Here is a 122,647-nt window from a genome sequence, read left to right on the forward strand (position 1 = left end):
TCCAAAAATCACTGTGAGGATTAGGGGCCTCTACTTCCAACACCATCTGTACCTTTGGTAGACATGGACTCTGTACATCTCCCACCATGCTGGCTTTGTCTAGCATATCATACCTGCTCTTTCTGCTTGTAGGGCTACACACAAGCTGCAGAAAAAATTTTATCAGGCTGTAACTCTTGCTCTGCACATTTTGCACTACTTGCATGCAACTCAGGTGACCTCAGTCTAAAAACCTTGGTCTTTGCTGGGTGTTACCATGAGACTGTCAGTCAGGAAGACTCAAGCATGTGTAAGGATTAAGAGGAGGGGGAAGGAGCCCAGGCCTCCTGTTTTGCTCAAGGGGGGAAACTGTGAGAAGACTTAGAGATGACTGTGATATCTCTGAGTGTGCTGTGGAGTGGAAAAGGGAGCTCTGAAATAAGCAAGGTGTAAAACAAACAAAAAGCCCTATCAGCTATGCTGGAGTTAACAGAAAGTACACACAATGTTGGGAGCAGTTCAGACTTCCCTGTCTAGACCGTACCCCTTGGCCTTCTTGTTCACCCACGCAGAATACTGGCTGCAGGTGTGAAAGACTGGGGCAAGGCTGCTAGTACTGTAGCGGTGAAAACAAAAAGGCTGTCAAGTTTTATTTTGGTTTCTCCGAGCTAGTTATAGACTCTCCAGGCAGCCCCCCAGGCAAGAAAGATGAAGAGGGTCTGGTGGGGTCTTCACAGCACTCTGGCAGCCCTTGGTGTTGAGAGAGCAGCACGGTGCTGGGTGGTATCTCAGCAAGGTGCTGGAAAGGCTCCAGGGGGAGACTTTAGGAGAGCAGGGGTACAGGTTGCACAGGGCTGTGCATTGTAAGCTCAACAGTTCTTTTCTTCTGTAAGTGCTATTTGCAATTGCTATTAGTGGATATGTCCTGTCTGCAACTGGAAGTGGGCAGCTAGCTGAGTGAGTTCGCCCTCGTGAGATGGTTGTTCTGCAAGCAGGCACGATAAAGCATGTGAATCATACCATCCCAAATGCTTGGCATCCGCGTGAGTCATTGTTTTGCTACCATGTTTTACAATTCCTTCCTGTTTTGCAAAATCTGGGGGTCTGTTATCCTTGTGACCTGCCCACAGCACTTTGAAAACTGACCGAGGTGCAAATGTAAGAGTTGGCTGGGTACAGTATTTTTTTTTCCCTAGGAAATCTCACAATTACAGTCTGTTTCAAAAGAGAATGACATAAAAGAAATGGTTGAAATACCCTGAAGGAATGAACACTTTGAAAACACCTTTGGTCAACTGGTTTTTTTTTTAAATTTTGGCCATTTTTGATACTAAAATATATTCTTCTTATATTAGCTGTTTTAAGGTTTCTAAACATCTCCTAAATAAACATTGAAAATTGCTTGAACTGAAAAGTAATTTGCCTTTATTAAAATGTCAATAGCAAGTTTTGACACTACCAAAACACAACACTTGAGAATTCTTATGACTCCTGTTTTCAAATGTGATTTTGACAAAACCTATTATTTCTGTCAGAAGGATTAATCAAAAGATTTTTGGGCTAACTCTTTGTATACAGATACATACACAGAGAGATACACAAACACAAAAACTTGTCAGAAATGAAAGATAAATATTCAGAAATATAATCATGCAAATTGAAGATTATCACATTTTTTTTTTTTTTTTTTGGTGCAGGTTTTGAAATGCTTTTCCCATTTCCATTCCATTGAGCTTAAGTCTAACACATTTGACACTTCTGTCAATTATTTAGGAAAAAAAAGAAAATTGCTAGTATTTAAAGTTTGCAAAATACAAATATTGGAGAACTGCTGAACTGTGAAGAGACTGCATAATGGGTTTAGCAATCTCATTTAAATATATAGATATGTGCAACAGTGTATGTTAGCTCAGGGTAAGAATGTAGGCGACATCGTCTAAATGGGAACCAGTGACAAGATATTTGTGGGTGGTATGCAAGTTCCTCTGTGACGCCAGTGCCAAAATAGCTTAAGAAATCTATTGGGAAGTATTAAGTGGAAATGAAGCTTTGGCATTTAAAAAAAAAAAAATACTTTTTCTATGTGTGCCACTGATACAACTATTTCTGCAATACTATTAAAGTAGTTGATAAAGTACAGAGTTTATGGAGGAGCCACAAGAGTGAGTAATGGCTTGAAAAACATGTCCCATACTAGGACACCCAAAATAGTTGGTTTACCAAAGAGGAAGTAAGGAGATGATTTGATCACAGCCTGTCAGCACTCACACAGTGAGCAAGCCTTTAACTTTTATCTCTTAAATTTGGCAGATGAAAATATCATAGGAACCAACGAATGACAACTGAAGCAAGACGAATGAAGATTAGAAATGAAGTGCAGATTTTCAGCAGCGAGGCTAACTAATCTTTGGAACAATGTACTAAAAATTGTGGCAGGTTCTTCAGCTGAAAGTTTTAATTTGGAATTTTGGTGCTTAAAAGAAAAAAATCTGCTTTTGTCACATAAAAAGCAATGCAGAGAAATTTGGTGGTCTATGTTATTTAAGAGGCTAGCCCAAATGACAGAAGTGATTCCCTTCGGCCTTACAATCTAGAAATGCTTGGTCTTTGTTTGCTGTCAGCTTAATTCAATATGCTTTTCAACATAAAGGTGTTTGTGTTTCTTGGGTGTTTTCAGTGATATATTGTGTTCCATTAAGAAGTGAAGGGAGTTTCCTAAAGAGTACTGGGAAGAATCTACTGCTACTCAAAAAGTCAATGAGTTGGCTGCAACCAGCCATGGATATGGGGATATGCCTGCAGAGACACAGTGGTCAGGGGAAGAAATGCATATAAACCCTTCTATTTCTAGACTGTCTGACCTAGTTGCTTTAATAAAGTGAAGTGTTCTAATTTTAGTTCCATTAAAACTAAGCTTTTGTCACTTTAATTGATTTTTCATCTTTTTTGAGGGTCTAATTTTGGATGAAGGTCTAGGCACACGGCCTACAAGGCAGTGCAATTTAAAATAGTCTCACAGTTTATCTTTGCTTAATCTCCCCACTCTTAATATTTCTCTACAACGTGGTGCCTGTGTGACATGTTGGAAAGTCTGGAGCAGGTTCAGAAACAAATCTTCATCTCCTTCTTTCTGACAGTTAATTACTGATGATTATTTGTTGGTTTTGTGTACAAGAACTTTTGGTGCAGAGCCTTCACAGACTGTCCAGGTGACCTGAGCCATTCAGACCATGCCATTAGTATCTGATCTCCACCTCCCTTAGTGCAGGTTATAAGCTTATCACTCCTACTCTAATCTTAGCCCCCCTTCAGTCCTCTCTCAAGTGGATGACTTCACTTCTTCCAGTCTTTCCTTATCAGCTGTATTTTCTAGCTGCCTGATCGTTCTCACTCTTCTTTTCTGGATCTCCAGTTTTAATGTATGTAATGGTAGGTCTATTTCACCTTTCTTAAGACAGAATGCCTAAAGTTGAGCACAAAAATAATTTGAAGATATATCAGTGAAGCACAAGCAATTTCTGCCTGGATCTCTCAAGTTAAACACCTGATCACATGTCCCAGTGTGAGCTCTTTGCCTTTCTTGCCACAATATAAGACTTGGGTTTGTTTGGTTTAGAAACCACCTTGCCCCAGATGCCCTCCTGCAGGGCTACACTCTCCTCTCATTTCCCACCCTGCATTTGAACCATTTGATTGCCATTTTTTGTCTAGAATTTTTGCACTTGTCATTACCGAGAATTGAACCCAGTCTTTCCAGACCTTTTCTTTAATGTTTAGAAATTATGCTGAATTCTAACCTTGCTCTCCATTACATCTAACCTTGTAGCTTATGTCACACTGATGGTGCAATAAACACATTCACTCTTCCATCATCTAAGTTGTTAACAATATTGAATACCTGACTGGGATAGACCCTAGAAAAACTTACTTGATACATACATCCTTTTTAACATTTGTGTCATCATTGCTTGAAGTGTGCTAGGAAGGTACAATCTAAACCATGTTCACTTAAGATAATGTCATATAAGACTGTGTTTCAGCCTAGATCTCTAAAAAACTGAAATGCATACCAGTGTACAGCTAGCATGCTTTTTCTTAATTTTCCAGGACCTATTGTCCTGTTATGTCATGCACATACCCCTTTTTGCTTTGATATTAAGTTTATGTTTCCTTCAAATATCCATAATGATGCAGATTTTGAACTACCAAATGGGACATAGAAAGTAGGGAACTAACACCTGGCTCTGCAACCATTGCTTTTTCTTATCTACATGAAAAGCAGGTTATGATTTTGGTTTCTTAGGAAAACTTTCATATAGAGAATAGTTTGGATGGAACCTTAACACAAATAGGACAAAGAAACCCAATGTTCCAGTAGTAATACTATGCATTTATAAAATTATTTTCTGCAAGACTCTTTATAGATCTTATATATTAATTGCACCAAAATATGCCTATATGAGGGATAAGGGAAGAGCAACTGAAGTCATCTGCTGGGACTTGTACGAAGCATTTGATACTGTCCTGCATGATATCCTTGTCTCTAAAATGGAGCCAGGGATTTGATATTTGGAATTGGTTGGATGGTCACGCTCAAAGACTTGCAGTCAACAGTTTGATGTCCAAGTGGAGACCAGTGATGAGTGGTGTTCCTCAGGGGTTGATATTGGGACCAGCACTCTTTAACATCTTTGTCGGTGATGTGGGCAGTGGAAATGAGTACACCCTCAGCAAGTTTGTCCATGACACCAAGCTGTGTGGTGCAGTCAACACACTGGAGGGAAGGGATGCCATCCAGAAGAACCTTGACAGGCTGGAGAGGTGGGCCTGTGCGAACCGCATGAAGTTCAACAAGGCCAAGTGCAAGGTCCTGCATGTGCGTTGGTGCAATCCTAAACACAACTACAGGCTGGGTGGAGAACGGATTCAGAGCAGCCCCGAGGAGAAGGACTTGGGAGTGTTGGTGGACAACAAGCTCAGCATGACCCAGCAAAGTACGCTTGCAGCCCAGAAATACTGAGCTGCATCAAAAGAAGTGTGACCAGTAGGTCAAGGAAGGTGTTTCTCCCACTCTGCTCTTGTGAGCTGCCACCTGCAGTACTATGTCCAGCTCTGGGGTCCCCAGTACAAGAAGGACATGGAACTGTTAGAGCAAGTCCAGAGGAGGACCACAAAGCTGATCAGAGGGCTGGAGCACCTCTCCTATGAAGACAGGCTGAGAGAGTTGGGGTTGTTCAGCTTGGAGAAGAGAAGGCTCTACGGAGACCTTATAGCAGCCTTCCAGTACCTGAAGGGGCCTACAAGAAATCTGGAGAGGGACTGTTTACAAGGGCATGGAGTGATAGGAGTTGCATTAAAACTGAAAGAAGGAAGATTTTAGATTAGAAGTTATGAAGAAATTCTTTACTGTGAGAGTGGTGAGGCACTGGCACAGGTTGCCCAGAGAGGTTGTGGATGCTCCTTCCCTGGAAGTGTTTAAGGCCAGGTTGGATGAGGCTTTGGGCAACCTGGTCTAGTGGAGGGTATCCCTGCCCATGGCGGGAGGGTTGGAACTAGATGATCTTTAAGGTTCCTTCCAACCCAAACCATTCTGTGATTCTATGATTCTACAATTCTATGGCTAGATCTACATCGATAAAGGAGAAAGAATATCTCATAATAATTTCATATGGAGTGGAAAGATTTAAAAAGCAAGAATGGCAACAGGAGAAACCCATTAAATCTTTCATGTATGGTGTTCTATATTCCCTGACTTTACATTGATAGCAGAAGAATAATAAAAAGCTGTATCATTTGCAGTTCCATCAGCTGCAAATGCAACTGATAGAAGGAGGGGACTGAGCACAGTAATTCTCTGTGGGAGTGACAAAAGCATAAACTGCTGGAGGTGCCCATCACCGCAGAGAAATTGTTGTCATCTGCTTTCCACACACTGATAATAATGGAGCTGTGAATTGGGTGGATAAAGATGATTATCATCCTCCTAAAGTGTGAGACGTCCTGTCTCTTGTCCTCACTGTACCCTTGCAATGCTTGTACTCTATCCAAACAGTTTTCCTGTCAGCCACCCAGAGGTTCCCAACAAATATGTATCATACTACCCTATAAATCATCAGTCGCCCTTGCTTGGGATCCCTACTGCTCTGTCCCTGCTAGAAAATTCTGTCTATATGAAGGGTGTAGCCTGGGTGCTATAGCATCTGCCTCTATCCTCAGTAATGGAGCTGCAGCCAGTAAGGGGTTGGCACCTAGGATATGGGGACTGTAGCATACACAAATTAACTTCAAATTACTGAAAGCAGTACACTTGCAGCTGCAGATAATGCAGTTCAGGTTACAAAACTTGAGGTCCTCTATAAGCCCACTGGTGTCTTGCTCTGCATTTCTAGGACTAGGTCAGCAGCTCAGAGCTTTGCATGACTTTCATTCACACCTTTCCTTCAAGGCAGGCACTCATTCTTGTACAGGACATCAACTAAATCTAATTTAAGAATTTGAGAGTGCAAGTCTGTTGCTGGTCCCTGGTGTTTGTTTGAATTCGAAGTTTACTGTTTTGCAAACTATTCACACTTATCTGCTCTATTTTGCTTGAGTTTCCGCTGACTCATTTCCATCAAAGGCCGAGCCATGGCCCGAGAAATTACCTACATTCAGTGAAACAGATACTTCAGGGTTACTCAGCCTTTGCTTTGAGAAAGATGTGGCTGGACAGACTTCATGATTTCCCCTGCAGTGCTATCTAGGTGTTAAAGAGCAGGTGAGTGTAATGGCATATCTCCAGAGTAGCACTGTGGAAAAGCAAAACGGCTTTATGGACAGCAACAGCATCAGACTGTACTTTCACCCCCATGTACATTTGGACTCACCAGACCTTTTTTCTTTAAGGTTTCCTCATAAGGATTTCTATACAGTACAGAGCATTGAGCTCAGTATTTCTACTTTGGAGAGGAGATGCTGCCCAGCAACAGTATCTATCTTTACAGTTCCAAGAAGAGACAACTTCACTTTACTTTTTAATAGACTTTTGATGTTAGACCAAGAACTTGACCAGTTAGGAGCTTATTGTGATAAAGGTCATATAAAGATATAATAAATTACAGGTCCTGTCCAAAGACGACTCAAAATTTCAGCCCAGTCACCTTTTAGTGCTGACCATCAGTCAAGAGAGGTATTACATCCTTGCATCAAAAAGTCAATATTGCACCTTTGTGTGCAAACAACAGTTTCACAAGTATTTTCTTTCAGCTGTGTCAAAAAAAGGAAGTGTATGGCAAACAGGATGCAATCAGGCAGTTCATAAGATGGGCAAGACTGTCTCACCGGAAGGGTTATAGTGAGGTGAATTTCTCATTGTTGCTAAAACTTTGTCCAAACATATTTATGTATGCTTAGTTTTGGGCTTTGGCAGGAAGCTTTAATGCAGAAACAGTATGCCCTTCCGTCCTCCGTGTGTTTGAAAGCTCTTTCGGTGTGAGTCATCGGAATCCTGTGGTTTGTGTATCCTGAGAGGAGAAGGGCTCTCTGTGATTATCAGACACCATGAAAAAGTAGCAGTTTGAAAATAAAATGATAAGGAAGTTCATTCTTTAATAGGAAATGTCTGCTGATGGCTTTTTTTCTTCTCCTGTAAGTTTTCTGTTTTGCGTGGAGATCTTGTGAGTATATAGGGTCCTCCGTGGTTTTGCTTCGCAGGCAAATACCATTTTTCAGAAGTGCCACTGGTTGCTACAACGGGGCTCTCCTGATGAGCTGAAGAAAATAAGATTTAGAAAATAAGACTCCTTGAAACAAGGGAGTCATCCTGAATGGTTGTCCATCTGCTGAACTGATGTGCAGACCTGTGCCACTGTGTGATACTGTTCAGTAGCTGTCAAGGTGCATCTTATCTCACAAGACATGTCCAGATGTCCATTGTTACTGACTTTCTGTTAGTGCCCCAATGACACATAACCAGACTAAACTTAATATTTTTTCCCAAAAGTGATGTGGATTTCTTGTGGTGCTTTCTCAAGATGGTTCTCAGCAATTGCTATTGATTCCTTTGTCTTTATACCCTGCTGAAATCAGGGGTCATTAAGGGTCCTGTCATTGTGTCAGATTGTTTGTGACAGAACACATTAACAAAATGGGCAAACAGGATGCAGAATTAAAACTAAGGTTTTTTTAATCTCCTGTTATGTCCAGAGTGAAGGTATCACTATGTGCGATCTCCAACATTTTACAAAATTATTTCACAAAAGAGCATTAGAACACTCTCACTGATGTGTTTGGGGTGTATTTGCCTGAGGGGACACTCATTGAGTGAACAGAAGTGCCCTTTGGGAAAACTCTCTTCTTCCTGGCAGTGGAAAAAAAAAACCCAAACAAACAAAAAAGAGGAAATAAGAGACATAAAATAACTCCATGGAACTAATTATTGCTGACTAGTTCAGCAAACTTGTAAAGCTGAACAACATGTTGGAGAATTGTGGTATGCGAGTTTATTTTGAAAAATTGAAGTCTCATAACCTTCTCAGTGATCTTTCAACCCACAGAAACAGACCTTCTAAAAATTTAGAGAAAATTCAAATTCTAGGAAGTGCTTGGAACACCAAGACTTATGTAATATTTGAAGGATGAGTTACAGAATCTGTAGGCTGAAGTTAAGTGATGTTCTTGTGATACTTTTCCTGTGTTTAAAAGGATTCTTTATAGATAGCAAATGAGTTGCTATTTCACCGGAAAATGTGTGCATGCACCCTCTTCTCCACTACTCAAGCACACAGGCACACTAGGATTAATAATAACTTTGTGAAGGAGTTGACAACTGGAGCAGTGTTGCAGTGGTATTGACACCACCTCTTTGTTGTGTCTTGTAAGCAATGCCTATATAGGTACTTGGAGCAACATAACCAAGTCCATGGCATTCAAATTTGGAGCAAAGCTACAGTGTGCTATATTATTTAAGTAGGAGTCTCTTAGCATATGAATAAGACCAATAGCCTACCCAGTGTAGTAAAGTGTATTGTAGGTTGAAATAATAACTGTTTTTATTTGTGTACTGTGCCTTAAAAGAAGCTTATTCTCCACATGACTTTTATCTTGACAGTCATTTTATCAAGAACAATAAGAATGCACATCACTTCTAGAAATTATGAGTAGAGATTCTACTGATCTTAGAAAGAAAAGATGGTTATAAAAGACTGCCAAGTCTTTTTATGGCCTTAGGACACATATGAGGTCAGTCTCAAGTAAAGTAAAATATAATTTATGTGAATATCTGGGTGACATCCAAACTCTTTGGTTAAATAGAATTACAATGAAGAAGAGAGTTGCAGCCAATAAAATACTAGTAATAACAAAGTTAAGTACAGTTGGTGAAATTCTTCTCAGCTGAGGTAAAAATGGCAGACTACCCTTTGATTTTCATTTGGGCAGTGTTTCACTTTAATTCTGAACCCAGCAATTTAGGGAAGAAAAACTTAAAAGATGGTTAATCTGGAAAAAGGAAAAAATCTGTATGAAGCATTACCCGGGAGGATGAAGTTGAACTCTATTTAACCCAGTGTCTTGTGTAACTGGGATTCCATTACAGAGGACCATACCGATTTCTACAGGATATTGATTCATTCTTAAATTTGATAGGGACTCTCCATAAACCTCCCAAGGCATACACAGAAAACCGGTCATGTGCTATGTTAGATTCTTCTTCAGTAACCTTAGAAACTGTAACTAAACACTTAATTTCCCACGCAGAGCCTGATGCACTCGAAATGTACGGCAACATTTGCAGTGGCTTATTGTTCATTGTTCTTCTAAAAATATAAGGCTCACTTTTGCAGTCTTATAAAATATTTGGAAATATTGTGCCATTACTAATCACCTGCGTCACATGCATTGGTCAGGAATTTGACATGAAGCAGTTTGCAATCTATTTTACATTTTGGAGAAATTTGAAGTTGTAAACAAAATGACAGCCCTAGAAAATGAAGGCCTTTGACATGGGTGCAAAGGACTGTGGTTGACTGTGTGATACTTTATTGCCATATAATTCGTTGTGAATCACAAAACACAGAGTTCCTTCCTATTTTGCACAATGTACTTTCCAGTATTTCTCTTTCCAGTATTCAGTGAAGTCAGGAGAAAAGCATAACTGATGTTTTCTTCACTACTTGGAACTTGTTTCATTGTAGGAAATTCAATAACAGAATTTCTCAGAAGAATTAGAAAACCTGTTTGTGTGCTGATATGAGTGAGCAGACATGGTTGATTCAGGTTCAGTAAATATTGGATCAAGTCATGGTTTTATCAAAACTGGCCTCCTTGTTGATAGTCTGAAAGATTAGTAAGAACTACTGTGCATCCATTGCCTCCAAAACAGCTGACGTATGTTGGTGGGGTTCTTTTTTGTTCCCACCTCTACCAGACTGATACTTTTATGGCTTCTTATTTCACTCAGAAATAATATCCATGGAGGATATACTTCTGTTCTGTAGATCTTCTCCTAGTGGAAAAACTTACAAGGCAAGTTACAGACATAAAGTGTCTTGCTGAAACTGAGGAAATGAGATTTGACTCCAAGCTCTCTCCTTCTTTACAAGCAAAATGATATAAAGCACAAAAGGTGCCTGAAGTGAATGTCATGATTGTGCAGGCCTTCTGAATATGTTGAATATTTAGGGTCTTATTTTCAGCAGTTGAAAAGTAGTAGCAATTGCCAGCTATGTAGAGCTTCTGGAGAAGTGTTTAGAAGGACAGTACATTTTTTGGTCACTTTTACATACACCATTTTGTGATCCCATAACTTACTAAGTCCCATTTCTTTTGGAGGATTTCCGTCACAATGAGATTCCCCCAGTGCTTTTCACAACATGCCTTGCAGATGGGAAGTGTTGCTTAAAAGCTAAATTTCCTATGTTTTTAAAAATTAACAGCACGTTTCCTATGTTTTTAAAAATTAACAGCACGTAGGAATAAGAAAATCCCACTAATTTTGAAAGAATCTCGACCAAAGTAGAAATTCTTCAGAGCATATGTGTGTGTGTGTGTGTGTGTGTGTGTGTGTGTGTGTGTGTGATGGTTTTGGGTTTGGTTTTGGTTGGGGTTTTTTTGTTTGTTTGTGGGTTTTGTTTTGTTTTTTTACCTGGATCTTCACTTCATTATCTGTGCTGGTAGCTTAGACTTCTGATGGAATGTGATTAGTGCTATTTTAGCACAATGTTCTTTTATTAAGACCTCTATTTTCTTTAATCTATCAGATTTTTGTGTGTATTAGCAGTGACACTACACTTTGAACTCAATAGAATATTAAATAAAAATAATCCATATAGCTTTTATGAGCAGTAAAAGTGATAGGCATCAAGAGAGAGCTATCTAGGCGGTCCCTCCATATTTCCTAAACTAGGCAGGTATTGCAGCTAAATTTCTGCTTTAAGTCTACTTTTATTTCATAAATTCAAGGAAGAAAACAATGGTAAAGCTCCTTTTCTTTCTTTCAGAGCAACTTGCTCTGGCCTTCACGACCACTAGCTCTGGATGTAGAAGATGCATTTAATTTCTGCATTCCTTACTGTTACCTGCTACCTGGAGAGTGTCTGGTGTTCCTGTCAATAACCAAAACAAAACTTCAATGCAAGATTTTTTCAGACTTTGCTGATCTCTTTCTTATAGCCATTCAGCTTCATCCATGGAGTAATCTTTAATCTGTCTTTGGTCATGGTCCTTTGAAAATCCCTCTTAAGCTCCCCTTGGATCTCTGTTAAATATAGAAAGTCCTACTACAGCCAGGGCAATGAATATCTCTGACTTGGATTTGGATCATCTGTCCTCCGCATGACCTTCAAATCTTCTTTCTCAGCACTAGACATACCAAATTCGTGAGTCCATGGATTTCATTTCCTGAATTTTCCCACACTTCCTCCTAGATGTCTGACCAGTTCCTACAGCAGGAGATATCCCCTCCTTCCACTATATGAATTGTTTCTCCAAGCTCCTCTTCAGCCTTCCCAAAGCACCAGTTTTCCTCAGTAAAAAGCCATTGCCAACCTGTTCGCTTGTGCATTGGACAGAGCAAGACCAGGGCTTACATTTAAGTGCTGCATGAGACATAGAGTGTCCAGAGAGATGAGCAGAGACAGCACCATGTACACTCTATAAGATCATGGAAGGGAAGAGGGAAATTCAGCAAAGTGCAAACTGAGTGTGAGATGAGAAAGCAGGCCAACACGGTTATTGTAAAGGAAAGTAAACAGTTAAGTTCCCACTTTTAAGTGGGGTGTCTGAGTGAAAATAAGTTTGCTTCATGATTAAGAATGTTCTTTTCAGGTGTTTGGGAGAGGAATGTGAAATTCAGCAGTAGAAAGATGAATCAGAGTCTGTTGCGGTTAGTTTGTAAATTCCCACTGCATAGCATAAGATAACAATACCCCAAGACCTGAATTCCTCCAGATTGAGGAGGCCCAACAACAACATCAAGGCAAGCTTATTTCTGCACATGAAATTATGGATCAATATCCTTGTAAAGAGGGAGGTAAAAGGTTATGTGAGAGAGCACATGGGTGACAGAGAAATGAATGTACAGTCTGGTGACTATGAAAGTGAATTATTGTAGGCTGCCTGGTAAATTGTAGTAGATTTTTGTGGAAGATAATCCTTGCGAATCACAAACCTGAAAAGTATTCTTGAGAAGGATTTGAGGTGTATAAAGATGATACCAATTAGATCAGTCACTTGGCTTAAAAATACAGGGCATATGTCCTTTAAATGTATGAACTTCTAACATTCACAATAACATAGTACTTGTATTAATACTGTGTTAAATGTGGACTGTTTACAAGGGCAGGTAGTGATAGGACAAGGGGAAATGGCCGTAAGCTGAAGGAGGGTCGATTTAGATTAGATGTTAGAAAGAAATTCTTTACTGTGAGGGTGGTGAGGCACTGGAACAGGTTGCCCAGAGAAGTTGTGGCAGCCCCCTCCCTGGAAGTGTTCAAGGCCAGGTTGGATGGGGCTTTGTGCAACCTGGGGGGTTGGAACTAGATGATCTTGAAGGTCCCTTTCAACCCAGGCCATTGTATGATTCTATGACAATTGGTGCAACAATGACTGAATAAATTTTAGCAGGTTTAAAATCTTATCACTAACTTAGGTGCTAGTGACCACAACCCCTAGAAGCTCGGAAAATATAGATGACTTCGATGAAGATAACTTCAGACACAGAGACACTCAAGTGAAAAGAACATAAAAGAAATAATTCATTAAAGAAATTTTCAGGAGGGTAGTACAACGAATAAGATTACCAAATACTGGAAAACTACCTGCAGTGTGTTAGATTAATAATCATTAATTGTCTTCTCAGGTCAATCTAAAACTGTATAACTTTATCCTTTTTGTTGTGTCCTGCAGCACTATGTTTTTCAGTATAACAAGATACCCTGAGTTAAATGTTCAATAAATATTAAATCTTAAATATTCTTGAATCTCTTTGTCCTCAATTTTTTCTGTTGATTCTGCCTTTACCGTCTCCTCATTTTCAGTGACTGACACCCTCCCCCCAAGAAAAGAAGGAAGACTTTGCAGTTGAAAGTTGGTTCTATGTCCAAAAGAATTATTTTGGAAGTTAAAACAAGAACTAGATGCCACTTACATACTGTGTCCTGTCCTCTAGCACCAAGTCTGCAAGTTTCTTCTATATATTTAGTTGAAAGTTATTAGGAACCAGGGATTGCATCTCTAAGCAGTCCAAGACCAACCCTAATGTAAAGGTGGATGTGTTTCATGTATTTCACATCTCACTCAGGTCCAGAAATGGGCATGTCTGCTTTCCTAGGGGATCCTGATTCAGAAGGTGCTCTCAAAACTCACTTGAACATGTGCCATTGCACAAAAGGACATGTACAAGGATAGAGATGGAAAGGGACACGATGAATGTGTCCTTCAGACAGAATAAGAAGGCATACCCTTCCAAAAATTACTCTCCATTTTATTCCAAATCTGTTAATGTAGGATAAGAAAATGATAATTACATCAGGGCTGATGAGGGTCAGTTATGTACTCTTTATTTTCCACTAGAACTGTTTTGAGGGAGCATTTTCATTAAAATGATAGAGGACCTAGAAAAACAAGGTATTGCAATATTCCACTGTTCATGACTGAAATGTTGTGTCATCTGTCTTTGACTTGTGTTTGGTGAAGCTGGGCAAAACACACTGAACTCTTTTTCACCCATTACATTGGTTTTGCTATTGGCAGCATTTACTGGCACAAGTCCTCAAATAGGTGTATAACAAATAATCTTTTGTACATTGTCACAATTTGCTTTCTCATCTGTTCTTGTTTTCATGCCAGCTTGTCTGTAACATATAGGTCTTTTTATTGCTCTTATCAGATACTGTCTGCCTAGCAGTAGTATGAGGCAACAACATCCCCACCCTTTTTCTAGCGACAATTAACCTGCTCGGTAAGGAAAAAGACAATGTTTGCTTGAAAAGCAGATGCACAAATTGTGAGGAAGGCTGTGTGACACCTCAGTAGGATTTCAGTGGAAACCTGAAGTGAATCAAGAACTTATGGTGCTTGAGGTCAGGGAGATTCAGCAAAATCAGTCATCACCTCTTCAGGATATGGATCACTACATGTAGGTGTGACGAAAAAAATCAGTTGTAATTAGAAAGGTTATGCCAGGCTACGGCTGGGTGAATAATTCTCTTTTGTCATGCTGACTGAATGGGAGGAACTGATGACTGAACAAGGAATAGAAATTAACTGAAGTCTGACTGAAACAGAACTACTTTCTGCAATGCAAACCAAGAACTCCACCCAGATTTATTTGAGTTCTCCCTCAAACCAAATATTTTGCATATTGCTCAGTAACACCTCTTCTTTATTTTTAGATTATTTAACCCCATTCTTTTTTTTTTTTCTTCTTCTTAAATTAGGGCTGATTTTCAAAAAATGCATTTTCGAAAATAAAAGTGTTCTGCCTTGAAAAAGGGGGAATGAATGTGGACCTTTTCCAAATAGAATACATGATGAAAAGCAAATTGTTGTAAAGTTCTAAAAATCTTCTATGCTTTTTTTTCCCCAAGATTAATTTTGATAAATTTGCTCATGATCTGTATATAGTTTTTCTCCCTGTGCTACTTCTTTTTCCAGTGAAGGGACAATTTATTTGAATGTTTTGTCCAGCTCTTTTCCAGCCTCTTGTTTGCTGCATGCAAAGCTGAAAGCCACTTAAGTATCATCTGTGGTTCCTTGTTCCTTGGATGTGGTACAGAACAAGAAAAGAGAAATCATCTTATTTGAAGAGCTATGTGTTAGTTATTACTAATTTCCTGCAAAAGCTTAGTCTAAGCCTATCCATTGAACCACTCCTACTTGTGTATACTATTCCCAGCTCAACTGTTAGTGTTCCTGCTGCACAGAACTTTAGAAGATGCTCAGTCTGTTGATCTTCAGGGAACCCCCTATATTTCCTTTCCTATTATTCATGGGGATTTCCCAGTCTGCTGGAGAAAAACAAGGATCAAAGTGTTTTACATGCTGTCAGATGTCTCCAGCTTCTTCATTACACTTAAAAGCTTAAGCAAGTCAGTGGCCATAAATAGAATTATTGAAACAATAGAAGTGGGAGGAACTCAAGCATATTTTGCAAACTTTTATTAAAATAGCATTCATAAGAGAGCTTAAGGCTTAAGTTTTTACTATATAACAGGGAGTATTGAAGAAGAAAAGAAAGTGAATCTAGTTTTATAACTGTACTTTTTCTAGCAAGTGAAGTAGGAGAGAGAATAAAGTTAGGGAGATGTCTTAAAGCAAAATGAGTTAGAGATAGGCCTGAGTGTGCTGTTTGAGATCTATCTGTGTAATCAGCCTTTCTAAGGACAAAGTATTCAACAACATAGATCTTTCAAGCCAAACTGAGACCATTCAGCTAGAGTGTGGATTTGTGTCTGCTCTGTTAGTTCAGAGAGCACCCCAGTTCTGCAGTTTGCTCTGGGTTTCAGGAACCACAGGTCTTCCACCTACCCATCTGGCAGTGCCTGGCCCTGCCCCCTATAGTTTACCAAGCCATTAAAAGAAATGGCATGTTCATGCACACATACATTTCCCTAAAATGTAGTAGAAAAAACCCCTGTACCCAGAGGAGATATTTTCACATGTAGTGGGTAATTGCTAGTTTGTTTTCCAACAGCAACACTGTTGGAAATGCTGATTTTCAATCATTGCCAGAAGACAGTGTATCTGTCTTAGAAATACTAGGGTCAAAAAAGAAATAGGCATCAACTGCTAGAACATATCTTGCATACCATTAACCAGTCCATGATATTTCTGTATTTCAAATTATTTGCCTATTCAACATTGTATTTGAGACAGGTATTAGATACAGTGAGAGTAAATGAATATTTAAATATTTAAATAAATAAATGTATCAGTGTTTTTACAATCCAGTAAGGGTGGGAACTCTGCAAATTGTAGGTATACAATTTATTTGCTTGTGCATTTAGAAAAAAGTGAAATCAAGATGAAAGGAGAAGTCCATTTCCCACCAAAATTTTATGTGAGTGGGACTGACCACATATCCAAAAGTAAACATATATTTAGCATTATACTGTTTTTACTCCCTGGTACCTTCAAACTTGGCCTTTTATTCAATGAGTTTCATCATATTTTGGTATCAAGTTAAAAACCAAGAAATCCTGCATGCATACACGATTGATCATAATCATTATCTTGCAGTTTTTCAGCAGTATAAGAATGGTTGCAGTCCACCTGAGAACTGTGCAAAAACTCACTCATTTGTGCTTGAATCACACATACGTGTCTGTAATCACACCTAACTTTTTAAAACATAAGGCATTTGAAAATGAAAGAAAGATAAAAACTTTGACTCTAGATTAAAATCTGTCCTCATAAGGGCTGAAATTCACTGGAGTCTCCTTGAAATATGTCGAGTTAGATGTTAGAAAATAAATACCCATTTACATATTTAGTAATAAAAGTAGAAAACATTAAATAAGTATGTTTTGGGCACATTTTGAGAATAAAGGGACAAGTCAGATTTGAGTGGAGTTAATCAGAGGATGATCTTTTTTCCACTTATGTTTGAGTCCTGAGTTCTATATGTTTAAATAAGAAAAGATTGAAATTCTGTGCTGAAGTATTAGTGGCATTATGCAGGAGCTAATTGTGTATATATTGGGAATGTGAGGGCTTAAAATAACGCTAATTTATCATTTAATTATTTAATTTAGCCATAAGAAATTCTTGTTTGTGCATTTATAATTGACTTTCCTACTTGGCTTGGTGTTGTCTTCTGCTATGTGCACAGTACAGTCTCCTTGGCCCTGTGTAGGGCATGTTTGAATCCCTTGTATAGATTTCTGTAGACACAGAGCAAACCAGGCTGACCTCTGTCTGAGATGCCTGTTGCTGGAGGTTTGTTCCAGGCCTTTATCTCCTTGACTTCATCTCTTTGTCTTTAGACTACAGATAGTGTTAGAGTACCTGGAAAGGATCCCAAAACTCTTGGTGAAAGATGTAATAATGCATAATACTAATTCTTTTTTAATTTTAGCTTTTGGTTTTTTTTAATTTCCCTGGTCATAAGCATCTTGCTTTGCAGGATAGATTGAGGAAGATGGCCTGATGCACATCTATCAACAAAGTAAATAAAACCACAGAGGGCATGAATTATGATGTGACTTTGACCCTTTCTGTGTCCTTGTTCAAGACTGCTTGGGACAGAAATGTCTAAGAAATCAAACTATATAGCATGTTTCCAGGCTGTGGAGAGATGCTGGAACAAGCTACCTCAAGGACCTCTAACCTAGAAGTGCCACAGGCGCAGGAGGCTCTCTGCTTTGGCTCATTTCCCTTCCTAACAGACTCAGACCCTCAGACCTCTGTGCTAATAAAGTAAAGATGCTGCAGGGCTGCCTCTCCCTGGTGGCGCCCTCTGAGGTCACTGTAGTGGACAGCAGTGATATTGCCAGACCTGTTATTTGCTGTGAGGGGATCTGGAGCTGGGAAAAAGACATCTCTCTTGCTGTAATGGTGCTTGCTCTGTGTGCAAATGCCCATATGAAATACACTACTCATGTAAGACATAGCTGTGAAATATGCATTCAGGTGTTGTTCAAATACTTAGTCTTCAAAATTATGAAAATAAACCTCCTTGCTTCTTTTCTTCTAAGTAATATAAATGAAGTGTAGAGAAAACTCTTATCCTTAAACCAAAGGCTTCATCAAAACTGGTCTGGACAGTAAGTGCAAAGCTTAGCAAAGCAAAACTGTCCAAGCCTGGCAGCTGCCTGGTTTGCTAAACTGTGAGCACTAAAATTGTCATGGCATTGTACCTCATGTCCTGGAAAGATGGGCTCCAGGATGTGTCATTTATTGTCATCCAGTTTGTTTGCTTTACACTTCGTCCTGATGAATGATGTAGTAACTGAGTTGGTAACTCTTCCTGCCACCTTTCTACCTGTCCCACCGTGGTGGGACAAGGGTTTATCAGGCTGGGTTACACCGTGCGTTTTCCAAATGCCAACGCTAGATGGTGTCCCTAAATCTCCCGAAAAAACACTCCGCCTGGTCTTGGCTTGGAAATCTCAGAAACAGTTAAAAAAGTGATGTGGTGTGTTGTGGTGTGACGTGATATGATATGTGTGTGTGTCTGTATGTGTGTGTCTGTGTATGTTTTATTCCCCTCACACTATTTATGTGCTTATTTAACAACATGTGACACAGTTTTCTCTGTTAGACCCTGGTAATAATTATTTTAAGCAGGCGCATACTTTTCCTTTCCTGTTTTCCCTGATCACCCGCACAGAACTGAAGGACAGTTGATTTGAATTGGTTAATGATATTTTCAGAAGACATGACAGCTGTTAGCAAGTTCTGGTCCCAATCAAGTGAGCACTCCCCGTGTAAGGGGCAGCTCTCCTAATGCAAGTTGTCTCCTTGAATTTGATGGCAGTGTTCGTGTGCGTGTATCTTTGCCAGACTGGGACCTGCATGTCCAGAAATGTTTCTCTAATATAATGTTTTCTGCACACCATGCTGAGTCTAATGACAATACACATTTAAGGCTTGATTCTGCTCATACGTGAGAAAAACATAGATGAGTTCATTTGAGAGAGAAAAATCCACAGGCATGCTTGTGTCTGAAAAATTGGATATGAATGATTTTTTCAACCTGGTTTTATAGTGCTTAGGGTGTTTGGAGGTTTTTTGGTGTCCAGCAAGTGGCATAGAAGTTGCAGGAAGACATGCAGGTTGCAGTGAGGACAAATGAGGAACAGACACTGAGCTTGCACTCTTGTTGCATCTTTCCTGAAGGTGCAATATCTTTTAAAGAGGGGCCAGTTCAGTCTTAAGTGCTTGCAAAAATCCATCCCCTGTAATTCAAGGGACCCGCCTGGACCAGTAAAATCAACTGGCTGATTGCCTGGTATAGACAATGAGCTGGGGAAGACAGGCATTTCCAGCAAGTGATCTTGAGAAGAAGCTTCAGTCCTCTGAGTACAAGGGGGAAGCCCCAGGGACACAAGTTTCCAATTTAGCTGGCATGAAGTAATTCAGTGGGTGCTTAAACCAAGGTGAAATGACTGCCACTCACCCAATTACTCACCACAAGATGCATTTGTTACTGATGTTAGACTTTAGTGTCTGTTAGTACACTAGAACTGTAACTGGTGTTGCCTTGTGGCCAAATATTTCAGGTTTTTTGCAAGACATGTTGTACTTAAAGGTTTTCTTCAAGCCTCACTTCCTGCAAAAGGGACAGTGTGACATAATCTCTTTTTCTCCTATTTATTTAATTTCTAGAAAGAAAAGGATCATTTCAAGTTTTCATGAATGATTTGAAAGACCTCTTAACATTTGAAAGACAGGAGCTGGCAGCCGATGTGCTGTGAAAGCTATACTGTGCTGTGAGTGCTATACTGTTTCACACCCCCTTGCAGCCTGCTACACTGCCAGCACCTCACCCCACTTCTGCCAAATGGCCCCAAGCATCTCCTGCAGCACCCTGCAAGCTCTCATCCCAAGGCTGGATCAGCCCAGGACCATGTTGTGAATCTGTATGGTTCATCCAGGAACTCTCTCTGCTGCCTGTGCTGAAGGAAGTGACAAGAAGAGATTGACAGAGGTTGAAGCATGGGTGGGTCCTGAGCAGTGGCTCACTATTGCCAGCAGAGTAGGTGGCACATCTGCACTTTCTTTAGCATCTTCACCGTCTTTTTTGTAGTTATCTTGTAAACTGCAGGGCATCATCTGCTGACCACACAGTGGTGAGGCCGGGTGACACCTCTAGATGAGAGGCTAGAGTCGTGCTTCCAGTGCCCACAAAACACCATAGTTGGGAGTCAGGTCAGGTGTGTTTTGGTTCAGTTTGTGCCCCTGTGTGTGGCTTGCACTGGCTGGCGTGCTGAGGGCTCCCATTTCCCTTCTTGCTCACCGCAGACATGCATGCCTTTTTCACGCCTGCACCAGACCTTCAAAGGGTGGTTAATTCCCCAACTGCTTGTGGTCAGGGTGCATTTCAAAAGGTGAGCCGTGCTGAGGCCAGGCCCGGTGACAGCTGATTTCAACCCTCTTGCTGTTCGTACAGCCTTGCTCCTTGGTGCTCCAGGGTTAATCTCCATCCATGCACGCTACTTGAATGAGATAATTGTTCTGGACCTCAAGGGGAGATGAAGTAACTGCTGTAAGGAGAGGACGCTAACGGGCTGTGCAGCTGCTTCCCCTGACAGTGTTCACTGCTGATGTTAGCAACGACAGCCGGTTTATATCTCTAAGGTTAATGATATTGTGAGTTGTAGGGTTAGATTTTTTGCAAGATAGAAAGTGTGAACCTGGGTAATTTATTTTAGTTTTAGAAGGAGAGGTCAGATTAAGTTTGGGAAAGCAATGTGTTTGATCATAGCATACTTGGGATTAGAAGGTGGTGATGTCTTGTTGGAGGAGGTGACTGTGCTGAGATGTTGGAAAGGACTAGTAGCCACCTTAGGGAGAGGGAAGGAGTGAAGGGAAGAGGAGAGCAGGCTCCATTTACCTACCAGTTCCTACCAAAAAGCCGTTTCCTTACTACCCTGTCTAAGAATTCAGTAGGCACGGTTGGTAAACTCTAAGGGTGGGATTACAATCTGGGTTATTATAGTGGTCTGAAAAGTGGAGGTGACCCTAATTCAGGACTGTTTCTGTTAACATCAATGAGTGACGGTCAGGCCTGGAGCCATTTCTCCTTTGAAAGGGAGGACTGTGGGGAGATGCAAGAAAGGGCTGGAAGGCATCCTGGTAAAGGTGGTGTGATATGGGCACGGCAGTCATGTCCCTTTTATGGCTCTTAACAAATCCCTGTGTTCCCTTCTGGAGTTAACAGGTTACTTAGTGGGTTAAGCTTAGGGTAGGTTTAGGGTTTAGGAATGGGAAAAACATGGAGATAGGGTATTATGTGTTTGCAAAGCTGAATCCAGATAATTTTAGGAGTGGCACCAAAGAAGGTCTTTGGGATACTGTCTGGCAGGCCCTTACCAATGCTTTTGTCAAAGCTGAATTTAAGTGAGCATCAGACATCAGTGAGAAAGGTTTGTGCTGTGGCCAAAAGTGGGAAGCAGCCCTTTTTAATGCCTGTTCCCTAAAAGAGTTTACTGGCTGCTGTTTCTTTCTGCAATTGGTGACTATGGTTGTGCCAACATCTTATGCTGAGGATCCCTTAGAGGAAAAAGTACATAATTAGTGCAGGAGTGTGTCTTAGATGTTGCCAGGCTGCTTGAGGCTGGTTTGAGGCTTGGTTTTTGGCCTGTTAGGACCATTCTTTTGGTGGAAAAACTCTTGCCGTTAGAGGGTTTCACTGGGAAAAAATTGGGAGTTTTAGTGCTGCACACGATTTCTCTCTTTTTGCTTATTACTTTTCTGCTTATTTCATGGGGCTAATAGACATTATTATGATAGTGGAAATTTAGCAGTCTAATTGTAAGCAGATGGATTAATCACCTCATTGGGACTACCACATGTGAAAGATGCATGCATTTGTGAGTCAGAGTTACTACACCTTGCACTAAGTTTTTAAGACACCTCCAGAAAAGCATAGTAAGCAAAATAAAACCAAATATGGTAGGCCAAGCAAGGAAAGTTATCATTAAGAGAAATTTGCTGGACTCCTAGTTAGTTATATCATCACACAACTTTGATCACTGAGTTTTTCCATTTTCACTTTTGTAAGTCACCAGAACACCTGCAGGTGTTATGTTTGTCATGCCTTTAAATATAGTGTTAGAACTTGATCATTAGAGATTAATTACCCACAATAGCATTATTTAAGCATCAATATGTTGTGATTAGAATTGCTTGAAAAAAGTAGGAATTGTTTGAGTGTTGTTTAATTTTTTTGTCAGAATTGGAACCATCTTTTTGATTGATAAATTATCTTAACAGACTTTAAAGGCATGTTTTGCTAAATATGTATATGTTGGCTGTGATCTGAGCAATTCCAAAATCAGGTTTTGTTTTATAAAGGATTCAGAATATGGATGACTCTTATGCCTGAAGAATGGGCAACTTCATCCATGCAAGGAATATTGTTTAAACAACTACTTGCAATACCTCATTTTGCCAATGGAGACTGAAAGGGAAAAGCTGGAACTGATTTTGAGGCTGTATAACATAGCAGTATCATCTGGTTTCTTTGCTCAAGATAATGGAGACAGCAGGTCTTCCCTATCTAACACTGAAATTGTAATTTAGGTATATTTGTGAAATGGGCCCCTTCTGCTGTTCTGAAAAATTCCCCATATATTCCCCTGACCCCCCTGGGAAAATGGAGTTCCAAGCCTCAGTTACTGAAACTAACTTCCTCTCTTGTCGTTTGAACTCTTGGGTTGTTCTTGGTGGTTCTGTGCAGGTCCACAAGGACAGGCTTATCTGTCATGGACAAACCGAAATAATGAATGAAATGTTCCTAGTTACACATTCCTCCAGAGAGTCAGAGGTGGTCTCCTTTTTTGTTGAGTGAGACAAATGTAAAAAGGATATACACTGAATTTCTACCTCTTAAGTCCACGTTTTTGCAGATTTGGCTTATCAATGTGTGGCTTAATAACAGGATAGATGCATATTCTAAAAAATCATCAGACTGATCAGAAGTTGTGTGTGTGTCTCTAAATACAACCATGCAAAAGGCAATGATTTGTTTAAAGGTCTGAAAGGCCTTACCATCTGGATTTCCTAAAGTTAAATGAATAAAGAAGGGAATAAAAGAGAAATATGCACTCTGAGATCGTTACAATGGATTCTCAAATGGAAAAAAGCCAACTGGGAAAAGGTAATATTTTGTAAAAAATGTCCCATAATTTGCTTTTTGTTTCTCTGTGTGATTTCAAAAGAAATAAATAAAATATCTGCAGGTATATCTGGTTAGCGATGTAAGTAAAGAGTCAGATTCTGCCCAGTAATGCTCAGTAAAAAGACACGAAGGCAATGGACATGAAGTAAAATACAGGAAATTTTACTTAAACACAATTCTTTTTTTTTTTTTTTTTTTTTTCTTTTTTTCCACTGTAAGGATAATTCAGCACTGGAGCAGATTGCCCAGAGAAATTGTGGAGTCTCTATCCTTGGAAATATTCAAAAGCTGAGTAGAAACAGGTCTGGACAACCTGCCCTGGTTGACCTTGCTTTGAGCAGGAAACTGGACTAGGCAATTTCCAGAGGTGCCCCCAAATTCAGCTATTCTGTCATTCTGTGAAATACATTTTCTTACAGAATATTTTTTATGATTTTAGATTAACCACAGTGATAAAAAAGAAGAATGCCCAATACACTAATAGGAAGTTGTCAAGGGAATTAAGAACCTAAAAAATTTAAAACTGTATGATTGAGGTTGTAAGACCTAAGTGTCAGAAGTCTGTTTTGAGAGCTCATCATGTGCCCCATCTGGTTCTATATTAGTTTGCAAATCTGGGCTTTGGCTCCCTGATCATTTAGCTTATTTTGAAAAACACACTTCAAAACTGCTGTTTTCCTGGGGTTGCATGGGAATTGCGTTTTACAATGTAGTTCTGCTCTGAGCTATGGTGCACATTTTTTAGGCACGCTCTAATGGCTTGGTGTGCTGCCCACAAGCATAAACTGCTACTTGAACCAACCCTAACTCTAACAAAAAACACTTCTCCCCACGCTACTTTATCATCTGATGTTGTGACATTTTAAATGATTAGCTGATTATTTTGGGCTTTGTGATTTGTTCAGAAGAGCATTTACAGCCATAATCTCAGCCAAACCTGGCAGATTTATTGTATTTCAACACTTTCTTCTAGATGTGTTTTCTCAGAAGAGTAACAAACTGACTCCTTAATTTTATTTTCCATTAAAAACTCAATTATGTCTGCTCAGCACATTAATAATTCTTGTAATTACAGAATTACAAAGTGAGGGGGTATTTTCCCATGTACAGTTACGTCTTTGCATGACTGAGCAAAAGCTCTGTGCAATGATGTCATAGATTCAAAGTTCAAAGTATTTATGCTAGCTGGAGAATAACTCTCACATTTTTTAGGGTGTTTAGAAGTATTACATTTGAAGAAGACCCCCGCTTCAGTGCCATGGGATACATACTCATCAGCAGTGTCAGTATGAGCAACATTGTACTTTAAACATTAAACTTTTAGAAATATTTCATTTTTTAATTCATGTCCCCAGTGGATGGAGGTCTGTCACCCATGGACACGCACATCCTCAGAAGCGCCCTGGCCAGACGATGCAGGTGTGCTCCTGGCCCTCACCCCTGTCCCCTGGTGAGACGTGGGCAGGCAGTACCTGCACCGTGGGAGCACAACAACATGGGAACTCCTGCCTTGTCTTCCCTCCCAGATCTTTCAGATCTTCCACACTCACAGCCAATTTCTTGGCCTGTTTTCTGGGCGGAGGACTTTACTTAGTAGCTACCTTAAAATCAGTTGAGTGCAAGCCACTGAGACCAGCAGATAGCATTGTTTTCCTAGTTTCCAATTCCATCATCCATGACATATCACAGATTTCTGTCCAGCAGACCACTGTGAACATGAATTAAATGATGAATTATTTCTGAAATCCACCAGCAAGCAGAACTAGGTTAGCAAGTACAATTTGATTTTGGCAAAACCAAATTCCATGTGTTTTAATAGGCTGGCACCCTGTTTTTCACAGGGAAGTCAGACTTCATGCTGTGGCATTTCCAGAAGCCACCTTTGAATGATCAAGCAGTATGTTCACATGTGGGAATTCACAAAATGTGAGGAGTTGCTGGGTGCGTTCATTTAATGAGAACTGTGCATTCGTGCTTATAGAGAGAAATTTTATTGGAAGATAACAATGTATGCTCTCAGGGTGGTACACCACAGTGCTGGTCATCGCTGAGGGACTATGGCACTGCTTCTCTGCTTGCTGCTTGGGTTGCAGGTCAGGGGTACATCCACTGAGGTCAATGGTGTCACAGCAGCGGAAAGGTAGTGTGAGAGGATAGTCAGAGGTTAAAGGACTTGTCAGACCCATGTGAGTCATCTGGTGCTTAGTCCACTGAGTCACTTGTGCTTTCCAGTGTGACTACCTTTATTGTGTTTTAAGCACAGATGCTGAGACAACAATTCCCACTTTTGCAGAAATTCTTGGCTCTGAATAAGATCGCAAAATTTGACGACAGCTCTGGACATATTGAGTTGTTTCCTTCGCAGTTTGGAAATAAAACCTGTTACCATCCTGTGATAAAAGTTAGGTACTCAGTAAAATGGCTGAAGGAATAAACAGCCATGTTTCAATAGTGTAACATGCAGTTAAGTTCAGTTTCTGATGCAGGTCACTAGCCAACGATCAATCAGTAAGTTATCATCTGCTTAACTGTATTAAATGGCTACTGTTGTTATTTTAAATAGCATTATTAATTTTCATTTCCCACAAATCTGATAATGGTTTCTGGCAAGAACATGACAATATTTTCCTTTTTCAGCACAGGTCCACTCCATACCTGAGTTTGCTGAAGTTGTGAATGTACCATGGGGTGAAATGTATTGCATAGTTTGCTTGAACTGGTTTCAACTAAGGCATAAATCATAGAATGGAAAAGGTAACTGGGAAATGGTGTGTCGATTAAAGGAAAAGGAACTAAGAAGAATTACAAGGAGTGGCTGCGGTCACTTGGTTTGTTCAGCTTGGAGAAGAGAAGTTTGAGGGGTGACCCCATCACAGTCTACACCTTCCTCAAGGGGGGGCAGCAGAGAGGGAGGTGCTGATCTCCTCTCTCTGGGGACCAGCAATAGGACACGAGGAAATGGAATGAAGCTGTGCCAGGGGAAGTTCAGATTGGACGTTAGGAGAAGGTTCTTCACTGAGAGAGTGGTCAGTCACTGGAACAGGCTCCCCAGAGCAGTGGTCATGGCACCAAGCCTGTCAGAGTTCAAGGAGCATCTGGACGATGCTCTTAGTCATACAGTTTAGTTTTAGGTAGTCCTGCGAGGAGCAGGGAGTTGGTCTCGATCCTTATGGGTCCCTTCCAACTTGAGATATTCTATGATTCTAAGCAGAAAAACCTCTTACTGTAATCTGCAGATTGGAATTAAGAGTTTCCTGTAAAAGTTGGCAATATAAACTGATTTATTGTTTTTATTCCACTGTAATAGAAAAACTATATTCTGAGACTAAAATATGTCTGTGCATACATCACTGAGTTGAACATAATGTAGTGAATGTCACACTTTAGGGTCTAGTACTAAAATTGAAGGTCCAACATGTTATTGACATATGACCAGCTTTCTTCCAGTTTTAAATATTTTGCAATAGACTAAGGATGTTTGATCTTGGACAAAAAAAAGTCCTTTGACCTTCACATGGAAGTGAAAAATACTTTTTCCATTTGCATAATAAAAGAAGCTGATTACACTGACAGCTGCAATTTTCTGCTTCCAGCTTCTCATAACAGAAGCTGTACAGTTTGTTCTTGCTGTATGTCAAAGTTGTGTCACTCCCGTAAGCCATTACATTCTGAATATCCAATTACTTCACTACAGAATACAAGTCAGAAAATGGAGAAAAAATAGGGGTTTTCATGAACTCTGCAATCAAATCAAGTCGTTATTCACTTTAAAGTATTTATAAATGAAATATTTAGCTGACAAGAGCTGGGTGTCATGCATTTTTTTAAACAGGGCTATATAATAAAGCAATTATGCAGTTAATAATATAATTGCCACTATTTCTTTCTTTTTTGACTTAGTAGCAATAGGAGACATCTTGACTTTTCTGGAATCATTGGTGTTTGATTAAGCAGGTAGCACGCTTGCCCAATGCAAGCATTTTTCATTCATTCGCTCAAAGATAAACCCAAAGGAGGGTCAGCCAGACACAGTTATGTTTATACACAAACTTACTGACGTGAATAGTCTTACTGTGTGAAGTGTTGCTGCCATTGAGAAGGGTGGCAGAGCTCCCACTGACTTCTATAGCAACAGGTTCTACCCACTGAATCCAACTGGATTGTCATGTGAACAACAGTATGATGCAAACAAAACAGTGGCTATACATGTCTGTAATGATTGTGGCACTGCAGTGTACCTGAAGTCTGTGTTTGTTGGCTGAGCATTTGCCCTACCTATGGTGTCTGTGGGAACCAAGTATTCCCATGGGTGCAGGTATGCTTCAGTATCATGAAAACACTTGACCTGCAAGAAACTTAGCCGAAATGCCCTGATGTGATAAGCAAGATTGTGCAGAAGGGACACCAGACCATGAGTTGAAAACACGACAGCTTGTATATTTAGATTTACTTAACAAATTGAGCATCCATCAAGCCACAGGGCTCAGGCTGCTCCTTTTCACATCTCTCTGTCAGTCTGCACTGTAAGAAGAGATATATCACCTTCTAAATGTGCTTGTGTCCTTAGATTGAAAATGTCTCAGAATTTTTACACTGATTCACATTCTTATTAAAAAAGTAAGAAGGTCGTAACATGGAAATATTACAGGTAGTTCCTGCCATTGTGCTTTTTATAGGTGGAAGCTAATAGAAGTGGTAATAATTTCTTCTTCAGCAGACGCTCCCCACCAAAGACATTGACTGGGATGTAGGGCCCACTGTGTGAACATACATGTCTTTGAGAAATTAGTGAACGGGGCATTCTCTTTCTAAAGTCTATTACAGATAACCATGAGTTTAGCAGCAAATCCTCCCCACTGTGTTGTTTGAAGCTCAGTTTTGTTGTTCATCTGCAAGTCAGGCACTATACGTTTATTTTTACGGTTTTGCTCAGGCCACAGGTAAAGTGCGTGAGGTCTGACTTGACATAATTCTGACTATCTTCCATTCATTACCTCACACAGGAGGGAGCCTTTTTGGCCAATCAAGCCTGTAAACTCTTTAATGCACATTAATCAGCTGAATATAATTGCATCTTGCTTCCTATGGGATATGTGAGCACTGAATAATGCGGGGAATGGACATGATTACCCCAGAGATTTGCTTTCTAGTATGAATCTTCCAATGAAAAAGTGAACGATAAAATAATTGAGATAATGAAGATTTTGGGTCCTTCAGTTGCTGTCAGTCATAAATGCCTGTTATCATTTACTGCAGTACTTTTGCAGTACCAATGGATCCTACAGTATTTTGGAGGAGAGGGCTGTGGAGTACCAAATGCCTGTTGAAACCTACTTATATTTGTGAAAAATAAATTTAGCTCCCAGATGGGCAGAGGTGTTTGGTGAGCAGCACTGAACAGCACTGCTGGCAGCACTCACCGGGTCTGCCCGTTCAGCCACAAACATTAATGGCAGTGGTCAGCCCTTGCGCTCTTCCCTCTGTTTTTTTGTATGTTGAACTCCCAGGTTTAGGTGTAGTTTTTCTCTCACTGTATCAAGACCCAAAAGGCTTGAGATAAAATATATTGGAATGAAAAATTATATTAATTCCACAGGGGAATGCTGGAAGCATTAGAAGAGATTCAAGTCTTCTTCAAATGACAGTACTTTGAAGAGTTTCCTGGAACCAAGACTAAAAGAGGGCAACAAAGATCTTTGTTACAAAGGTACTTACAAACTGTGCTGTGTTCCTGACGTAGTACAGGTAAAGGTAATTTAAATAATCTCTTCTTCCATTTCTCGTCCTTTGCCTTGCCAAGAGTAAAAATGAGCTCTAGCATAATTTTATTGTCTTTTAAGAATTTTGCATGGGCCCATCCCATGCCTTCATGAATCATGGGATGTAGAAGCCTTCAGGAAAGAGAAACACTTTTTTAAGGTGGAGAAAATAATTTTAAACTGAAGAGACCATGTTTTTTCCCATGAAAATGTCATGCCAAAAGTCACTTTTAAAGGCCATTGGCTGCTCTTACGGGTTAACCTGAGGGGCAGCTCAATAAGATCAAATGGAGGAGTCACCAAGGAAGGAGAAGGATGGTATTTGTCCAAATGCTGTTCTGGAGCCTTGGCTTAGAGCTAGAGACCTGTGAGGATCCCGCAAGTAGAGGCTGCCGGAGAGACATTAGATACTGCTGCGATGCACCTAGCCCAGGTGGTGCAGCTTATTTTGAAGTATATCCATGCATTCTGCAGTGATGAAAGGATTAGGGCCTGCAACCCTCCTTGTGTCTCGTCCTCCATCAAAAACTTTATGCTTTTCTCCTGACACGATGGAATCTAGCATCCAGTCTCACGCAACATTAATTACTATCTAATGTTACATTTAATATATTTAATTAATTTTTACTAATTAATTACTATCTGCATAGTGGACAGTTATTGAGAAACTTATAAAAATAGGCAGTTTTAAAGATCACTTTAGCTTCATTCTGTAGAAATAAAACCATGCTCAGAAAGTTGCTATTAACTTGACTTCTAGGTCTGATACAAGTCTTGGTCACTAGAGGGAGTTAGAGTATAACTTATCAAAGCATTCTGGGCGAGCATGCAGCCAGTTCAAGTCTTCCACACAAACACGACGGGCTTAACAGATCTAATTCATATTGTATTGATAATACTAGTTAATGTTTCTTAACTATTCACCATACATATAATAACATGCACTCAGGATCATCAAAGAGCTCTTTTGGGTCTTAGTGCAAAAGAAACACTTCCTTCTGTGCACTTCACTTTTGTCAGCATGAGGCACGGAAAGCCTGAGCAGGAGTCCCTGCACGCTGCAAACAGCCAAGGGCACTGTGAGGAAAGGAGGATCCCTGGGGAGAGAGGTGGGGATGCATGTAAAGAGCCTGGCTTGGAATAGGGCACTCTGGCTTGCGCAGGGACCTTACCTGCTACCAGATCCCTTTGGCCCTCAGCAGCCCCACTCCTGGTTTTGGAGCCAGTCGTACTCAAACAGAAGCATCAGCCCACAAGTAGCCTCTTTGCAAAAGACTGCTACAATGGAAAGAAGACCTCTGAAATTCCTGGGTTTCCTTATTAATATCCAGTTGATTTACAGAAGGGAAATGCAGTTACACATGGAAGACCTGGTGCTCCTTGTCCACCCTGTCACGGCAATCCACATGGTGTTCTGGGTCATGCTGTCAGGCACCAGGTTTGCATGATGTGGTGGGTTGACCCTGGCTGGGGGCCAGGTGCCCACCAGAGACACTCTATCACTGCCCTCCTTAACTAGACAGGGGAGAAAAGGTATAACGAAACGCTTGTGGGTCGAGATAAGGACAGGGAGAGATCACTCACTAAGTATCGTCACGGGCAAAACAGACTGAACGTAGAGAGAAAATTCATCTAATTTATTACCAAGCAAAACAGAGTGGAGGAATGAGAAACAGAATCAAATCTTAAAACACCTCCCCCCACCCCTCCCTGCTTCCCAGGCCCAACTTCACTCCCCATTTCTCTCCCTCCTCCCCCCAGCGGCACAGGGTGACAGGGAATGGGGGTTGTGGTCAGTTCATCACACGGTGTCTCTGCCGCTCCTTCCTCCTCAGGGGGAGGACTCCTCACACTCTGCCCCTGCTCCAGCATGGGGTCCCTCCCACGGGAGACAGTCCTCCACCAACTTCTCCAACATGAGTCCTTCCCATGGGCTGCAGTTCTTCACCAACTGCTCCAGCGTGGGTCCCTCCCACAGGGTGCAGACCTTCAGGAACAGACTGCTCCAGCGTGGGCTTCCCACAGGGTCACAAGTCCTGCCAGCAAACCTGCTCCAGCGTGGGCTCCTCTCTCCATGGGGCCACAGGTCCAGCCAGGAGCCTGCTCCAGCGTGGGCTTCCCACGGGCCGCAGCCTCCTTCAGGTGCCTCCACCTGCTCCGACATGGGGTCCTCCACGGGCTGCAGGTGGAATCTCTACACCCCCTCTTCCTTCCTCCATGGGCTGCAGGGGACAGCCTGCCTCACCATGGTCTTCTCCAGGGGCTGCAGGGGAATCTCTGCTCTGGCACCTGGAGCTCCTCCTCCCCCTCCTTCTGCACTGACCTTGGTGTCTGCAGAGTTTCTTACATCTTCTCACTCCTCTCTCCGGCTGCAAAAGCTCTCTCTAGCTTCTTTTTTCCCTCCTTAAATATGTTATCACAGAGGCGCTGATTGGCTTGGCCTTGGCCAGCGGCGGGTCCGTCTTGGAGCCGGCTGGCACTGGCTCTGTCAGACACAGGGGGAACTTCTAGCAGCTTCTCACAGAAGCCACCCCTGTAGTCCCCCCGCTACCAAAACCTTGCCACGCAAACCCAACACACATGACAAGCCATGCCAAATGCTTTTGCAAAGCTCCCTAGTGAATTTCATAGCCCTTTGGGCTATAAGAGAGAGGAAAACAGCTGCCTATGACTCTTTAGTCTCTTTCCAGAGGCAAAAACTGAAGTTTCTGTGTTTTGTGGCGTAGGTGTCTCCCTGATCATAAGCCGGAACTTAAAATTTCAGCTGCCCTAGCCAAAGACAGATGGTGAAACTATAGAAATTAGGTCAGACATACAAATTTTAAAAATGGTTTTAGTGCTTGTAAAATATTTCAGATAGCAGCTTGTTGTTGTTCCTGGCTTACACCTGCATTCAACAGGACACTTTCTGAGAGCAACTAGTCCCCAAATCTCTCTCTCTCAGGAAGGGAGCTGGGGCAGGAACAGCAGACAGAGGAGGACATACAAGCTACATGCCATCATCTCATTACCTTTTCAGAAGCTGGCAGTGTAGGTATCAAGCCATAGAGCAGGATTCACAAACAGAATATATTCCACCTAGGGAAGCAGTAGTATTTGCCCCTCTGCAACAAAATCACTTTCCATGAGAGATGCAGCAACGAGCTCTGTTCAGAGATTTCTCTTACTTCTGACCATGATCTCATGATGCCTTTTGAATCATTGTGTCCCATGCTGTTAGAAAACATTTTTCTGGGTAGGCAATATACAAATAACAAGAAAACAGAAAGGGAATAATTTATTAAAGGGCATCAGTGAAATAATGGAAATGAAATCTTGAGTCCTGCTAAAAAGAGCAGTATACCATATTAGAGGTGAGTAAGCAGAATACAAGAAGATGATATTACTTCATTTGGAGATAGATGTATGAGAATATGTGGTCCTGTTCCTTGTTTATCATGCTGGGGTGTCACTTCATGGCAAAAGAGTCAGTGTGAGTTACGGGCATTAGTTACTGAAATTAGTATTTGCATCCTGACAAATGCATCCACCTGATAGCATGTGAAAAATGCATTTTTGAGAGCTCTAATTCCTTTTGCTCAACACAAAAGCCACATAACCCAATGCAAATGGCAAAAAGCATCTAGGACACTCAGAAATTGTCATTTTGCTTTGCTACTTGTCCTCTTTATGTCTGCCATTCCCCAAGTTACATTGATCACATATCAACACCAGCATTAGAGTATGTTATGCTGGGGGAAGGGGAACAAGCAGTCCAGTTGTCTGTGAGGCGTGACATTTCTCCCCTTCATGGTCATAGGACCATTGGATAATTTGGGCTGGCAGCGACCATGGGAGGTCTCCAGTCCACTTGCCTGCCCAGAGCAGGCTCTGCCACGGGGTCAGACCAGGTTCCTCGGTGCTTTACCCAGTCAGGGCTCAAAACCCTCCAAGGATGGAGATGATCCTAGCACTTGCTCTTGCTGTTTCCAGTCTGTCCCTGAAACTCTCCTCAATTCAGAATTCATTTCAGTTGCCACTGATAAAAGGGGTGTCTTTTCCTGATTTCTGGGAGGATTTGTATAGGGCTAAGAAAAAAGAACCTGGCTAAAAAGTTTATTGGTTAGGCAATACATCTCAAAAAAACTAATAACAGCTTAAATGGCTACTAAACACATCAGCATTATAGTACTACTCAATGATATCACTGCAAGTAAAACTGAGTTACAATTCTATTGCTTGTTACTACTATTAGTATTGATACAGGGTTGTATTACTGTGAAGATAATTTATAAATCAACCAGAGAACCACTGTTCTACTTGCACCATTTCACTCCTTAAAAAAGCCTTTTTTTAAGGCTGTTTGCAGCTTGCTTTTGGTGGGGAGGAAAAAAAAAGATCCAGGCCACATTGGACTGGTACATAACCCACAAGGCTACTATGCAAAAATATTGATTTTGTCATATGTATCTACTGAAGCAAAATTTAAACTGTGTGTTATGACAATATTGGTTAAACATGGGTATTCATTGTGGCAGACAGTCATCTTGCTGAAGAACCAGGGCTGTGATAGATGATAAATAGATTAATTCCTTAGTGGATGCATCACAGAGGACAGAAGGGTAATTGGGGGAAAAGTTAGAAAAATGTGACTGTGGTAGAGTGGTGAAGAAGCATGTAGTGCAACTGCTGCCGAGATGTGTGTTTATTGCTGCACTTGGCACAGCTGTGTAATTAGCTAATTTATTAAGACATTATTTTAAGGAAATGGTGAATCTATAGAGTACAAGTTACAGGCAGAAAAGACACTGCTATTAAAAGCTTGTTGCTGGTTAGGACTGCCAACCACAGCAAGAGTTTTGGTTGCATTAAGCCCAGTGACAAATCAAGCACCTCAGTGTCAGCAAATGTTTGGCACTCATGATTTCACTCTAAGAAATTCAACATCTTCACATCCAGCATCAGAGCTGCCACAAAAAAGCTATACTTAGACACAGCCTGCAGAAATTACATGCCTGTCAAGATTTTCTTTCCCTTTGGAAAACCAGTAAAATGTACAGTTTAACGCAGCATCTTGGTCCAAAGGCCTTGGAGACTGAAACCCAGTGTTTATTATTAGGATGTGTGCAGAGAAAAGAGGCAGTGCAAATGTCTTCATCTGCACCAGTCTATACCAAGACTTAGGGCTCACCATAGAGGCCCAGGCAAGATGGTGTGATGTGTTGGGAGAGGAGCTGGGGGTAAGTGGGAGCTGTGGGTGGGGGAGAGCCAGGCTGTCAAGGCTGCAGCCAAGATGGGGTGCACATCCTCCTCAGGCACTTCTCTGTGCTGGGGACCTTGGAGCCCCCTCCTCTTCAGGCAGGGTCTGGTTTGCAGCCCCAAAGGTGCACTAGGATTGAGGGATGGGGTTGGAAAGGAGTAGATTGAACAATGAGGTAAGAAAGGGGAAGATTGAGGGAAGGAAGGGGCTGGAAAGGGGGGCTTCAATAGATGCAAGTTTTGCTGTTGTTGGCATTGAATACATTAAACTAGACCCTATGTGAAGAGTTGTAAAGTATTTCAGCTCTGGTTTAAGGGAAAATCTGAGCTGACTTCATAATGATCAAAAAGTGCAGCAGTCAGTGGGTGTAAGTGACGCATGTGATTGAGCCTGATGTTTGATGTGCAGCTATTTACTTCTCTTGCTTTAGCTGTGAATGAAATTCCTTTTTGACAAAGGAAAATGTGTTTATTATCAGAAATTATTATTATTATATCTTACAGTTCTTAATCTATTCTTGTAGTCTCTTATAAAGCTTGGGCGTAGTGGTCTATCAAATGTAATTCCAGGCATTTTCTTATAAAATATTTTTACAAAAACCACAAGAAGGTGCTCATTTTCTGTAGCACTGTAAAAGTAACATTTCCAGATAAAATACGGCCATGTTCTCTTAGCTTTCAGTTGACATATAGGATTGAAATATGGGGGGATAATTGTATTTTATTTTACACTGAAAGTTACATAAAATGCTGTTATGAAAACTGTAGGATTTGGGTTCAGATGAAAGAAAACCCTGCAGAGTAAAGCTGGGAAAAATTCTGCTGAGGTACCTGCAAGTGTCTCGAGTTCTAAACTGTGAGCTGTTCATATATGTGTCTGACAACAAAATTTGATCTGAAATGCAACCACCGCTTTGAGGTTCATGCCAGCAGTGTGCAGACAATCTCATAGAAGCTTTAAGCCTGGAGAGAAAATTCATGGATTCAGTGCAGAACTGGCTATCTGTAGGATAATTAAATTCACAGAGATGGCAATATTTAAGGCTGATGCAAATTTTGGAAGAGATGTAAATACCGTGCTTCAGATCTGTCTAATCTCTCACAGTTAGAGACCTGGATGAGTCACAGAGTTGTCTAACATGAGGATCTTGCACCTTCTGAGGAAATGGTACTGGGTGGTGTTGGAGACAGGATGCTGGGCGCTTGTAAAATGACAGATCTGTAAGTGGAAAGAAATGCTTACAGCTTTGTTTTGTTAGCAACTGACAGAGTACTTCATCCAGTTCTACTGATGAAATTCCATTTTCCATTACATTACACCTAAGAGCACTTTTGAAGCTTTGAGGAACATATTTTGTGGTTTGGGGCTTTGGTTTTTGGTTTTTTGTTTGTTGGTTTGTTTGGTTTTTTAATATTAAATTGATGTGGTGCTGAGCAAACACCGTAAGGAACTTTTCCTTGAAGCAATCTCCCTTCTCTAAGTGGTGTAACGCTGCTAAAAGCTTTTGTTAACCACATTTATGTATAACTTGATTCCATAAGAGAAAACATGCCCTTTCTTTTCCCTCCCTTGTGACCCCAAAGTAGAAGTAATTCACAAACTTAATAGCTTTGGAAGAAAACTGTGTTCCCCTGTTGAATCAAAATGTGTTTGCTTGCCGCTTACCTTGATAGAAAAGGCTGAGAGGATATACTTAACTCAGTGTCTCTCTATCTTTCATGTTAAAATAAGTTGTATTTAAGGAAAGAGCATCTTCTCCATGGAATAGTGCTCCATATCACCAGTGGTGACCAGATCTGATCAAACGGAGGCACTGATGACATGGGACTTAAATGATTAATGTTTAATTGATTGGGTGAGACATAAGACATCAGAATTAGCTCCTAAGGGGATGTGGGTAACACCCAAACAGGAATGATTTAACTTACTGTCCTGGCCAAAACTCAGAGCTTGGCTTATTTTGTTCTTCCTAAGACTTCTAGTGGTCATCAGCTGGAGCACTGCTCCATCTTAGTTTGCAAATTAAAATGTTTCTGTTAAGCACACACCAAATTATAACCAAGAGGCTTGCATTTCACTGATGATTTTAATAAATGTAAGGCTACTATATATGTTTTTGACATAAAGACCAGAACCAACCATTAAGATGATCTGGTCTGACATCCTGTAAAATGTAGGCTCAAGAACACAAACCACTTAGCTTTCCCTTCAAGTTAAATACTTTTTATTTAAACTACAAACATGACTTTTGAGAGGGACACCCAACTTTGTTTAAAGACTTCAAAGTAGTGAGAAAACCATCTCTTCTGTAGGTAAACTCTTCCATTTGAACTCATTGTTAAAAAACAGGTTTCTTACTTCCGGTGAGGCTTTTTATTCTTCATTTCACTGTTACTAAAATTTATACAACATCCATATGCAAGATTGTTCAAACCTAAGCTATTGCACATCTTTCTTAGGTTGACCAGAGGCTCTCAAAAAACATGTCTTAATTGGGCAACCCCTCCCCACTGAAAGCTTGCAGCATGGGTTTCTCAAACCCAAATTTTAACTATGGAGATGCCAAAAAACTCACTCACTTAAAAATATCCTCTAAACCCACAACCAAATCCTATTCCATTTCCTATCCTGAAAAAATGTATAGCATTTTTTAGGCCAACATATAAACCAGAAATCTTCTGGTTTTGTAGGACAGAGTAGACAAAGGGAAAAAATGAACAAGCAGTGTCTTGTTAATTCAGTTGCTGTAACCATCTTTTTGCTTACGTCTTATCATCTGGACTTGTGCAAGGCATTTGACACTGTCCCACAGAACATCCTTGTCTCTAAATTGGAGAGACATGGATTCGATGGATGGACCACGCGGTGGATAAGGAATTGGCTGGATGGTCGCACTCAAAGAGTTGTGGTCAACAGCTCAATGTCCAAGTGGAGAACGGTGACAAGTGGTGTTCCTCAGGGGTCGGTACTGGGACTGGCACCGTTCAACATCTTTTTTGGCAACATGGACAGTGGGATTGAGTGCACCCTCAGCAAGTTTGCTGATGGCACCAAGCTGTGTGGTATGGTTGACACGCTGGAGGGAAGGGATGCCATCCAGAGGGACCTTGACAGGCTTGAGAGGTGGGCCTGTGCGAACCACATGAAGTTCAACAAGGCCAAGTGCAAGGACCTGCACGTGGGTTGGCACAATCCCAAGCATGACTATAGCCTGGGCGAGGAATGGATTGAGAGCAGCCCTGAGGAGAAGGACTTGGGGATATTGATTGATGGAAAGCTCAACATGAGCCGGCAGTGTGCGCTTGCAGCCCAGAAAGCCAACCGTGTCCTGGGCTGCATCAAAAGAGATATGACCAGCAGGTCGAGGGAGGTGATCCTGCCCCTCTACTCCGCTCTGGTGAGACCCCACCTGGAGTACTGCGTCCAGCTCTGGGGGCCCCAGTACAGGAGAGACATGGAGCTGTTGGAGTGAGTCCAGAGGAGGGCCACGAAGCTGATCAGAGGGCTGGAGCACCTCTGCTATGAGGACAGGCTGAGAGAGTTGGGGTTGTTCAGCCTGGAGAAGAGAAGGCTCTAGGGAGATCTAATTGCGGCCTTCCAGTACCTGAAGGGGCCTACAGGAAAGATGGAGAGGGACTGTTCATCAGGGAGTGTAGTGACAGGACAAGGGGTAATGGGTTCAAGCTGAAGGAGGGTCGGTTTAGATTAGCTGTTAGAAAGAAATTCTTTACTGTGAGGGTGGTGAGGCACTGGCACAGGTTGCCCAGAGAGGTTGTGGAGGCCCCATCCCTGGAAGTGTTCAAGGCCAGGTTGGATGGGGCTTTGGGCAACCTGGTCTGGTGGAGGGTGTCCCTGCCCACAGCAGGGGGCTTGGAACTAGATGGTCTTTGAGGTCCCTTCCAACCCAAACCATTCTATGATTCTATGATTCTATCTCACTCTGTATCTTGACCTAGTATATGAATAAGCTGCAGTTACAAGAAACTAAGATCACTTTTGTCTCCCCTTCATCTAGGTTGGCTTTGTTGTTTCTTGTCAGGTCCAATGAAATCAGGCTGAGCCCAAAAATCTTTTTTTTTTTTTAAACAGTCTCAACTGCTCTAAATATAGTGGTTACCCCTCATTACAACTTTGGCACAGAGATAGGAGAAATTATCATTTCAGGTGAACCAGGAGCTGATGAGTCACTCAAGCCTCTAAAGTAAACAAAAGACAAATTAGGAATATAAAAGGTTTTTTCTTAAAGTTTGCAGTATTTTACAAAGTAATCTCAGGGTTGGAAAACTTGGGATAACTTTTGTGTCTGATATTTTCCTTGTGTCTGATTTGCAATCCTGCCAGCACCTCTGAACACAGATGAAGACATAGGTATAGTTTTGCATTTATCACAAAAGATCATAATTTAAAATTTCAATTTATTTTGTTAATGGTCTGCTAAGGTCAAGACTGTGAACGCAATTTGCTATTTTGTTATGCCTACTTTATGTCTGTGTCATTCACTGATTTCACCAGTGCCATTCATTAGAAGAAACAGAAGTGACGATACATACCTGAAGTGGAACTGAAACTGAACTCTTAGCTCTTCCAAGCTGGCTTTCTTCAACAGATGCAGCATGTTTATCCTCATCTGGAGTGTCAAAAATAAGACTCGATGTCTTTGTAAAAGACTTGATGTGACTTTTCCACAGTCAATGGGCAAGAGGCAGGTATCACTGGATTTAATTCAGTAGGACCTTTTACCCAAGTTCATCATGTACTATGTTCATCAAATTTTATCTTCTGTTATTTCAACAAAAAGTAAGGAGTAAGTGACAAGGAATAGTCAGAGGAAGATCAAGCTTTCAGCAAGAGTAACTATAGTTCTCTCAGAAGAGATATATAATTCACAAACCCTTTTAGACATCATAGCTTTATCTTTTGATTATTATTTTTTTAAATGATGTGCACTGCATTTCTTGTTGACTTATATTGGAAGAAGATGGTTAAAATGGTAGATTTAGTTAGTTAGGTTAAATTAGTGAAGCTCTTCCACTACTGCCATAAACTACTTGTGGCAGCATAGGCCACCCAACAGATAGTACCTTACCCCTGTTCACAGGCATGAAAGCTGGAAGCCACTGAAATGGCAGAGAGTGCAAAATATGGACATTGATCTCCAGGCATTAATCATGCCTTAGTTTCCTCTTTATAAAATGGAGGTAATCTGAAAGTGGTGTGAAGATGAGTGGGATCTAAAGAGGACAGGAAACAGTTAAAATTACAGTCGAAATTAAGGTGAGATGTGGGTGCTCAGCCTCTTGGAAACATGGATGGAATAGCATCAAAAGTAATACTGCAGGTGAAGAAAGTACTTCCCCCTCTCAGTGAGGGATTTGTTTCAACCTGCATGCTCAGAAATTTTCCAGACACCACAGACGAAAAAACCCAACCCTATTCATTTTTGTCTGTAATGAACAGGAAGTTTGTCATGTAAGGACCTGAACTGTCTTAGTGCTGCTGAGTATATATGTCCTGCCTTTACCAGGAGGGTTAAGCATAGTTGCCAAATCTGCTCAATTTTTTGATCTGTGTCTCTCTCAATGGCACAATATGAAATCTGTTTCTCAAAGCAAAAGCATATATCATACTTCATTGTTTCTAAGGTGTACTCTTCTTAGGATACACAAAACTTATTTACATTGTCCAGGTAGTGTACACAAAATGGGATACTCTCCCAGCAGCTGACAACCCATGGGAAGAAAAGAAAGTTTAGCATTTTAATGCCACTGAACTTTGCTTTGGGACTCAAGTAGCATTAGATTTTCCCACTGCTGGTTACAAAGACAGTAATTACGTGGATGTCCTTGACAGTTAGCATATTAGAGCGGAGACATTCCCTTGATCATGTTTCTTAACAGCTTTGCAGTGGGGGTTTATGAAATGAAAATATTCTTTTGAAATCATAACAGTTCAGTTATGTTGTAAAACAGCTGACATAACAGTCGGTATCTGGGTAACCTACCTATGCTGGTAGGATGGCAATGCAAATGAGAGTTTTGCTTCATAGCGGTTATGTAAGTGTGGTGTGTTCTTCATGTACCCAAGAAGCCATTGAAGGAGCTTGCTGTCACAAAGCCACTTCAGCTAATGGATGTTTCACTTGGCTTGAGTAATTTTAAGCCTGATTTACTTCAAGTAGATGTGGTGCAGGGGACATTCAATTCATGAGCCAGCATTAATTGTCTAGCACACGTACTGGCACAGCACTACTTCTGCTCGACAGTCTCTCCCTTTTTTCTTTTTTCTTTCTTTCTTTCTTTCTTTCTTTCTTTCTTTCTTTCTTTCTTTCTTTTTTTTTTTTTTTTTGTATGACATCAGTTAGCAAAATAAGCACCTTACTCTTGCTACTAGAAATGGCAATTACAGAGAGGACTTTCAAGGCAATTTGATGGGTGCCATGTACCCACTGGATTTCAGTGGGATTTGGGTGCTTTGTTCCATTTGGGGTAAGTGAGGGCATGGGCCAGAATAAGTTCCTGATGATGGATAGTCACCTTTCTTCCAATTACAGAGCTGTGCCAGTTGCATGCTCTTTTCTTCTTATTTTTAATACAACTACTAAAAATGGCTGGAATCCACTACTGTAGTTAGTGTTGGAAAGAAACAGAGAAAAAAAATATGGCTTGGAGTAATTAAAAAAGCAGCATGTTTAGAAAAAATCCAAATCTGTTTGAGTCTGACTTAGCATCACTTATTTGGAGAGACAAATAAAACATGGTAAAATATTACTTAGTTTTATAGCTTTGAAAAATGTGTTCTGCATTTTCCTCTGTATCTTGCCCAGAGATGAACAGCTTATAATTCAATTTTTACCAAAGGAAGTTATAGTAGTATCCTTGTATTCTGGTAGCCCAAGTAAGATATATAGATGTTAACTCAATAGGCTGGATTAGTCAGAGCTGTCAGGTGTAATAGAGACAGTATTTGTAAGAGGAGGCATGTTTTCAGTCATTTAAAGGCAAATCTTCACTATAATCCTTTCTTCCTTATCCATTCTTTCTTCTCTTGCCTGCTTTTCCAACCTCACTGGCATTATTCTGTGGCACAAATGGGGAGCAATTAATTTCATATTCCTTTCTTTGAGCTTTTGTACATATTGTCCAGTATTTAGAGCTGCCTCATCATCTGACTTTTCACTCCTGTCCTTAGTCATTGTGTGAAAATCAGCCGCACCTTCCCCAGCTGACCCATGCTACAAGTGGGTCATGTAACAGCAAGTGTTATGTTCTGTCTTGCTGTCCCTGGAGTTTCTGGGCTTCAGGTGAAGCTGAGGACAGATGTGAACTCTACTGGCTTATATGGAGTATTTGCTTTAGACCTATGGGAAATTTTGACAACAAAAGATGTAAAAGGAAGAAAATAATAGGGACACAAAAGGAAGATCAACAGCCTTTCAAATAACACATTGGTTGTGGAAAGAAAAAAAAATTAAAAGCTATTTTTCTCTCTGATATTATCATGCTATATGAAGCATAAGTTGTATCTTGGGTTGTTCTTTTTTCTGTTTAATGTTCCCACCTCAGTAAAGCTTGAACACGAGTAACTGGAGGAGGTATTCTGAAGGTAAGTAATCCTGCCCAAAGTCTAAGTTTTTACATCTACTGTTATATCTTGGTTGTTCTTTACTAAATCATCCTTGAACGCACTATCTCTAAATTAGCTCTTTCCTTTATTCGTCATACTTTCCCTTGCCCCATTTCTGTAAATGAACACTTTTCTCCTTCATCTCCTCCTGGTGTCTGCCAGTGTTTCAAACAACAGGTTCTCCACCTTCAGCTGTGACTATGTGTTTGTTTAATTAAGGCTTGCAAGGAATGAGGGAGGCAGAGGTCTTTAGGACTAATTCATACATAATGGTGTCACAGCAAATCTTAGGTGAAGGTTGAGGGTTATATGAAGGATATACCTTCTCAATGTAATAGGTAGACTGTTTTCTAGATCCTTCATTTCTGCTTAGTCTGCAGGGAAACAAGGTTGATCTGTAGAGTGAACAGTGCTAGTTTCAAAGGCAGAAGCAGCTCTTTCCTCCTCATTTTGCAGTATCCTGGCAGTTGACTCCTGTGCAACCTAAGTGATGGCTGCTTCTGCAGAGCATTTGGCCCACCTCCTTTCAGCAGAGCCAGTAACCAAATTAGATGACTGTGTCCACAAAGCAGGAAGGCTAATGGCATGGCAGAGAGCCTAGGCGGCAGATGTTCAGCACAAGGACTCCTACGTTGCATTATCTGCAGAACTGCTCACAGCTATAAAACCAAATCACAGTTTATGACAAAGTCAATATAGAGGTAGGTTGGAGTCAGCTGTAAGTCAGAGACAGTTGTAAATCAGTTAGCTACAAGACCAAAGTCCCATTTAGGTACCTAACTTCCAATAGATTTCACCTGAAGACCTCTAAAACATACAACAGGCGTAAGATCACTGTCACCATCTGTTTAAAGAGACCTGAGCATTAAATACGGAGCACTTGTGCCACTGTAATTGGCTGATGTCATGTTATTTCTTGTTCACCAACACCTGAATGCTTGATAGCTAGCTTTTTATTTTTTTAAGTGTATTCATTTCTAATACAAGGGAATGAATTAATCCAACAAATTATGCTCTGGAACACAGGATCATAGAATGGTTTGGGGTGGAAGGGACTTTAAAGATCATCTAGTTCCAACCCCCCCTGCCATGAGCAGGGACACCCTCCACTAGACTACGTTGCCCAAAGCCTCATCCAACCTGGCCTTGAACACTTCCAGGGAGGGGGCATCCACGACCTCTCTGGGCAACCTGTGCCAGTGCCTCACCACCCTCATCGTTAAAGAAATTTCTTCCAGATATCTAATCTAAATCGACCCTCCTTCAGGTTAAGTGCAACTCCTATCACTACACTCCCTGATAAAGTGTGCCTCTCCAGCTTTCCTGTAGGCCTCCTTTAGATATTATAAAGTCTCCTTGGAGCCTGCTCTTCTCCAGGCTGAACAACCCCAACTCTCTCAGCCTGTCCTCACAGGAGAGGTGCTCCAGCACCCTGATCATCTTCTAAACATCATCTAAATATTCTCTAAAAAGTATGTCATTAAAGCTTAAGGTAGAAGTGTAACATGGTATGTTTGTTAACCATACTGGAGCCATATTAAATCAAGAGTTTCACTTAGAAAACTTCACATTCACTCAGGGGGCAAAAGAACACATAAAGTCCTAGGAGTTCATAGCAAATGGTCAAATATGTCATTACTTTTGGAATTAAGAGTATTTTGTATGTCTTTCAGCACTGCCAGACAAAAAAGTACATGAAGAAACTCATTCAAAAGATGGCTTTTCACAAAATATTCAAAATTATGGTTATTTTCAACTTCTTGTGTTTATTGACCAAAAAAAAAAAATTAAAAATGGAGGTAAAAAGGTAGGTGTAGCTTGAAGAGAAAAGAGTGTAAATAACACTAACCAGGCAATAAAAAATAAAAGACAAAGAAAATCAGCAAGTGATTTGACTTAAGCATATGAAGCTTTATTTACTCTCAGTGTAAATACATGGTCCTGAGTATCTAGGGGCATTGAGAAGAAATTACTTTAAGTGAACTCTTCAAATCTATTGGCTAGACTACACTAAACCTGTGTGTGGACTGCAGTGTTAAATTTGATTTTCTTTAGTTCTGAAGTATGTTAAACTAAATTGAATCAAAACCATTTAATTTTGAGTAAGAGTATTCATAATAGTGTTTTGATATACTTCAATAAGTCTACCTAAAATTCTTATCTTTGGACTCACTTGGTCATCACTCTTCATGCTGACAGTTGTCCCTGTGTTTTATTTGGACAGCAAGATATAGCTGCTATACAAATTTTACAAATCAGGATTTCAATGCTTTGATTGCAGTGCTCATAAGAATATAAAGATGTTCATTTTTTAAGTCAGTTTAAGAAATTCTCCAGGCTTCTTCAACATCCCCAAAGAAAGCACATAAATCCCTGTATGATATCTATCAGTCATATTAAATAGTTCACACTTTACCATCTTAGGACAAGAAAATAAAAACAAATTAATAACACACACACACCCCCCACCCCCCAACCCCCATGTCAGGTGCATTAAATGTGTCTAGAGCCTGAGGCACGGTAGGTGCCTTTGTGTTGTTAGTCATGGCTGCGTACAGCCTGGCGCAGGGGGTAAGTTTAATTTCCCCTGTCTTTGCTTTCTTTCCAATTCACAATACATCAATAGTGAACATCTCTCTGTTGGCATACAGTGATAATTACCTCACAATGTTAAGCAACAGTTGCCTGGGTCTTCCAATAAAAACAAACAGAAAACTTTTCACAGCAGGTTTTCTTTGCAACTTGTATTGGAAAACAGTGAGACATATCAGCAAAATCAAGATGACACACTGCAATGGAATCTCCCTTTTTGTGCACTCTCCTTGCCTGTCTCCTAAGGTCCCAGAGAAATGTTAGATCATGACATGAGAATGAAATGTAAACAAACCAAAGACTGATGCATGCATGGGAATTTCTAATGTCATGTTATTTTAATTAACTCTTACAAAACCACTTGCTCCCATCCCATTGCCTTGCGCTCTCAGCAGTTGCACTTACAAGGGCAGGGACCAGCAGCTCCCAATACAGCTCAGAGACACCTGACAAATGTCACATCACAGGGAGTGCTGCGGCAAGGGGGAACCTCGGGGACACACTACGTTCCCTGCTCCCATGATATGTGTGGGGTAAAAAATGGCCAATTTCCAGGGCTGGCCAGCAAGGACAGCCTTGACAGCCCCTGCCTCTGCATGGGTTGGTATTTGCACAGCCCAGCAGCCTCCACACCAGTTTGCCCATGCTGCCAAGAGGTACCATGCTGTCTTGAGGGAGGCAGCTGTAGCTCAGTCCCTTGTTTGAGCAGGGCTAAAGGCTAGAAAGTTGTGATGGAATACCAAAACTAGATATGAATGTCAAGATCTCTCACCTAATAAATACCAACTTGAAAACAGTAGCTAAGTGTCCACTACATAAAAAACCAAACACACACACTGGATCTTAGAAATTAGCAGGAAAAGAGTAAAGAATAAACCAGAGAATTTTGTTATATCCTTACACAGCTCCATGGTATGCCTGCCCCTTGAATGCTGTAGGCAGGTCTGATCTGCTCCCCGCCCCCCCCCCCCCCCCCCCCCCCGCCCCATCACAGAAAGATAAAGCAGGAATAAAAAAGGCTTGTTCAAGTTGTCAGAGTGGCAACATGAAAGCTCAAATTTGCGGGATTGTTCCCCTGGGAAAAGCAGACTATGGTCGAAAAGCAGACTATGGTCAAAAAGCAGACAATAAGGGATGAATATTGTAAGAATCTATAAAATCATGAGCAGGATGGAAAAAAGAAAAGAAAAAAAATGGTCTTATGTACTGGAACAAGGGAAAGCAGGTGAAACCAAAAGGTGTCAGGTTCAAAAGGGAACGAAACAATTTTTCCCACAACATGTTGTCAATCTGTGGAAGTGATTGCCACATGGTGTTGTGGATGATGAAACTGTATAAGGATTCCAAGAGTTTTAGACAAGTTCATGAAAGAAAAAAACATTAAAGACTGTAAAACATAAAGTTAGCACCTCTGGCAAAGAAGCCCAAGGTGCAGGTGACTGGAAACCAGGGAAGCAATACCTGAAAGGTAGCATTTTTTGGTTGCCTTTTTCTTGCACTTTTGTTTGACATCTGCAATTGGCTGCTAAGTTTGAAAGGCCTTGTAGTCCAAGCAAATTTTTCTGTCAAAGATAGCAACTGACAAAGGACAACCAAAAATCAGACCATCAACATGTGGTCTGGGGACTGGTGTCCCCAAAGTAGTGGCTTAATAAAAGATTGTGAGACCGAGCCGATTTAACAGAGCTGTGTGGACTGCTTGCACCATGATTCTGTTTAGCTTGTCAAATTTGAAGTATCTGAATAACATTTCAAAGTTTCTAATGTAGAAGATGGCATTTTATTTCTGATTTCTGATATGGGCTCCTAGTATGGCCTCTCTATTGAGATTTTCAGCTCTTTCAAATGTATAAAATTATCTAAGTTTTATTTCCAGGTAATGAATTGCTTCATGCCACTTTAAGTAGTTTTTGCACAGAGAATACATCCATTCCTTTGTATATACCATTTCTGAACAAAACCATTTCCTTCATTAGTCAAACCCACTTGATTTAGAAATTAATAAATCAAGATGGATTTTTTTTCCCCATTTTGAGCAGTGTGGGGAAGACTTGCAGAACTCACTTAACCCCTTCTAGTACTGAACTGTGTCTTGGGTTGCAAATTTCCTTGTATACAACTACAAACCTGGCATATTTTATCTGCAAAGGGAAAACGTTACCAATATTTTTTTCTGATTCAACATTTAATTCTTATTCCCATCCTTTATTAAGGTTTGTCATGGCCATAACTGCAATGTATTAGTGAGTTTAATCAGGGTTTTGTTGCAGTCTAAGATCTAGTTGGGAAAAACCCCACCAGCTATTCTGATTTCAGGCCTGATTATGACCTCCATTCCAATGAGAAAAGACAAGATACTAAAGTATTACAGGGCAGGCCCTCACCTCAGATAAGGTAATGGAACTTTACCAAGGGTATCTGCAGGAAAAAAACTGAAATGTCAGGAAAGGGTTACCTATGAAAGTGGCTGCTTCAAACAAGTCCTGGGAAATTGCTGACTGGAGTTTTGAGCAAGAATATTCAGTATGTGACACCTAGGAGATATGCTGCAGATATTCAGCAGAAATCTCAATTTCTGAAGAACAGCACGATATTGTGTTTGGTTAGAAGTCGTACTTTGACGTTGCTTTAGGCTTTTTTCTTGCCTGTTAAATAATGTTAGCCAGTACAATATTTCAAAGCATTATTTCATTTTGTGCACCAGACCGTAGTCAAAGCCTGGAAAAGACCTACAGAAAGTGAGCAGAATCTCCTGCCCACTTCCTGTTCACCCAAACTAGGTATGCTGGTTTGTAAGGACTATTTTACCTGCAGAGCAAGATGTGTTTCTTCCACACTGGTACTCGAAATTTTTGTTCCATGATTAAGTCACAGAGTTCCCAGTTGTGACTGGTTGTATTACATATGAAAACGTCTGTCAAGGAGTGTAATTATCAGCAAACGAGGTTGATGCAAAGGATTTATATCTGCTGCCTTTTCTTTTTTCTCCATAATATACCATTGAAGTGAGGATCTTGGGTGAGACCCCTGTGACTAGTGAAAATACTTCTTAGGTAGGGTGCTCTGACGTGTGTCATGCAAATATTTGTCTTTGGACATGTGAAGTCATCCTCTTTGGTGCAAGCATTTGTGTGAGTTAAGTCCTGTGGTCATAAGCTGTCACAAGACTGGAGACACCAAGCTATGTCCTCCCTAGGACTGTTAAGCATTCAGCAATCACTGCACTTTTAAGCTGCTTTTGTTGTTCCAAGTAGAGGGAAAAGTGTGGGTGCCTATGTGTGAGTATTTAAAAAGCTTTCATAAACACCAGTGCTTTTTTTTTTGTTGTTTTTAACAGGTGGCCATTTAATATCTCCACCAAGTGTCGGGAATTTTGTAAGTGCTCAGAGGACTCAGTCAAGCAAAAGGAAAGTGTTAATTGGTTACGAAAAATATTATATAACAGTACTTGTTAAACTGCATTTTATTTTTGTCTTTTATTTTTACTGAAGTGGAAGGCTTGAGTATGCTTTAGGGATGAGGGGTGATCTTTTGGTGAAAGCTTTCTAAGAACCACCAGGATTCAGAAATGTAGTTAAACATGTGCTCAGCGGGCACCTGTGGCTGGGCTAAAGACCATTGTGTGTGTACACCCCCCACATATCCCCCCCCCGGCCCCCGTAGGTCCATACAGTAACTGGCTGTACACAGTCTACCCAGTAAACATCATTAGCCTGATATTCCCTTTTCCCCTCTGAAATAACCTTCCCCATTCATGTTTTTGTCCCCATCCTGCTGACTCTCCACTCACACTCAGTGACACCAGTATATCAGCATTTCCCCCCTTTCAACATGTGTTATTCCTCACCCTCAGGCTGCCACATAGACTCCTTCCACACCTTTTTTTTCTGATAGTTTCTCCCCTTACTGCCTATAATCCCTTTACAACTGGGTGGAATAGACAGAAGACAAGAGTCAAGAGAAAGAAATGAAAGAATATTACATACTTGAGAAGATGGACTAGAACAGAGTAGAATACGCGATGTCAATGGTAGCACTTCCTTCTGCCTCCCCCCATACATCCTTCCAGTGCAAGCCCATCACTCAGTGGTCTTGTGTTGCCAGGGGTTTAGAAAGCAGATATTGGGGCATGGAGTTGTCATGTTTAGCAGAGCAACGTGGGTGCTTTCAGTTCTGCAACCTGCTGGGCCCCTTTGTGAGCCTTATCCTTTGGTGCTCCCCTCCCCGCTACAGGGCAGTCAGACAGACCTCCTCATTTTGACGTTCCCAAGCTAAACTAATGCTAGCAGCTGAGCAAGCACTCGTAGGGGTCTTGCCTTGCTGTAGAAAACTATTTTTCAGTCTTTGAAAAACCAGAGCACAGTCTGTAAATCCAGGGAGGGCAAAAGGGAAGCGGGGCGGGTAAAGCGACGTATTACCTCGCTGTGCTGCCCCTCACCCTGACAGCCGCAAACGGCCGGTCACAGGCTTTCTAACCGTGTGCATGCGCATTTTCTTCACACACACACACCCCCCCTTGCTAAGGGCAAACGCCAGCGGAAGGCAGCGCAGTGCGTGCGCCCGAGGCCCGGCCCCTTCCTCCGCGGCTGCGTTTAGTTTCAATTCTTCCGCTGGCCTGAAGTTTCTTTTTCTCGTCCGCTCCCTGTCCGTGGGGAGCCTCCTCTCGCTCTCCGCCGGCTCTCCTGGTGCCAGGGCAGGGGTCGGGCTTCGCGGCCCCGCCGCCCCGCACGGAGCTGTAGCCGGGACCGGGACGGGTGCCGCCGCCGCCGGCGGTGCGAAGCCGGCCTTGCCATGACGGCGGAGGAGAAGAAGAGCCTGCAGTGCTACAGGCGGTACATCGAGAAGAGCCTGAACCCCGTCTACATCCTAAGCAACATGACGGACTGGCTGTCCGACGGTGAGGGGCCGGCAGCGGCTTGCTTCCCCCGGCGCTGCCCTGCGCCCGCATCCTTCGTGCTGCCGGCGTGGGTGGGGAGCTTTCCTCTCCCTGCCGCCACTTCTGGTCCCCTCTCACTCTTTGCCTGCTTTGGGTTTTTGCTAGAGGTGAAGGAGAGAGTCCGGAAGGAGGAGGAGAAGGGGGTGACGGCGGCCGCCGCGCTGTTTGTGGATACCATCCTGGAGCTGGAGGCGGAGGGCTGGCTGCGGGGCTTCCTGAACGCCCTGGTTGCAGCAGGTCGGTTCACACACGCAAACGTGGTCTCCTCCGCTTCTGCTTTACCTGCCGGAGCCACAGCCGCCGCCCGCGTTCAGCGCACCCGGGATGTGAAGCATCGTTCCGTTATCCTTGGGCTTCCGCTGTCGGGTCTTGTCACATCAAATGAGATGCGGTAGGAAAACGTAGGCTGACAGAGGATGGAAATAAAACTTTGAAAGCACGAGGAAATGCCCATCTTGAAGCAGTGGAAACAATTTTGATTATGGGGAAAGTCAATGAAAGATGAAGGGATGCAGAATAAAGCCTCCTTGACAGGAGACTTGTCTGAGTGTTTAGAGAATAAGGTAGCCATTGTTCTCACCAAATATAATTAAAGGAAGCTAAATCCTTTGCAAGAGAAAGCTAAATGGGTTTCAGAATGTGTGGGGGCATTAACTGGTAGCATGGGAAAACTTCATTCAGGGACAGAGTCTTAAATTAGAAACTGATTTTTAAAACTTACTCAGAGGTCTTAAAAGTTGTATGTTTCAAGAAGTAAGTAACCCTTAATAGTTTATAAATGAGATAATCGTTCCTCAGTCGCTAAAACTGCTTGATGTGTGAGGTCCTAATGCAATTTCCTTTCCAAAATGTGATAGGAGAGATTGTGAGGGTGTAAAATTACTAGGATTTGCCAGCTTTCCTGTATACATGTAGTTTCTATCATAGATTCTTGTTGGTGATTTGGTAGATATCTCGAATCCCAAAATCTCATGCCATAAGCCAGTTTTGTTTTCATTTCCTCACTATTAATTATGGATAGTTACAGCATCTCAGTGAGCAATTGTTACAAAATTTCTTACCACTTGGATGTAGCCCACTATCCCCTTAAAGCAAATACTTGGTCCAGAGCAACTTTTTACCAACCTGTAATAGTCCTAATTTCTGATTTGCAAAAATAGCTTCTTTGAACATGCTGATAGGTTTCAGTTTGGTGTATCTTAAGCAGAAAACTGAAAAAGTTAACCTGCTGACTCCAAGTGTTATCAAAAGTACTTACTAATTGGGCCTGAGACTAGAATATAGCAACACTCTTGTATTTGGCAGATGCAGAGATAGGTGATAATTAGATTAAAGACATTGTGGTGGTAAGTATCCTTCTCTCCTGCTCCTCCAAGGAAGATAAAAAGTTAGGCAAATTCCTTATGTTTGCTCGCAGTTCCTTTGGGACCCTGACCTGCTTTCTTCCACCTTTGACCCTACACAGCAAATCACACAAGTCCTCTAAATATGATTCCCTGCCACGATCTGTTCCAGAACAGTATTTTCAGCTGTTTGCTACTGTCTAGGCTGCAGCTGTCTGGGTTGCTGTCAGTTGGGGACTGACTTGAATCCAATATGATAAGGATTTTTGAAGGAGGGTAGAGCCAAGGACAGGACTGAAAGGTAAAGGGCTGGTAAAGAAAAGGAAAGGAGACCAAAGGTGTTTGTGATTCTGAGTAGTGTCCTGTGCTCTGTGAATTCCTGTGGGGGAGTAGCATGGCCTGCAGGGATCCGAGGATTGTATGGATCAAAGGAAGAGGGTTGTTATGGTTGCTTGGGTGATGTGAGGTGTGACATTGTGTAGCTCTCCTTAGCACAGGGTTTTTCATGTTATAGATACAAGTGCTGTAAAGGAAAACAGTAATTTAATCTATAAAAATTGTTTGTGATTCACCTAGATTTTTGTCAGTTACAGGCCAAAATATTTTTAATTTCTCCAGTGTGACTAGAGCTGGGTTTTTGGCTTTTTCTTACCTATGCTAGCTAGGGATTGAATTCATGGTAACAATTTGTCTTTTTTTCTGAAAGGTTACACTGGACTGGCAGAAGCAATTGAAAACTGGGACTTCAGCAAACTGGAAAAACTGGAACTGTACAGACAGCTGTTGAAGCGGATTGAAGCAACAATGCTAGAAGTTGATCCGGTAGCACTCATGCCCTACATAAACACGTGCCTGATAGAAAGGGAGTGTGATGAGATCCTGCAGGTATGGTTAATGGTAAAATCCTGGTATTTGCCAAGTTTTGCTGCGGAGAAGTGCCGGCTACCTCACTTGTAGGATGAATCGGTGCTCATCTGTCAGCCTGCTGAGTGAGGAGGATGGGCCAGCCACAGGCCCTTGGGGACGGACTTTACTTTCCTCTGCTAGGGGAGGCTTTGCTGTATGCCTGCAGCTTCCCACAGCAGCGCTGTCTGCGATGCCAGTGCATCTCCTTCTTCACTGCTCTGGCTCAGTGGACGAGGTGGTGTGTGAAAGGGTTGCAGGCAGGGAAGCAGGGTGGGGTGGCTTTGGTCCTGGCAGTGCTCAGCTGTGTGCTTTTGTGGAGTCCAGGCTCCCATGAAGAGACCTCAGGATCTCTGGAAGGTGCTGCATGACAGTGAAATGTGCACCTTGCCATGCCTTTGAAACACACCCCTTTCTGGAGTGTTCATGCTGCATTAGTGCTCCTAAAAATACAGATGGAAATAAAGTGGCATTTAGATGTTGCCTAAATTGTTTCCTGCTTGTCATGGGATTTGACATAGTCTATTACTTTAACTGTGGCAACCTCTAGAAACTTTGTGTGGCTCTTTGAGTTTTGTCAGCACCCAAAGGGATGGTTGTAGGGTGAAATGATACTTCTGGTCTGAAGTCATTAGCCAAATGCTGTGTTCTAGAAGTCAACAGCATTTTCATTGCCTTTGGATGTGAAGCTCCTGTATTGTTACCCAGTTCTAGCTCAGCGTTAACTGATAATAAGTGATATTACCAATTACTCATCATTTACGACTGGTTACTAATCATAGAATCACAGAATGGTTTGGGTTGGAAGGGACTTTAAAGACCATCTAGTTCCAACCCCCCTGCTGTGGGCAGGGACACCCTCCACCAGACCAGGTTGCCCAAAGCCTCATCCAACCTGGCCTTGAACACTTCCAGGGAGGGGGCAGCCACAACCTCTCTGGGCAACCTGTGCCAGTGCCTCACCACCCTCATCCTTAAATAAATTTCTTCCTAACATCTAATCTAAATCGATCCTCCTTCAGCTTAAGGCCATTACCCCCTCCAGCTTTTTTAAGTTACTGATGCTGTCTGAAGGAGTCTTTTAGGTGTTCTCACTCCTTGTGACTCCTGAGAAGCATTGTTTACAGCTATTTTATTTTTAAAGCATTATTTCTTGATGGAGGTACATAACATTTGGAAAGCTATTGCATCTGACGAAACATCAGGCCTGCCATAAATTTTGTATTTTTGTATTTTCCTATTCTGGAATGTTTTTTAATCAGTTTGGCCTCAGACGTTTATGGCAGATATGACTTATTACAAGGACCTTGCCAGATGAAAATTCACAGAATAGCTCTGCGATGTTTCAGACCTTGTGAATATTTAAGCAAGTAGCCTACCTGTTGATGTAGTCCAGCTAAGTTTAGTGTATGCCTAGGCTGGCATAATTGCAGCAGTAGTAGGTAAATGACTGAATATTTTTTGAAATCTTCTATTCTATGAGAAGGAAAGGCAATTTTCAACTGAACATCAAACAAACCAAATCAAATCATCAATAAAATAACAGTGGTTTTGATCACTCAGAAGCTACAGCAACTTCTGTTTGTTCTGCGTGCAGATTAGCGAATACAGAAGCAAAGCAGCCGGGATAACTAAGCTCATTGAATGTCTCTGTCGATCGGATAAGGAAAACTGGCCAAAAAGCCTTCAGCTGGCACTAAATAACACAGGATATTACAATGCAAGTGAACTGTGGGATATGAGAGAAGGTAAACTGTGAATTGCTTTTGTGGTGCTCTTTTCCTATTCTTGTACCAGACAGTATTTTTTTTTTTTTTCAGGAGAATATAGCTAATTTAAAAGGATGCCATCAGAATGCATTGCTCATTGTAGTTTGAGAATAAACCCCTTTTTTAAAATTAAAATGTTTTTTATATAAAATGAAATATAGGTACTACCCTACAAACCATCAGAAATTATTTTTTGAGTATTTTTCCTCCCATGTGGTTATGAATGATATCTTTTTGGCAAACAGAATCGGACAGCATACAAGGCTCTGAAGGTACAAAATTAACAAAATGTTTATCTTCATGCCTCCCTTCTACTGTAATTCACTTTTTGCCATCTTTTTGGTTGCTCGAGTTGTGATAGATACAATGTTTCCTGATAAAATATGATTAGTAATTTGATATTTTAGAAAATGATACACTTCTTTAATGCACAGAGCAGGTCATATACTTTTTTCTTTGAAAAATCAATAAGCAGCATTTACCAAATGACTATGTTAATTTTTTGTAAAAATGCAGAATTTTCCCCCAATCGGATTTTGCTGTTGTCATTGAATTTACTTTTTTTCCACTTGAAAAGTACCTGTGAGTACCCTGCAGCATGGGAGAATTTAGAGTAGAATACAGTATTTCACTACAAAATAATTAAGACCGACTAAGTGATTTTAGATAAGCTGGATTGTATTTCTTTATATCTACATTTGCTTTCTCCCAAACCATAAGAGATTGTTTGAATTGTTTTTAATTAGCAACTGGGACAAGCTACTTTTAAGTGGATTCTTAAACAATATTTCTTATTTTGAAATGGTTTTATTGCTGTAGTCAAATGTGTGTAATTTCTTATTTGGAGATTTAATTGGGTTTGTTATATAAAAAATGTCCTCTAAGCTCAGGAGCGATGCATCCCAACAAAGAGCAAGTCAAGCAAAAACACGAAGAGGCCCCCGTGGATGAGCAAGGAGCTCCTGGGCAAAGTCAAACAAAAAAAGGAAGCCTACAGAGGGTGGAAGCAAGGGCAGGTAGCCTGGGAGGAATACAGATAAACTGTCTGAGCAGCCAGGGAGCAGGTTAGGAAAGCCAAAACCCTGATATAAATTAGACTGGCTGGGGATGCCAACGCCAAGAAGAAAAGCTTCTATAGGTATGTTAGTGAGAAAAGGAGGACAAGGGAGAATGTGGGTCCCCTCCAGAATGAAACGGGTGACCTGGTTACCCAGGATATGGAGAACGCTGAGGTACTCAACGACTTTCTGGCCTCAGTCATCACTGGCAAATGCTTGAGCCACACTGCCCAGGTCGCAGAAGGCAGGGACTGGGAGAATGCAGAACCGCCCACTGTAGGAGAAGATCAGGTTCGAGAATATCTAAGGAACCTGAAGGTGCACAAGTCCATGGGACCTGATGAGTTGCATCCGCGGGTCTTGAGGGAACTGGCGGATGAAGTGGCCAGGCCACTCGCCATCATATTTGAGAAGTGCTGGCAGTCCAGCGAAGTTCCCACTGACTGGAAAATGGGGAAACAAACCCCCCATTTTTAAGAAGGGAAAAAAGGAAGACCCAGGAACTACAGGCCAGTCAGTCTCGCCTCCGTGCCTGGCAAGATCATGGAGCAGATCCTCCTGGAGACTATGCTCAGGCACATGGAAAATAAGGATATGATTGGTGACAGCCAACAGGGCTTCCCTAAGGGCAAATCATGTCTGACAAATGTGGTGGCCTTCTATGATGGGGTTACAGCGTTGGTGGATAAGGGAAGGGCAGCTGACATCATCTACCTGGACTTGTGCAAGGCATTTGACACTGTCCCGCACACCATCCTTGTCTCTAAATTGGAGAGACATGGATTCGATGGATGGACCAGGCGGTGGATAAGGAATTGGCTGGATGGTCACACTCAAAAAGTTGTGGTCAACAGCTCGATGTCCAAGTGGAGACCAGTGATGAGTGCCATTCCTAGGGGTTGTTACTGGGACTGGCACTGTTCAACATCTTTTTCGGCAACATGGACAGTGGGATCGAGTGCACCCTCAGCAAGTTTGCCGACAACACCAAGCTGTGTGGCATGGTTGACACGCTGGAGGGAAGGGATGCCATCCAGAGGGACCTTGACAGGCTTGAGAGGTGGGCCTGTGCGAACCACGTGAAGTTCAACAAGGCCAAGTGCAAGGACCTGCACGTGGGTTGGCACAATCCCAAGCATGACTATAGCCTGGGCGAGGAATGGATTGAGAGCAGCCCTGAGGAGAAGGACTTGGGGATATTGATTGATGGAAAGCTCAACATGAGCCGGCAGTGTGCGCTTGCAGCCCAGAAAGACAACCATGTCCTGGGCTGCATCAAAAGAGGTGTGACCAGCAGATCGAGGGAGGTGATCCTGCCCCTCTACTCCGCTCTGGTGAGACCCCACCTGGAGTACTGCGTCCAGCTCTGGGGGCCCCAGTACAGGAGAGGCATGGAGCTGTTGGAGTGAGTCCAGAGGAGGGCCATGAAGCTGATCAGAGGGCTGGAGCACCTCTGCTATGAGGACAGGCTGAGAGAGTTGGGGTTGTTCAGCCTGGAGAAGAGAAGGCTCTGGGGAGATCTAATTGTGGTTTACCAGTACCTGAAGGGGCCTACAGGAAAGCTGGTGAGGGACTGTTTAGCAGGGAGTGTAGTGACAGGACAAGGGGGAATGGGTTTCAGCTGAAGGAGGGTCGATTTAGATTAGCTGTTAGAAAGAAATTCTTTACTGTGAGGGTGGTGAGGCACTGGAACAGGTTGCCCAGAGAGGTTGTGGAGGCCCCATCCCTGGAAGCGTTCAAGGCCAGGTTGGATGGGGCTTTGGGCAATGTGGTCTAGTGGAGGGTGTCCCTGCCCATGGCAGGGGGGTTGGAACTAGATGGTCTTTGAGGTCCCTTCCAACCCAAACCATTCTATGATTCTATATATATGTAGTTAAGAATTTATAAATAATTATATATAAAATATATAATAATAATACTTAATGTATATTGATATCTGAAGTAGATGATTGCTATACATATTATTTGGTTAACAGTTATATTTTATAAGTTAAAGATATCACTGTCATTTGGGGCAGCTTCTGCTAACATCCAATTTAATAAAGCCAAAGTCAGCCTACTGAAGAAACGTTGTCCATATTGGAAGTATTTTAATGCTAGCAGTTAAGAAGAGTTGTTAGTAGATGTTAATTGCAGACACTGTGTGGTTTCTGGAGCTGGATTAGGGTGCAGATGTGCTCTTGCTCTTTCTCCCTCTCCAAAATCAGCACTTTGTGATCATGTGTTCTGTTTGCAATGAGACTCTTCATGCAAAGCCCAGTGACAGTTCTTTGAAAAGGTAATAATTATGGGACCAAAGAAAATTTTAGTAAGCATCTTTGGAACCTCTCTTGATTATCATGTAAGATAAAAGATGGATATCGTCTTACAATTTCTAGGTCCTTCCAAAAGGTAGAAGGAAAGGGAGAACAAAGTCTTGAATTTATAAAGCTTCTTTGAACTCCTAAGTATTTTTCATGCTTGTGGTTAATGTCCATGTTAAATGTATAATCTTGTCACTAAACACAGAGGATATAATTTTCCTCCCAATCTATTATCTCTCTTGATTTTTAAGGGATAGATAGATGTGCTTTGAGTATGTGGGTCTTCTAAACCCAAGAATCTCAGTGTAACCATCTTACATGTAAGGGAGACTGCATGCAGATCATTTTATGTAGTCTTTCCATGGTAGCAATCAACTCCTTCACCTTGTCATCCCAGCAAATAAATTTTAAAATCAAAAGGATCAATAACATGCCTTTTTTTTGCGATTGTACAGGAAACGGCAAAGATGTTGATGGTGAAGTGACAGATGCCTCTGAGAACAGCTTTGAAACCATGATAACATTTTCTGAAGAAGCAGAACCTGATAATAATCTCAGTGAAAATCTCTGTTCAGCTTCAGGTAAGACTTAGCAACTTAAAACACTTTGTGGCTGGAATTCTACATTTTCTTAGACTCCTGAAGGATGCAGATGCAGTGTGCCACAAAGGAAAGTACTGAGGAATTGGTACAAATATATGACTTGATCTAGCTGTCTTCTGTTTAAATGTTTAAAGGATTTCAGGCTGGGCATTGCATGTATTAGGGGTTGCCCCTCATTTACCGCATTTCTAGTGCAAAATTTTTCTGTCAGCACATTATCAAAAAGGTCTCCAAACACCAGACTGTTGTTGATGCATCTCTTCTCTGATATAACTAGTTATCATATGACCTGACATTAGCCAGTTCAGAGAGCCGAATGTGGCTGCAAAGGATCTATGGAGTGGCTGTCACGTCTTGTATGGCAAATTTTGCTCCACCAGTGGTTTCTAGTTCCTGTTCCATAAGTGCAAACCCTCTGACAAAACCACAATTTAAGTGAATATTAACTTCAAAAGTCTGTAGAGCAGAAGCTAAAAGGAATACTGTATGTGTATTTGGGGAAAAGAAGCCCTTTTGCTTTCATTCTGTGTTGAAAAAGACCTGATGAGGTGAGAGTTGTCAGCCAAGACCTTGAAATTAGTTCATTTTAGGAAGCACAACTGAGCAGTAACAAAAATATGTCATCAAACGTACACAAAAAATGTTGTCTGGTGTGTATGTCCTGTTAAAAGGCTTGTCTGTCAGAGAATGCTCTGTAGACTGTGAGGACTCTACCTCTATCGTTTTAGATAGCAACTGTGTGGGACAAAATATATTTTATGCATTTCTGTTGCAATACTCTTCACAAAAACATGGTTCTCTCCTAGAAGGAATCTATCAGCCTTCACCTGTTTATGAACCAAAGAAGGCTCGGAGCTACCAGATTGAACTTGCGCAGCCTGCTATCGATGGGAAAAACACATTGATATGTGCACCCACAGGTAAGAAAACACTTTCCTAGAAAAATTCTTGTGGTGGAGAGGGCTGTGAAGGATAGGGAAGGGTAAAGATTGCGTCAAACTTTTTCAGCTGCTTATTTAAAAGCAGTCTGCCTTGCAGGAGTAGATCCAGATCTAGCCTGAAATTAATGACCAAGGGCAGCACAGTGACTGAGCAAGACACTCATGTCTCTTGGCACTTCAGTTCTTGTATTCAGATTTCCATATTCTGACCTCTGCTTTCTCACTGCCTGGTGCAGATTTTTGAGTTAAAATCACTCACTGAACTCTGCAACTCTTTAAGAAATTTGGCTTGCAAGTTGAAGGAAAAATAGGATGAGTTGCCCTAAGATTCTCCCCAGTCTTCTGTACTGCAATGCCCACAACATCAAAACAGCACAGGGAACTTTTGCAGTAGCTGAGGGCTGAATTAAGAAGATTGAAGTTCAGCAGCAAAAGAGCTCTTTCTCTCCACCTGTGTTTTCCATGTTCCTAGCCTGATTCTCCCCTGGGTACTGGAGAGGCAGGTAGGGTAGCAGAGGCAGGGACACAGAAGAGCTCTGGGTGGCCTGCACAGGGAGCCTGGGTGCTGAAGGAAAAGAAATGTGAGAGGAGCAAGGCTGCACAGGGAAGGATGGAAGCTGAAAGTGTCTGGTGCCTGTACCATAGTCTGATTTGATCTGGGAGCACACTCTAAGAGCAGAAATAGACTCAGTGATTTCAAAGAACTCAAAACTGCAGACTGATTTTCCTTCCCAGTGACTGCCACATGGTTTTTACAAACTGGGACTGCAAGAGAGAAAGGGATGATTACCCATCTGAGTGTGTGAAGCATGTGTTCAAATGTGACCCCCCAGAGGGTCTGGAAGTGTTACAGCCCCTTTGTCAGCTCCCTGTTGTTACAGGGCATCCAGATGAGACAGGCTCCTGCTTACAAATATGCCCTTTCATACTAGTGCTTTACCTTTCACATTCTTTGTTTAAAGGATCTGGAAAAACTTTTGTGGCAGTTATGATTTGTGAACATCATTTCCAAAACATGCCCACAGGACGAAAGGCAAAAGTTGTTTTTCTTGCAACTAAAGTGCCAGTGTACCAACAACAGAAAAACGTATTCAAGCAGCATTTTGAAAGAAGTGGGTAAGTGTAATTCTACCTGGTGGCTTCCTCCACAGAAAACAAACTGCCCTCTAGGTCAGCTGTGGCTAGGGCAAAATGTAATGGGTTTACTGGTGACAAGCATGTTTGGTGTTAACATAAGGATGATGTCTACTGGTAATAATGGCAAGTTAGCATGGTAGAGTTTGGTGGAGAGTCTGAAGTCTGCTTTTGGAGAGTTTAAGCACTGATTGTGCAGCATGTGTGGAAATGGGCAAAGTATACCTGTACTTGCCTCTGGACAAGTGTGAAGTGTGTCCTCTCTTGAGACTCCTTTCAGCCCTGCTTCCAAAGATGAGGCAGGTCCAGGCAGCAGCAGCGGGATTCCTCTTGCCATTCTCAAATGGCAGAGTCTCTTTGTTTTCCAAATGGAAGGACCCAAACTTTTTTGGGTTTTCAACCTCTAGTCAGAAAATGATGGTCCACCTCTCAGATGGGACTGAAAATTGCTTAGGGGAGCATCAACAACCTATAGCTTCTGATTTTGAAGGAACTGATTACTGAACATCCCCATATGAATCCTTATAGTTAAAGGAGAATTAGGCTGCTGGACAGAACACGGTCCCGTGCTGCCAGATGTATACAGAAAAAGGATGAAGGGCAGGATCTCCAAATATAGCTTACATGTGAACTGACAGATGCAGCTAAGATGTACAAAATCACCACCCCTTAAATGTAATATACTTTAGTTAATGGGAGTTGAAAATCCAGTTGTTTACCCTCAGCAGGTTTGTTCTCAGCTTCTGTGGGTCAAACTGCTGGCCTCAACAATTTGACGTTTTGAACTTAGTCACTACCTTTCAGGCTTGCTGAAAAGTCCATCCTTCTGGCTTTTTTTGCCCTGCAAGACATCCTTTTTCATACCCTGTCTTTTGCCTCTTCTTCCTAGATATTCTGTTCAAGGAATTAGTGGTGAAACAGTTGCAAATGTCTCTGTAGAAAAGGTTATACAGAACAGTGACATTGTTGTGCTGACGCCCCAGATTCTTGTGAATAGCATTGAGGAAGGGATCCTTAGCTCCCTCTCCATCTTCACTCTGATGATATTTGATGAGTGCCACAACACTACAGGCAACCACCCTTACAGTGTGTTAATGACCAGATACCTGCAACAAAAATTTGACTCCTCTGCAAACCAGCTGCCTCAGGTAAGACCCAGCCTGTCAGTGGTGGAAACATTAGAAGTATTTTGTGGTGCAGTCAGCAAAGTCTTGCCTTTTGTGTTAATCTAGTTCAAACTAACAGTGACTGTAAATTGAAACAGTAACATCTGGAGCACTTTTTCCCTCTTCTCAGACACCTCCAGGCTGTTTTCCCATGTTATATCTTCCCTCCAGCTGCCAAGAAGGACTGATCAAGCATGACAAGGGTCCAGAGTACTTGACAGCAAACAGGATTGCTGGGCTGGGAAGAAAGCATGTGCCCCAGAATTTAGTAATCTCATCGTCACCTCTCTGTTGCTGTCTTCTGCAATAATAAAATAGGGCCGCTGCCTCCACTAACAGGAGGTTTTGGTCCAGCTGAGAAGACATCTCCTCTGAATGAACGCGGAAGATCATTCTGGGGGTGGATTTGCTGTTTCTGTGTATGATGAGCACTGATCAATACAGCTGGTTATGGATTTAAGTGGGCGGATAATTTCTTTTCAATTTGAATACTCTAAGCTTGAGTGCCTTGGAGAGGGCACGAGTGGGGACAAGGTTTGGCTCTCAAGATTTAGTCCTTGCATTCAGCTTTACTTCAGCTGCCTGTTTTGTTTCCTTGCTTTTGAAGAGGGTGACAACTATGCAATTGTCTCCTGGGGATTTTTTTGTTTGTGACAAAGGAGCAATCACTGCTATTCATGGGTGTGCTCAGATTGTAGGTTTAACTGCTTCTGTTGGAGTTGGTAATGCCAAGAGCATCAAGGAAACAATAGAGCACATCTGCACCCTCTGCTCCTACCTTGACATACAGGCCATATCCACTGTCAGAGAGAACAAAGAGGATCTGCAGAGATTCGGAAACAAGCCAGAAATGTGTAAGTATGCTTCCTTTTTATCCCCCCCCCCCCCCCCCCCCCCGCCCCTGAGACGGCAAAGGACCATAATTAAGGCAGTTATCCAATTCTTCTTTGGTCAGGTGAAGTTAAAAGCTTAAAGCTAAGCTGGAGCTTTGCTTTCTGCTGGCTTGAAAGAAGCTTAAGCATGTACTTCACTGTTGCCCCACAGTAAGGCAGTGCCCATTTGGGCAAATTTTCTCTTTGCTGGAGTCCACCACAATCTCTTGTTCTTACTTAGCAAGGCAGAAAAGCCAGTGCAGTTCTGCCAGTGAGGACTGGGGGCTGTTTCTTTCTGTGTAATTATAATGCTCATTAACAATAAACATCATTGGGATTGCATAGCGCATTATACATAGCATTCTTCTGAATAAAAATTTCTTCCTGTGCTGCCCAGGGAAATATTTTACTTATTCAGGTCACTGACTTCCATTTCTTGTCTCTAGATGTCAGATGGGTTAAAATGCGAGTTCAGAATCACTTTGCAGACATTATCTCAGGTCTGATGTCTGAGACAGAGGAGTTGATGAGGAAGATTTACTCAGTGGGTAAGATACTGTAATATGCTTGTAATTGGGATACAGTTTTGGATTACATCAGTGTGAATTCTCATGGCTGCTAGAGCAGTCACTCTTTTTTCCACTTCCTTTCTCCTCTTTCCTTTTTACTTGCCTTTAACCAGTACTTCCTAAATAAGAGATTACAGGTAGAAGAGTCAACTATTTTCGTGTTATACTTGATTAGTTTGATAATCATAAATATTTTTGCTTGGATTTCAACATGTATTTCCTGCAGCTAAGGACGGTGTGCTTTTGACACTGTCAAATCATTTTGAATGTTTAAAGAATCTGAAACTAAACTACCAAAGGGCTTGCTTTTAAAATGCAAGGAGCTCGATTTCATTGAAAAGAGATACCTGTGTGTTCTTATTTGAGCATTTCTCTAAATGCTTCATACCTAAATCTGTCTCTGTTAAGGAAAACAAGAACGGTGTCAGTTGTGGTGTTACTCTGAATGTTGTAAATTCTTCCTTTCAGTGAAAGTTTACTTTCACTCTTGCTGCTCTGACACTTCTCGTATTTCCTCTGGGGTCTCTGACTTGTGCTCAGAACTGTTTCTAGGGGTGTCCTGGCCACCTTTTCTGGTTAGCATCTTTATACCTTTGAGTACCCCTATTTCCACAGTTTATCAGGTCTCCATTATTTCCTGTTGAAAAGCATTTAAGGTAATCTTACAGAGGAAGATATATGGAACACAAACATCACCAGAGAGAGGATATGGCTGCCTAAGAAAGGAAACACTTGTCTGTAGGGTTCCAGTCTCAAGAGCTGCAGTGGTGTGAAGGTTTGCAGAGAGGGAGATGCATGGCTGTGAGAAGAGAGAACGGGTCTCATGGTCATGAGACCTAATTCTGCAGCCCTGCAGAAATCAATTGATTTTTTCTGCTTTTGCAGGATTCATAAGTGGTGTCCAGTAAGTGGCTCTTATCAACAAATTTGAGAGCTACAGGGGGTACAGAGCAGAGACCCATGGATGGCTGTGCTCAGGACCAGCCTTGGTCTATCCACACCTGAATTAAAGAATTTTGTCTGTGCTTAGAGTGGGTTTTACAAACTGACTAAGGTGCCTTAGGCCTGTTTACCTCAGTTCTATACTTTCTAGATTTCCCCCTCCCCACTTTCCAGATATTAGAGAGTGAACTATATTTTGGGGCAGGAAGGGAGAATTAAAAAAACCCACAAAAGAAACAAAACCCAAACAAAAAACCCCACCCACCCAACCAAAAAAAACCCCAATCCAAAACTCAGGAACGCCCAACAAAGAACAAACACAATGGGAAGTTCAAACTGCATGCTAAATTAAGCAAACACTTCTGTAGCTTATTTCTACATCACAGGTCCTCTTGCATGAATGCCACTGGCTTCCCTTCTGTGAACGCTCTGATTACTGAAGTTTGTGAAGCACTCGGAGTGTGTATGTGACAAACAGTTACTGACTAGTTCTGCCTCAAGAACAGGCCCTTGGATAATATGCCTTTAGAGTACCACAGACTGTTTAGCAAATGAATTCTTAACTATAGAGTAGCTGGTAATTCAAGGAGCAATGCACATGCAGTGTCTTGAATACTGTAGGCTTCTTATAGGGTAAGTGAGCTCTAATTTTATTGCAAAAGACTCTGCAGATGTGTGTATGTACACAGATCCTCAGCTGAATTGTACTGGGTTAATTTTAGCCTAACATCTGGGTATATGTTGAAACACAGGGAGTGAAGAAGACAGAGCCAGAATCTTCTCAGATGGTTCCCAGAGGCAGAACAAGAGGCAGTGTGCACAACCAGAAATACTTCAAAAACAGGAAGAACTTCTTTGCCGTAAGGGTGGTCAAACACTAGAACAGGTTGCCCAGAGAAGTTGTGGAGTACCTGTCCTTGGAAGTACTCAAAATCCATTTGCACATGATCCTGAGCGACTGGCTCTAGGTGACCCTGCTTTGAGCAGAGGGTTGGACTAAAGACCTCCACAGGTTCCTTCCAGCCTCAGTGGTTCAGTGATTGTATCATACAGTGTACTTCTGCATAGGCTTTTTTAGACCTAACATTCATGGAAAATGTGTTATCTTATAGCTAACCGTTCTAGTTATTTGTTAGTCAAGATGAACAAAGGCTTGTTTCCTCCTTATTAACTAGATAATATCTCTCAAATCAACAAGAATGATTTTGGAACACAGAAATATGAGCACTGGATAGTTGCCACTCAGAAAAAATGCAGACTGTTGCAACTGGCAGATAAAGAGAAGGAGAGCAGCATTTGTAGAGACCTTTTCATTTGCACTGAACACCTGCGGGTAAGTGTATATCCTCTTTCCTTCCCTGCGGAGGTGGAGCCATCCTGCTCCTTCTGATACAGGTGTGTTCACCAAAGAGCACATTTTGAACCTAATAATTTTATTTGACACAGGCTAAAGCATAGTGTGTAAGAGTTGTATCTTAAGATACTAAGAACAGTATAGTGCAGAAGAGACTTTATAATGCTTGCGTTGTCATGCAAATGAAAGAACAACACAAGTTGGCAATACTTTAGCTAAATAAACTTTGCATTCATCCCGTCCCACAGAAAATGAGGCTTACATGTGTGTCTCTCTTTCTGAGTAGAAATTCAACGATGCTCTCATCATCAGTGAGGATGCCCGCATCGAAGATGCTTTATTCTACCTAACTGAATTTTTCATAAATGTCAAAAACGGACCATATACGGAGTTAGAGAAGCAACTGACAGCCAAATTTCAAGGTATTTCACACAGTACTTGTGACAGTGGCAGGGGAGAAGAGTGTTTATGGTAGGATGATCCAAGTGTTTTCTTCAAAGTAAGTGTGGTTGTTTTTCCAGAAACTTTGCACTTTTCAGAATATCTAGTGTCTGTGTGGGCGCAAATGTAGCGTTAGGGTAGGCAGGGGGGAACTTATTTTCTGGGACTTCCAGCTTCTAGTGCAGGAGCTAAGGAAGTAGTAGTAATTGTAGCTAGATGCTTTAGTAAGGTCTTACATGCCTGACTTGGAGATAAGGCAGCAGTGTCCTTAAAGGGGACTCGTGCCCCACAAGTAAGGGGATGGTCTACAATCATGGTTGCTGGCAGCATTAGGTAATGGCAATATCCACTGCTCAGTGCACTGCCTAGCCTCCTCCTGCCCAATGCTCCTGGACAAATCCCAAACTTCTGGGGAGAAGCATGTGGCCATTGTACCCTTCTGATTAAAAGTTAGTGGTTGCACTGTTCTCTAACTTCTGAATTAGTAGCAGTGTGATGTAAACCAGTCTGTGATGGTGTGTTGCAGTGTTAGCTGCAATCTAAAATCACTGGGCTATCTGCCCTCTAGTATTAGTTGTTTCCTAAGAAGAAATAGCACTGCTCCTTGCAAGAACTAGGTTTGTTTTGTTGCTGTCTTTCAATGCACAGTATGTCACGGCAGTTCTCCTGTCAGTTTGCTACAAAATGTGAGAAATTCAGAAACTTTTTTCTGGTGATTTTGTTGCATTTAACCAATAGCTTTCTTTGCTTTCATCTGAAAGAATGGTATAGAAAATAAAAAAAGATGCTAAAGAGAATGTGGGTGTCATTTGAAAGTAGGTTTGGATGAGAATTCTGTTTTGTGCATTAAAGAAGGTAAATTATTCAAGACACTGCTGTTTTCTTCCAGAGAAAGAACCAGAACTGATTGCCCTTTCAAAAGATGAATCAAATGAGAATCCCAAGCTGGAAGAGCTTGCCTGCATCCTGGATGAAGCATATCGCTATAACCCACAGACTCGCACTCTCCTCTTTGCTAAGACAAGAGCCTTAGTAGCTGTAAGCCTTTTTTTTAAAGCTCCTAAAATGGGAAGTGAGAAAATATAATGCCTCATTATTATGCTTCCATTTTGATCTGGAAATACAAAAATATGCATGTATTTGATCTTCCTAAGAAAATAGTTATCTTTGTGTATGTTCCTAAGTGCTGATACTCTGAGACAGGATGAGTTGTTTGGTTTTGTTTTGGTTTTGACTTTGGTTTTTTTTTCTAAAAACTACAGTACAGGGTCAGTGTCCTTCATTACTTCTTGCTACATGTCATAGTTGATCATTAAGCTGTCAGATTTTTACTTTAGGTCTGAACTCAGTTTCAACAAGATGTGTTACGAGGTTTTTGGCTTCAATGTGGCAGTGTTATAAACTAGCAGCTCTGTTCTATTACTGACTGCACATCAGGAGGTATTTATAGGTTTCCTGGAGGATTCATATGGGCCCAAAGGAGGTCTGTGCCCTAGTGTGTGTTCTTGATCAAGAAAAAGGAAAGACTTTGTGGAGCAGATGTTCTCTGGATCCTTCTGATGCGCTGGTATATTTCATACTTGCCTAGGATCAAGGATCTAGGCTGGATATCTTTTTTCTCCCTTCCAATACCTTGTTCCCAGAAAAAGTTCACGCCTGAAGTAAGTGTGCTGCTAATCATTAGCTTCAGTAGCTCTTAAACATTTATTGCAAGGTATCATAGTCTCTGGCTACTGTAAACAGATTTATCAGCTGAGAGTCCCAACCCTCATTTTATCCTTGGATATAGACATGCTGGATGAATTACAAACCAGAAAAAAAGGCAGGCTAAAGTCCAAAGTAACAACACCAAGCATCTGCTGGCAATTTTCCATTACAGATGTAAAAGCCTACTGTAGCCGTCATTTGTTCTTATGTAAGAGCAGTGAGAAAGTGCAGTTTGTAAATAGCAACTCATTCCGTTTGGATCCCAGACATGTAGTATTCATTGATTTGTTGGTTTGTAGGAGAAAAAGGCATGTATTTTGTAGCAGTGAAAGGCTGCGTGTTCTCTAGCCAGCCTTTAAGTTGCAGGGGTGGGAAAAGTGGAAATCAGTTGTGGCATGGTTGGATCTGGCATCATGGCTGTGACCCTTTCTTTCACACCTATTAATAGATGTTCCCTCCTGATGCACAAGTTCCACCTTCTGCTTTTGGTTCTCAGAAGTATTAATTGTCTAAGCAAGCATGGGCAGGATCTACCTATCTATCCCAAACTGGCATTTCATCTGGACAGGGATCTAACTTTCTGATTTGCTTTCCAGGCTCTCAAGAAGTGGATAGAAGCAAACCCTCTACTTAACCACATAAAACCGGGTGTGTTGATGGGTCGTGGAAGAAGAGATCAAAAAACAGGTATGCAGGTTTGCACTGAGGACTACCAGTTGCTAGACCTACGGTGGCTACACTGCTAAAATTGTTCTGCTCTTCTGGTGTTCATCTTCTGTGCTCTTAAATAGAGGAAGGTCATGCAAGTTTGCACTATGTTTTTTTCCGTATCTAAAAGACCTTTAACCAATCCTAAGGAGATGCTTGCTTTTGCTGTCCAGAATCTGTGGTTAAAGCAGCAGCAGTAACACTGTAAGTGACCCTTTGCTGCAGGATTCTTTTGCTAGGTTAAAAGTGTAGAAACTGTTTGCTATCATGGCTTCTTGTGATTACTTTTAGTGGTATTTTCCCTGTTCCTTTTACAGATCCCTTTCTTATTTTGTATTTAGTGGCACAAAGGCATTTTAAGGTAGAATGGAAGCTACAGACGAAATGAATTATGCATGGCTTAAATTAAGAGTTAGCTTGGGCTTAAAATAACTAAGCTGTATGGGTCTCTCTAATAAAGATCAACTAGGTGTTGTGTCTGAAATGGTGTTTCCCAGGATGACAATTCTTGTGGCACATCAACAGGAATTCCTGCTCAGTGGGTATAGCATGAAGCCAGCTGGATATACAAACTTAAGATACTTTTCTAGATCAAAAAGGCATGTTCATTTCTAATCACTTAAGTAAGAGAAAATGCAAGTATCTTAGTCAAGGAACTCTTCAGTGTTTTTTCCTGACATGGTTTCTTGGTACCATAGGTATGACCCTCCCGATGCAGAAGGGTGTACTGGATGCATTCAAAACCAACAAAGACAGCAGACTGCTAATTGCTACATCTGTTGCTGATGAAGGCATTGATATTTCTGAGTGCAACCTTGTTGTGCTCTATGAATACTTCGGTAATGTCACCAAAATGATCCAAGTGAGAGGTATGGAATTTCAGAGCTATTACTTTAGAGACCTCTTTTGGCCTAGAAATGGACATAAAGTGCTACTGAATGGCACTTTGGAAATACTATAGTAATATGTGCGTGTCTTGCTGTTGTTCTTATGTGCCCGAGTGAAGTCAGATGAATGATGGCACCAGACATGACAAATTTGTTCACCGAACTGAGTCCTTGGTGTTGTGTGACTTTTGCCATGCAAATTAGCGATGCTGCACAAGGTTATTGAACTGTTGAGGACTGATCCCTCAAATGGCTAATTATACATATAAGCAGAAGTATGCCTAGAAGAGCTGTAGTCAGAAATAGTGCAAATTGTTCTGACTGTGATAATTTACAAAAGACTGCTGCAATGGAGTTCCGTGTATTGCCTTGGCTTCTGTAGACCTTCCCTGCCCAGTGGCTTATTCCCAACCCAGCTACATGGGTACATGAGGCCTTTGCATGTGCAGACCTCTAACATTCAAGACACAAAAAAAAAAAAAAAAAAAAAAAAAAGGAAATGTTGTTTCTGTCTTGGCTTGTCTAAAGAAGCCTGCCAAGACTTTGGTCTTGCATCTTGGTGATTTTACGATATGGCCGGTAGAGGGGAATGAAGAGCCACACTAAATACTGTTTTCTGTCTAACATTCCCAAATGTCATAAAACTGCCTATGTCTTTCAAGCGTGCATCTGATATATTTTATCATATCAGCCAAGCAGTTAACTTCATAGTTTGACAGGAAATGATCTCCATTGTACTTAGTTTTCTGCTTTCAGGGTTTGTGTCCTGTGATTTTCTTGGTTTTGTCTTACAATGAAATAACTGCTCCAGAATTCATATTTATGGGTGCAAGGATACTGTTTATTCTTAACAAGCCATTAAAGATGCAAAGCAAATAGGTTGTGTCAGTTTTAAACCACATAAAATCATGATTTTGGGGGAATGGGAGCTTAAAAGCAAATGTGAACATTTTTTCCTAACTGAAATACTTCTAAACTGGTAGGAGATCCCTGTAGTCCTTAGTTTGCCCACAGCAAAAAGCAGGCAGACAACAGGAAAAGCTGTATAGGCAGGTGGAAAAGATGGCACTTGCTTTTGTTGTTTTTTTTCTTGTCAACACTGTATTTCCAGTTCCCTAGGTTTTTTGTGATAGATTTTTTTTTTTAATAGACACCAATTAGCAAGGCAGAAAACTAGTAAGACTAAGATGAACTTTTCTCCTGTAGCTTTTGTTTCCACGAGAAGGCAGCAAGATGCTGTACAGTAACTGAAGTGTCAGGCATGCCTGAGCTTGACTGAGGCAGGCCACAGAAGTAGGCAATACAGCACTGGCTGGGGGATATCCATGAGGATACCTGGAAGGGGGCATCTTGTGCTGGTTTGTGATCAAAGAAGAGCAAGCTGAGAGAACACTGATTAGAAGTAGCATTATCTGAATCTGAACATGGGAAACAAAAGCAGCCACACAGAAAGTCCTTAATGCTCTTTTATGGTACAGCTGCCATTTTGCACATCTTGTTAAGAGTGACTAAAGAGGATAAATGTGTCGCTGTATAGGTCGTGGAAGGGCAAGAGACAGCAAGTGCATCCTTGTGACAAACAAAAAAGAAGTGGTTGACAATGAGAAACAGAACCATTATAAGGAAGAAATGATGAATGAAGCTATTGAAGAGCTACAGAATTGGGATGAAACAACATTTGCAAGAAAGGTTTGTAGTCTGTGGAAATTTCATACTCAAATCTACAGGTATAATCTATATCGGCCTTCATCTACTAGGGCTCTATCTAGGACCAAGTGATAACCTGAGGAAAGTGTTCACTGTATATGGTTTCAGACAAAGACTAGATCAGAAGAGAAGGGATAGTGTTTACTGCTAGCTTGCAGAATGTCATCTGTATTGTAACTGTAAAAAACTTAGAAGGTAGAATTTATATAAACTTCTCAGCTTAGAAATAAAATATAAACTATTCTGTCCACTGGAAGAAAACTATTGCTGTGTCTGCTTGGGACAGACTTAGTCTTCACAAAGATTTAGTAACATTACGACAAAAGGGGCCATAGGTGGGTAGAGGAGAGGAAGGAACAGGCAGCATAAATGCTGTCTATCATGTAGTCTTACTCTAGCCTTGCATTCTTAACCTGACAAATGCACCATGTTCTTTCCTTGGTATGAGCTGCTAGAGCAAGGCATATTTTGTTTGCTTTTAAGTAATGGGTTCCGAGATGTTACATATCCTGAGTCATGTTTAGACAGACATTGGGGCTTCTCTTAATTTCATAATGATCTTGATTTTTATGTATTTAATACAAAAGATACATGACCTGCAAATGAAGGAAAAGGTATTAAGAGATTCCAGGAAGAAAGACACAAGATGTAAGGCAGTGGAAGGAAAAAAAAATCTTCTCTGTGGAAAATGCAAAGCATATGCCTGCAGTACAGATGACATCAGAGTTATAAAGGTATGTCTTTGTATGGAAACCTACATCCATGAACAATGTTTATCAGTGTGGAAAATAAGCTATTTTGTGCAAACTGGAGCAGAAAAAAATTCTGAATAAATCAGTCAGCCACAGGACCAGTCATAACTACTTCTGTAGCATGTTATGATGGTAGTTGATGATGTCCAAGGTGTGCAAATATGTGATATGACAGGAATCACTTTGGTTTTCCTGAACCCCCTTCTGTTAGAAATTGATAAATTTTGTGGAAAACCATGTGATCTTCAATGACATAATCTACTAGTGTAACTGTTAGATATTTATTTTCCCAATTAGTGTAAGATCAGAAGTCGAGGGAGGTGATCCTGCCCCTCTACTCCACTCTGGTGAGACCCCACCTGGAGTACTGCATCCAGCTCTGGGGGCCCAGTACAGGAGAGACATGGACCTGTTGGAGCGAGTCCAGAGGAGGGCCATGAAGCTGATCAGAGGGCTGGAGCACCTCTGCTATGAGGACAGGCTGAGAGAGTTGGGGTTGTTCAGCCTGGAGAAAAGGCAGCCCCGGGGAGATCTAATTGTGGCTTACCAGTACCTGAAGGGGCCTACAGGAAAGCTGGTGAGGGACTGTTCATCAGGGAGTATAGTGACAGGACAAGGGGTAATGGGTTTAAGCTGAAGGAGGGTCGATTTAGATTAGCTGTTAGAAAGAAATTCTTTCCTGTGAGGGTGGTGAGGCACTGGCACAGGTTGCCCAGAGAGGTTGTGGATGCCCCCTCCCTGGAAGTGTTCAAGGCCAGGTTGGATGGGGCTTTGGGCAACGTGGTCTAGTGGAGGGTGTCCCTGCCCATGGCAGGGGGGTTGGAACTAGATGGTCTTTGAGGTGCCTTCCAACCCTAACCATTTTATGATTCTATGATTCTAAGTCTTCCTGCAGTTGAGAGATTTCTCCCACCATTTCTGTTGACTGAAAATTACCCATTCAAAGTGCTGAGATTAGCTCACTGTTTAGCTCCTTGGCTTACAGGCCAGTTTTCAGTTTTGAAAGGCGAGGCAAATCATGGTTTTACAAGAGAAGCCTTTTAATTCTTCAATAATAATTTGTTTTCAATTCTTTAGGTAGTTCACATTGCTTGTCTGTATCTCATGGGGGTATTTTTATTGTACTCTTTCTGAATTTGGAGAATTTCTCTGTAGGCCCAAGAAGCCAATACTCTACACATGGCAAGTGGTGATCATGAAAGAGAGCCTTTTCTGAGCACTTTGAGCCTTTCTAGTTCTGAGATTTGTTCTTTTGAAGCGTTTCCTGTTTGCGCTGCCCTGAAAAGTGCAGGTGTGATGTGATAGGGAAGGTCTACAGGTGAGGATTTGGGAATAGCTCAGCCTTGTGAAAACCTTGTTACGTTTCTTTGACAAATAACAATGGATATCTAACACACACCTCTGACTTGCTCCATTTTGTGCTGCTGGCTTATCACCTGTATCTCTGCAAACAGATCTGAGAGTTCAGAAAACTGCTCAAAAAGATTTTATGCTTAGTACCCTGCAAATAATCCCTCACAATATTTTAATCCCTACAACCTGACTTCTGTCATAGTTCAGCCTATGTGTTTAATGAAAGTTGCATTTTCAGGAGGAACTAGTGTTTTCAGTCACCAGCTCAAATTGTACATGTGCTTTCAAATTAAGTTAACATATATAATCAAAGATTAAAAAAAATTATAAACAACTGTACCTCCTTTGTCTTATTAGGGTTACTTTTTCTACCACTCCAAAGGAATTGCATCACCCCTCATAGAAAGCTGGGGTCATATAGTTAAAATGAGTACAAAGCAGGAGTGTCTCAAGTTGTCTGTTGTCTGGATGACTCTGTTTTATGTACATGGCTCAAATACTGAATGTTTATTAGAGCGGTTAAGTAAGTAACGTATAAGCTGGTGACTGGTGATATATAGTAATTTTGGTTTTGATAAGCCCAGGCTTGGGCCTTTCTAGTACCTGGTATTTAATAAATGAGGAAAAAAGAGCAATGAGCCAAGGGGGCTCTGAGGTGAGCCTCTTAAATGACAGGAAGCACCTTACCAGGGAAATAGTATTTCTGAGGGGAAGGGGAATGTCAGGAATAAATGAGAACCGGTGTTTCATACTATTAAGCGCTTCTGGCATGTGTTGTTTCAGGAATCTCATCACACTGTCCTAGGAGATGCGTTCAAGGAGCGTTATATAACAAAGCCTCACCAGAAACCAGTCCGGTTTGACTGTTTTGAGAAAAAAAGCAAGATGCATTGCCAAAATACTAATTGCCAGCATGACTGGGGAATCATAGTAAAGTACAAGACATTTGATGATCTACCGGTGATCAAAATCAAAAGCTTCGTAGTAGAGAATGCTGAAACTGGGGCACAAATGGATTTTCAGAAATGGAAAGATATTAATTTTTCATTGAAGAATTTTGATGAAGAAACATCCAGCTGAACTCAGCATTTTAGTGCATCTATCACCCTACTGCACTAAGTTGAAATAGTGGATGACCTATTTCCATGTATAAAAAGTTCTTTATGCTGTCCAATATGCTTAGGCCCCTCATCAGAATCTGGCTAGATTTAAAAAAGGCTAATATGGTCACTAAAAAAAGAAAGTGCTATTTAATGAAATGTTGTTTCACTACAAGTTTTAATATAAGCATGCACAAACATGTGCCTAACCATCTAGATCTTAATCCTTGCTACTATGAAGAAGTTGGTCTGAAGAAAACAAAATCTAGTGACTGACTAAACATCTAATTTTAGGTGACGGGTCACAACTTCAAGCATTTCTGTGTGAATCAGAATCTTCTTTGTTACTGGTAACTTCTGGTTGGATTGTATCTCCATACAGATGACATGGCTTATGCATACTGACACTGTAAGCCCTACCATAGCTACATTTAAAGCTTTTTAAAAATTACTTTTAATGCTTTAGGCATTTTGGTCTATAGAAAATAAACAGAAAATGTCCAGTAACTTTTCTGTAAGGATGATATTGCATCTTTTAAATCCATCTTTAATAGAGAATGCTTCTGTACCAGTCTGAGAAAAACAGTAGGGCTTCACAGAGCCCTCTTGGAGGAGGCATCTTCTAGATTAAAATGGTAGCACTGTTCTCTTCTATCACTGCATGTTCATCAAGTTGCTGTTGCTGAAGTTGCAGAATGGTCACCTTTCTATGCGTTGCTTAAATGAACAAGACCCAAGGGGGACAAAGCAGTGCCCTGTAAGATGGGTGAAGACTTAATTTAGATGGTGATTAGCATTTACCCTGATGTCCTGTCTTATAAATTGGTATCTGAAGTCTCTTAAGACACTAATTCTACAGCGTTCCTCTCAGAGCTGATCTACACTTGCAACAAAATCTAGACATTAGTGTAAGTCCACCCTCCTCACCCAGATCCCAGACTTCTCTCAGAAAAACAGAAATTGCTACAGACACAGTTATGAAACATTGTTAAAGTTGTACACTTGAAAGCACTTGCTGATTCTACATATCTTCAGTGAGCTCAATCTTCAATACATCTGGAACCAAGATCAAATATATCTTCAAGTTCACTTTATGCATTTGATAGTGTAGTAGGAAGTATATTTAGAAAAATTGTGTCTTGAAACACCTGAACTGTGAAGAGAACAAACCACCTTGAACAGGAACCTGACTCACAGTCCAAAAATTAAATTACCTAAACCCTAGTCAATGAGACTTGTGCTTTTTTAAACAGTGTTAAGTGGCATTAAAAGCAAAGCAACTTTTTAAGCACTGCTTCATGTTCCATTCCAGTCCATGCTTTTTACTGTGAAAGCTGTATGCACTGTACAGGAAGACTGAGTCTCAGTCCTACAGTAACTTTGTGCTTGGATTTTTACCTAGTCAACTTGCTGTTTATAGCTGTTTCCAAAAAGGAATAATGGATAAAGATGATTTAAGGTTGGATAATGCCTTCCCTCCAAAAATAGTAGGAACAAAGATTCTAAAAAAGGCTGGTCTAGCACATTCAAATTAAAAGTACATGGAAAATCACAGTCCTTGAGTATCAGTTTGCTGCATGAAAGGGTCATCTACTTTGTGACTCTTGGCATAAAAAATAATCAGTCTTAAGTTTCAGAGCTTATAATAGTAACTACTGGGAAGTCAGGGGATGTAAGGAGTTTTAGTCTTTTCCTAGTGTTTAAACACAAGGATTGCAGACTATAACAACTCCACAGTTCAGCCTAAATGAGTGTAATAAAGGTTGGTGAGGTAACACATGTTAAAGAATTCAACTTGATGCAACAAGCCGTGCCATCTTCAGTACACAGTGGAGATGAGAGGGTGGGGAAGAACACCAGCATGCTACTTGGCCTTTGAGAACATCTGAAATTCTTTTGCAATTGAGCATTATTTGCTAATAAATAAGCAACTTTGGGTTCAAGATTAGGACTTATTAGTGGCTCTCTATTAAGATGTTTCACAGAATGGCTCAGGTTGGGAGGGACCTTTAGAGGTCATCTTGTCACCTACAGCAGTTTGCCCAGGACCAGCATCTGAACATCTCCAAGGATGGAGACACCACAACCTCTCTGCGTAATCTCTTCAAGGCAGTGCTTGGTCATCCTTACAGTAAAAAAGTGTTTCCTGATGTTCAGAGGGAACCTCCTGTGTTTCAGTTTGTGCCCATTGCTTCTTGCCCTGTCACTGGCCACCACTGGAAAGAGCCTTCCATTCAGATATTTGTATACAAACAGCAGAGATGTCCCTGAGCCTTCTCTTCACCAGGCTAAACAGTCATGGCTCTCTCTGCTTATCCTCATGAGAGGTGCTCCAGATTCTGCAACATCTTAGTGGGCCTCTGCTGGATTCACTAGAGGAGCTCTGTTTGTTGTAATCAAGCAAGAATAGCCTGTTGCAGGTACAGTGCAATCTCTATCCCCTCCTTAAGCCTCTTGACTTCTTTCAGAAGTACTTTCATTGTTTTTTTTCCAGATAAAGCTGGAGCTGACCACTAAAAATATACTAGGAGATTACTTTGAAAGAATTTCACCACTATGTTGATTGTCGTGGCAGTTGCTCTAAATACAGTTAAGAGTGAGAATTAGTACTATAACCTTGTTTATCTCCGAGTAAGAGGATATTTATTATCACTGTAAACAGATTTATGTGGTACTGTGGATTGGGCAGTTAGTGAATGCGTTAGTGTAACTGGTTGCTAAATGCCATAAAAATTGCCAACAAGGATCTTGAAATTGTGGTAGATTCCCTCTGTTCTGTGTCCTCAAGAAGACAAATACATCACAGCAGTATTCTGTTGGGTTGCAGAAGACTGCCAGTATCCAGTAGTACTTGTATTCATCCTGTTTCACGCAGATTATTCAAAGAAACAAGAACGCAAGAAGTCAAGACTTGTATGACTCTGCTCCCATAGGGATAATGAGCAGAGTTTAAAGAAAAGCTTTGTTCCCCATCTCAGTACTGCAGATAACATGACAAAAAACACCAAACTTCTTGAAAATAAATTTAATTTTATCCATTAGAAATATTATCCCCAATAGGTCCACCTTTCCACAAAGGCTTAGATTTTAAACAGCAAAGTTCACATTTTTTAGAATTAATAAACAGCTAAATAATTAATTTCAGTATTAGATTCAGATTCTGCTCAGCTGAATAAGAAAGCAAGTCAATATCAGGTAATCAGGAAGGAATAAAAATTATTTTTTATACTGTCAGTTAATTTTTGGACCACTGATACAAGCATAGAACTTAACTTCAGAGTCAAACTAAATGGACCAAATATATGAAGTCAGCATATGATCTTCAACAACTTCACAGATTACAGCAGTATTTTAATGACTTTTGCACTGTATTCTAAGGTAAGTCAAGCCAACCACCATACAAAACAAATAATAAATGCTGTTTAACTGGGCAAGCGTGTCCAGTTTCCTGATACACAGAATAATTCATCATTGTAAACAAGCCTTCTAATATAATCCACGTAAAAACTTCACTTTATGGTTCAGATTTATGATTACCGTAGTTTTACTGTGCTCACCAGAAGCAGGCTTGTACCTGGACGTTTTTGCTTAATGTTTTTGATTAAGATGCCATTTTACGGATCATGTAGTTCAGAATGCCGCCATTATGGAAGTAAGTGAGCTCCACATCAGTGTCAAATCTCATGACGGCATTAAAGATTTTCCCAGTATCCAGCTGTTGGGGTCAAAGAAAGTCATTCAAGGAGCCGAACATTCCACATGTTACATGACATCATATTAAATAAGGACTATTATTATAGTTTTGCCATCTTAAGAAATTGTGATAGAAAGCTAAAGTGAACAGGCACTGGACATCAGTATTTCTTGCCACACTAGACTATAGCCAGCTGCTTAAGACCAAATTTTTATCATAGATGCTAATATTTTTCAAAAAAGGGCATGGGTTTGGAGGCAAGCTATACAAAAGCAGTCTTTCAAATACAGAGCCAGAAGTTTAACTAGATTTTATGCTGGGTATGATTAGACTTCACTTTGAATAGCACAGTGTACAATATTCTGTCAGTTGAATTGTCAATGAATTATTTTAAATTCATTTAGATAAATTATTTTAATACTTGCAGTTCACTTTCTATTGTGCTTCAAATGTTTAACTAAGACAGAAAAGCTTATAGTGGCCTTGGAAAAATTGGTCCTAAATACAGGACTGCTTTGTGCTAAATAAAACAGTTTGGGCATGCTGCTTTTATATCCCATCATAGCAAATCCCTATTGCAATGACTGTTTTAATCCCATTCGTATCAATTCTTCTCCTTTCCTCAACTGAGAGAAGCTTACTGCCATAGAAAGCACATTGTTTGCGGAGACTGTTAATTTTGAGTGAAATTACAGTGATATGGAAAATTCAGCCCTTAGGTTGTCTCATACCTTAATCTGGACTTTCATCTGTGGTTTTAGTTTTTCAGGAATGATAATCGTGTAACGCTCCCGTCCAGTGAGTCCTAAAGTTCCTGCATCCTCTCCAGGTAAATACTGCAGAGGAATCACTCCCATCCCTACTAGGTTGCTTCGATGAATTCTCTCATAGCTTTCAGCAAGCACAGCCTTGACACCCTGGGAAATACGTAACAGGGATAGTTATCTTCATGGTTCAGGATGGTTTTTATGTGCTCAGGGGAAGGAAATTGGTATGTTTGTGGTCCCCTCCATGTCATTTACCAGCTACTGGTAGTCAGAAGGTCTGTCTGACAGTGGACTGTCCAGGATGACTTGATTATACATTAACTTTCAAACATTTTTAAAAGAAGTCTGATTGTCAAAAAATTACATTAACTTTCTCAGGAATCCTGCATACTACTTTAATGTGTCTTATGTAGAGCACCACTAGTCATTTCTGTAACTTTTGCTAATTCAGTGTTGCCCTCCTACACTGCAAGCTCCAGGATTCATTTTCATTAATTTCTAAGTGTTTACAGGTTAATACAGCTAAAAAAAAAAATCACCACTGGAAAAAAAAAACAACAAAAATCAAAAAACCAACCAACCAACCAAACCCAAACTTAGACAAACATAAATCTTAAACACCAGCTCTCCTGAAACTTTAATACAAATACACACACTATCGCCTTCACAAATTCCACACCAAGAAAGGTTGAATCAGCATTTGGGCTGGTAAATAGTGTAGGAAAGGACAGACAAAGAAGAAAACAGATATTTCACTGTATGTGCATTTCTATTAGGCTCTTATAACAATATTGCTAAGCATCCTTGCAATCTGCATGGTGAAGCCATGCTAAATTTCTTTTTCTCTGATACTATTTTTCTCTTACACTTTTTATCTTCCCTGCTAAGCGAGCTAAAGGAGGCAGCTGGAAGGAGACCCAAAGTTTACTGGGTTATGGGAAGCAGAAGTAAAGAAACTGGCCTTTCTGGTGTAGCCTTGTGGATTTCTAGCTGTAAATCAAGGCTTCCAGTCTGAACAAGATCTATTAATATTTAAATAGCTTCTGCAACTCTCCTGAGTTGTTTGTGGAGACAGCTGAGATTTCAAAATAGCTCTTGCTACCGAAAGTGAGAACAACCAGAATGTTGGTCATAAGCTAGTCTTCCTGACGAATGCATTTTTTAGTAGTGTCACTCACCAAGAGGAATGGTCCTTTAGCTGCCCAGTCTCTGGAACTTCCTGCACCATATTCCTTCCCAGCCAGCACAATCAGAGGATGGCCAGCCTGCTTGTATCTTTCTGCAGCGTCAAACACATCCAGCTGGAATGAAAATGCCAAATGGTTCATGCACTTTTTTGGGTGGAAGCACAGTTCCAGGGAAACAAGGTGGTGTGGTTTAATCCAGCCAGCAGCTAAAACAACCATGTAGCCAATCACTCACACCTCCAAGCTCACCCCCCCCCCCCCGAATAGGATGGAGGAGAGAGAAAAAAAAGTAAAACTCATGGGCTGAGATAAAAACAGTTTAATAGGACAGAAATTGAAAATAATAATAATACAGAACAAGTGATACACAGCACAATTGCTCACCACCCGCTGATGCCCAGCTAGTTCCCAAGCCACAGTAATCCCCGGCCAACTCCCCCCAGCTTATATACTGAGCATGACATCATATGGTATGGAATACCCCTTTGGCCAGTTTGGACCAGCTATCCTAGCTGTGTCCACTCCCAGTTTACTTGCACCTCCTGCAGAAGGCTCATGCCTCCTTGCTGGCAGGGCCTAGGAAGCTGAAAATTCCTTAATTGTCAACACTGCTTAGCGACAACGTCAGTATGTTATCAACAGTATTTTCATACTAAATCCAAAACACAGCACTATACCCGCTACTAGGAAGAAAATTAACTCTATCCCAGCCGAAACCAGGACACAAGGAAAAAGTGTCCCCATGTAGAATCATAAAATGGTTTGGGCTGGAAGGCACCTCAAAGACCATCTAGTTCCAACCCCCCTGCCATGGGCAGGGACACCCTCCACTAGACCACGTTGCCCAAAGCCCCATCCAACCTGGCCTTGAACACTTCCAGGGAGGGGGCATCCACAACCTCTCTGGGCAACCTGTGCCAGTGCCTCACCACCCTCACAGGAAAGAATTTCTTTCTAACAGCTAATCTAAATCGACCCTCCTTCAGCTTAAACCCATTACCCCTTGTCCTGTCACTACACTCCCTGATGAACAGTCCCTCACCAGCTTTCCTGTAGGCCCCTTCAGGTACTGGTAAGCCACAATTAGATCTCCCCGGGGCTGCCTTTTCTCCAGGCTGAACAACCCCAACTCTCTCAGCCTGTCCTCATAGGTGAGGTGCTCCAGCCCTCTGATCAGCTTCATGGCCCTCCTCTGGACTCGCTCCAACAGGTCCATGTCTCTCCTGTACTGGGGCCCCCAGAGCTGGACACAGTACTGCAGGTGGGGTCTCACCAGAGTGGAGCAGAGGGGCAGGATCACCTCCCTCGATCTGCTGGTCACACCTCTTTTGATGCAGCCCAGGACATGGTTGGCTTTTTGGGCTGCAAATGTGCATTGCTGGCTCATGTTGAGCTTTTCATCAATCAACACCCCCAAATTCTTCTCCTCAGGGCTGCTCTCAATCCATTCTCCACCCAGCCTGTAGTTGTGCTTGGGATTGCACCAACCCACGTGCAGGACCTTGTATGTGGCCTTGATGAACTTCATGCGGTTCACACAGGCCCACCTCTCCAGCCTGTCAAGGTCCCTCTGGATGGCATCCTTTCCCTCCAGCATGCCAATAATTAGCTGAAGCCCACCCTTCCCACCAAGCAGCACTTTAAGGATATTAACCATACACCGCTTTGTGGCTGCTAGCCTGATCTCACCCCCAACACAAACCTGCACCTTCCACTACTACTTCTACAGACATTATACTCTCCAGTGATATGCCCGATAGGACCACATTATGTAGGTAGGTGTGACCTGCTTCCCTAGGTCAATACAGCTCCTGTCTCCTCATTACCTTTACTTAAAAGGCACTTATGGTAAATGACCTAAGCTGTAAGAAGGAAAGCCAGTACTAATCCACTTTACTGTCAATGAGCCTCAGTTAGAGCAGTGTGGGTACTTACAATTTCCCCAGAAGGGAAATGGACAGTCTGAGGTCCTTGTTTATCGATAAATTTGTTCATCAAGCGAATGTTTGCAAATGTTCCTCTGGCCATGACAGCATCATTCCCTCTGCGGGAGCCATAAGAATTGAACTCTCGAGGAGTCAAGCTATTAATGGAAAAGCAAACAAAGAAAAAGAGGAAACTGTGTTCTTTTCAGACTGAAGCACTCTGAGCTTTAAAAAAATAAAAAAGAAAGTAATGAACTGGTGTTTCTGAGACAGGTATGTAGATAGTTCCCATCATGGCAGTAGCATCCAGTTAGCTGATACTTCTAAGATTTTTTGAAGAAAAAAAATAATTAAAAAATAGAAGTCTGCCTGCAGCTCGGTCATAGAAAGCAGCTTCATTAGTATTCTCATCCCTTGCCCTAGAAACCAGTATCTGATAGTGATTCAAGGATATAGTTCATGCTAGGTCAGAAGATGCAATACAATTCTTTTAATAGCTGGCTACTGAAGATCCTCCTTGTTATATTAACATAGCATCTAGAACAAAAGGTAGAGACACCACTGTGCTAAAAATCTAAAACGCAGAGAGAGCCTCCCTGCCATTGCTGTGCACCCATCCAGTACTCCTCCTGCAAGTTAGAACTACAGAAGAAAAAGTTCATTTGCAAACAGAGATATTGGAATAAGGGGACACTCCAGCCTAACTGGTAAACAAAAAATATGCTGGAATGCAACAGAAAGTTGGGCTACATCCAAACAGCAACTATGACATACAACATCTGTTCTGTCACATGTGTAGGGCTATTTCGATTTCAAAGTGAATGACAGCATAGGGCCAAAATGTCCAGAGCAGTTAGTTTTCAGTAGATCACACTGTTTTAATCAATTTCCTCTCCAGAATTATTAGGTCTAGTGAAAATATGGCTTTTTATAATGTCAGTACTGTTCCTCAAAACACCACTGAAGTTTTAAGAAGTGCAAAACCAGAGAATAAAGTATTATATTATCTGTGAAGACTGAATAAGGCAACTCAGCAAGTCCTAGTCTTGCCGTAAGTTGAACCCAGAGTACCAAATTGACAGGCTGGCCATAGAAAAAAACCCAACATTTTACAGCAGTTTGGACTCCAACCACAATAGCTTTGCCAGTTTTTGCAGCTATGCTGAAACCTAAACTTCTGGATGTTCTCTAACTCCCAACAGCCTAGATCTATAAAACAGTTGCACGTACTAGAAGAACTGAGTATAAAACCAATTTCTGGCATTAAGGACCATGATCATTTTGCTCCGATAGGGAGACAAATCCTGATTCCCTTATTTATGAATCGATTTACTGCAGAAACTAGCCTGACAGCTATCTTCTTCCCCTCTCTCCATACAAAGGTCTTCAGCTCTCCAGTGTAACAGAGATGTACACTGTACATAAGTTCTTACACTTGGTGAGAGCTGCTGAAACACCAGAGAAAGAAATGCTTTTCTTTCTTCTTTTATATATTGTCCAGACATCCATCAAGGTCTACAAGCATATGTGAACAGACAGCAGATGTGTGTGCCTGTAATACGGTACAATAGTTGTGGCTTGTTTCCTTGTCCCAATTTATTACAAGAACAAGAAGTAGTGCTTACCCTCTGCTGGTCAAATAACGGGCTGCAGGACTATTTCTTGCTATATTCCCAGCTGGAGATATGTGGTCAGTTGTCACAGAATCCCCAAAACTCAAAAGGACATAAGCATCTTCTATTGTTTTTGGGGTCTGAAGAGCCAGAGTCTAAACCATCATAAATACAAACAAAACCATTAAGATATGACACAGAATTCCTTTCCCTTTCTCAAAAGTGCAAGTTGTATAAAAAGGGAGACTTTATTTTGCAAGTTAGAAGAAAGGAAAAAACCAAAACATATAAAAACCCTATTAAAAATGTTTATGTTCTTGAACACAAGATGATGTCCTGGCTGTCTGTCAGCAAATTAATGCATGAAGAAAATAGATGAGGTAAAATTAGGTGAGGCTTCTTGTGGTACATGCATGAATGCACACAAAAATCCAGAATTCGTAGACATCTGCATGCACTGAAATCGGCATTTTCTTTTAAATGGTACTGAAATAGCAATCTGAATACTGAACTATTTGGTGCAAAAATGCAGGCAGGCAGAATTGTGGGTCTTGTTTCCTGTCTATTTCCCTCACTTGTGACTATTTAGAAGTATTTCAGCTTAAAAGGAGAAGGAGACTTTTCAAAAGCCCTGAAGTGTCAGGGAATCCTTACAATCTTCAGATTCAGTTATGCCTTAGTATTAAAATGAATACAATAGCGTAATTCTAACATTTCAGAACCAAGGCCTCAATAGGCTATGATGGATGCTCCCAGGTGCTTTGAAGTGGCTTTGTTTCACCTTTAACATCAGTCAAGGCCACTACGCACTTTGGCTTTATTCAAAGGGAAAGTGTGCACGTACCAGACCATCAAAGAAAGGTGGAGACTTGATGTAAGTTGACTTGGGATTCCAAGTATATAGTTTATCTGAAGGAGCATCTAAGGCATTCCAAGATTTGTTTACTGTCTGGAAAACACAAAAACATCCCATTGATCTCTAAGTTTTCAGAAGCAAAGGAATTACAAATTTGATTTCAGCAGAAGCCTTGTGTATTTCTTAAAGCACTTTAGGAAATTATTATGACAATATACATTATGTTTGAGTTTGGTTTTTTTAATTATTCTATATTAAAAGAGTTAGGAAAACCCTAACTTCATTTCAAAAGAAGAGCTGCTCATCCAGTTTTCTGACTATAACCTGTATTATGTACACAGATAACACTTTACAATTCTCAAGTGTGTTTATCAGTAATCTTAAGAAGCTTTCCTAACACGTAAACCATAACACTATTTTGTTTCAATGCCTGAGAAAGGCTTGCAGGAAGACATTCCCAAGTACAAGGTTTTTTCTGATTGTTGTGATAAGAGGTGCAGAGCCTAGCTGGAGGCCAGTAGCGAGTGGTGTGCCCCAGGGGTCAGTACTGGGTCCAGTCTTATTCAACATATTCATCAATGACCTGGTCGAGGGGACAGAGTGTACCCTCAGCAAGTTTGCTGACAACACAGAACTGAGAGGAGTGGCCAACACACCAGAAGGCTGCGCTGCCATTCAGCGAGATCTGGACAGGCTGGAGAGTTGGGTGGAGAGGAACCATATGAAATTCAATAAGGGCAAGTGTAGGGTCCTGCACCTAGGGAAGAACAGCCCCAGGCACCAGCACAGGTTAGGGGTTGACCTGCTGGGAAGCAGCGCTGCAGAGAAAGACCTGGGAGTGCTGGTGGACAACCAGCTCTCCATGAGCCAGCAATGTGCCCTCGTGGCCAAGAAGGCCAACGGTATCCTAGGGTGCATTAAGAACAGTGTGGCCAGCAGGTCAAGGGAGGTTATGCTCCCCCTCCACTCTGCCCTGGTGAGGCCACCTCTGGAATCTTGTGTCCAGTTCTGGGCTCCCCAGTTCAAGAAAGACAGGGAACTACTGGAGGGAGTCCAGTGGAGGGCTACAAAGATGATGAGGGGACTGGAGCATCTCTCGTATGAGGAAAGGCTGAGGGAGCCGGGTCTGTTTAGCCTGGAGAAGAGAAGACTGAGAGGGGATCTCATCAATGCTTGTAAATATCTAAAGGGTGGATGTCTAGAAGAAGAGGCTAGACTCTTCTCAATGGTGCCCAGTGACAGGACAAAGGGCAATGGGCACAAACTGGAACACAGGAAGTTCCATCTGAACATATGAAACAACTTCTTCACTGGGAGGGTGACTGAGCACTGGAACAGGTTGCCCAGAGAGGTTGTGGAGTCTCCTCTGGAGATATGCAAAACCCACCCGGATACAGTCCTGTGCAACCTGCTCTTGGTGATCCTGCTTTAGCAAGGAGGTTGGACTAGATGATCTCCAGAGGTCCCTTCCAACCCCTGCCATTCTGTGATTCTGATGTGGATGCTATGTAATAATGCAAACGAATTTTATGTCAGCTGAAAAAAACCAAGTATCTGTTAAGCTGGAATATCTCACTTTCTAAGATCAGTCTGGGATAACTGTTTAAAAGACATCATCTATATGTTACATTAAAAAAAATTATTAAGGACATTTCAGGACATGACTGTCTGTAAGAACCAATTAATTAACCAGAAGCCATTAAAAAAACCCAAAACAAATCTCATTTGAATACTTGTCAGAACAGGAGCAACAGCAATAGAAGGAAAAGGTTCATTTCATTATCAAGACCAGCTTATTTAACATCTTTAGAATGGCACAGAACATCAATCAAAACTACTGCCCTGGGGATTAATTCACCTCTATTTTTTGGTAGACCTCCTTGAACATCCCAGGAATAACAAATTGACGCTCAACAGCCTGAATCTCATTTCTTGTTGGCCAGATATCTTTCAGGAAAATCTTCTTCCCTGAAGCATTTATTCCTGTAGAAAATGGTACTGTTACGTTTGTTGCATAAATTTTCCACTAAGAAAGACATAAAAAGTTTATCATGGTGTCCTTTAGCTATTTGTTCCCTCTAACCTTGTTAACACTCATGAGACACACTTTATTTCACCTACTAGGGTCAAGTTTATGAGGCCCTCTTCTGTCAGACAATGCCTGTACATACACCTTCTTTTGTGATTTCCAATGGCCTTCCAGGATAATTTATAGAATAATTTAGGTTGGAAAGGATCTTTGAGAGTTGTCTAGCTGAGCTACCTGCTCAAAGAAAGTCTACTAGGTCAGGTTGCTCATTGTAGACTGCCAGCCAGATATAGTCAAAAAGATACCCCTGTCAAATTCTAATACCGGTCAGTCTTGGCTTCCTGCTTTCTCCATCATACAGACTCCTTGTTGGTCTGTTTCTTTACAATTGCATGCTTTGTATCCCAGAGGTACTCAGTAATTTGCAGCATCTCACTAGGACAAATGTTTCTGAAGAGCTTAATTCCAACCAGTTTAGTTTATAAGCTGTGAAAAGAAGCATCCTGACACCATCTTACCCAAAGGCTCTTTCTCAAAGTCGATTCGGATAGTCCCTGCAATTGCATAGGCTATTACCAGTGGCGGGGATGCTAGGTAGTTAGCACGGGTGTTGGGATGGACACGTCCTTCAAAATTCCTATTGCCAGACAACACACCCACTGCTACGAGGTCTCCCTGTAAGACAGAGTGTGAGACAAAGGTAGCTGGAGGTGCCTGCAGACTCCACACCCCCAGCAGATCTGCAGAGCTGCACCATGCTGCAACATCAATGACTGGACAGTCACAGAACTGTCTCCTTCCAAACAATTCCAAAGCACTTCCCACAGAAAAGAGAATTTACTTCACACACAGCTGAGAAGAGTTAGTGCACAGTATGACACAGCTAAGAACACCACACAACAGAGAACAGCTTCCCTAAATAAGCTGCACAGGAAAAACTGCATACCTGTGTAATGGCCTCAACAACAGGCTCTGGTAGGGGTCCACTGTTGCCAATACATGTCATACAGCCATAACCCACCACATCAAACCTAGACAGAGCACAAAAATCATCAGTAAACAAAAACGTATTTTGGAACAAGACACTTAACCCCTTAGCAGTTGGCTAGGGTTACTTTCAGAAGAGGTACTGTTTTAACAAATGAATTGCTGCAGAAAACAGCATTTTTGAAAACACTCGATTTTTATCATTGCAGTGACTATCCATGCACACAGAATGAAGATCTAGGAAGTGTGTTACCTAGCAAGATGAACAACAATATAGTGTCATTTATGCTATTTTAAAACCACTAATCTTGAAAAATAACCCATTTTACTGCTTAAGAACACGAATCTTCAAGAAGCTACAGCAGGCATCAGGCCTTCTCTCAGCACAACGTCAGCAAGCACAACAGCAATGCATTAACTCATGCAGGATCATGCCATAGGGTACCTGCCATATATTTTAAGCTATACAGAGAAATAGTTATTCTATTGCATTGCTTGCTATCAATGCTTTTAGTTAAGCAGCCATAGGACAACAGTAAGAAAAGCACTCTTACCCTAGTTGGGAAAGGTAACTCATAACTCCACTCTCCCTCAGATAGTAAGTGACAACCCCGCTTCCTGGGGACAGGCTAGTTTTAATGTATGGTTTCACTGTCAAACCAGCTTCAACAGCTTTCTTAGCAAGCAATCCTGAAAAATGCAAAGGATAGTTGTAATTTTTTCTGGAAGTGGCACAGTTTGGTGGATCAACAGCTTAACAGAAGTACCATTAAACAACTGGAAAACAGAAAGGGCTCCATTTCCAGCAACAAAATGGTACAGTGAGCCAACAGCACTAATCCCAGAATAACCGGCTCAAGTGCTCTGTTGAACTGTAGATCCATTCTGCAATTTCTGCTCCACTGGAAAGTTGCTGGAAGTTGCGTTCAACAAGATGCACTCACACTGAGGCAGCATGTAGACGTTCAAAACTCAGAACACTATTTGTAAGGCAAGTGTCTCACAAAAAAACGCAATGAAGGATTGTTAACTTCCCACTTACGGTGGTCTAGTGACTCAGTGCTGAAATACTGCCAACTTATGACTTGCTGCCCTTGCAGGTGGCTATGAGAGCACCAACTCTGGCCCTTGTCACAAACAAGCTATCTCACAATCTACAGCTTGTTGCAGGAGTGCTCTTTTAGGACTCCTGGATTTGTAACACACAGAGATGGTTTAGTGAAGCATATATTTGTCCATACATAGGTGAATGTTCAGAAGACAGGCCCATTCCAGCCCTTTCCCAGGATGGACATAAAAGCAGCAGCAGCTATGCAAACAATGCAAAACTTCACACTGCCATGCCTCATTCTCTCTCACACATCCACTTAGATAAGAAAATATAAATCAGCTCTGCTTTGATCCAACATGAGCTCCAACAGGAAGACATCAAGTTGTTTTGTCTTGGCAAGGTGTTTGGCAGCTGTTGGACACGACCTAGAGACCTCCACTTAGAAGTGTTGTGTGAAAAGGCCTACACCAATAGATTTGGAGACCTAAAGGTAGATATGTGAATTTAAAAAAAGCAGTCCTATTCCTGAAATTGCTGAGGTTCCTTAGCTGCCAGAGGAAGCTGTGGAAACCAGAGCTCTTGGATACTTTTGAAAATGTGACCATGAACAAATGACCATCCTAGAACCCAAGAGCCTGACAGCCTGTTTGAAAATGTTGGCTTCTGTTTTCCTGCCAATATCAGTTCCGGGGGGAAAAAAAAAAAAGGCAAAGTCAAACTCTAAAAACTGGCAAGGAAATGCCAGAACTTAAGTTGCTTTGAGCAACCTTAATCCAACACCTTCCTAAAGTCAAATTAGGTTGTTAAGGCTTCTACAGCGTATGCTATCCCCACAGACACAGAGCCCCTGCATATCATGTGGAGGATATACAGCGGTAGTTTGAAACAACTATTCATATTTTGGATTTCTTTTAGCTTGGTTACTTAGTGTGGGAGCACTGCATGTTTTACTTTCATTTCAAACCTTACTTTGAAAGCCAAATTATCATGTCTCTTATGGGCATCTCAGATATTCTCAACACTAGCATACAAACAGTTACTGTAGACTAACAGAATTACTTTTTCCCTCCTTGTCAAGGTCAAAGCTTAAGCGCTGCTGTATGGAAAGGCAGAAAAGGTAAGAGTACCCACTAAATCTGAGTGCATATGCTGAGATCCTTAGGACTACATTCTTCAGGCTGCTGTGCATTAAGTAGTGAATGCGTTCAGAGTACCAACTCTACTTGAATCTGCAGAGCACTCTACACTTTAAACTCACAGAGCTATTAAGCCAAGCAGGCTGAAAGATCAGCATCCCCACTGCCACAGAGAGGGTTAAAAATACATGCCATTAGCCTGAGAGCCAAACACTTGAGGAAAATATATCCTGAGCAGGTGGCACAACTGCGGGATACACCCACCTACAACTAAGGGAATAGGACAGAGCACAGACAGTCTGCCTGGAGGAAACCTACTTCATGATCCTTGAAGAAATACAGCTCTATTTCCGTGATCATGATGAGGACAGACCTGAGGAAAGAAGTATGCTGATTTGTCTCTCCTGTCAAGGGCAAGTAAACTGGGAGACTTTGTTCAATTCTCTTCCTTTCAAGGGGTAAGAAATAGAGCAGGTCTCTCCTCCACTTCTGTTTCTACCTCACATCCTGGTTTATGACGGACTTTGTCCCTGTAGCTAGGAATTGAAAGACTTTTTGCGCCTGAGAAGAGGGTGAGCTGCCAGTAGGGTAGAGCACCCAAAGAAAGATGCTAGCCCAAGAACAGGTGACAAATATCACACTGACAAACTAAACACAAAGTGATTGTTGTCAGAGGCTGTCCACAAGCCAAGATCTTCCCAGCACCACACAGGAACAAAGGAGACAAATTACATGACTTCAACCAGTAAGCAATCCTCTCTGGTCAAGGGCCCTTGCATTTCCCATTGCACCTCCCTTCTGACCTTTGTAGAAAATAAGCCTGCATCCTACAAACTGTTTGACAGACTAGGAAGCCCTAATGCAGTGATGACCTTACAGTGTCTGATAATGTCTATGTATATGTATGTGGAGGAAAGAAAGAAATATGCGGGCATGTAACCAAGCATCTGGGAAAGAGGGCTGAACTCTTTGAGCTGACTCTCTTCATTTGTATTTTGTTCCCAGAAGCACACATTTGGAATGAGAAAGATTTCTGCCCAGACTAGCCAGGTTAAAAATGAACAGCCTCCTGAAAATTAACACAACCAACTCAGACTAACTGTTTTGTAGGAATGGTGATGAGCAAGGAAATGCGGGATACAAAGCTCACCCCCAACCACTTCTTAGATGCAGTTCAGATGTAAATGACAAGGCTGTAAAATATGGCAATCCCCGAGAACGCAATTTTCCTCCTCTACTCACCCCCTACACGCCCTCAGACTTGCTGTAAACAACTCGATCCACCTCTAGCTAAGTGTGTGTTTTGTACTCAGCTGCCAGATCACAGCACTTTCAGACTCAAACCCATAGACCCTTCTTCACTGTCCCTCTTCTTGTAGCTCTGAGTTTCAATAGCCTCATCTCAGCTCTATATAACAGCTTCCGTGCATTTGAACAAGTGTCAGAGGTGCTGGTTAATTCAGTTCTAGCTTGCCCTGTAGAGAAGACAGCACAGGAAAAATAAAATTTCTTCAACCTACATTTTTAGCTACCATTTCCAGAATTCCTTCTGCTACCCTTAGGGACTAAGCTCAGCTTTAGCACTCCAAATGACAAAACCAGCACTGCGCATACAGAATTACATCAGTGTTGTATTTGTGTTTAGGACACATAGCCAGAGCCATAAACTACTGCACATTAGGCAAATAAACTTACCTGCTCCCAACATAACTGATGGGTTACTGGTGTTTGTACAGCTTGTAATGGCAGCAATCACTACTGAACCATGAGCAAGCTCAAAGTCACAGCCTTCAAAATTAAACTTGACTATGCTGTTGTGTCGGTCTGGGGCAATTTGGAATCCCTTGAATCCTTGCTGTAAGAGGAGAAAATAAGAACCAAAAGGATGTGGTTAATACGAATATTTTGACTCGAAATTAGTATAGGCTGGGAGTTTCACAAATGAGAAGTGTCTGTCAGTCACATCCATGCTTGCACTTTTAGGTCTGGTGGTAAAGGCTTGCATCTCTGGTTACTCAAAGTGGCGGACAAAAGTTATTTTTCTGGGGTCTTTTACTGGTAAAAGAAGCAGCCTTTGCAGCATAATATATTTCTATTTTCTTCCTGCAGGAATATATCCTTCCTCAGATTGCTCAGATGCTTCTTTCTCCCATATGCTCCAGACTCCTGACCACATATAGTCTAGTTACACAATCCAGTCCTGAGATTTTAGCTCTAACACATCAGGTTTTTAAAGCCATGAATATCAAATGGCTCAAACTTGTACTAAGAGCTGACTTGAGAGGCAAAAGCTTGACAGTTGAAAAAACCCAAAGAGCAAGAAGGCACTGTTCACACCATGAAAAATTACATTTAGAGATCAGAAAGCATAAAGTCATTTAATGGGGTTTGGAACATGTAACAAAACAAGAATTATTGGGAATTTCTGTAGTTTAAGTTTCTTGATATACATCACTAGAATTCTGTACTGCCTTTAACAAGGGAATCAGATAAGGATTCAAACTGATTTTAGAAACTTAAGTGTTTGGGCATATTAATTCAAATTAAAATATTGCTCTTCATCCAATGGCCATTTTTGACTGGATGATGGAGACAGAAGTCTTTTTTTCTCCTCTCTTTACCGCCAACATCAAAGAGTCATGGAGAAACATGCAGTTCTGATCTGCTGAACAGATTCAGTACTGAATGCAAAACGATGTTGTGGAGCTCAGGGCACAACTTGCTTGGAAAGCTGAAGAGCTGGGTAGTTAGCACAGAGCTCAGTGCAGCAGCTACTTCATCCACTTTACTAACACCACCCATCGTGGCTACTTCAGAAATCCCTAGTATATGTCGAAACCACTACTTCAACAGGACATGAACACCTTCGCGAGAAGCATCACCCTAATTCTAAACTACCCATTGTTGATATCTTCTAAACTGCATTCAAACATCCTCATTTACTTTTCAACAGGCAAACAACACACAAGTTAACCCTAGAATGTAGCTCCTGAACACTAGACAGCTTTTAGAAGTATGCGTTAGTTTGTATGACCTATGTAGTTCCTAGTTCCTACCTTGGCTCCCAGACAAATCTCAAAGTCCTTCTTCATATCTGACACAGCAACCTTGTCCTGAGGTCTTTTTGGTCCACTGCAGCAAGGCACGACAGTATGGAGATCCAACTCAAAAACCTATTCAGTAAGAGGAACAGAGAACAGTTCAGCACTGCATGACAAGCTGAAGCCAGTTAAGCCACAGGTATGCTTACCTCTGCTGTTGAACCAAGGCTAACTCTGCACATCTTTATATTTGTTTGCAGAAATTATCAAAGACATATGAGAAGGGAAAGATCAGAAGAAAAGGAACAATTCTACTTTTAGACCCTGCCAGCTCCCAGGTATGGCTCTTGGTACCTGGTATGGTACCCCAGTTATTGAAAACCCAATGTGTGACTAAAGCATCTAAATACAGATGATTTTGAGAATTATTTCCTTTCACATGCTAGCAGCAAGGTCCTCTTCAGAAAACAATGATGTGAAGAAATCCTGGTACTGGTATAAACCAAAGCAGATTATTCATCTTGGCCTTGGAGAAAACATTCAGTCTATTATGAAACAGAGATTATCATATTGTCCTGTTCCTCACCCATGTTTCAACTTCGTTTTTATAGTGTGCTGCATCTTTCCATATTTACTAATATGGAAAAAAAAGAAGGGAAAACTGGGAGAAGACTTATACAGACAACAGTCACACTATCTTCATAGCTGTGGTTGAGTCTGGACTGCACTTCTCAAAACTACATGGATCAAATTACAGAATCTGCACCAGCTAGAACTCAATTGAGAGCCAATCTATACCTATGCCCAAGTTGTCACACCTGGAGAGCTAGCTGACTCATTCCACTGAACCCTACATTAAGACAGCTGTGTGGACAAAGCCAAAGGATGAGGAGTCCCTTGACTATTTCTCAGTTTCTGTGAAAAACAGACAATTGTCACATTAAAATAGGGCAGGGCATAAAGCAAGGAAACAGAAGACAGACTAGTTTCTACCTGTGTGAAGTCCGGATCCTGAGAGGAGTTCTTGAAATCTCTTAGCATTCCCACAGCCTCAAGATACCTTTTTGTGCACATAACTTTCTCTTTATCACGGCCTAAAGTGAAAGCCAGATATAGCAAAAACAAAATGCAAATGGAACTGAGGAACTACTATATGTCAGAAAGAAAAAAATGCGTTAACAGGCTATTTCACTGTTCACACTGTACATTGCGCTACAAGACCCTTTCAGCACAAATATTAGAGACTCACTAGAAACAAAGCAATTGAGCAGACTTAGCGGCTTTTGCAGAACAAAAACTTAGGTTCCTGCTTCTGTCATATCGACAAGCTAGGTTCGGGCAGGGCTAAGCAGATAGTTAGCTGGGAAGCAGTCTAGAACTCAGCTCTTCCTAAACATGGACCCTAAGAGCAAGAAACAGCCTGAATAAGCAAGTGTGGATAAAAAAAAAAAAAGAAGCATTCAAGCTCAGAAGGCTCCACCTGATTCAACCCCATTGCTGGCTACACTATATAGGTCTGAAGTCCTTGCTTTCAATTACACCTTTAACTCATGGTCTTTTCTTACACTCACCAGTTTGTATCAGGTACCCAATGCTAATATCATCCACTGGGAAATAGGCAGCTGTTGCTCCGTACTCTGGACACATATTGGCAATGGTGGCTCGATCAGCAATTGATAGCTGGGCTACACCAGGACCAAAAAACTCCACAAATTTACCCACGACTCCAACTTGGCGAAGGTGCTGTTATAAAAACATAGTGCCTGCGTCATTGCTAGGTGTCAAACAACCTGAGCATGTATTTATTTTACGAAATCCAACTTTCGACTTCAGAGAAACCTTTTTTTGAAGGTTTCTACAGCCATTTGATACCAGGAAGATTTGGTAAACTAAATCACAAAGATGAGGACACAGAGATGTAAAGTTTCAATAATAAGGTACAACACAGGGATGTATTCCTTCTAAACTTGCTACACCTCTCATTTAAACTAGAGTCTATCTTAGAACAACTGTTTAAAATGTCATGTTGAGAAAAATAGAGAGGAGAACAGTGTGGGATCTTTAGCCAGCAAACCCAGAAAGATGGGGAAACAAGAACAACCAACTGCACAAGTACATGAATCAACCTGTCAATGACTGAACACACACAATATCTGGATGAACTCATAAAAAATGTTGGCTTTCCCCATTTGGAGGTTCTCTCTAGAGACAGCATGCCCTGATGAACACTGTGTACCAGGCTTCTGACCTCCAACAACACTAATGCTGACCCAGTAATACTCTTAATTCAGTCACAATCCACAGAGTAAATAAACCTATTGTGAACATATGACATGCGAGTCAAACACCTGCACATCAAAGAAACCATACTGCAGCACTTATTGCCTGTTTTCAGGTTTTACATTGCCATATTTTAAGTGGGAACTTCAAAAAAGGAAGTCACTGTGTTTCTTTTGAGACAGCAGAGAAACAACAGCCTTTCACAAGCAGTTGTGTTCCGAAACAGGTCTGCACATGAGGATCTGAACAAGCCATGAAATACCAGCTCTCTGTTCCATTTTGTCTGGCTTCTGGGAAACAGATTTACCTAGCAAATTTGCAGTTGTCCTTGGGCAGCTGATTCCAACCACACAGAGCGATAAAGCTTAAAAGAAGTCCAAAGTGACTACATGGAAGCACACACAGGGCTCCTAAACATGCAGTACAATGGCTTGGTCCTATAGAACATGCATAGCTTCCCTCAGCAATGGCAAAACAGCAGACATGTTCACTACCTTGGTAATGGTGAGCACAATGTCAGTGGATGTTACCAGTGGCTGAGGGTTTCCTAGCAGCTTACAACCAACCACCTCAGGAAGCACCATGCTGATGGGCTGGCCCAACATCACTGCTTCTGCTTCAATGCCACCAACACCTGTACACAACAGAAGTACACAATCCAAAGAGAGATAGTAACATGTCAAAGATAAACCCATGAAGTACAAAGGATGGATCATTACTTGATTTAAGGTGTGAAAGGGGAGAAAAGGCAAACAACCAGAGGGCTTAGCCTTCTGCTAAGAGGCACTCCTCATCTTGCCTCAGTTTCTGCAAGGTTGGCCTTTTTAATTTTTTTCCATTTCATAGTATCATCCTTGTTCCTTGTCTATTGAATAGGATATTTGGTAAATCTAAGTAACTTACCCTGAGGACACTTGCTTTTACAGTGATGGATGTAAAGTTTTTATTTAATGACTTAGACATGCAATGCATAAACAAAGAACGACTGAACATGGTGTGCTGTGAGTGAAATGTATGCAGACCATGACTATTGGTCACCAAACAAAAACTTAAAAGTTATTTTGAAGGAAGGAAAGATTATTAGAGTCAAGAGTATAGACTATTGTAAAGAATACTAACCGAAAAGCTACTTGTTAAGACAGAAGTATTTTCTTTACATCTATTAAGTTTCAACAGGGCTTGGGCATGTGCAGGTGGGAACCTTTGTGTAAGCACACCTTCAGTATTAGAGGAATGCAATTCAAGTGACTACTTCATTTTGCTAATAAGTAAAATAAGTATCAAGATGTCATAGTCATATGCAATCTAAGAAATCCATGACGTTTACTTGCAATTTGGCATTAGACAGCAGTTTTGTAACTTTTTCTCTGTAGAAAGTCCCTTTTATGTTTATTTTCTATTTACAAACCTCCTTCTACCTTTTGTTTAGTTTAATTAATACTGAGCTAGAACAAATAGCCTGTAATAGTTGCTTATGTATGCCAAACCACTACTCCTATCCTTTTTCCCACTCAATCTAATAATGGTTCTGAAAAATAATTTCAAATTTATTTTATGCAAAATGATTACCTATGTTAATTAAAAAGATAATTCTGTGATAGATCAAATCATGTGACTCCTTTCACTAGCTGTTGAATCATTTTTAAACAGTCAAGTTATTTGACATGACTGACAGGCTACCACAGACAGGCATGAAGCAAGTTCAGCGTTACCAGCCACTACCAAGAAACGCCAGATCCAATAGCATGTGCTTTGAGCACATATGGTATGGGCTATGCCCAGCCATATTTTTCACATTCTGGAGGAAAAGGAGGCTAAGTTTACAGACACACTCTTCCAAGCAGCTACTGGTGTCACATCATCTAAATGATAGCTCCATGGGTGAGGTACAACCAAATACAGAATGAGAGAGAGACATCTCTTATCCCAAGATAAGAGATATCATGGTTTTAAATAAAGTGAACTTGTTTATATTTGTATTCCAGTCAGCAGGAATTCTTCCACTCTTGATAGAAAGTCCCAGTCGACCAATATTACTACAGTAGTACAGATGGGGTAGAAAAAACACAATGTCCTACTTCTATTACATGTGGTACTCAGAACTTGACAATCTTTCTGAACAACTAGCAAATGCTGTTTAAATACACAATGACTTCTGTATTTGTATGGTATCTATTTCAATAGGGCTCCTATCACCATATTACAGGAAGATAAAAAGCTCAACTGAAGTTTTTGCTACCATGTGTGGGATGGTTGCAAATACCTTCATTTCATACCTACTTATTTAGTCTATAATTCAAACATTGCAGTTTGCCACTACAAGCAAAAAAGGAATTTTGTATTTATTTCTGTAACATGTATTTTGCAGACTACTGGCATTTGAACATAGTGCCTTTTTTTTTTCCCACAATTGCAATATTTAGCTCACTCAGATTCAACTTTCAGCATCTTCAGTCTAATACAGCATTTGCAGTACTTTTTGATAAGGCAACACTTTGAAAGTAGCTAAGTGACTAAGGAACAAATGGATGTTCAGTGATGCTTCAACTCCCTTGCCTTCACAAACAACTAAAATGCTTCCAGAAGTTTTATTTAATATTTTTCTGCTTCCTTGTGATTTGAATGCAGAATATATAAAAAACACCCCAAAATACAAACCACCACCACCACATGCACCAGAAATCATCTGAGGCTGTTATCAGAACAGGGAGCTTAGTTACAAAGTCTTAAATAACTGTAACAGACCTTATGTGGTTCCTTAAATTTGGGGTTAGTCTGTGTACTGTGTCTGGCTGGCATGGAGGTAACTTTACAGCAGCCCATATAGTGCTGTGTTTTAGATTTGTGACCAATCGGCACTGATAACACACCAATGTTTTAGCTATGCTGAGCAGTGCTTACAGTGTCATGGTCTTTTCTGTTTCTCACTCTGCCTCTCAGCAAGTGGGCAAGGAGGGGACACAGCCAGGACGGCTGACCCGAACTGATCAAAAAGATATTCCATGTCATATAACCTCATGTTCAGCATTAAAACTGGGAGGCAGGAGTAACTTTTCCAAAGTAGCTGTTGCCCAGGGACTGGCTGGGCTTTGGTGTGCTGGTGCGAGGTGGTGACTGATTGTCTTTGCATTTCATTTCCTTCCCCACTCTGCCTTCACTTATTAAACTGTCTTTGTCTTGACCCATGAGGTTTTTCTTGCATTTGCCCTTCTGATTCTCTTCCCCCATCCTGCTGGCAGGAACAGTGAGTGAGCAACTAGGTGGGGATAATCTGACAGCCAGGGTCAACTCATCAGAGTCTGAAACACAGCTAAGTCAGCCAACAGACTGTTCACGATATGCTACTGCACATACCCCAGCCAAGTACTCCCAAGCCATCTATCATAGTGGTGTGCGAGTCAGTGCCCACCACGCTGTCTGGATAGTAGTAGCCATCCTGATCCATCACCACTCTTGCCAAGTACTCCAAGTTCACTTGATGAATGATCCCAGAGCCTGGTGGAATAATCCTCATGTTTTTAAAAGCCTGAGATCCCCACTGAAACAGAAGAAATTGGAATAAAAAATTTTCAATGCACATGAGCACTGGAAGAACTTTTGTTCATCGCACTTTTTTCTGTACAAATAGGATTAATTCTTTCAGTACCTTTAAGAATTCAAACCTTTCTTTGTTCCTTTCAAATTCCAAGTCCTGATTTTTTTGCAAGCTGTCTGATCTGCAAGTTAAAATAATCAGCTGTCAGAACCAAAAGTATCCATCTGAAATTTATGTCTGGTCAGATATACCCAAAGGTTGAAAGAAAAAGAAAAGTTATTAGCTAATCTTAATGCTGATCAACTCATCTTTTTAATCTCACTCCAGCTGTGAACTGCAGGCAACCAATGAAAAGGATTTAAGAAGTCTTAAGAGATAATACCTGAAGTCTGGTTCAAATGTGAATGCTAATCTGCATATTATAAGCGTGGTAGGCCAAAACTTGTATCTTGGGAAAAGCTACACTACATGTTAGAGCAATGTAAAGTTTCCAACATCTGAATCAGAAGCAATCAAAGCAGTAAAGGGAACTGGAATACAACAGCCCTGCAACTTCAGTTAAAAAGAGGTTATCACTGATGATACAATGCTGCCTGAAGCCCCTGCATTTCGAAGCAGAAAGGGCTAACAAACTTTTCACTTGAATCCGCTGCCTAATTTAGGCCTGAAAAGTTTGAAAGAACTGAAGCGTAGGGCTGGCCAATGTTCTCTCCATATATACAGGGGCCTAATAGAAATAAATAAGGCTGTGACAAAAAGTAATTTTTTGCTAACAATTATCTAAATGAAGTCCTAGATACTACTGATAACATAAAATGAATGTTATCAAAATAATACAGAAAAAGAACCATAATAGTTGATTTTCTCCTATGGTAAAGATGAAATCACATCTTGTTCACAACAAATTAGTGAAGAAAGGCCCAAAGAAGGTTCAGTAAGCCCACGTTTAGATACCATGGAGGATAGAAGGACCCCTATGCAGAAGTCTTTCATTGTGGGTCTAGTGAGTGCTAGTCTCTTTGTAGCATGCTGAGGACTGAATAGCAGTTTGTTTCTTTCCTGTATTTATAGGGGCCATATTAATAAGTGTCTTGTACTCTTCCGTGTGAAGGCACTGAACTAGCAAACAGTTCCTCAGAGCTGGGCTAGGGCAGCTTAGGTCTATTCTTTTATAAATAAGGAAGAAAGGAGACGTTCTTGCTTGTCCTTTCCAAAAACCCCTACGGGGTCAAAAAAAGTGCATGTGGAAAAAAGCTATTTCTGAGCAACTAATAATAATGCAGTATTATTATGGAAAATTATGATCACCACAGATCTGGACTGAGCCTGTTTCTACTAACATTTAGTCCAGCATTCTGCTGCTGAGAGATACACCACATAAAAAACAAAATTCCCCCATCTAATTCACAGTAACTGATACAACAGTCTAACTTAAACACTTACTTCTTAGAGTCTAGGATGTTATAGTCCAAATGCTAAGCATATCACCAATGGAACTACCTTTATTAGTAGTATTATAGTAACCGGATCCAGCTTGTTTACTACCATTAAGTAGTAGGAGCTATTTTGTATCCTTACCGCCTGTTAAAGTCAACCTGGATGGAGTGATCTATCACTAGATCAGCAGGACAGATAGGATTGATCTTTTCAGGGTCCCCACCAAGTTTCTTCACAGCATCACGCATTGCAGCAAAGTCAACCACAGCAGGTACTCCACTAGAACAGAAGAGAAATAGGCAAGGTGAAACAATTTGGAAAAGAAAAAAAACAACAAAACAAACATAACCTAGATCCTGAGATGCACAACAGACACCTACTGTCCCATACAAAGCAAACCACAGCCTTACCCTGAGTCTTGGGATCATCACTCTATGGCAGACACAGTACCCTTGGGAAGACAAAATCAGAAGAACAGAAGGAACAGAACTGTATCTATATCCTGAAAACTGTAAGAATGAAAAGCTAAAACCAGAATTCATCAAGTAACAGAAGCAGTTTAACATGGTTGGCTGGGAATCTGGAAGCTTAGTCCTGGTCAGCATTCCTCTGGGACCTTGAACTGGTTTCACTTGTTTTGCTCTGTTCCTCACTCTTCCCCAGTCTGTTTAAAAAAGAAGGGGAGAGGGGGAAAATGGCAATGTCCTTTCTTTGATTCTTTGTTATGTTTAGTTAACTGATTTTAAGGCAAGGGTCACTTCTTCCAAGTTTTGCAAAGCACAGGAGAATCTTCTCCATAATTAGGACTCTTCGGTACCTTCCACGCTTCAAGAGAAACTAGCAGGGCATCAGATTTCTGAATTTACAAAGGACATGACAGCAAAACACCTCTGCAGAACAACTGTATTTTCAGAAGTGGATTTAACCACCTCGGGCAGATCACTGGACAAACATGAAAGGCAGAAATAAGGTGTACCTTCTATCTTTACTAACAAATTCTTGTACTTACCTTAAAAAACCCCAAACAACCTTATATCACGAATGACATTCAAACAGCATGCTTTCAGGTTACAGGCTAACATCTACATTTCTGCCTTCTCACATATCTTGTGTCAATCCTGTAAACCCTTGAACTCCAGGTGACTCAAAAAGGTTAACAGGACTTTTTTCCTTATGTTTCTATGTCTCATTCATCCAAAACAATTTTTAAATCCCTAAATTAAGCCTTCTTTCCTAAGTGAGGTAGGTGCACTACACAGATCAAAGTAATGCATGTGAGAGTCTTTCATCCATCCTCCACTTTCAATCTAAGTTTAGTCATAAGCAAACAAGGAGTAGTAACCAGAAGTTCTGGCACTTCAACACCCATCGTACCTAATATATCATACATGTTTCCGTATTTATTTTAACAAAGCTTCTGGTGCTTCTCAGCACATACATTCTCAGCTTCTACAGAGGTATGTACTATCATGACATTTTTCAGTTTGGGAAACCCTCTTGCATACGAGCCTATCTGATTTTGCTGGCTGTTGAGACAGAGAGCTGTCTGTGATGTGCTCGTAAGGATCTGGCATCATTCAGTACCCCACTGAGAACACTATGTTTCTGCAGGAGTAGCCCAAAGCAGTGAGAGTTTATGTTTTCATCTCTGATAAGGAAGTTATTAAGATTTAAAAATATATCAGAAACAATGCAAGAAGAAGAGAAATTCCCACAGAACTCTACCTTGAAAATCCTGAGTGTTTGCAAAAACAAACAGAAAAAAGGGTCCACATTATCTAACCTTGACATGATTAACTGATGCTGTTCAACAGTTTGAAGCAGTTTGTCACAGGATATGCATATTCCAAGAAAAATAGCAAATACTACATTATGCTACCTAAGTGGATTTGGGGGAGGGCAGGGGTGGGAGGAAGGGAGTTGAGGAGTTATTTTGCCAGCTTACAAATGTTATACAATTGAAAAGGAACAGAGACAACATCCATCTACAGTCTTAGAAAAACCAGGGTAATTACAGAATGATCAGATCTAGGAAATTTGATAATTCTAATCCAGGACACGTGAATGTAATTGTTGTACAGCTTTTGGAAAAGGCAGCTTTGGCAACTTTCCAGAAGATCCCACTCGGGACCTCTTAAGAACTCATTTTTCATGAATGCAGCTGCTCTGCCAATTTACAGGCAGATTTTTAAAACTCAGCAGGGGAGTAGGGGGCAAGAAAGAAGTTTAGTAACAAAGGGAACAACATTTGTTTCAAAGTTTGGCTTCCACTGTGCTCCAGCTTTTAAAACGTTAACAACAGCCAGTGAGTAAAAAAATAGTTAGGAAATAAGCATTTTTTTCAATTGAGGCTTTGCCAACTTTTCCCAATGTCTTTAGGAGTTGAGCTGCACTGGGTCTCTAGCACCAGGCCAACCTTTGGGAAAATGCACACCAGAGGTATAAAGCTAAGGAATTTACTGTTCTGAGAAATAAAATCAAGCAGCATGCGGTTTTACCATGGATGAATTAAACTCTCTTACAAAGGCTGAGGACAAAGGTACAAAGGACAGTAGACCTGAAAGTCAAATGCTGTATTAAAAACAGTTAGAAGCTACTGTTCATCCTGAAAAATTGACTTTCCACATCTACCAGGGACTATTACATGCTAACTAACCACACTCCAATAACAAGGCACAGTTTTCATTGTCCGTTAGATAGGAATCTCAATTTGCATTTCTGGGAAAAAGTAGACATTTATTTTTTCAGTAGCAGATAAGTCTTTAAAAATATGTTTGGAATAATACTGACTTGGAAGAGAAAACAATGAAGTGGGTTGTAACTGAAAATTGAAAAAGGTAGAAAACTGAAAGCAAGAGACCCTGGGGGGTGGGGAGGGAAGAGAAAAAAAAAAGGCAATACACTACCACCAAACCCCCCAAACCAACAACAATGAAAACCTCTAAACTCTGAATTCCCTCATTTAGATGCAATTTATCCATCCCATTTTCTTCTCATCTGTTTTGAAGAGTTTCATAAAGACATTTCTCCACCCCAGAAGTACTTCATTTAATGCTTTTATCGTAAGTATTTGCTTCTCCAAGTGTTGTCTGTAGTATGGCATCCAGAAAAGCTGAAAAAGGTCTTTCCAAACATTTCACTGCTATTCTTTCCCTCAGCTGACCCCTCCGCCCCAAGCCGAGCATTGCTGCACTTTTTAAGAGTCCCTCTTCCTAGCTCTGGGGACCATCAGACTCACGTGAAGTCTTGCAGAATAACTCTTGCAGGCTTAAATGGCACTTCAACATTCTTGTGTTGCACCTCTTTCCAGTTGAGAATATTCTCAACGTCTCCCATCTTCACTAGGAACTCATCACAGTTACGGATTGCTGCTTCCAAGAGGACTCGAATAGAAAATGGCAGGCGTGCTATGTGGGGTAAGAGGCAAGAAACAAATTCAGTTTTTACCTTAGGGCACATGCCAGCAACTGCACAGTTCCATGCCTGGGGCAGATGGGACCTCAAGTACTGTCCCCATATACTCAAGGCTTTATCTCAAGTTATCAAACTTTTCTAGTCTCCAGCTTTGTCAGGAGGTCAGTGTTAACTGACCCGTTCCACTCAATTCTTTGAGTAGATTTATTATCTCAGTCCCTGTGAGACAGCAGACATCTTGCTGACAGGACCCCTCCCCACAGCTCTTCTATCCTCCACAGCAATATTACTCTGAAAACATGCTGTGCTCAGGTTGTTTCTCTGCAGTTTCCTCTCACTCTTGCCACTGAACAGTCATATAAATGTAGTAGAAAAACATAATTTTCTACCCGACATGTTGGAAAGCATAGCTTTAGTGGTTTAGGCAGTCTCTTCTCCAGAGATGGAGGATGAAACTGAACAGCAGTGACACTGTGCATCTGCTAATCTTTTACTTCAAGATAGAAATACTTATAGAAAATGACACAAAATAATACACTGTAATAATAGCTGTTTGATTTCCTTTCAGAATATTTACATTCAAAAATCTCTTGAGAAGTTTGTCCCAACTTTCTATACAGAGCCCCCAAGACGCAAAAGTCACTTAATCACAGTGAGACCTCATTACTGTTGTCATAAAAAAATCCCAACTATTATTCAGAACAGTCATCCAGAATCATTTGGGTTTTTTGGTTGGGTTTTGTTGGTTTGTTTTGGGTTTTTTTTAAATCTTTTCTTGCCTCTCCCCACCCCATCCTTCTGTTGCTAAGTTATTCCATTTTTCTGCTGGACAGTAAGAATTGCATCCTTTTTTTCTTTAAAGAATCTGGAATTTATCACTCTTGGAATCCTGGAATGGATCCACTGGTCATACCATACATTATTTGTCTATTTCTTAAGACTCATCTCTGCTTTTCACACACCAAGTCCATCATTAATTTATTTCTCATTTACACACTGAGCCTGCAATGGACATACATTGCTGACGTTCAGAGAAAATGTTCCTCCTCTGTCTTCCTGAGTTCTCCTTAATCACTTGTTTCCTTTTTGAAAGGGGAAAAATACCCAACATAGAAAGCAAGTATCTATAGCTTAGAGCTAAGTCAGTGGCACAGACTGTAAGATTTTTACCAGTGTCACATGGAAAATGCCTAAGTGTATTCAGGAAGTGTCAGAGGAACTAAAGAAAAAGCCTTCTCAAAGGAATTCCTAGCCACTACTCTTTCTAAAGCTGAACAATCTTTCTGGACGATTCAGTCACGTGTTAGGTCCTTTCCAGCCTTTCACAGTAGCATAGCAGTATATGAGAAAACTTGTGCTCTTAGTTTTGCCTAGTCCTCCTTATCCACTCAAGGATAACAAGACGGCTGCATGCACAGCATGTTGAGAAAAATATTACTATGATCCTGGCAGTATTTCTGTAGTTCTGAATTTCCAGAATTAAATTCTAGCAAAATTTTGTTTTCAAGAACCATCTTTTGAATTCATAGTTCTCTCCGGAGACCAAACATCATCCAGTATCTTTTCAGGTTCTGTTCATCAACGTTAACAAAATGCTTTCCTTATGTTGTCAACATACCATATCTCACATCTTCCAATTTGCTCAGATTAAAGAACTTCTTCAGAGGCTGTTTAGGGTCCAGAGGCTCCACAATCCGTACAAAAGGGTTGCTCATGGTTATTCAAGACCTTTAGCGTCCCTAAAACACAAAAGAAAAATCAAAGCCATTTTCACAACATCTGTACCGCATACAGGTATGTGTCTCACAATGTATCTGTCCCACATACAGGGCCTGTACAAGACAAAAAGCGCCTGTACAGTCTGTGTTAGTCACGTCCTTTCCCTTACATATCTACTTGTAACACGTCCTCAAGAGATAAACAGTCTGCAGGAAGATAAGAGCATTGTGAAAAATATGAATACACCACGTGGTTTACAAAGGAAGTTCGATGTCTGCACTATTCTCTTCTTTACACTGCTTCTAGACAGCACTTTGTGCCTCTGTGATTCATGAACCACCATGACAACATGGCCCCATTTCTTAAGTGGCATTGGTATAAAGTTAAACAGACAGGTAGTTGCATTCAAAATTAAAACCAATTCAATTAAAAGAGAAAACATGATAGTTTTATTTAAACCAGAAAGTGTTACTGACTAAGATTACAAACCCTGACTACGAGAGACACAAGGAACCCTCCTGATTTCAGAAAGATTTATTAGGGTCACCACAAAAAAATTAAATAATTAAAGTAGATTCTATTGTAAACATTTTCGTTTGAGATCTTTTCTTTTTTTGTGGTTATCCTAACGGTTTACTGGATAGAGCATTCCACTATGACCTAGGACTTTTAACTTATACAAGTTAAAGTACCCTGAGATATTCCCAATATCAAGGCCAACTAGCATAGAGAGGCATAAATTCACTCTAGAAATATTTCTCAATCTCCAGAAAAAGCTAACTGCACGCAAACTGCCTAATGGAACAGTTCCTAGGACACTCTTAAGATCTGAACTCTGCCCAGGGCTCTTTTGGGAGCACTGGTTTAGGCCAACACATACCAAGGAGTAAGCTAACGATTTAACAGTAATGACAATTCTCTTCTAGTGCCTGGCAACATTCCCAGTCACGATTAAAATTTTTTTTAGAAGAGAGACAATCATAGGCCTGATTTCCAGACCTGTTGTTTTCCCACAGCACTGTTACTGTCTTCATTCAAGTAACATTATCTTCCCTTGCCACAGTTTTTCAAACAAAAAAACCCCAAATCAACAAGGTATGAGATGCACATCCTCTGACAGGCCAAGGAGACTGTTTGGTGCAAAGGGATGCACAAAGTCCAGTATTTGTTAAAAATAGTTAATGCAAGGCCAAAGAGTGAATTAATTTATCTCACCTGTCAGTCTCATTGACTGTTCAGGGAATTCTATTATGTGGAATACATTTATGGAGGATTTTTAAAGTATTCCAGCACAAATCACATTTCACAAATTTTGAAGACAACAACCAAGTTAGAGGTTAGAGTGAGATGGAGAGAGAGCAGAAATGTTGACAAAGGAAGGTCCAGGGTGTAAAGCAGCAAGATACTATAAAAGAAAGAAAAAAATCCAGAATTCTGTCAAACAAAACAATGGAAGTTTCTAGATAAAAAGTTGAATGCCCAGGGAAGGCAGAAAGGTAGGCAAATGAACAGACTGCAAACACCCCCTGCCCCAAACATAACATCCCTTTCGTTCCCTTCTACAAGTTATTTTCTGAGATTCCTCTTCCCAGCTTTACAGATATCCATCCTGCACACAAGCCCATCGAGTTTCAGGTGTCATTTCCTTTAAACAGCATGAACTACGTGTTTATTCCTCTTCTAAGTAAACTCCTTGCTTCTGCGATTGAGTGTGATCAAAATAAACTGCTTCCTTCATCTCCTTGCCAGCTATGCTCCTGACGAGCTTTATTTTTTGCCTTCCAAGCTGAGAACTTTATTTTATGCATATCCACTTCTCACAGGAAAGTCTAAGGGTAGCTGAAGATAGAAGACACTGGGATATCCTCCAACAGATACAGCAGGAGGTCATTACTTTGATATGACCATAACAAGTGCACTCTACTCACTTCACATATTCTCATCTAAGTATAAATTGCGGCTGTAATATTTCCCATCCAAGTCAGTGTCTTGGCAAACTGCAACAGCAATTCAAGATGCTGTGACACATTATCTACTTGTTACCATTTCTTTGCCAGGCATCACCCTCTTCCCTGAACACAGCTTTTTCAGTTCACAGTATGAGATCAGTACAAACCTGCTTTCACCAGTGAGTTACACAAATATGCCAAACTATGGGGTCACCAAGGTGTAAACACATTTCACCTTCCAGGTCACAGTGATATGAACAACGCTGTTACAACCTTGTAAGCCATTTACAAATCCCCCCCAACAGGTAAAGTATCTAGACAAAATACCAACTTGCAGCATTGCTGTAGCAAATGTTGCAGAGCTAGAGAAGTCTCAGTCATATCAGCTATTATTTTCAGACAGTAAATTATAAACAAAGTGGTCACAACACAGAATTCAAACTAGTAATCCGCCAAAAAGATGCAAGGGAGCAATACTCTGCTCTGAGTACACCAAATTTTTTTAAGTAATCACTGCGATAGATACATATTAACTTGTGATTGCGGCACAGAATATTTATTCATGTTTTGCAGGCTCTGAAATGTAAATATGCAAACAAGCTAACACACAGGGGAGCTGACATCCGTCTGTTTGGGACTGGTGCAGGGTCACAGGCATTGACGATGTCCAGTGCCACACAACCACAGTAAGAGCTGACCACCATACCAAAGAAAGCACTTGATCTTCTGCCTTACAACCTCAGAACTGTTTCTGCTAAAATATATGCTGATAGTAAATTATGCTCTTTCTGTAGTACGTGACATAAGCATTGACAAAAGACTCCTGATTACTAATAATTGTATTTATTACAGAAGTGCCTGAGGACAAACCAAGGACACATTTCTTTTAGTTGAGATGCAGAAAGAAAAAAAAAAAAGAAAAAAAGCCTCTGGATGAGACAACTTCTGTCTAAGCTTCAGGCCATAAAGTAGGAACAGAACAGGCACAGTCATTAAGCATTTTAGTACAGACATTAATCTCAGTCAGGGAAAGGGAACATGTTTCCACCACTGTCTTTTCTATTCCATCTTTGGTTTCTTAGCTATTGTCTTTCGAATTACGTGAGAGTGCCTACATTATTAACAGTAAGAGTTCATTTTAAGCATCTATTCAGAAAACTAAACATCTAATAGCTTGACTAAGACAGATTTCAAGTAGTACAAGCTCTTTTTCCTGGAGAGTGGCTAAATTCTCAGCCACCACCGGAAAGCACACACTCAGCAAACAAGCAGTTTAATTTGGATACTCTACCAGACACTATAAATGCTAGAAAAGGTTACACTCAGCCAAAGCAAAGATGATATTCTGTCAGGCATCAAGAAAAGAGGGAAGGCTCAGACTTGCTGGTACTTGCAGGAAATCTGTGAAGACACTTCCAGCTGAAAACTGGGAAAAGGAGAGGTGAGCAGGCAGGACTGCTACGACAAAAGCCCTAGCACTCATGGCCTTGCTTGGAAAATACAGCTTTTTCCAATCATGCTGAATCTGACTGTACCACATTCTACTGCGATTATCATTCTTCCTCCTACTCCCCCAAATTATTTCCCTTAGTTTTGTCCACTCAGCTGACTGACATGGTGGGTGTGTGCATCTGTACTTAGCTGCTAAGTTTGTGCCAAGCACCTCTAAACAGCAAAAGCAAGTAACTAAAAAAAAATATCTAAGGGGCACTGCAGCAGAGCAGCAGGCTACTGAGTTGTAAAACCATCAAGACAATATTGAGCATGCATTTTCTGACATTACTAAGAATTATATATATCTGAACTGCACTTCTTAAACTGAGGGCTATTGCTCAGTTCCCCTATAGAAAATTATTCTCTGCAACTTACATAGCTCTTCTTATGGTTTCATGTTCTACTCAGCAATGGGTCTCAATTAAAAATGTTGATGGCTACTTCCAGTTTACCTAAGTTATAGATCGCTTAGCCATGAACAAAGATGTCTTAGTAGGTCCAGCACGTAGGAACTTCTGTCCTATTGGAATTGCAGCAATGCTCTGTGTATGCCTACCTTGCTTGAAAAGCAAGGAAGGAAAATATCCATGTTAAGCATGCCACCAGAAGTCTGCATTTTTGCTATGGAAAGATAACCTCTCCAAAATTAGTCAGGTGTCAGCAGTAGTAAAACTTTGGTAAGTAAATCCATCTATAATTCAAGTCAGTTTAGAACAAAAACTAATACAGATATTTGCGTGGTAGAAAAAAAATTTAGTTTAAATATCCAAGTTGCCTAAGAAAAATGTTTTTGTTACCCTGGGGAAAAAAAACAAACAACAGAGCAACAAAAACACATGCATACAAATACACAACTGGCAAAAACACAAACAAAAACAAAACAAAAAAACCCACAAATGCCCCCAACATTTGGATAGAGTTCAACACCACCACTAGAACAAGCCCAGTCTTGTTTTATAATGTATCTAGCTATAATTACTTTTGGATGCACACAGAACAGATGAGTACAACTACTGTTGCAACGAACATTGGTTTCTTGCTTTGATTAAGAGAAGCTCTTACTTACTCTACCTGTGACAGATAAGACCACTTTATTAGAAATTTACAATGCCACATTGCTATAAGCAGTCAGTGACAGATTTCAATGCTAACTAACAGAAATTTGAGAAAGAATCTTTGTGTTTCTCCCTAACACAGAGAAGTCCATCACTACATATAGATCCTTGAAGACAAGTACACTAACAGTTTGATGACTGAGCAACTATACTGCTAGTATAAACTACTCCATTACTGCAAACTGGAAGAAAATGCAGTAATAAGGAGGGATTTTTTTAAACACTCTCTAAGCAAAGTTTCAGGGCTCCCCTTTCAACTTTAAAGCTCAAGAGGAACTCTGTACTGGAACACAAACGATTGCAGACTTTACTGCTTTCTCCTGATGCCTAAAACTTTGCCTGCAATGATGAAATATTTATTTATGCAGAGTCATAACTTGATACCCTTCCAGTGCACTGGACAGGTTACTAAGTGCATATTCCTATAATCTGTATATTTCACTGACTGTCATAAGCATTCTGACCATTTCACTTTGTTAGCAGTGCTGTATTGCACATATAGGAACTGAAGATTTAGTTCGGAGATCAAGCTTGTGAAATCAAACCTTTAGGTCTAAAAAATAACTCCAGTTCCAAGTGAACTGGAAGTTTAGACACGCGCCCAGTTCCAAGACGTGGATATTAAACTCCCTCAAGTCATCCTTCCGGAAAGCCAAACGCTACCTCCTCCCTCACTTCAACAGTTAGTTCACTTACTTCTTTAAGGGACTGTCAAAACACTTCTCTTGTATACATCTCACCAGTTTTCAGTGACCCAGGCAAGCATGTGTATCTAGCATCCTCAGACAGCCTCTGAAACACAGTCTAGCATTACAGTTAACAAAATCCAGATCCTAATTAAGCAGGCATAAGTGTTAAGGGAATGCTGCGTCAGCAGACTCACCACTGAGTGTTCTAGTTAAAAAGTAGACTAATTTTCTTTTTTTCTGCAGGAAAATGAGCAGTATTATGCCTGAGAATACACAGAAGCTTATTTGGAGGCTACAGAACACTGGAAAATGAAGCCTTGATTTTATTTTTTTTTCCCTGAAAGAGCAACTCTGAACTTTAACCTACTTCCTACCTCTGTACAAACTTGCTGATTTCCCTTATGTTAGCAGTCTTAGACTGTCCACTAACAAATATGCAGCATGGACCAGTTATAACAAAGAAACAGCTTTCGGTGTTAGTTAAAAAAAATAAATAAAATCCAGTGTAACACACAGAAACATGTTCTCACTGTTAGCACAGCAGCACTGCATGGAGTGTGGAATACAGAGAGTGCTGTAAGTGTGTACAAAGGTTTGGTCTGAAATTTGATTTCAATTGCAGTAAGTAGGATTAAAAGACATCTTAGTATTAGTCTGTTTGTTTCAAAAGATTCATGTGAAGGAGGGAAGGAATGCTCCACCGGTGTATGGGAAGGGGAAACAAAATGGAAGTACTGTGAATCAGCCCTCTATTCATGCCATTACCATGGTACCACTTCTGTAAACTGTTGTCTCTGCTCCCCTACAACTCCTTTTGTGCAACTGAACTGTTTCAGAACTATCAAAGATATGTAGGTGGAAGGAGTCCTTTCAGGATGAACTGATGAAAAGATTACTACTGTTGTGAAATAAATCTGGCATCATGGGGAAAAAGTCCTAACTTCTCAAGCCATTTCAAGTCAAATCCTGAATTTGTGCTTTGGAAATAATGAAAGATAATTTTCTCACAACAAAAATTGCTGCCTACAATCTCAGCAGCTATTCAACTGTACATGCAGATGAATCCAGCTTTCAAACACCCATAGCTTCAGTCTGTAAGCAGAACAAGTGGGTATCTTATAAGATTTCATCAATTCCAACTTGCTGTTACGAGTTTACTAGCCAAGCTCTCTGGGGAGGCAAATTAAGGTTCTGCAAAACATTTTTAATTCAACTGGCTTTTTCAGAACAGTTTTCCACAAAAAGGGCTGGGGGGACACACACCAAAAAACAACCAAAAAACCCAACCAAACTAAAACACCCTCTTCCACAAGCTTCTGGAGTCCTGACCCTAGAATTGTGGGATGTCCCAGTTCCTGTGAGGAAGTGCCAAATACCTAGAGGAAATCTTCTGAACTAACCACTCCCCAAGTTCTGCCCTGAAGGCAAGAACCCTGAAAAATTCTTACCTCCTATTCACACAGAGCAGACTGTAAATTAAGACTTGTCTCTACCATCTCTCTGTTTCAAAAGAAGGAAAGGGACCACTCTTTAATTCATACCCTTCCAGTGATCTTAAGTGGATCACTGCTCCAGGAAGGGAGAAAATTTCCAGCTATTACATGGTGAAATTCTACAGTGAGAGTCTATGTTGGACTAGCAAAAGAGATTTGCTGCTATTCTTACTATTTAAATATTAACAGTATTTCTTCTTTGGTTTTCTGCAATTATTGTTTCAGTTCTTCTGCCATCACTATAAAAACTTCACTGAATAATATCAAAGTGGGACTCTATTATCCTCTGGCTAAAGGGAAACAAAGAGAAAGAAAGGTGCCAAATTACAAATGTGATATGACAAAAAATGCACTTTGAAAGCCCTACAGTCTGTTCAGCAACAGTCTGCATGATACACTCTGCAAAGCTCTGCTAAGTGATCAGACTCCTTCATACACTGAAAACCTCTCCAGGAATTTCCTCTATCTTATGAAGTCTAGGATGAGTAAAGTATTGACAACTTTCCGAACAACTCCTCACACACACCACAGATCCTGGAGGGCACAAGAGTCAGCTACGCTTCCTACTCTATGTACATTAAATTCCTCTTACTTTCTTTGAAGAAGTAACAATCCCCAGAAGTTTATTAGGACATTCTGATGGAGCACAATTGCTTTTAAGCAAAGCAACACTAAATAAACACTCCAGTGTTAATATTTCTCTAGGGTGGTCTTCCTTTACTTCAGTATTGTGGATTGATAATGAGCCAGTCTGAACAATAGCAACAGCACTGAGTACTCAGAGATATTAATTCAATTCCAATTGTTTGGAGAGAGAATCCTCTGGTTTAGACCAAGTTTCCTGCTGATATTAAAGAATATTGAAGTCCAGACCTCTCAATTTTCCCCCCTCCCCGCAACACACTTAAGCTAGCTTTAGAGGTGGCAACCAAATACCAAAGTGCAATCTCCAGTTAAAAAATAAGAGGGAACTGTGCGGGTGTTATGAAACATGGCAATGTGCTGAACAGATACACAGAGACTAATCCGAACATATACCTAACCCAGACTCTAAAACCAATCATCTGAGTAGCCACAGTCCTCAGCCAGGTTAGACTACAAGGCAAATACCTGTGCTACAACCTCCATGACTGTTATTGTTACAGAGCACATGCACCTGCTGTCCGTGCCATGAATGCAAAAGAGATGATTTTGTCACCCAAACAAAAATAACCAAAGCTATTAAAACCTGTCACTTTACCTTAACATAGGCTTCACCTTCTAATGCTTTTCTTCCATCCTTTCTCTGTCTTAACTACTTATGTTGCAGTTTTATTGTTTTTTGTGACACAGAAGCATTGCTGTGTGCTTGGTATGTACACTATGTACTATCCTCTACTATTTAGATACTACTGAAATACCAACAGACAAGGCTGGAGTTGTTCCTGTAGGAAAATTAATGAAAAAGCATTGCCCAGAGGAGGACAGGGCAGCACAATTTCTCTTCCATTCCCTCCCTTCTTCTCTAGATATAACTATTCTTCTTGGTCAGCTTTGCAAAAGCTGACTCCTCCACCTGGTGTGAGCAAGTTCAAAGCCAGGTCTCGGTGAGACCAGATTTCAGCCGGCCAGGGCCTGGCCAGCCGCTCCGCTCCCTACCCCTTGCAGCGCGGCGGGCAGGCTGCACAGCCAGCGGCGGCTTGGGGATGGTGTCACGAAGCCGCCCGCAGGACTGCTCTGCGAGAACCGCCTTCCCCCCGCAGCACCGAGCCGCTCCAGCGCCGCCTTCCAGTCACCACAGCGGGAGCGGGGGCCAGCTCCGCCGCCGCCGAGAGCCGGCAGAATCCCCCGTCCCGGCGCCGGGCCTGGCCTAGCCTGGCCTGCCTTACCGCCGATCCCCGCCCTCCGCCCGGGCCCGTACCCGCCTCAGCTCTCCCCCGAAGGGCGCCTCTCAACCCCCTACCTTCCCCTATGGCCGACAGGACGCGGCGCCGCCGGGGAAAGAGGGCGCCGCGGCGGGGGAAGCAGCTTCAATGCGCCCGAGCCGCCACCGCTGCCACCACCGGGAGGGGGGGGAAACAAGGAAGCCGCGCTGCGCCGGGACCCACACTCACCAAGGAGCGAGGAGGTACAAAGCAACACAGTTGCTCGCCGGAGGCCGCCGAGCGCAGGGAGGAAGGGGGTGGGGGCGGGCTGGCTCCGCCCCACCACCCTCAAGGCCGGCTGTGGCGGCATGGCGGCCGGCCGACCGAGTAGGGAGGCGGGAAGCAAGGGCAACCGGCCAGCCAGCTCAGCCTGGGCGCGGAGCGGGTCAGACTTCCCTTTCCTGCCCGCAGCCCTGGACCGGGCTCGCCCCTCACAGAGCCGCCGCTTTTCTGAGGCGACGCCTCTCCCCAGAGGGGAATGAGGCGAGGGAGCTCTGTTCAGTGCGGAGGGGTGGCCCCCGAGGTCAGGGGGCGGGCAGGGTGGTGGCACCGGGTCCGAAGCCGGATCCCATCCCAGAGGCGGGCAGTGTAAGATAGGCAGCGGGGCGCGGGCCGTGGGCCGTGGGCCGTGGTGTGCTTCGCTCGGGCTTCAGGGTGTGCGGGAGTCCCCTCCGTGAGGCACCGACCTGGAAACCAACGGGCACCGCCTGACGCGCAGGACTGTAGGACGGGGACCTCAGATTGCCCCTCGGGACCTGGGGGAGAGCTCACTGGCCTGGCTGTCGGCAATACTAGCCTGTTACTCATAAACTGGTCGAGATCAATATCGTGACGCCAACGTTGAACAGTGTCAGAGTACAGGGCGTCCTAGAGGACGTAATTAACATTGCCCCCAAAGCCGAATGCTGTGGGGTGTTTTTCAGTGTCCAGCGTGCCCACAATAGAAGAGCATATGGTTTGGGCCTGAATAAAGTAAATTAAAAAGCATCTAATTCTAGGAAGATCATTAGATAAATAGGAAAGGGGAGTTGTGTGGAAAGAGTGTGGATGTGTCTGACAAGTCTGGAGAAGGTCTTGGGAGAGCCGTGGCTAGGAGACTTGCTAACTGCTGAGAGCTGGAGGAAAGAAGACCAGTAATGTTTTGGCTTCTTCCCTGAAGAAAGCTGAGACTAAGAGCAAACAGGGATACTTGCTGGCTTTGCTGCAGAGGAGTAGGTCTTAGGTGAGCAAGCTGATGCAAAGAGTGAAAATGGAAGTGCTTTAATCTGCTTGGAAAAAAGGATGAAACCTAGAAAATGCCCAAGGTGGCTCTCCTGGTTGTTTGCAGGTTGGATTCCTGCACACCAAGCTGTGCTGGCACATCCTCCTGCCTACACACTGTCCAGCTGGAACTTGTGGACCAGGGAAAATCAGTATGAGGATCTTGGGGTCTAGCAAACACAACATGTTGTGTAGGGTTTTTTAACTAAATACTGAAATCCTGGCTTTGGCACACCTGCTACTGAGATTATTTAAGACTTTTAAGACCCCTCTGTAGTTAAACGTACTGTTCTGTGACTGGATACCTCTAAATGTCCTGTTATCTACAAAATACTGTACTTTTGAGTTATCATTCAAAATTTTTCCAGGTTGGCCTGTTTTTTGTTCAGTATAAATATCTCATGGAGTAATTCATGTGCACTAAGTTATCTTTTTAGAATTGAATGAGTTTCTAGAACATATGATTTGCTTTTACAAGTGGTTAACTTGGACATGAAACTGGACATTCCTTCATAATATTCTTGTCAAACCTTTGGCCAGAGAGGCTCACAAGACTGAGTTTGTCAGAACAAAGTCATATTTGTAGTTAGGCAGTGGAAGGAGAAGGCCCATGTTTTCTTCAGGACACTACAAAATAGTGGATGACTCTGGTGGTATGAGAAGCCAGAGAATTTCTAAAACCTCTTAGTGCTTTCCTTAGAGCTTTAGATGTTTCATTAATTGATAGATTTTTTTTATTTTTTGTATATGTTTAGTTAACAATAATAAAAGCATTTCAGTATGTTCCTTTTGGTGAGAAAGTCCTGCAAAAACTCTTTGGGTCACTTCCTTTAAAAAAAAAAAAAAGGATTGTGATTTTTTTGTTGTTGTTGTTTCTAGCAGAATAGACTTCCAAGGCCCATGTGTGTCACCTAGTTTTGAGTCATGAATAAAATCCTTCATACCTAGATACCAAAGCAATTGCTGCAAAATCTGATTGACCTAAAATCTCTTGGGCAAAGAGGAAAGACTGGTGAAATAGCAGGTCAGCAACAGAAATGGGAAATCATTTGTCAGCTCTGACTTCTTCCAGTGAGTATCTGCAAGGTTTGTATTTTCTGTTCTGTGTGGAGGGGAGGCCTCCGCAGTTGGGGGGTGGGACGCTTTCTTACCATAGAAAGAGAGGCAGCACTGCTGCAGCATCTGCTGGTTTTATGTGAGGACACAGAGGCCACAGTGGGATTGGAAGATAGGCTGTTCCTTCAGGGCTTTATGGTAATGCTGTCTGAAGGTTATCACAGGCTGGCACTTGCAGCATGAATATTTGAGGCTGTCCTTCTTCTCAGCAGGGCTAAGTCCACTGTAATGTGTCATATTTAGCAGATGATTAAAGGTTTGTGGGTTTGTCTCTCTCCCAATACTGCTAGGAGGTGACTGCTACAAGGAAGATGTTTACTGAAGTGGATTCTTGGTTTTAATATCAGATTGCAAGGGCATCCAATAGTTTTCTTGGGCAATCATGCATTGTGCTGCATCAGGGTTAAAGGAAATTGCTTTCAGTTCTTGCACCAAAGATGGACACAAACAGGAGTAACAATGCCTTTCATGTTGCAGTCATGAGTGTCCCAGTGCTTGTGACTTCCTGGTTTTTAGGGATTTTTATTAAATTATTTTACAGCAGATGAGGAACTGTGTGTTAGTCCTATGTCCTTTCTATCTTACTGGGGAAATATATTTACAAGAGGCTTGGCCTAACCTCAGATTCCTTCTAGACCATTCTTTGCAGTTATTCACCTAGCAGTGTCCTAGAAGCCCAAGGAATATATCATGTCTGTTCAATCCCTGGCTGACTTCACTGTCATGTCTCTGCACATATTTCACTCATTCTGATCCTACCAAGAAGTTACAAATACTTGAGATTCCCAAGGAGCAGCTTTCAGCTCATTACAGCCAATAAAACTTTAACGTACAGCAGTTACTAGACTTCTGTGTTGTTGTAATCCTCCATGAAGTCTCAGCTGATTACTGAGGTTGCAGCAATCACAGGATTGCTGCAATCAGTCTCAAACTGGGCTAGGACTGGGATGAGGGGGAGACAATAAACTAGAGCTGTCAGCCTAGATGACCTAGAGCTATTTGCCCTTTGAAGTAGTCATCCTAAAGAAGTGTCCCTCAGTCGCGCAATCTACATGTGTCCTCCTACTTTTCCTGGCTATCTGCCATATAATGAAATCACTTGATGAGGATTGCTCTGGAGTGCTGTGTCTCCACAAGCAGCACCTAAGGGTATGTCATACAACATACTATGTTCTGCAGAGCATGATATTAATTAATATTTTCAAATTAATTCAGCACTCAGTAAAAGTGGAAGCCATCTGCAAATGAGTTTGGGAACTGGTGAGGTGGTAGCTTGCAGGTTATGGCCTACAGCTCGTCCTGAGGACAGAAAAATAAATTTGTTTGGCAGGTCACAAAGGAGTTTGTGCTCAGATTTCATCACCAGTCATATACACCCAACTGTTTTAAGCTGTTAGAATTGTCACTGTGCAACAGTAGTACAAGTTTGAAAAGAGAGAATCTAGCGTCTCTCGGAAGACCAGTTAGAAATACCAAAGTGGGTTCTGGTTATTTAAATAAGTGAGGGCCTGCTGCTTCTCTATCTTTAATTAGATGATTGTGCATCCTCTAAAGGAAATTCTGTGGTTAGCATATTTTAATAAATATAATTTGCTTCTGGTCTTAGCACTGATTTACTTTCTTTAAATTAATCTTCATTTCATATAATTGCAGTAATACTTTATGAACTTGATGGTTTAGCTTCAGTATCAAAACAATGATTTAACTTCTGCCATCTACTGGGTAGATGGGGGTTTAGTGGAGGCTTGGTGTCATTCACTTCCAATAAGGGGGCATTGACTTGGGAGTTCAGATCCTGGTTTTGCTCCCGAGTCAAAATTCACACAGGTGTACTGTCAAGGAACCTCTTGTAGAATAAATTCACACAGGTGTAGTGTCAAGGAACCTCTTTTAGCTGCTCTTTATGTGAGAGAACAACTGGAATGTATCGAGAGGTTATGGGTAAGGATTAAGGGGCAGGCTAATACAGGCGTGTGGTGGGTTGACCCTGTCTGGGGGCCATGCAAACCCAACACAAGGTGACACTGTTGTGGGTGCTTACTACAGGCCCCCTGATCAGGATGAGGAGGTCGATGAGGCCTTCTACAGACAGCTGGAAGTAGCCTCATGATCACAGGCCCTGGTCCTCATGGGGGACTTCAACCATCCTGATATTTGCTGGAAAGGCAACACAGCCAGGCACGCACAGTCCAGGAGGTTCCTGCAGACCACTGATGATAACTTTTTGACACAGCTGGTAGAGGAGCCCACAAAGAGAGGGGTGCTGCTAGACCTTGTTCTAATGAACAAAGAAGGACAGGTTGAAGATGTAAAGGTTGGGGGCAGCCTTGGCAGCAGTGACCATGAGATGGTGGAATTGAGGATTCTGCATGGAAGGAGCAGGGCAGTAAGTAGGATTACAACCCTGGACTTCAGGAGAGCTAACTGGCCTTTTCAAAGACCTGCTTGGGAGAATCCCATGGGTTAGGGCTCTAGGAGGTAAGGGGGCCCAAGAGAGCTGGTCAACATTCAGGAACCACTTCCTCCAAGCTCAGGATGGGTGCATCCTGAAGAATAGGAAGTCAAGCAAAGGAGGAAGGAGACCTGCATGGATGAGCAAGGAGCTGCTGGAAAAACTCAAAGGGAAGAAGGAAGTTTACCAAATATGGAAAAAGGGAGTGGCTACTTGGGAGGAATATAGGGATGTAGTCAGAGAATGTAGGGATGCAACAAGGAAGGCTAAGGCCCATGTGGAATTAAAACTGGCAGGGGATGACAAGGACAACAAGAAGGGCTTTTTCAAATACATCAGCAGCAAAAGGAAGACTATGGAAAATGTGGGCCTGCTGCTGAATGAGGTGGGTGCCCTGGTGATGGAGGATACAGAGAAGGCAGAGTTACTGAATGCCTTCTTTGCTTCAGTCTTTACTGCTAAGGTCGGCCCTCAGCATACCCAGATCCTGGAGGTAGGAGAGAAAGTCTTGTGAAAGGAAGACCTTCCCTTGGTCCAGGAGGATAGGGTTAGAGAACATCTAGGCAGTCCTGACATCCACAAATCCATGGGCCCTGGTGGGATGCACCCATGAGTGCTCAGGGAGCTGGCAGACGTTATGCTAGCCACTCTCAATCATCTTTGAAAGGTCATGGAGAGCAGGAGAGGTGCCTAAGGACTGGAGGAAAGCCCATGTCACTCCAGTCTTCAAAAAGGGCAAGAAAGAGGACCCAGGAAACTACAGGCTAGTCAGCGTCACCTCCATCCCTGGAAAGGTGATGGAACAACTTATTCTGGGGGTTATCAATAAGCATGTGGAGGAGAAGAAGGTTATCGGGAGTGGTCAACATGGATTCACCAAGGGGAAATCATGACTGATCAATCTGATAACCTTCTATGATGGCATGACCGGCTGGGTGGATGAAGGGAGAGCAGTGGATGTTGTATACCTTGGCTTCAGCAACGCTTTTGACACTGTCTCTCATAACATCCTTGTTAGCAAGCTTAGGAAGTGTGGGTTGGATGAGTGGTCAGTGAGGTGGGTAGAGAACTGGCTGAATGGCAGAGCCCAGAGGGTTGTGATAAGCAGCGCAGAGCCTAGTTGGAGGCCTGTATCTAGTGGTGTGCCCCAGGGGTCAGTGCTTGGTCCAGTCTTATTGAACGTATTCATCAGCGACCTGGATGAGGGGACAGAGTGTACCCTCAGCAAGTTTGCTGACAACACAGAACTGAGAGGAGTGGCCAACACACCAGAAGGCTGCGCTGCCATTCAGCGAGATCTGGACAGGCTGGAGAGTTGGGTGGAGAGGAACCATATGAAATTCAATAAGGGCAAGTGCACCTAGGGAAGAACAGCTCCAGGCACCAGCACAGGTTAGGGGTTGACCTGCTGGGAAGCAGCGCTGCAGAGAAAGACCTGGGAGTGCTGGTGGACAACCAGCTCTCCATGAGCCAGCAATGTGCCCTCGTGGCCAAGAAGGCCAACGGTATCCTGGGGTACTTTAAGAACAGTGTGGCCAGCAGGTCAAGGGAGGTTATGCTCCCCCTCCACTCTGCCCTGGTGAGGCCACCTCTGGAATCTTGTGTCCAGTTCTGGGCTCCCCAGTTCAAGAAAGACAGGGAACTACTGGAGGGAGTCCAGTGGAGGGCTACAAAGATGATGAGGGGACTGGAGCATCTCTCGTATGAGGAAAGGCTGAGGGAGTCTCTTTAGTCTGGAGGAGAGAAGACTGAGATGGGCTCTGAGCAACACTAAAGGGCAGGTGTCAAGAGGGTGCGGCTAGACTCAGTGATGCCCAGCGACAGGACAAGGGGCAATGGGCACAAACTGGAACACAGGAAGTTCCATCTGAACATGAGGAAAAATTTCTTCACTTTGAGGGTGACTGAGCACTGGAACAGGTTGCCCAGAGAGGTTGTGGAATCTCCTTCTCGGGAGATATTCAAAACCCATGCGGACGCAGTCCTGTACAACCTGCTCTTGGTGATCCTACTTTAGCAAGGAGGTTGGACTAGGTGATGTCCAGACGTCCCTTCCAACCCCTACCAATCTGTGAAAAGCACTTGTTTGACTCTGCCACATCAACTTAAGAGAGTTGAGAATGGGATTATGTAACCAAAATAAAAGCATAAATTGAGACAAGTAAAACTGCTGTCACTTGACTGTCAGCACTGTGCCTTCAACACCAGACTACATAACACTTTTTCAGAATTTCTTCAGAAGTGGATAATGTCTGATCATCTTACAGTTGCTGTACAGAGCATCAGAAAGAAAACCTGTGTGCACCACAGAAGTGGGAGGGCAGTTCCAGTCCCTGTTGAGCATATGATGTAACTTGCAGTAAATGCAGAAGTCTTTGCTGGCCAGCAGTGTATTTCCCTGCATAGCTGGAATGGTGGAGGACCTTACCATGGACTAGATTCTTGGGCATGCTCACCCTAAAACAACAACCCATATTCAAAATACTCCTTAAACGGTTGGTGTATACGTGACATACAATACCCTTGCACACAGTTATACTGGATCTGCGCTGTTCATAGTTTGTATCAAACTTACACTCCGTTGCTGAGCTCAGGACTCTGACAGAAAATGTTATTCATCTGATACAGCTGAAAGGGGATAAAAGAGGGAGTAAACTAATGCAGAAAGTTGGTAGAGGAAACAAACTCTGAAACCCAGTCTAAGCTACCCATTTTCACTTTGCAGCTCTACCAGCCTAAAGAACTTGCACGCAGTCACTAAGCCCTCCCTGAGAGGCATCCATGTCCTACTACAGTCTGGCTGTCATGCTTTTAGTCACTGGTAAACATACAGGATTGAGTGTTCACCAGAGCACTATCCTTTCATTCCCTGTATTGACTAGTAATTATTTGTAGTTGCCCTGACATCCAGAACTAGGTTTACTCACTTCCCGTGGGGCCTATTCCAGTGAGTTCTCTCACTTCTAAGAAATAACTTGATGGTGAATTTCTTTTTCATAGCTCACAATAAATAGCTCAGAGAATTTTTGCAAGAATAGGAAGGAGAAACAATAACACTGTCTTTAATTTACGTTTTTGCTGCAATGTGGGAGCAGTGTCACCTTCAAAATTCTGGACTTGATATGTACATACAAGCAAATTCCGGGTTAGGACTAACTTGAATTTAAGAACAGCTTACAAGAGCAGCATAATTGTGTGGATTTAGCAAAAGTGATGTGCTGTTTTCACAAGTGAATAAAAGTATACAAACTTGAAAAATCCTGTGCCTTTTCCTTTTAAGAACCAGTGGTTTTCAAGCATCAGTTACTCCCAAAGTCAGGAAGAAGAGGGAATCTTTCTGACCTACTTTTAGCAATGCAGCTGAAATCAGTGCAATCTCCAATCTTAAATACTATATTAACCCTGGTTGGTGGAGGCCTAGATGTTTCATTAAATGCGTCTTTCCGCAGCTTCAATTAGAAGAAAACAATTGCTGATTCTGCCCTTCTGATTTCCGTGCAACATTTTGTGAGTTAAGAATGGTTATGCTGACTTAAGTGTAACTGAGATTTTATGAACAGAGGTGATGGCCACAACTCAAATTTGAGAATAATTTCTTTTTTGAAGAGAAGCATTAATATAAAATCTAAATTTGTTGGATGCATTAAATATCAGTGCTGCAGTGTTCTGAATCAACTGGGATGGAAGTTTTAAAGCTGCCCCTGGTAGAAATGACGTAAAAGCAGTTTCACATAAAGGTATTACATAGAACACAAGGGTGATTTGAGAACAGTTGTGGTCATCTGCAGTCAAGTTAAGATAATTTTGAAGTCAATTGTAATAAGGTTGTTTAGAAAAATTGACATCATGTAGTGATTCTCCAAATGAAGAGTTTGAGAACAAGTCGCAAGAAATGCTTTGAGAATAAAAGCAGGTTAGAAAAAGGAAACTTGGCCAAAGAGAAAAGATGTTGAAATTCAAGACAGGCACTGTTAGTAAAATGAGCAGGAAACTATTCATAAGTAAATAATACTATTATCATAAAACTATGGGTTAACTTCTGGATAGATTCTGCAAGAGTTAATATACTAGCCATAGATGATAGAAAGGGCTCAGAGTAATTAATTCAGCAAATACTGAGCTATTTTTTGCGCTGGCAAAATTTGAGCTATTTTTTGCTCAAAGTCTGGAGTTCGACTTGATCAGATCCACACTGCTGCAGCTGCTCAGCTTTTAGCGGAGCTGTTCTGATTTACACCTACCAAGGCATACTGTCACTTTTCACTTTTATAGACTGCTCAAACAGCACTTTAGCCCTGAAGTGAGGGACTTCATGTGCAAAATAATGTGCTTACAGTAAGCCTCTGGGAGCAGTAAGGCACCTGGACTCTACATCAGGAGGCAAAGAGGCCTCTGCACACTAGCAGTGGTCAAACATCACAAGATTTTGCTTAGTAGAAAGGATAGTGTTCTTCTTGTATCCCTGGTTGCTAATTTCTGAGGGGAAAAAACATCAGGACATGTCTTACTACCTTAGCAAAGGCTGTGCATTAGTGTATGTCCTCTGGAGTCCCTGTGGATAATAATTGTACTTAAATTGAGCATTTAAAGTCTTGCTCTAATAGCAAATAAAAGCTACTACGTTCCTAATGAAAGGTACAAGAACAGCAGCGGGGGATATTTCACTTGCCTTAGGTGTCGTTCATCTATGTGCATCTGTAATCCACCTGCTGACGTTAATTTCAATGCTTATTTAGGCCTTAGTTGCAAAATACCATTTTTACCCTTGGACAACTCATTCAGTCATAGTAGAAGGTTGTGCCAGACTTTTTCTTCAAGAACTGAGAGGAAAGCAGAGCCAGGTTTAGTGCAAAAGCTAAGAGCTGAGGCTCATTATTCTTTCCTGTTTCCTATTTATATAGAGATGGAGGAGGAGGAGGACAAGGAATCATCTGGAATAAATCTCACTAATCTCTCTGAAGTATAGGGTGTGATAGAAAAAATTGTTTCCAACCTGAAATTCAAAATTTTCCAGCTGTCTGTCTTTCTCTCCTATTATTACCCATTTCCATATTCATGTCAGAAGAACTTCTGATATGAGTTCTAATAATTTCTTTGAAGTGTGAAAATGGGAGTGTTCTTCTGTTACTTTGAAATTAACTATTTGACACCTGTATCAAAAGCAAACAATCATAGCTGTGAAGAACCGCTGGCATGTTATAGAAGGCAATAGAGAATGTGTTCCTTGAAAAGAGGTCTGTATTTTATACTGCCTATACATGCTTGTTTGCTCAAAGAGCACTAAAGAGGCAGAGAAAAGCAGTAGAAATTACTCTGCTGCACCCTAATGGTAGGCTCTGTGTGTCCATAACATTTCAATTATCTTTATGCCTGAACATGACTGATTAACTGTTCTTAACTACTTTTCAATGAAACATTGGATATTGCCCGTTTTCTCCCCAA

General features: G+C 41.5%; 2 protein-coding genes across 8 annotated transcripts; one reads left to right on the forward strand and one right to left on the reverse strand.

Annotated features, from left to right (window-relative positions):
• The first annotated feature begins 49,098 nt into the window (after positions 1–49,098).
• Positions 49,099–75,943, forward strand: RIGI (RNA sensor RIG-I). 4 transcript variants are annotated; one of them, XM_054809045.1, is made up of 18 exons: positions 49,099–49,412; positions 49,557–49,688; positions 51,501–51,679; positions 53,295–53,445; positions 57,283–57,408; positions 58,236–58,349; positions 59,333–59,486; positions 60,394–60,652; positions 61,362–61,524; positions 61,989–62,090; positions 64,229–64,386; positions 64,694–64,829; positions 65,738–65,886; positions 67,152–67,242; positions 67,962–68,132; positions 69,688–69,839; positions 70,445–70,591; positions 72,746–75,943. In XM_054809045.1, the coding sequence occupies exons 1-18, from the start codon at positions 49,307–49,309 to the stop codon at positions 73,040–73,042; spliced, it is 2,787 nt and encodes a 928-aa protein (XP_054665020.1). In that variant the 5' UTR covers positions 49,099–49,306; the 3' UTR covers positions 73,043–75,943. The 4 variants fall into 4 exon arrangements, with proteins under 4 accessions (XP_054665020.1, XP_054665021.1, XP_054665022.1 ...); XM_054809046.1 differs by having other exon boundaries at positions 58,239–58,349; XM_054809047.1 differs by lacking the exons at positions 49,099–49,412; positions 49,557–49,688 and adding an exon at positions 49,735–49,842.
• Positions 75,944–76,072: 129 nt separating this feature from the next.
• Positions 76,073–113,154, reverse strand: ACO1 (aconitase 1). 4 transcript variants are annotated; one of them, XM_054809051.1, is made up of 21 exons: positions 113,064–113,154; positions 103,633–103,753; positions 101,839–102,007; positions 98,742–98,879; positions 97,275–97,344; positions 96,983–97,166; positions 94,123–94,262; positions 92,920–93,091; positions 92,342–92,442; positions 91,364–91,480; positions 90,003–90,162; positions 86,675–86,810; positions 86,080–86,164; positions 85,652–85,808; positions 84,963–85,087; positions 83,093–83,197; positions 82,261–82,403; positions 80,646–80,793; positions 78,702–78,824; positions 77,488–77,673; positions 76,073–76,777 (listed from the first exon to the last, which is right to left on the reverse strand). In XM_054809051.1, the coding sequence occupies exons 2-21, from the start codon at positions 103,727–103,729 to the stop codon at positions 76,664–76,666; spliced, it is 2,670 nt and encodes an 889-aa protein (XP_054665026.1). In that variant the 5' UTR covers positions 103,730–103,753; positions 113,064–113,154; the 3' UTR covers positions 76,073–76,663. The 4 variants fall into 4 exon arrangements, with proteins under 4 accessions (XP_054665026.1, XP_054665024.1, XP_054665025.1 ...); XM_054809049.1 differs by lacking the exon at positions 113,064–113,154 and adding an exon at positions 112,567–112,803; XM_054809050.1 differs by lacking the exon at positions 113,064–113,154 and adding an exon at positions 112,416–112,584.
• Between the last annotated feature and the right edge of the window lie 9,493 nt (positions 113,155–122,647).

The sequence above is a fragment of the Grus americana genome, chromosome Z, assembly GCF_028858705.1.
Source record: "Grus americana isolate bGruAme1 chromosome Z, bGruAme1.mat, whole genome shotgun sequence".
Classification (NCBI taxonomy): Eukaryota; Metazoa; Chordata; class Aves; order Gruiformes; family Gruidae; genus Grus; species Grus americana.

Bases quoted from the DNA above. Each gene is read 5' to 3' on its own strand.
- RIGI (XM_054809045.1), top strand. From the start codon at position 49,307: ATGACGGCGGAGGAGAAGAAGAGCCTGCAGTGCTACAGGCGGTACATC. The intron at 53,446-57,282 runs GTAAACTGTGAA...GCGATTGTACAG, and splicing joins ACTGTGGGATATGAGAGAAG to GAAACGGCAAAGATGTTGAT. The intron at 57,409-58,235 runs GTAAGACTTAGC...GTTCTCTCCTAG, and splicing joins AAATCTCTGTTCAGCTTCAG to AAGGAATCTATCAGCCTTCA.
- ACO1 (XM_054809051.1), bottom strand. From the start codon at position 103,729: ATGAGCAACCCTTTTGTACGGATTGTGGAGCCTCTGGACCCTAAACAG. The intron at 86,811-90,002 runs GTAAGTTTATTT...TGCATTTTTCAG, and splicing joins ATCAGTTATGTTGGGAGCAG to GATTGCTTGCTAAGAAAGCT. The intron at 78,825-80,645 runs GTAAGTACCCAC...TTTTCATTCCAG, and splicing joins ATTTCCCTTCTGGGGAAATT to CTGGATGTGTTTGACGCTGC.